Consider the following 125455-nt stretch of genomic DNA (forward strand, 5'->3'; position numbering starts at 1 on the left):
CTCACCGCTCTAAAAATCATGTGCAGAGGTACAGGTATATTGAAATTAAAAGCCCAATTATTCACAATATTCGTCACAAAAAACATAAACACAAGAACGAAGTAGTCATAGAGACGGATCTTCCGTTTCACTCTTCCAAACTTTGAAGTGAAGATGAATCCGTGGCATGCAATGAAGAGGAACTGAAGAAAAGTGATAAGATGTCCGCATCCTGGATCTTCTCTACGATTACAACATGTACACACTAAGACGTAAGTATGAAAATATACTTAATTAGGTATTCCAAAAAAACGTTGTTTAGACCACATCCTACATACACCATCAAAATTGCAAAGATACCCTTTGAATTCATTGCGATATTCAAATCCGACAACTAAATTGGAAGGTCCAGAGTTTTATTTCGTAGGAAATAAAACGTGTATTGTCAATGCCAATTGGTAATAACCCTATAGTTAAATGTTATCTGGCTATCTACGTCATAATCACTATAAATCTACAATGATCATAAAAATTTAAATTAAATTCATGGTTAAGTAAAAATTTGACATTAAATTTTCTGTTTGACATTTCGATTGAGTGTCCAGTGGCGGAACCACCGATTGGATGCGCCTATGTTTTTCCTGTTGTGTGCTCGATTATGCCACGATTGGTTGAACTGTGAGATTTGAGAAATTTAAATAATTTTTGAAGTCTGAAGTTTAACCAAAAATCATACTACATTAGTTATTAGTCATTAATATATGTGTATGTATAGTTATAACAATTCCATGACAGTTCTGAACCACCATCACCTAACATTATGGCGATGACCTAGTTTTGGGTGTACTTGGACGTTTAGTTAAGTGTATACAGTTAAATGGAGGTTGTATAAGTAAATAAGATGAATTATTTGTACTACGTAAGTGGATTGTACCTTTTTACGGTCTGGTCTCTCAGTAGTGGCCTCTCCAAACGGCTGGTTCAGCCCCACTGCGTCCTACGCTCGCGTTTGCAAGTCCTCTTTCCCTCTAAAATGGACCTATCAAAAATGAGAAGCTTATTTCCACCCCCGCTCCAAAACATTTAGATTATTACCCCGCCATAATCCTTTATATCTACAAACTTTGATAAGGGGAATGATTTTCGTGTTTAAGTGTTTTTGTTACGAACATTCATGAAAATCGTTTATTGCTTGTTACGTAATACGTTTGTTTATTAAAAACAAAGGTAATAACCCCATATGTTTTTTTTTCGGTTGTGTTTACAGATTTGAAAATCGGGCAACTTCGTGGTAAATCGGCGCTGTGCGTTTCCCGGCAAAACGTTGTAACGGTTGGGGTGGACATTCAACTACGAGGGTTTGAGGCTTTTTCCCTGTGTTCACTTTTCGACAGGATTTGATCGCGTTCAAAACGTTTTTAGTGTGTTTAGTGTAGTTTAAAATTGTTAATATGTATGTGAAAATACGAAATATATCAGCCAAACCGGGTGACAAGGACGATATGGTCGATTTATCGAAAAAGAACCTCATAAGGGAAGTTAAAAGCCTGATTTGTGACGAAACTGGGATTGCAGTCCATAAGCAAAGGCTTTATTATAAAGGAAAGCAAGTACGTATTGTGCATTTTTTGTGAATTATCTAAAATGTTATGTGACCTTGATAGTATACGTTAAACTTAAAAGTTAAAAACTCCTAATGGCATGTCACGTGATCCCATGATTTATAAACATTTTCATTGTCTTCTCTATTTGTTTTGGCAAAACAATTTGATGGAAATCTGTTACAGCTTCATGATGATTGTTCCGTAATGGATTACAACATTCAACTGAATGACGTTATACAAATAATGGAGCTCAATAGCCCGTTGATACCCAACACTCCCAGTGATGAGAACTCCCACGATGACGATTCCGACAAGGAGAATAGATCTTCCAAACCCGAACAGACAAACAAGAGCCCGGCAAAGTCGGCTAGCGACGTACTCTCTGAGGTAGTGGACAATAGTCCGCCAGAATCCGCAGAAAGCAAATATTACAGAGTTGGCGATGCCATAGATTTTCTTCTCGAAGAGTATGGCGCGTGGTTTGAAGGCGAGATTTGCGAAATACTTAAGGCTGAATCAATGGACCCTTCCGATAAAAATTTAGAGCCAGATATAGTATTTAAAGTTAAGCATGTTAGGTTAGTATCGTAAATTAGATTCAAACAAGAATCCGAATAGAAAGGCAAGGGGGGAAGCGGCGAGTAGCAAAAGTACTAATTGAGAATTACAGGGAATGTTCATAATTCTCTAGTTCAGGTTTATAGTCATTAAAACGTTGACATGTCGATTAAAAAATAATTTTATAGTTGTCCCGATGTGTTGCTGTACAGTCAATTTCAAACCATATGCTTATAAAAACTAGTACAATATGTTTAATGTGTCTGTGAAGTGGGCACATCACTATTGAAAATTGAGAAAGTTCTCATTGACATTTTTAACACTTCTCACATTTTTATTTATTTATTTAAATGATTCTCAAAACAACTGAACGAAATCTAACAACAGTTGTGAGGACATACTTAACATATCTCATTACTCTTTAATCGCATAATGTATTTTTCTTCTGAATAGGCCAAATAATTAGGTAATTTACACAGAGCTGGCATAGAACACGTCTTACCCAACGACACCCATATCATGACATCAATAAATGCTTCAATTCCCGAGTCAATTCCCAACAAACATACGATTTTTTATTTGCGACTATCAATTATTTTGTCTCCTTCCAAAAACCTATAGTCACTTCTTGTTCGTAATACTGTGTGTTAACAAAATGTGTGTAATATATTTAACTAACATGAGCGGCATGAATTACCTCAAAATGTTTAAATGTTACTTATACATATACTTGTGAGGATATGTTGGAACTTGTCACTTAATTGTCGTCACTGAGAACTATATTGTGGGGTAGTTTGTGATTGAGTCATACATGGATACCTCGTTGATCCAATGTCTAGTGGACTGCAATTGTTGAGATTGGCGGGAAATTTTGCGTAAGTTTCGCTATGTGCTGCTCAGTTGTGGAGATACTTAGTTTTTGATGAACCAGGGGGAGTTGAGTGCAATTCTGAGAATTTTATTCTGGAGTACTTGAATTCTATGGAGCTTTGTTTTGGCTGTGTTGCCCTATACCACACAGCCGTAGAGGATTAGCGGAAGTATCAGGGCTTTGTACAGGAGAATAGTGCATTGTGTGTTTTTTGAGAACACAATACTTCCATGTCGGCTTATTGTCGAGGTATTTAACAGGCTCCTCGTGGGCGTTCTAATGAATGATGTGACCGTTAATTATACATTTTTTTAATGTGATGGGGTTTTGATAATTAGTTCAAGGTCCTTGGGTGTGGTCTGTTTAAAGTTTAATTCTGGGGTTGGTTGGTGTCCATTAATAACCAAATACATATTCCTATTATAATTTATACAATGTAAGCCTAAAATCGAAGACAATGGTGTGTTCCATCTTTTCTGGTTTTCAGTTCCAGAGGTAGAAAAATTGAAAAAAAAAAAATTAAAAAAGCAAATATTTGAACATAGAACTATAAAGTCATTAGATTTACATTCGATGCTACTAGGTGCAAGTGCAGCAGCAGACTTAAGTTATGCATATATTCGGATTCTTATTCTGACCTGTAGTGTATCGTTTTAATTTTTTTTTGTTACAGTGATCAAGGAACAACTGAGGAGTATCACGTAATGTGTTTTGATGAAATTAAGCCTCGAGCGTATCACAACTTAAATGTACCTGAGATAGAAACGGGCAAAATAGTTTTAGTGAATTATAATGTAGAGAATCCCACAACGAGAGGATATTGGTATGATAATTTCATCATTGTAGTTCTATGGTAATTAGATTGCTAACATTGCAGGTATTATTTTAAGGTAAAACGTGTGAATCGTAAGGATTTGCAAGGCACCATTTTAGTAGGGAGGGACGCTGCTCCGTTAGATAAGTGTACAGTTAGATTCGTAGATGAAGTTTTACGAATTGAAGAACCAGTATTATTAGAAAATCGTAGCGATGATAGGAAAGAGCTACCGCCTATACGTACGTTGATATTGGTTACCTTTATAACTGTATTGAATGGGATTGAATTTTAGGGAAAACTGTTTATTATTGCGAAAAATGTAAGGACGTCGACGCAAAACCGTGCAGAGACTGTGGTTGCAAGGTTTGTGCAGGAAAAGACGAGGTTGATACTATACTTTTGTGTGATGAGTGTAATTTGGGGTATCATATTCGTTGCCTTACACCACCCCTTTCTGAAGTGCCATCAGATCCTGAATGGTAATATGATCCCAAAATCATACTACACTAGACAGACAATGCATATACTGATAACGTTTTCTACCATAATTGTGATACCTACTATATTTACAGACTGTACTACACCCCGTTAGATTTTCGTAAATGTGTTTAATTGCTTTTATCAGAAGGATAAAATGTCAAAATTATTACTTTTTCATTTCACCTACCCTACATGTTAAAACATATTCAATAAAAACACTGCAGCCTTCTATGAGGTCCCAGTGCTGAGATTTCAACCCTGATGGAACTCCCGCAGATATAAGCTGTATTTATTTATATGTGATGAAGTTCTACATTTTTTCTGGTTCGTTGAGATTTTTGAAATATTTGAAGTATTAAAAAGACCCACGAATGTTTTTATTGTTTTTCTATAAAGCGATCGATTTCGGGTTAATCACCCATCATCAGGCTATGCTAAAAATTACAGAAATTCATGTAATTAGTGGACTAGATTAGCATTGTTTGTTATAACATTTTTTAATTACCCCTTTATTTCTTGTGATTTGTTCTAATCATTTTTACTCATTGATAGATTTTTATAGTTATTAGGTACATGTGCATGAATGAATTCACTTAGGTATGGTAGATCCTAAAAAAACCGGCACTTCGAACACCTAAAATAAATCTTTCTTTACTTATATACAAGGGTGAACAACAACAAAAATTGTATATTTTTCATAAAAATGGTAACATTTAACATTCTGTTACAATGATCAAAAGTATAACATTTATTCTGATCTTTTCAAAAATTAATAACAATTGTACATTTAGCGTATTACTTATTTATATCTATGCACGACCCATGGAGAATTTTTCCGAACATCTTTTGTGCGGTAAGATTACTTCACTTTCTTGTCCCTGAATTCAATGGTAAAAATAAAATTTACTTGATCCTCCTATTTTTTGAGGGACAAATATTCCTACTGATAAAGTTGATATCAGTCCATATTGCAGGGTTCGCAAATGGCCTCTTTTTTAGACATTGGTCTCTTTTTTCAATGCTGATCTCTAAAAGTCTCTATTTTTCATATTTGGTCTCTAAAGTCTCTAAATTTTGCATGTTAAAAAAGTATAATTCATAATTGATAAACCGCAGAAATTTGACTGTACATTTTTAGCGCATTTTTTTAGAATGCGTTTTATCCGTCCGGGCCCACTTTTGCCGTTTCGAACTACTTCTAGGAGAATGGTCTTAGAGTCCTGGAATTCTTAAAGATAAATAGTCGAATTTTTTTAAAAGTGCCAAGAATTTTTTTATATCCACCACTTTCACTAACTTGACTTTACATGAGCAAAACAGTAACACTTTGTTTTAAATAAAATTGTCAGTGTTGGCCTTTAGTTATCGTATCCCGCTTAGGAATTTAAAGGGGAATTGTATTTATATCGGTAGCGTTTCTTTTATATAACATACCACGACGTTTCTTATGTTTATGTTCCGCTAATAAGAGAAAAAATGCCTATGTGTCATATTGCAGATAATTTTGACCTGCAAAAGGTGGTGTAAAAGATTTTATTGTTTTAAATTTTGGCAGCCAAAAAACCTCAAAATTTTTGGCATTTTTTTAGTTTTTCGTTTAAAACTCGAAAACGGTCTATATTTTATGAATAACACTTCTTTAGTAAATTAAAGTAAACAAAATTATGCGTCGATTAAAAAAAAACAAACAAGATCGGTCCAATAGAAAAATTTGTACAAGCGATCAAAAAACGCCCATTTTTTTCAACGAATATCAAAAATTGGTCCAATTTTAAATTGTTGGTACTTTTTGAACTCTCTGATTGATGTTCTACAATCTTTAGGGAGGGGGGGTAGTGGATTTTATCATTCCTTTAGGAGCCACAACGCATTAAAAAAAGGTTAACTCAGTTCTTTAGAACAGTTGGAAAAAATGGGCGTTTTTTGATCGCTTGTAAAAATTTTTCTATTGGCCCGATTTTGGTTTGTTTTTTTTTATCGACGCAGAATTTTGTTTTCTTTAATTTACTAAAGAAGTGTTATACATAAAATATGGACCGTTTTCGAGTTTTGAGCGAAAAACTGAAAAAAGTCCGAAGGTTTTGAGGTTTTTTGCTGGCAAAAGTTGTGCGGGGAAAAAATTGATGTGCACTCTTCAAATACATGTTATTTGGACCCAAATGGACCATTTAAAACATTAGAAAACGTTTACACCACATTTTGCAGGAGTCGGCCCTTCTGACTGCTCCGCATACTGGACTATCTGAGGAAACTGATAATTTTAGATGGGAAATATACACAAACGTGTAATTTAGTCATATTTGATTTGATCTAACTAAACAAAGTGCTACGCTTCTGGTAGTTTGAAAGCATTGTTATAAAACAGAGTTCATATTCAGCACTACTTATGATATAATATGTGAAGTGTCTAGTATTGTACGTACCCCCGGCCCCGTCAAAGGGAAATATTATTACAGCCTCATTATAGGGTTTTTTTTTATTTCTTGAAGCATCCTGATAGGACGCAAAAGGTTTTAGAAATAAAAAATTATTTCCAATGTACCTATAATAGGATATCCATTTTTCGTCTTGGGAATATGTGACATTATGATTTACAAATCAACATCATTCAAATAAATAAATAATAAATAGTAATTTATCTAATCTACATCATTAGGAACGGCGTAACAATGTGTAGGGTAATGCCAGGTAGTTTCTTTTGTTTTCCCTTTCAAGTAATGAGTTGTCGCCTCAGGCGTTATAAGAGCAATTTGAGTTGCCTATCCTTACGTTAGCGTTTCGATTTTTTTCTGAAAATCGCGAAACATATTTTTTAAAATATATGCCTTATCATAATGGAAATAATATCTTTAAGTACCGCCGTAAGAAATACTGTCGGATTTCCAAATTGGTGCTGTACGTTTTTCTACCCTCATTACAACGGCGGTTATTTACGAAAAACGATTTTTCTATTCATCGATCTTCCTAAAAAACTAAGACCGATATTTCAATTTTTTTTAAGTACCGCCGGTCTTTTCATCATTGCAAAGAATATCCACTATCGAGAATTTGTTAGACTTCAATTACAAAAGCAGCATTTCATAAGAAAGTTTAGCTATTTTTCCAATATGGCGGATTGACTACAGAGGAGCCTTAAAAATTGTAGCTTCACACAAACATGCGGTTATCTCACCCACGTGGAGTTAACAACAGCTTTGTATATTTATTTGATTTGTAAAAAACAAAAACCAAATATGGGCCCTTAATCTACCCTACCTGAACTCTTGACAACGATTCTAAACCGTAGGTAATTCACTTCAACCCCATATGTACCAATTTTACCTTTGAGCGGTTTGGTCCATTTTTGTGTCCGAGATCCACTGTCTTTTGACTGTATTGTAAATTCGTGGATTTTTAAATATTCAGAATTTAGGGTAGTTTATCTGTCTTCTGTGTTGAATATGTATGACTATGAGTTCATAATAAAAGTCTTATCTAAATGAGAACTGTACGTATATTGGTCATCTAGTGTAGTATGATCTTTGCATCATCTTTGGTCAAATGATCTTCAAATCAGAGATTTTCAGGTTTTGTCCGGATTGTAGAGTTGATGTGGATGAGATTGTTAAGGCTGGCGAAAAAACTAAATTTAGTAAGAAAAAGACTAGAATGGCGAGTGCTAAGGCCGGTGCTACTAAACGTGATTGGGGTCGTGGTATGGCGTGCGCCGGTCGTACAAAGCAGTGCACTATAGTCCCTATAAATCATTTTGGCGCAATCCCTGGAGTCGAAGTGGGTACTTGTTGGCTGTACAGGATGCAGGCATCGGAAGTTGGTGTGCATCGTTCTTTAGTAGCCGGTATACATGGCCGTGACTCTGAGGGGGCATTTAGTTTGGTTTTGAGCGGAGGTTACGAAGACGATGTTGATTATGGGAACGAGTTCTTGTACACTGGATCGGGTGGACGCGACTTGTCAAACAACAAGCGTGTTAGTGTTCAAAGTTCTGATCAGAAGCTGACATTGAATAATAAGTGAGTCTTTAATAGTAAACATTAGAAAATAACGTGGTCATTTTTAGAGCGTTAGCACGTAACTGTAACACTCCAATAAGCCTGTCGGGTGGAGAAGCTACAGATTGGAAAAATGGAAAGCCGGTCCGTGTACTACGGACCTGGAAGTTTGCCAAGCACTCATCCTATGCACCAACAGTAGGCTGTCGTTATGATGGCCTATACAAAGTAGTTAAATATTATGAAGAAACTGGAAAGTCGGGATTTAAAGTATGGAGATATTTATTAAGACGAGATGATCCAGCCCCTGCCCCTTGGGAACCGGATGCACCACAATACCCAATTGTAGTGAGTATTTATTTTCTTCCTCCAACCTTTCCACACTATCTTTACTATTCTTTAAGCTGTTAACTTTTGTTGTAATAAATAATAAGCGGGCCAGTTTCTGCCTGAATTTATCTTCCCCTGGGTCTCATGCTGTAATCGTTTCTTTGCTTACTACTGCTATCGTGATCATGTCGTGCTACCTAAATGACCCACAAAACATCAGTTCTACTGTCCAAACTTACCTTGTTTCTTTTTTGTGTTGAATGGAAGTTATTATAAAGCATTTGCGACAACTGTCAATCTTTCAAATGTATAATTTTTATTTTTGATGGTTAGCTACCTGAAGGACATCTCGAGAATATGGAACGGAAAAAGCGCGCACTAGAAGAGAAAAAGAAGAAGCAAAACAAAAGGCCTTCCAAATCGAGAAATCGATCTAAATCTCAAAGCACACCGTCCACATCGAAAGGTAGAGGGCGTTCTGGACGTAGTGGTAATCGATCGAGCAGTTCGGCAGAAGACTCCAATGAGTCTGACGGAAGTCCATCAGCAACTGAAAACCGAAAAAGAAAAAATGAATCTTCGGATGATGATTCCACTCCACTTTCTAGAAAGCGCAGTCGCAATAAGCCTGCTAACATTGAGGAAGATCTGACCTCCTCATCTGCTTTACTACAACAGAAGGTTAAAATACAGCCGTTCGTTTTACCCGAAGAACTTGCAGCTTTAGTTGATAATGACACACTCAACCAAAAGGAATGGGAGGAATGTAAGGAGCATTTGGAAGAAGGCAAACCTGCGTTTTTGGAGAAAGTCGCCGAAATGTTTACATGTGTGTGTTGCCAGGAGCTCATTTACCTACCAATAACAACAGAATGTAAACACAATGTTTGCAAGGTAAGGGAGTTAATCACAAATTACAAATTTACATTTACTTGTTTTAGACATGTCTGAAACGATCCTTCAAAGCAGACATTTATTCTTGTCCCTACTGTCGTCATGACTTAGGAGCCGATTTTGAAATGGTAATCAACGATACTCTTTCTATTATTTTGTTGAAGCTTTTCCCCGGTTACAACGCTGGACGCTAATTTGAGTGTATTCCTGTCAATACTGTCGCCATGATATAGGGACGGATGTTGAAATCATAGTCGGCGACATTCTTTCTATTAATTTGTTGTAGCTGTTCACCGGGTACAAGACCTTACGTTTATTTGAGTTTTGTTCGGTTCTACTAAATGTTCTTTCATATATATAAGTGTTATGCTGTGTTGAGATATATTTAACCTTCGACGGTTATACCTAGTTTGTAGTTGTTTTGTTACTTAAATTGTTACAATAATATCTCTTATTCCATTACATGGAATGCGACCTGTATTTATCTTCAGAGTTGGAATACTTTAAGAAAGTTTATTTTTTCACTTCAAATGTATTTATTGTCTCCAAGGAAACCTTTCCCTTACCTAGATGATACAATCCTAAATATTCAACTCCAACTGATGATAAATTTGCATGGTAGCAAATTCACAGAAAAGGTGTCTGATAGGCAGGGGCGACTAGAAGCCCAATCTTGGAACTGTTTGAAATTATGGATTCTACAGGTCACATTCTAGTTCTTCCGGGTCGATCTGCGATAATTTTTTTTTAGGGCCTCAAAAAAAGGCAGAGTTTTACCTTCCTTTTTAACCAAAAATAGACTGCACCAAAATTTTTTGGAAAAACACTTTTTCTTATTAATTTTGGTGCGTAGAATCCAAAACAATTCATACTTTTGCGATTAGACTTCTCAATCAAAAGTTATAGACTAGAAACCAATTTCGAAAAAAAATTGGAAGGGCTGTAACTTTTGAACTAGTAGCCCAATCTTGGAACTGTTTGAAATTATGGATTCTACAGGCCATATTCTATAAGAAAATTTTTTCCGGGTCGATCTGAGAATTTTTATTTCTTATTAATTTGGGCGCGTAGAATCCAAATCAATTCGTACTTTTTCGATCAGACTTCTCAATCAAAAGTTATAAAAAATTAATATGAAATTTTTATGATCTGTGCGGCAAAGGAATAAAATACATGAAAAATGAGCAAAATTGTCTGGTAAAAATAAGTAGTCTCGCCAAATATCCTAAAATAGAAACTTCAAAAGTTGATTAGACTAAGTATAAAACTCCTGATTGGTAACTACATATATTCTAGTAACAGAATCAAGAAAAATTACTTTGATTATGTTAAGGGGTATAGTGGACAAAAAACTACCAAAAATATAGTAAAATCGACTAAAATTCATAGAGAATCAACATGACTTAGTAGGATTGCCATAGATATTCCTCTCTTCAGCCTGACCGCGAGGCTGTGAAGAGCCGTCTCTGTGGACATACATGTTCGAATGAATGTAGGGGCCAGTGCCCCGTTTCTTATGTATGCATCCACTTGCCACCAGCTTTTCCAACATTTTTAGAAGAAACGATGATATGCTGATGGGCCTGTAATCCTTCGCCATGTCATATTTGGCACGACCCGCTTTAGGTAGTTACAAGCAAAGCCTTGCTTCTAAAATTAATAGAAAGTCGATTTGTCTTGGATCCATTGGTAAATGAAGTAGTTTGATTATATTAAATGGTACAGTGGGCAAACTATCAAAATATATAGCAAGGGCTGTTATAGTGTACGAAAATCCACTGAAGACCGTGCTACTAATTAATGGCGTACATTAGTGTTAAATGTGTTGCCTAACGACAGGGCTATTTTTTTCTTTGCCATAACAAAATTTGTGATTCAAAGCAGTTAATTATAATACAATTATTTATAAAAACGTGTGAGTCCGATTGAAAACCCCAAAATTGTCCTTCTGGCAACATTGCGTTTGATTGTTATGCAAGTTTTTGACATTTGAATCGATGCATGTACGTACTAAGGTACATACCTATATGAGATAAGACAAGCATGTAATAAATAGGAACCGTTGAGGTGTGGCTTGATCAGATTAATAAGAAAATAGTTTTTTTTGTTTGCTATGGATTTAAATCTGTCTGTTTTTCAAGAGCCCAGGGGGGTGATGCGATTACTGCAATTTGTGAGTACCATTTTTAATGTGACCCTTTGGCCTGTATAGGTTAGAAAATTTTATTTTCATTTTTAGATATTCACAATTTCGGCATTCGCTGCAATATCTGGTTATAGCGGAAGTGTAAATTTCAACTGTGAATCGCAGGCGCTTAATGCAAGTTTCACCTTTAATTTCGACTACCCGTTCAAACTATTTTTGAATGAACATCCTTTAAACTCCAACTCTTCTTCGCCATGTAAACCTATTGTAACGATCAATGGAGATTTTTCCTCGGATGCGCAGTTTTTCGTAACAACAGGAGTTTTGGCGATGCTGTATACTATTGCTATTATAATTGTTTACATAAAGTTGGACAATTTGTATAAAACTAACAGCCAAGTACCATTAATGGTGAGTACCAATTTGGAGTATGCATTAACTCTCGGTGGTCTTTAAGCCACCCTTATTTTACCACAGCAGGTGGCATATATCGCCAAGTCAAGTACCTATCGAAGAAGATGGAATATATACAAATCCTTTTGATATTAGGAGTAAGTTAAATTGTGATAGTTAGTAGGCTCTGGATCAATCCAATGAACGCCTACTTAATTTTATACTTTAGGTATACTGTTTTTCTAGTTTGGTGCCTTGATTTAATTAACAAATAACTATCAAAAAGTACAGGAAGCATTAGAATTAACAGGTTTCACTGCTGGTAGTACATGTACAAATTTTAGGCAGTACAGACGCAGGACCTGGCAGTACACTGGCAGTACCAGGTAGTACATTTACAGAACCGCCCATGTCCTAAGTACACTACTAGGGTTGTATTCTGTGATAGTGCCAACATTATAAAAAAGAAAGCGCGCATCTCGTCACACGTGTTTTAATTGTTCAGATTCTGTCTTAGTTTGTGCTGTGATAGTGTTTGGTGTTATATGAAAATTTGAAACGAAATTTTGAGACGAATTTGGAGGTAAGTGTTCAGTCCTGTAATGTATTAGAAAGGTCAAACTTAACGTGCAGGGTATCTGCCAAAAAAACGTTATTATATAGTATAGGCAAAATGTTGTTTTTGACAGATAATTTGCCTGTTAAGTTTAACGTTAGTGATACATCCCGGGGCTGATTATTTACTAGGTATAGGAAATTGGTAAAAACCACAATATAAACAGTGACATGAAACATGTGGATGGGAATGAAATGCGTGATTTTTTTTCTTTCCCCTAAAGTCGTGTAAGCTTAGATACACGTTGTCACTTTCCATTTGCATTCTAGAATAACGTATTTTTGCATTGTGTCAGCGATTTTATTATTATTTTTGTAAGCGACACGAAGCGACAGTTCCAGTAGATTCCCTCGAACCCAGCAATCATCTCATTTGGCTGACGCGTCCTATTTTCATCCTTTTTTTTAAATAAAGAGGCGAGCAAAGCGTTTATTAGAATGCCCCCCAAAATACAAGGCAATTGGATGTTCCTTTAATTAGGCGGTCTTAGCTTTTAGCGTTGTAAATAAAGTACTGATCATGGCAAAAATTTTTTAAGGCAATAATTTAAAAAAAATGTCGATAAGATTGTTCTTGGTTTCGTGGGTTACGGCAGTATACAAACAGGACCTGGTAGTACTTGGAAGCGTGACATCATAGAAACAGAAAAAAAAATTACCAAAAGTAGAAGAAAAGAAAAAAAAACACAACAAAGACTTACTGTTCAATTTACTAAGAGGATTAACTAATTCTGTTCTGAAATTAACTTAATTTTGAGTGGTTAGAAGTAAGTGTTTTAACCTGTTTCTTAAACGAGTGATACTGTAAGTCTTTCAAAGAAAGTGGAATGGCATTATAGACCTTTGTGATATTGTAGCTGAAAGATCTTTTAGCTAAAGATATCTAAATCTTTCAAGAATACACATGATGTTGAAAGTCATCTTAAGTATTAGAGACAAATAACAAAAGCTAACCTGAGGTGACTATCGCTGCAACAAAAGTACTGTCGTTGCCTCAGGAATCGATTCCAGGGGTGGCTATTCTCGCAAATGATAATGCAACGGTGTCTATAAGTATTCCTGATTAAACCATGCCAAAACAAGCGTAATCCTTAACTTAGTTGCTTGTCTTGGTTAGAACTAACTGGATTTGTGGTCCGTACTATTGAAATTCATTTTTCCTTAACGTACCATTACTTTAATATTGATTACGCGAAGTTCAGATTCGTACTGCATTCATACCAGCTGCTCTACCACTTTACCCTTTTAAAATAAATTGTTAAATCATTTATGGCAGCTATATATTGGAGAAACAAGCAGAAGATTGCTTCAGTAAAGATTTATAAAGGAGCTAAAAGACAGTGTGTCACAAGATTTTAAAGCCGGACTGTTCTATTCGATTCTATTCATAAGGGGGAGCCCAGCCAGGCAGTACTTAGGCACACCAAAGACCCATTGTGCCTACCCAAAGGTACATTCAGGTGTATAATTTTAGCGAGATAAGCAATGGGTTTATAAGATACTTTGCTATGCAAAGATTATGAGTGCACACACCCACGAAATAGAAAAATATCGGATTACAGAGTATTGTAACTATCTGCTCAGCAATTTCGTGTTCTGACAATTGGCTGACTGATCTTATGTCAATTTTTAATTAAATAATAAAAATAAACCCATTACATGGGACTGTTGAATGACTTGACTCCAAAACAACATCAAAGTCTAATAACATGCACATAACGTGCACACAGACAGATGATTTCAAGGATGGGGGGTCCTTAACTAAATATCTAATTATTTTACTAGTCAGCATTTATTGATTAAATTTTTTTTCTTTTAGGATTTTGTATTGACTGTCGTATTTGCCGTTCTCTGGTTATCGAGCAGTGCGGCATGGGCAAACGGACTGAGCGGTCTTAAGCACGTTACCAGCGACGAAGCAATCGAATGGAAGGGAGATGGGCCTAATTGCCCCAAATGCCCAACGTACACAACCAGCTTCTCTACTTTAAACATATCTGTGGTGAGCTATACATGAATTCTACTTCTCTGTTTGTTAAACCAAAAATTTCAGGTGCTAGGATTTCTGAACTTTTTCTTATGGGGTTCGGATCTATGGTTCGTCTATAAAGAGACCGCTTGGTTCCAGGGTAATCAAGGTTTAAGCACGTCCGGTGTTTAATTGTACAAGTAGAGATTTTTAAAAACATTTTTTTATGTTGATGTTGACACAAGTTGATTTTTTAAGTATTGATACTGTTTTTCTTAGTATTTATAAACCATTACTTAATTCAATCATTTTTGCACTTATTATTTACTAGAGGCTATTTAGAAAATGTGCACATAGGTAATTGAGAGGGTGAAATTGTGATCACATCCCAATTATATTAATGATTGTTCACGGATATTGTGACAATGTTTATTTTTCACTAGAGAGAGGAGGGAAGGTCAGTTTAGATCAAGAAAACTAACTTCGTTCATCGACAGGCGCATAAATGCATTCTTTCCCAAAAAAGGACCCAGTACTATATTTCACATTTTTTTTGGAGGATCTTTACATTTATTTGTTTTTTGTAGTGTGTCCTTTATAGTATATTATTATTTGATATGAACTGTCTGGAGGGATCTAAAATTGTTGTAAATGCTGTGCCAAACCTATTGATTCTTTTATACTGAATACCCTGTTGTGAAATATGTTTAGCCTAAGAGTCTGTGTAAGGGTTGAACTCTTTATCTGCGGTTGTGTACTGCCTTTTTCGCGAAAAAAAGTTGCAGTGACTGAATTTGTCTCAACTTCCTATATTTAATTCTCTGGTTATTGGCCGACATTATGGCAAAATGGCGCTTACACATCATGTTCTTATTGGTTTCTAAGTGCTTAAAATCCCATCTCTCTTCCTTTATCAAGCCCCATGCTAAAAACATGTCTTGAGATTTGTATTTGTCCACACTGGATGAACAAATTTTGGATTATTTGCGAAACAAGACAATAATGGCGACCAATAGGCCATAATTCGTTGAACAACAACTGTAATTTTAAGACTGAAATCGGCTACCTTTTTATTTACCAATGTGCACATTTTCACTTATAACTTAACTAATTTTATGGCCTGATTTAATTACTGTTACACTTGCCACAAGCTTAACTGCTAACAAATGTTGCTTTTGTATGGCAGGAATGACAATAACATTAGTTTCGGGTTTCATTCGATAATTTAAACTAGTCACAGTGACTTTGTAGCCCCTGCAATTGTTTTGCAGTTCTGATGTTGTACCTGACACATAACAATTGCGTTATACTTAGTTTCAATTGTTTATAATTGCACACTGTAGTACCTCCATCTCATGGTAGGACCAAGGTGTTGTGGGTAGTGTTTCAAATATGAGTAGGTGAACTCTCAATAGCTGAGAGTTGAAAGTGTTTGCATTGTTTCTTTAGGCTATCGCCCATATTAGGCCATTGCGAATACAAAAATTTTTAGCTCAACTATTGACTTCGCCTTCACATGTATACAAAAGTTAAATCGGAAGATGGATGCATTCATAAAGAAAAGTTAATATTGACATACTGGAATCTCTGCGTTAGTGCATTTTTGCTTATAAATATGGATTGCTTAGATGTGTTCGGATAAACAGATTGCTCCAAATTTGTCTATTGCAACATCCAAGACATAGAGCAACTTTATACTCTGTTTGATGTAGGTGTATAGTCGAAGGTAGACCGTTTTAGAATTGTCGAAGTTAGGTACTTTTCTTAAATTTTTGTAAAAATATGGAAGTGAGGTATAATGTCTAGTAAAAACATTAATTACTTTTCTTGATTTACTGTATTATTTTGTAATATGTATGCTTACATGTAATTAAGTTTCGCACAAAGGTTTTATTCTGGGAGGTTTATGGCTCTCACCACTTAACCCATAAGTGATCTTTGAATAATATTTTACTTTTGTTTTGTATTATATATTAAAGAATAAAACGTTTTTTTGTTCCTTGTTGGTTTTGTAATGGAGCAGTGGTTTCCAAAGTTGACTGGGCTCTGACCTATCTAAAAACTTCCAATCTTGGAATCCTCCTCTTAGTTGTCTTACAGTAGAGAGGGTATAAATATGGGGAATGCTCAGATTTCTATGCAGAAGATACATGTCGACTAGATATATCCCTTCATAGATGGAAACCACAAAAAAACTGAACTTCCAAATCGCGCAACCGCACTAGGAAAGTTCTGAATCGTATCCCAAATGGAATTATGGAACGAATCATTTTCAGTGCTAGTAAAATTCTCTATATTCACAGACAGCCGAGTTGCCTTTCAAGCACACAGTCACTGCAAAACCACCTCTTAGGCTGGTACTCGAATGTCACCATTTACTAGAACAAGTATCATCCAGCAACTATCTCTTGATGAAATGGGTCTTGATGTCAGACTGTCACTACGCGAGGGAGACCATCATAGGGCCAGCTCGCCATTTGGCTATTTAGTGTAGGGTATCGAGGAAATACCTGCGCTTGCAGCGTAAGTTAAACAAAGCACATGCATCGCATGACATTTACAGATGAGGGCTCATCAGGACACTGCTCGCCACATTCACTGTCCCGCACTCGTTTAAACTGAGAGAGTCAATGTTGGAGTTGGAATCAAACATGACGAAGATAGAGCCGCTTCCCTTGCAGGTTTCCTCAAAAATGGTGTGGCTTTAGTGACGTTGGGGGCGGATAGCCAGAACAAGGAATAAAGGAAAATGGATGGAGATCCGAAGAGGAACACAAAATAGAAAGTTACTGCAGGAATTATCAGAAAAGGGGAGATAGGTAGGTATAACGTGGCAATTGAAGGGGAGACAATAAAATACATGGTGTTGCATATAGTATTTACAGGAGAGAGAAACAGATACAGAATAACGACGATAAAGAGGAGAAGGAGGTGGAGAAAACAGTAAAAAATTTCAAACGAAAACGCAAGGAAAAAAAGATGGAGAAACAGAAAGAATATGAAGAACAAATATAAGGGGAATAAAGCAGAAAAGGGAAGATGATAAATATACGAAAAGGGAAGAACATACGAAATTGGGTAGAAACGAATAGAGTACTGAAAGGAGAAACAGGAGGTGTGATCGTCTTTATTTATTCTCATATGTTTATGCTTTATATATGCACTACACAGACTGGTGGAAAAAGAATTTGAGAAAAGGGCGGAAAAGTGAGCGTCTTTCGTGGATTTAAGAGGCAGCCTTTGACAGAGTAGAGGGGGAAAAAAGTATGGAAAATGATGGACAGTGGAAAAATAGACATAGCGTCGGGAAAGGTTCGAGGAAAGGAGAGACAGAGAAAGTGAATTTTGGTAAAGGAATGTTCGTCAATAAGGATAAAAACAATGGATACGGTTGGACTGATCTCGAAAGGAGAGGAGGTGAATTACAAAAACGAGTACAGCAACAGAGAGAGGAAATTGAGAGTGCATGAGGAAACAGCAGATGTCTTACCTGTGGAGGGGACGGAAAAACATCAAAAGGAAGACCTCGGAAACGAGGAGAGAGGGAAGAAAGACTGAAGAGGAAGATATTGAGCACATGTTGTGGTGGTGGAAAAAATACAAAGAACGAGGGAAAGCAAGAGAGGGAAGAGAAGAAAAATGGATGAAGATGATAGTAGAAAAAAGGGAACAAATACATAAGTTATGCTGAATTTTTTGTAAAAAGTGTTTGCCAAATGGCGTTAATTATTGTTAATACAGAATTGATTGATTGACATTTAGCCCTTATAGTAGAATAGAAATTTTCCATATTAGGTGCATTTTACCCTAGACTGTGCTAGAACCGTAAAGAACAATCTAGATTGTGCTAGAAGGGTAAATAGCATTGGAGATACGAATACCGTTTATATTTCGCGGGTGAATGCTCCGTCATGGGCGTTTCGTTTACAACATTTAAACTGTATAATATAGTTATTATTATATAAAATGTAAATATAACGTGTATACATTTTTGAGTGGTAAACCAGAATTTCGCAACGTATTCAAATTGGCATGTAAGGTATGTTGGACAAATTGACTAGATATTGTTGTAAATTATCTCTACGCCACTGCGTCACGGATCTTCTAGAATATACTTAACTTTTCTAGAATGCCGAAGTTATATAAATATCGATGTCGTGCGAATGCGCATTCAGTGTTGTGTCATCACAAGAGAAGTAAACTTGTGGAACGATTCGCGTGCAACTCCTTTCTCTATTGATTAAAAACTGTGATCGAGTTAATAGTGCATAGTGTTAAATATGGGAAAAGATTATTACAAAATTTTGGGCATCTCCAACAACGCCACAGATGATGATATCAAAAAGGCGTACAGAAAGCTTGCTTTGAAGTATCATCCTGACAAGAATAAAACGCCAGGTGCTGAAGACAAATTTAAAGAGGTCGCGGAGGCTTACGAAGTGTTATCAGATAAGAAGAAGCGTGATATTTATGATAAGTATGGAGAAGAAGGGTTGAAGGGTGGAATTCCTGGAGGAGCAGGAGGTGGCGGCGGTGTCGGTGCAGACGGGTTCCACTACACTTTCCATGGCGATCCGAGAGCTACTTTTGCTCAGTTCTTCGGCAGTGCGAGCCCTTTTCAAGCATTCTTCGATATGGGTACCGGTCCGAACCGCATGGGAATGTTTGGCTTTCAAGATGACGAGATGGATGTGGATCCATTTGCTAGCTTAGGAGGAGTGGGTAACCGTGGCGGCCCAGGTGGTGCTTTTCGCAGTCATTCCTTTAATTTCCACAATAGCCCTAGTCGCAATAAGGATAAATCGCAAGATCCGCCTATTGAACACGACCTTTATGTGTCTTTGGAAGACATTACTAAGGGTTGCACTAAGAAGATGAAAATTTCGCGTAGAGTGTTACAAGCCGATGGATCAACCCGAAAGGAAGATAAGGTGTTGACGATTAATGTAAAACCTGGATGGAAAGCGGGTACAAAAATCACTTTCCAACGCGAAGGGGATCAAGGCCGGAATAAGATTCCCGCTGATATTGTATTTATCATTCGTGACAAACCTCACCCTCATTTCAAAAGAGAAGGCAGTGATATTCGTTATACTGTGAAGCTGACTCTTAAACAGGTAAGCACTTTGAAAACTTAATATCTAGGCATCGAAACTGATTTTTTTATTGATATAGGCTCTCTGTGGGTGCTCGGTTACTATACCTACAATGTCTGGAGAAAGCTTCCCTTTGCATTTTACGGACGAAATTATCAAGCCAAATATGGTGAAACGTATACAGGGACATGGATTACCGTTACCCAAGGAACCATCGCGTCGAGGCGATTTGATCGTGAATTTTGAAATACGTTTTCCAGAACATTTATCTCAATCAGCTAGGGATATTCTCTATGATACTCTTCCTAATTAAGTATTGTATTTTATAGTGCATTTAGAGTATGTGAGGGGCTGTGATTCTTGTTTGTACGTTTTAGTACAGCTGACTGTGTGCATCAAAAGTTTTGTATTTTAGTTTATGGGTGGTTCTTTTTTTAACTTTAACTCTCAGGTACCTAAAAAGTATTGCATATTTTTTATACACCAAATAAACATGTGTAAATAAAGTTGTAAATAAGAAAGTTGTAAATATGCACATGGTAGGTACCACCACCTCACATCTGTTAGGTAGTTGTAAGCTCTGTATTATGCTGGGAATTAAAAAATATACTATTAACTGCTAAAAGTAACTTATTTATAATGAAACCACTGTATATCATAAGCCTTTACTTTAAAAACAGTTTTCATAAAATGGAAATTAAAATATACAAGTTTTTGCAATGGGTCTTTTATTTAAATGTCTCCTTTCTTATTTTTTTAATTTACAGAAACAGCTGTGATCGCTAATGTCTCTTCCCCTATTCAATGTCGGCCTCCAATGCTTCCTAAAATAGAGCGCCAAGACGGTACGCTTACGTCATATACTAAAGTTGGACGCCTTCATGAATCGCGGCCATTTACTTTTAGTTAAAGGATTTTATCGTTTATCCCACATTATTTGGCTCTAGTGAAACATTTTTTGTTTTTTTCAGTGAAATAAAAATACCAAACCTTATACAATTTAATGCCTTTGACAAATTACGTAGGTATTACGAAAATTTGTCAAAATGCCAGTTTATACAAAAATGTTCGCGAGTTTATTGAAATTCACCACAACCTGATTAGGTATTTAGCGCCGCCGACATCTCTTTAATAATCCACTTCGTGGAAATGATTTACGCTAATGTAGGCAGTAGGCTTACCTTGTACCTACCTTTTTTGGAGATTTCCTAAAATTTTCACATAGAAACATTTTCCATTGGCGTACTCTCAAACATTTATTCAAGGATGCCGAGGGCTGCAAAGTTTGGGCAAATATTCACCCCCAGTAAAATCTACCTGTGTGCAATAACCGCCGGTGGCGATAGATTCTGATGCATATACTTCTTATAAAGTTAGCAATAACGACACGGTCAAAAATATGCATATGAACGATACACACATCATCCCTTAAATGTATAGACACAGGCTTAAATTTTATTGTAGTTAAGCCTTAAGTGTGGACCTAAGATTACTGGGTGTCGAATTAATATCAATCCTGACTTGAAAAAATACCCCTGATCTGATATTAATATATTCCTTCTCAGTGCGTTAACTTAAAAAAACGGTCAAGTTGGAAAATTATTTCTAAAAAAATAAAAACCTTATATGTATGTATATAAAATTTATTAGCGTTATTTAAGGGATAATGTGTGTAGATTTAATATCAATTACATTATTTGATATAATTGACGTCTAGTCGTCTACCCCCAATTCATTGCCACTATCTTTACCTAAGAAAATCCACCAAGATCAAAATTATTAATTAATTAATCATTCATCTATATGTGTATGAAATGCGTATAAAATTATTAACAGTCGCAATGTTTGATATACATAGTGTTGGTGTCCAAACTTATCCATTAATGTGCAAAATGTATGACTGTCCGGTAAATTTCGGCCATGGGAAATATTTGCTCACACCAATTTGGTTAGATGTGGTAATAATAGTGACAGCAATCGATACAATGAATTTTGTGCAATTTCAATTTTCCCTTTGGTAACAAATGTGTTAAAATATATGCGGTAAAACATTTACACCATTTTTGAATCTTAATTTTTAAAAAACATGACGGACATGCGGAAATCCAAGATATGGCGGTAGTTTATTGACGTTACTTGATTTGATACGAAGTGGCATGTAATGGGATTACGTAATGGCATTACATTTTTCAAAAAATTGTAATGGATAATGAGTAATTGGTCTTATTTTGTAAAGTAATGGAAAGACCTGTAATCCTATTACAATGTTAAGGTAATCCAATTAATTTATTACTTCAAGCCATTACCCATTACTTTTCAATTCGCAAGGATGCAACTGTAGATAGGAGATGTAAAAAAAAGGATAATAATTGTTATTTATTTTGCTGCGTCCTGACTCCTGCAGTTTTGCGTGGGTATTCATCAGCGACGCGGCGTAAGCAAAATACAAAAAAATGTCTACTTATTCATTCATTTATGATGAAATAATTAGTCTTCGCCGTGAAGTGTCAGTTGTATTTTTATTCATATTTATTATTCACGTTTCGCCGTTTCGATATCTTTCGTAACCCTTATGCCGTATCACATCTTTTTTTTGCATTTGCTATTTGATAGGTATTGGAGAGTGAGCCCCATTAACCCAGGGCTTTGAATATAAAGCCCAGGGAAAAATGTGTATCCAATCCTGCGCTGGTGTCCCACCCTGAGGTGGCGGGTGCTTTTATAAAATACAATACGTACGCCCTTATGTTCTAGTGCGGCTGTTGAGAGAATTTTCTCAACAGCCTCACTTATTCTAACTGCCAGGCGGGGACGCCTTGCAGACAGCTATTTTGAACAATTATGTATTATACTATACTATTATAGTATATTGATAAAATATAACGATTGAATACACTGATTTTTCTTTCATCTAAAATGCTATAAAGTAATGGGTAAGTAATTGTAATGGATAATTGTAATAGAATCGATAAAATTGAGTAATAGGTAATGGGTAATCTGGGATTACAAAATTTCTTAGTGTGTAATTGGTAATGGGTAATTCCATTACTCTATCCTTGTAATTTGCCCATCACTGGCAGTCACGCATAGCAGTGGCGTACGTAGAAATGTATTCTGGGGGGGATTGAACAAGTTCGTGGCACATACAGTCACCCAGTGCGTACTAGAAGGGGGAGGGGGGGGGGGGGAAGAAATAGAAATTGGGTTGCAGGTTGCTGATGCTGGTAGTCATTTATCTATTTATTATTGTACAGGCGAAAAAGATTAGATTAGAACGGTATTTTATTTCTTACTGCTGACAGGCCCCTTTATTGTTTTTGCTTTAATTAGTCAACGAAAGCTTTGAATAATAGGTATATTTATGGGCAAAAAACCAATTTCGACAAAAATTCAAAGGGCTGTAACTTTTGATCTAATAGTTCGATCTTGGAACTGTTTGAAATTATGGATTCTACAGGCCACATTGTATAAGAAAATTTTTTTTCCGGTCGATCTGAGACAATTTTTTTTTCTGGGCAAAAAAAGGCAGTTATTACCTTCCTTTTTTACCAAAAATCGACTGCACCAAAATTTCTCGAGAAAACACTCTTTCTTATTAATTTGGGTGCGTAGAATCCAAATCAATTTGTACTTTTTCGATCAGACTTCTCAATCAAAAGATATAGACTAGAAAAAAATTCAAAGGGCTGTAACTTTTGAACTAGTAGTCCAATCTTGGAACTGTTTGAAATTATGGATTCTACAGGCCACATTCTATAAGAAAATTTTTTTTCCGGTCGATCTGAGACAATTTTTTTTTGGGGCAAAAAAAAAGGCAGTTATTACCTTCCTTTTTTACCAAAAATCGACTGCACCAAAATTTCTCGGGTAAAAACTTTTTCTTATTAATTTTGGTGCGTAGAATCCAAAACGATTCGTACTTTTTCGATTAGACGTCTCAATCAAAAGTTATGGGCAAAAAAAATTCCTGTTTTTAAAATTTAAAATTCTTATTTTCGTCATTTCGTGAAAGGCAGGACGCAGGTACCTCACTTCAGTAGCAGTACTAAGTACCTGATACCTATTTGTTATTTTGGGCATCAATGTAGCGAATTGCCGATCGATGCCGAATAGCCGAATCGTTGCGACTGCCAACACTGATCACTCACTGAATAGTGAATACTGAATACTACAGAATATTTAGATTTTAGTGACTTTAGACTTTAACCAAAACCACTCAATTCTTTCGGGGGTGGGGGGCCGATATATTCCCCTTCACCCCCCCCCCCCCCGTAAATACGCCACTGACGCATAGAATTTATTGACATTTTACTTTTCAAAATAAGTAGTTTTTCATAAAAAATTATTGTCATCCCAACTTTTTGCCAATGATATGGGCGAGGGATGGATTAGTTAATTATTAATGCTGCATTACACTTCATAGGAAAACTGGCGTGGCATCGATGGTAGTGGATGTTTCGCAACTATAAGATGGTGAAGTGAAGAAAAAATCGTCTTCCGCGAGGTGAATATTCTGGAAACGAATTTTCCGGTGGCGGATTTTCCCAAGTTTGAATACGTTAGGCCTGAGCTTTCGTGGGCGAATTTACCGCGCAGGCCTTTAGAACCCACATGGAAATTATATACAAAGTCACACTTTTTGGGGGAGTTATGAAAGAAATCTGCGTATTGGAAAATGTAGGTAAGTTCTGGCAAGAATTTGGCACCTGGTCTTTTGCTATACTTTTGTTCAATATCTGGGAAATGTGACGAAACGCAAATTTGGAATTGTTAGAGGAGTTTGTCAAATAGGTCATTTTTAAAATTGGAAAGATCACTTGGCATTTCAGTGTATGGTTTCTTCATTATCGCCAAAATGTCAATTCGTCAATCGTCAAAAGATAAAGGCAAAAATTTGTCGTTTGGGTTTTAATTTTGAATAAAAAGAATTGGAGATGCAGGAAGAGCTGCCACTTCTATGACTGGAAGATAAATGATTCATTTGAATGTTTCAACTTTAGAGACAATTTCTGACATACTAATTCTAAGCAATGGTTATTTAGACAGGCGACATTATTATTATTATCTTTCAATAAAAATTTACGAAAATGAACTTTGAAATGCGCAACAGGTAACTAAAATTAATAATATTGTAAAAGATTTGCAAAGTAATGAAATTAGACATTTTTGGCGACCTATATGTAACATTCATAGATTCGTGATTCGTGGGTGTACTATTGCCCACATATCTACTTATGGTAATGATAGGGAATAGGATAGGTATGTGTGTTATTTTCTGTTTAAAAAACTATTTATTGCATAAAATAAATAACGCGTTTAAATACTTAATTTTAAAATAATTACCAGCGCCAATCTTACACATTTTAGATTTTGCTTAGGCACTTTTCGTTTGCGAACGAATTATTCCTATTTTTATAATTATTTAGGTACTGAGCTATTATCTGTATGAGGATGACAATATTCCTGAGCAACATTAATTATTTATGTATGAAAATAGCTCTGTACGAGAATTTGTGAGCTATTTATATTTTAAATTGGGTCAGTGAGTAAAATGTATTTTTATTGGAATCATATTCGGTTATTATTTTCAATTACATACTAAATATACTATGTAGGTGAACATAAATTTGGTACACACTGGTAGACAATACCTTATGTAATATTTCAACAAATTCTTTTATTTTACAGATATGGGTTTGCTGTAAATGTGGGTACGTGTGAGGTCAGCATCCTTCCATTTAGTCAGGTCCGGCCTCGGTATTTCTATACACGGTGTGTATTCATTGCCTTCATAAATACGTTGCATAACATATGGTTGCACTTGATCAACATTATCCGAATTATCGCATATTATTCTTGCTAAAGTTGTCAGTCTTATTTGACCAAGTTGTTCTAATGTAAATCCTTGAGGTTTGTAAGGATTTTCGTACCACATTCGGTCCCCTTTTTTCATTCGTATGAATTGATCCGTTATTAGACACGTTAATGTTGGTCCTAAGATGCCACCTTCCAATGGGCGCTCGCTTAAAGCTCCTGTATACAGATCGATGTCATCGACGTCTCTGCAAAAACAATTTTGATTTTTGTTAACTAATCTACTACGACAATTAAAATACATCACGTTTTTGAGTCCCCTTCCATAACGCACAATAAGCTACAATTTAGAGGCGCAAAGAGTTGGAGGTACCTACTACTATTTTAAAAAATGGATTTCTTTATTTTACATTAATGAAGAAGATAACCAGAAAAAATCCGTTAAGCCGCTTGCGAGCAAGAGGGGAAGAGTGCACTTTCAAATTTGTTTTTTCGATTTTAATAGCCCTTATGGACATTTCATGCCTTAACGAGAACACAAACATCAAATAATTTTTAATTTCTGATCGAATGACACCAATACCACGAGTCGGTAAGTGGTGTAGTTCCGAGGCCTTTGTGACTCAGACAGACAGACAGACATAAAAGGAGCGCAAAAGTGCACTTTTTATAACTTTAAAATGGTGAGCTCAACGCACAATATTTTAAATTATTAAAATACGACCTAAATTAGAATTTTGCATTCTGCCAGTAGGTTGTATTAAAAATCTGTCGAAGGTCTTTTTAGAAGTTTTCCTAGAAAGTCGACGGAAGTTCAAGTAATCTCTTTAGTAAATTATTTGGACAGCTATTTTTTGGCATTTCTTCCAAAAAAATTCGAAAAATTCTTAGGGACCGCATAAATCTCAAAAAATAACTCACGAAGTTTTTTAGAACATTATTTGAACCACAGCAATATTTTTAAAACCGTTTTGGGTCTCATTTTTATTATCTTATGTACCTACTGCTGGCGCCAGTAGGTGGATAAGATTAGGTACAGTACTAATTTTGTTGGCAAGTACAGGTACCCACTGTTATATAGTGCTAACTTAGTTTGATGCTCTTTGCTTGAACAAATAACCCTCTACAAAAGTACAAGATGAGCAATATGCATACAATAGTTTTTTTTTAATCGATGATTTAAATGCACAAATTAGGATCAGGGTTGTATTCAAGGTATGTACAATGGACTGTGCAAAAGAAATTTATATAAAGATCTTTGACGTAATTGTATGACATAGAGAATGTCAAGGTTGCATTTATTAACATACATCTTGCAATTTTAATAGTGCTCGCAAGGTATATTTAGAGTTAAATTATTTGACAGTATATACGTATATATACGGTAGGTGTAGCAAAAATTATGTTACACTCGTAATTTGTTCTACTTTTTTTTCATTGTAATTAATAAGTTATGTATGTATTTTTTGTCAGGCGCCTTCTGCAAAAATGGAACAAGGAAATTTATTGCTTATTGCACCAAATGGTTCAATTAAGGGGAGCTCTCAATTACTCAGCTTACAAGGATGGATATAGCCATACATTATGTTGGCAAATTCACATAAAAGTCAACAAATAATTCAATTAATTGATTTGACGAGCATAAATACCTACAATCTACTGTAAATGCAATACAAAAAACCAATTACCTATATATTTGCTGGATGTTTGCCAATGCATCTTGGTCAATATCATCCGCAAGATCACTGAAATGTTTTGGCCGTTCCAAACCACAATGTTGGCGCCAGTTCGTATAACCCGGTAATCCGTGGTCTCGCCCTCTTTGAATATTTAGACTAACCAAATCCAGTCCAAAAGTGTAATGCGGTTTTGATATCGGATTTTGTGAATCTTCGAACAAATGACTCTTCACCTAGAAAGATCATAGTAGCTACTCATTTCACTCGATAAAACATCGCTACTTCGTCGTTGAAATATGTATCACTCGCTTCAATAGATGTGTTTAGGGCACCCCGTAAAGTTCTATCGAGTCCATTCGGTTCATAAAGACTATATGGATTAAACAGCATCTTGTGGAAGCGTATATCTTCTTCATTTAAGGAATCGTTTTTCAAAACTTTTATTAGTGCGGGTATTAAGGTATGTCCAAACCGAAAGGAAGCTGCTGCAAAATTATTTGCAATCGATGAGTCGATATTGTCATCATAACCAGCGAAATATCCCTGCTTGAGAGGATTAAGATCTAATTTTTTTCGTAGGGTTGGCCCTAAAACAGTAAACTAAAATAGTTTCTAAAGTAGTAACGACACAAATCACGATCCAAGTTAAACCAAATTAAAAGACTCGCATACAAAACACTCCCAATTTTCAAAAGCAGGATATTCTTCATTATCAAATGGAACCTAAGATCTCTAATCAGTTATATTCGTCCATAAGATTCAAATAGAAAGGCACTAAGTATACATATAGAACCGATTTTAATTTCTTATTACTATATAGGAAAAGTACATTAGGAGGATAAGTATAAGAACCCTTTTAAGTGACCCTGCAGTTTTCCGGAAAAAAAACAAAAGTCAATCCTAAAAGTTCATTATTTACGTATGGGTATAGGTACTTTCAAAGCCTTTTGATCCCTTCCACTAAGAACGAACTGTGATATTTTGTCAAAGAAATTGTAATACATTATTAATACCCAAATTAAAGATTTGTTACTTTTAATATGGTTTAAACACCCATGAACTTTCCTAACTAACCAAATTGCAAATGCAAATTCAATTCCTGCATTTGGAACAGTAATTTTTTTAGGAGGCTAGAAAGCTCATTTACTTATCACCATGTTATTGATTTCCTTCTTCACTGCATTTATTAGATCGTTATTAGGTTTGAGAGCCTTGGGTGGGCCCATACAGGATGTAAGGCCCCACGCATTTGGGTCGAGAATAGCACACGCCATGTGATCCAGTGTTCCTATAATTGGGCCAAGATCGTTTAACCAACCCCACTCACTTTACACGTACAAAAGACCATTCTTGAACCCGGATTCGAACCATGGGCTCTCTGCGGCTAGTCAGCCAGAAATACAACATTAGCTAGGGTAAGGGATCATTTTATTTTAAATTGGGAAGCAAAATGAGTGTCCCATCTACCTAGGTACCTATGTGTATTCCAAACTAATGGATCACTGGTGGACGTTGAAGTAAAAAGAATCCCAAGCAAACATCAAAAGACAAAAACCCGAACGCGTTTCGACAGAAAAGCTGTCATCAGCGAAAATGTGGTGGGAATTTGCCATTGAATTGATTTTTTCCCTTAGGAAATTGTATATCGTGCAGTAAATCCTTAATTCCTTACCAATTATTACGCTTAAAAATTCGTTGTAAGTGATATGTTGTAGTTGGGCAATAACGATTTTACGCACTTCCTGAAATATTCTTTCGTCACTCCACTCTGAATTTAATTCCTTCAGATTTGACGCCAACAGGTTATGCTGACGAACCCAAATAAGATGCATTGATGCGAGATGTAAATTTTCGTTTGCGCGACCGTCACCTACAATCATCACTTATTAAAATATAACATTTCTTCATGCGGTAACTTACCGGTTAAAAAACAGTATCTGTTTAACTTGTTTTGTTCTTCACGGTTGCAGCCGTCTTCTTCATCATAGGAGGGTGGTAATAGGGTCCTGTTATCGGTGGTAACAAGCACATTTAATTTTCCATCTTGAAATTGCCGTAGTGCTTCAACTGTGTCAGAAGAAGTACTGTAAATTACAGATCCATCAAGATACGATGACACTTGATTAAGTTGTTGCCGTGGTTCAAAATGGTCACTTGAAGCAGCAGCCGAACGGACAAATTCCATACATGTTATCCCATGTTGTACATAATAGGGGTCGTTCGTCGAAATTTGAACTGGAAAACAGTCGGGGTGTTCGTTTTCTAAACAGCAAGCGATTTGTTTGCCCTCACTGGTTTGGGTTAATGCGGTTGCAGTAATGTCATGATCTATGAATTGGCCCCATACCGCTAGCATTACTGTAAATTTGTTATCATGTCTGTAAATCGGACGATGGACCAACACGCTAACGTCTCTAGCAGACGGAAGAGCTCCACCATCTTTAGCAATTCTCGGTTCACTAAATCCTGGAAGCAGAATTAAGACTATTTTGCGCTGCGACAATAAAATTACCATCTCCGTAGTCGGGCGGAAGAGCTCGTCTAAATGGCGTAAAAGCAACTCCATATTTGAAAGGATTTTTCAAATTGTTACACGTGCCATCGTAAGTTCTATATCTTTGACTCTCATTGCATCTTGTCATATTGCTAGGTTGATTTTTTGTACAAAGTGAAAACGTCACATTATTTGTCCTAAAATGACTGTGTAAAAGACAGGAAGTAGTAGAAGTCACTAATCAACCTTCGAAGATATCTACGAGCATTTTCGTTGACAAATCCCTCACGGGCTAGTAACCTACTGGTATTGGAAGAAATGAACACCTTTTGGTGCCTATAGCTGGGGCTATCCACGGGTAGAGTTGGTGCCAATTTTTCGAACGAATCACGACTTCGGAGTGCATTTGACGCGAAATCCAGCGCGTCTTTCCAGTCGCTATCATGATCAAAGCAAATGTTTTTCTGGGCGCTGTCGGTTATGGGCCACGACAATTTTAAGAGCAAATTTGTGTTATTTCTGGGTTTTGCTTTCGTGTCGTCATCATCAGTCAATTCAGGGTCGGTTTTAATGCTAAAAGCTACCGCAAACACTATCAAAACAGCGAGCAAAATTCTAAAATTTGACAATACGTGCATGGAAATCGATTTAAACTTGCTACTTACATTAAAATAGAACACACGCAACACTGAAAAGTTCTTAAACGTCGATATCTTTGCTGCATTAACGATGGCCTATACGTGACATATCGCGGTTGATTATCGACGGATAATAAATGGGTAGTTTCGGTATTTTCAGTAGACATGCTCATGTTTTCAAGACGTTGGCACCTACGATTATTGAACTTAACTAAAGTTCTGGTAATTTGATCAGAAGCCAATCAACTCTCTAGAAACCGTATACCTTATTCATGAAACCAGTCAGGGGTATTATTCGCGTATAGATTGCAAAAAATGTGGTTTTACTATTTCCATTTCATATAATTTATGTGCCAATAGAATTCAAAATACTTCCTGTAAAAATATTGTTAAAGGACATGGGGGACTGGGTCATAAAACGTTTGGGGTCTAGCATGCCCCGCATCTATTAAATTAAGCACAATTTGGCGTACATTTGGTACATGCCACCTAATAAAAAGTCAAGTGTCAATCTAAAAACTTATAAATAACTTATAATAATAATAAATAATATAAATGCGGCATGAACCGTTTATATCCGAGCCCATTTGGGAAGAGTAACGTTTCGTTAGGGGGTGTTATTTCATTCACCTATGAAATGGACTAGTACCATTTTTTCTTCATCTATTTACTGAGAATAAGTACAAATTTTTCCAATAGTTCACCTTTGCCGCAATTTTTACGTAGTGGGGCCCACGTACGCCAGGTCTTCAGACTTGATACTTTGATGACTATGTAAGACTAGAAAAGCTCTCTGAAGGGCAGCATTTTATAATTTACTAGAACTGTGGTAGGTCACGACGCAGTTTGAAGAGTAGATCTTTCAATTCCTTCCTGCAATAACGTCAACCAGTCTGTGAACTTGGTTGATCCCAGAGTACTCTGTGCCCAAGCTAGGTGATTCGGTACTAAGTCTCGGTCTTCAATGATTGGCTCTAAGTGCTATAAAAATAAGAGCCCTCACAATAAATGAAATTATGTAAAAGTAAACAATTTATAATTTTAAAACGGATAGGGGCTATACCTTTATGTGCATTTAAAAGCTGGCTTGTAAAGAAAATCAAACAATAAGGAAAAGGATCATTATGTAACAGTGTAGATCATTTACCGATCTTGTTAATTAAACAATAACCAAACATCTTCAAAAGTACAAAAATAATACAGAACACTAAAAAATTATTTGTTGATCAATAATTTTATAAATAAGTTTCAGTTACAGTAATAATCTGATGATCTTCGTTTTTCTCAAGCTCCATCTTGAAAAATAAATACCCTTGCTACTTCGTGGTTGTACGGACCTGAAGGGTTGACATATGGCATAAAATCTATCGCAATATTTGATATGGGTACTTACTTTCATTTGGATTTATTCATTCTCACTACATTCACTTAAGAAAAACGCCCAAGTTCGAAAACTGTTACTAAAAAAATACGGTGTGCTTTGTAAGGGTTGTTTAGCAACTGAAAATAATAACAAGAATTTTTAATTTTCATGAATTTGTCAAATTTACAATTAAATAAATATTGTTTAGTAAGTTACAATCAAATAACCTATGTAGACATTTTATGGCGTTTTTTAAGGGATGATATGTCCATTCATATGCATATTTTTTGCTCTATCGTTATTGCACTTCACAAGAAATATGCAAAATCTTCTTCACACGGAAGCGGAAAACCTCCAAATAGAAGATATGTATCACACCCCGAATTCCAAGCTTATCCATTTCTCAGTGCAGCTCACAGCTTATTCAATCTTATATTGTACATATTTCCAGACAGTGCCGGTTAGGTACGGTAGGCACGTGCCTAGGGGCGCCGACCATTTAGGGGCGCCAGCCGCCCCCGCCAGTGCCGCCACCAGGTATCGTATGCCATGAGCAGTACGCACACTGAATGGAAATTCCCATAACGATGTGCTTACGACTTTTTAAATTTAATTCTTGCTGTTGTATCATTTTTTACGACAAAGATTAACAGTAATTACACATTCATCTTGAAATGTGTACATTTACCTACTATATATAACAGGATATGAAAACTGAGAAGCTGCAATTTTTGTATCAAATTGATATACGTATAAACGCAGAGCGAGACTACTATGAACTTTTTAAGAAATTCTGTCGGCAGAGTGAGACTTAATGAATTGGCACTTTTACACATGAATAGTGATATATTAGACCGCATAAATGTTGAGGAAATTTTGGATAAATTTGCTTCACAAAAGGCTAGAAAAAAAATGTTTTGGAGAACTATGACTTTTTTATTATTTAAAAATACCTACCTTTTTCGATTCAGTTTTAGAAAATTATTATTTTTTGTTATCTAAAAACGCAAATGATTTATTTTTCGTGAAATTATACTATTCCATTTATTTTCTATTAAAGACTAATTTTTTAATAAAGGATTTTTTTAGGTGCCGGGTGGGCGCTTAAAGCGCTGTGCCGAGGGGAGAAAATGTTCCTAAACCGGCACTGTTTCCAGATAGATCTACAAATGTCCAGAAAGATTGGAAAATTCCTGGGAAGGCTTGTAAATTAATTAAGAACAGTTCGCATGGCATGTCTTGGCGTCTGTAAAATATGCTTGGTATTAATTTTTGGATGTGAGCATTGAATAATATATTATTCAATGATGTGAGTAAGGTTGTTCAGTTGGTTGCCTAAAAAAAGGGTGCCTTGGGTTGTCTGGTTTTTAAATTTGAATTCAGATATTATACCCTTTTGTTATACATTCATGTAACGCTTGTAGCATAAGTTACAGCAATTGAAAGTCTCACAGGGAAGGACAAAGGTATTCACAACTCAATCTTCTTCAGTCTAAGATGAGATATCTTTCTCTCCTTTCAAAGTACATATGTCAGATGTCATTCACTACTCCCATACTTTTTTGTCTCTTTTGATAGCAATTTTTCTTTAGCCTCCGTAATTGAAGCTCTAGGATCATTAATGGCCCCAAAAAATTGCGTAACTCAACAAAAGATCGCATGTATTCATTCCCTAATCGTTTTGCTGCATCATAACGTAAAGTAATTAAAGGTGGGGTGTATTGTGAGTAACTGACTACCTGAACCTGTTCGTTAAATAACCGGTGACCAGCGAAATAATGCGACCGTTTTTACCTGGAAGTTGAGTATTCCACCAAAATGTATTTTTAGACATGGCTTATTTTCGAGTTTTGATGCATTTACTGCAACCGGAAGTAGTCAAATCCTAAAATTACTGTTTCCCGCGCGTTGCCCTGTCCGCGGCGCGGAATCGTTCAATTCAAATTGTTCGTTGCCGATAAATGCAATATTGCTGATAACGTTGTTATCGTGAGATTTTTTTGTGTCGCGGAAACAGTTTAAACGCGATTTGTGGTGGAATTGACTGGCGTGGTTTCCAGTTTACGGTTCGCTTTTCAAACTTTGCTTACATTTTAATTACAACACAATAGAACTGCGCTACTCTTATGTTACTGTAGGTTAGTTTGCTTTTAGTATTACGCTCGTTCGTTTACTTTCACTTTTCTATCGCTCGGTGGGCGCGAACAATTGTTCAGATAATGTGTTTTCAGATAAGTGAAGTAATGATAGCGTTTCGCGCAATTTAAATTGTTACACTTACAATGAGAAGTGCACCAAAGTGCATTTAGAATTGTAACAAGCAAATGCAGGTGTGTTAAACGCGTGGGACCTACATGAATATTGTGCTACAGATGTCTAATTGTTAATGTGAAGTGCAGGTGAATCTTCAATCATGGATGAAGACGATGGTGCGGTTCGAGTGGCTGTCAGGTAAACCATTTTTCATCTAGTTTTTTCGCAAAGTTCTCAAAATTCGTCATTTTTCGCGCCCGAGTGGTTTATCCTTTCAAGGATATGGTGTACCTCTCCGTCGTGTGGGATGAAAGTATACTTTCCAAATTTGTAAACACAAAAAGCGCGCGGTTATTTACTCTGTCGGTCGTGAAGCTTTATTTAATTATAGCCCAAATGACTCCGATTTTTGAATTAACTTAACCGCCGGGATGAACACTCTCGGCTATACTTACCTAAAAATACTCTCCGCACTTTATTTATATCTAGAACTACCATTTCGTCTTAAGAACATTATTTTTTACTGATCATTAGATGGCCAGAAAAGGTGTCGCATCGTTTTCGCTATGGAGATATTAAAATCCAATATTGGATACCTTCAAAATGCATTACTAGCTCTATTCTGGCCTTGGATTGGGAATACAAAAAATCTGAAATACGGGTTTTTTTTAAATCGATTGAGAATCTTTGCACTAACTTTTTTTATTAGAAATTGAAATTATGAGAAAATATACAGATGTTCAACGTTGGTCGATACCGGACCCTTAAAATCAAAGTCCTGTCGAAGGATTACAATAAGTAATATTTAATAAACGTTAAGACCTCGGTTAAGACTGGACACTCATTTTTGCATAATTTAATTATAATTTTAATATTGTACAAATATCACTGGATCCGAGACTGGATCTCAATTCCCTGTTTGTTTTATAGTAATAGATCTGACTTCTGAGCTGACTAAATTAAATTAAATCTCACCATCATTCACATCCAAAGACATGGTTAAATTTCATGCTCTTATCTAAATATTTAACATGGAATTCATGTAGAACAACAAAATTAAAAATGTGGACCTTAGTAAAGATAAACTGACAAAATTATACCACTAATGCACGTAGCTAGAGACCTTATGAAGGGAAGAGAATTGAGGCAGCAGAGCGGGTAGCCCCAAAAGGGTTGACGGTTCTTCAACATGAAAGTTACGGATCTAAAATTGTTTTTTGAATAGAGTTTGCAAAATCGGAAAAATTGCATGTATCTTAAATTGAAAGTATTTATTAAAGAATCGACCAATGGAAAAGAAATAGTGCCGCATTTATTTTTTATAGTACATATTTCTGTACAGATAGCTCAGATGAAAAGTAACCTTCTTTCCAGCTAATTACAAAGAGTACCAATTACCAATCGAGACTATAGCTATTCATTAATACAATAGTTAATAGTAGGACATCAAAATGGTCTGAACTAATCCAGTAGCCCAGGTATGGACAGATTCCTTTTTAAGTCACTATACACACAAGGTAACGTCTAGGTTGGGGATAATTTTATCATTGAGACAAATTTGCAAGACAGAGTGTACCTTTGTTTTTGAATAAGCATGTTTACGTTATAAACTTGTCATAAATATATGCATGAACTTGATGTCATTCTGAGCAGGAATTTGAAATTCTTAACGTCACGAGGACGACCGGTTGTTTGACAAAATAGTTTTGAATTCTTGTAGGTATCCTAAAGGGCAAAACGCATTTTGCATTATTTAGACAAGACTAGGTCTGACCTAGATCTAATTATAAACGTATGGCTTGGGTTCATAGTAATTATTACACTATATAACAGAGTAGAAATTCGTACCTGCAATATAATTAAACATATCGCTAAGCTAATTATAATTAATTTGATAATCGTGCTTCTATAATGGACCGATGAGTAAACACGAAATAATAAGATATAAATATGCATTATGTAATGTGTAAAGATGGGAAGCGACACCGCAATTTTTACCTTGTTTAATTACTACGTCAGTGAGAAATTAATGACGCAATTTATATTTGAACAAAATGTCAGTGTGTACTTTCCTAATCTGTATATTGATTTATTTTTATGACCTACAAAGATTGGCTAATGCTAATTAATTATAATCGCCTATTTGTTTATCCGAGAAGCAAACTTAATCTGTTTCTGGTATAAATAAATTTTAAATAGAAAAACTGTTTCTTGATGGCAAATTGTGTTCCTGAAGTTCAAAAGTGTCTATATGCTTTTTTTTTCGATATTACAAAAAACCAAGACATTCCAAAAGGACACCACCGGATATAAGATATTTTTGGTTCAAATAAATTTTAATTTTCATGGTAGGTAGGTGTACTTATATTTAGTCTCGTATTTAGTTAATTTGTACTTTTTTCATTTATTTCTTTTATATTTCCGGTTGAATTTCCTGTCATTAGTAGCGAAAGCAGTGCCTGTTTGTGTTCACGGCGGGCCTTAAGCCCTTCAATAAACTTGGGCCCCGCTTACTACCCTTCCTCAAAGTTCCTCAAATTTTTTATTCAATGAAAGTCCCTATCAACTATTACAACAGAAAAAGGTAATTGCCCTCGTAATTGCCCTACCAACATTATGGGGATGTCGACATTCATGCAAACTTTGCATTTATGTAATTCCTTAGGGAAAACGCAATGCCTTGATGTATAACTAAATTTGTATGCAAGGTAGACATTAAGCCCCGTTAAGCGCTTTAAAGATTTGGGCTCCTCACTACCTTTCCTCAAAGTCGGCCATTACTGCAGAAATTCCTTAAAATAATTAGTGTGATGCCCACATTTAAGCAAAATTTGCATTAATCTCGGTAAGGAAAACGCATTGCCTTGATTATAATATATAAACAGGAATAAATTAGTCTCGAAAATACTGTTTTTATTCAAAGATATAGTAACTAAATTTCGCGCCTATTTTTGTTCACGGTGATCCCCAAGCCCTTCAAGAAACTTGCTCACTCAGAACCAGTGTTTCGATCACTTGTGTCCACATTATTTATTTCGTATCATCGATCCTTGCTAACTTTATTAGGGGGGTCCGTTATGGTTATACGCATACCGGAAATGGTCGTTACTAACTTGGTGGACCTACTTTTGCTACTACCCTTCCTTAATGTGTGGGAACTAAATTTTTCGATCTTCCTGTCTTGGTCACTTTTCGGGAAGCAAAATGCACTGCACTGTTTACCTGGGGAGCTTGTCTTGGTTGTGTCTGTGGTAATACGTATGGGATAGTGATCACTGGAATCCAATCCAATTTATAGTATACCATTGAAGGATTGTGCTTAGTTGAGGCGAACGTTTTGCTATTTATTTCTTTGAAAATACAGGGAAAACCAAACCCAAGTAGGGTTGCTATAAGGCCCTTCACTTAAATCGAGTGCTTTGTGTAAGAAAGCGGGAAAACAGGCATTTCCATTACGTAAAGTCGGGACAAAATAAAATAAAAAAGTACATACCTATGTATATGTTTGTATATTTTGATTGCTGTTATTTTTTAACAATTTTTTTATTAATTTAATAAAAATTATATAATGTATTTGTATTTAATTTGTACCAATCGTATTTTTTCGATGAGCGAATGTTTTTCGAAAGTGTGCTTTTGGATTTTATATAGACACTTCAGCAAATCGGGACTTTTTTTCTATAATTCTGGCGGCATGTATAATTTTGCTCGAAAAGCGGGACAAATGGCAATCCTACCCCCTAGATATTTGCAGAAAATAATTTACTGACTGCTAGCAATCGATTTTTTAACGCCATCCCAAAAGGTACTCGTTCTCAAAAAGTATTAACGTTACTCGATTTTGCGGCGTAATCTTTTGTAATTTTTTCTTACACTATCTTTAAAACGTGCAATATTAATGAGTGAAAGAGTAGAAACCGTAAACAAATGCTTGGTTGAACTAAACAGCATCGGGCATGGTATTTTAAGAGACAATGCATGAAACGGAAGTGAGTTTTTATGTTCATTACGAAATAACAGGCAAGTGTAACATCCGTTAGCATTTAAAAAAAAAGTTTATAATAACTATCCCAAAATTTAAAATTTACTTGCGCATCAATTAACATTTAAATTACTTTTACTTATTACTGGACAATATGCGAAAACGTTAAAAGAATTAAGTAGATTCGAATTTAGCTTAGCTAGTAAAGTATCATATTTGATTCCTAACATCAAATAAACTATTACTTTTACAAGAAATGTCAATTTTTATATGTTTGAAAATGTAACTACCGCTCGAACTACCGTTTTTGTCGAGGTTTTTGTATTCACTTTCAAAAAATAAAAAGTGCACTGTTGCGCACCTTTTATGTCTGTCTGTCTGTCTCAGTCACAAAGGCTTCGGAACTACATCACTTACAAACTTGGTGTTGGTGTAATTCGATCAGAAATTAAAAATTATTTCATGTTTGTATTCTCTTTAAGGCATGAAATGTCCATAAGGGCTATTAAAATCGAAAAAACAAATTTGCAAGTGCACTCTTCGCTTCTTGCTCACAAGAGGCTTAACGAATTTTTTGAAATATCTTGCACTTGCACAGACACCATTTTTATTTGTCAAAATTCTTTCTATTCTTTCCATCTTACTTGCTAAAGTAATATCTATTAAATAAAAAAATTGCAACGTTCTAAAACGGAGAAGACAAAAGAAAGCAAAGAGGCCGAGAAAATCCGCCCCGAAAGCATATGAAAATGCTACAACAGTCAAAGTAGTCCAGTAAACCGAGGCCTGTTCCAAGGGAACCGAGAAAGCTGGGAAATTAAGCAACCCACCTGGCAAAAATTATCTTCTTCTTAACGTTCTACAAAGACTTTTAATTCAGTTTCAATTAAAAACTCCTATGTAACACACATTTCGAGACCCCTACGGAAGGGGAGGTTCAGCGAGTTTATGAGTTTTTCGAGCTTTCCAATACGCTAATTCTAAATCTGTAAGCTCTTTTGGTATAATTTATGTCTTCTGCAAACTTGACGTTGGTTTGACATATAAAAGCTCAAAAATTGAGCTTTTGAACGCACCAATTCCCAATTGTTGAATTCTGGTGAGCCGATGGAAGATCTCAGGTACATCTACAAATTTAAGACTTTCTTTATATTGACATTGACCGTGAGTTTCAATTATCCCTCAAAGACCTTTACAAATGAAGATAAATTTGTGGTTAATTTTCTTATTTTATAATACCAGATTTAACTCCATTATCCACTTAGGAGTATAAAACATGCAATCATCACCTATTAATAGTTATAATGATGCTGTATTTTAATCGCTTTTGAAGAACGATGAAAATGCACGTCAACAAGAATTACCTTCAACCATTGAATAAAAAATTAAAAGAACTCAAATGTGGCACAATTTTGCTTTCTATTGATGTTAAGTTCGCGAAAATAGCTTTCGGGTTTATATATCAATGAGCGAAATTTTATTTTTGCTCTGGGAGTGGATACTTTCAATGGCAAATTCTCGGGCTATTTTAACGTGTTGAGGTAGTGAATATTTATGGCTCGGTCACTCGTCGTTACTTTTCTATTGACTTGATGAGCTTAATTAATATTTAAACTGTCCACTACTTTGTGTTAATTTGTACTGTAAACCTTTGATTATTGTTATATTCAATGCTGTAAACCTTGAAAGTTTGTACCTAATTAATTAAGCGCGTGCAAATGCTATGCTACGACAGTAGCCGAAGGAACCATTATTGGGAAAAGACGGGAAATAGGACATTTTGTAGGAGTGTTCAGTACTTGGGGAAATATTTTTCGGAAATAACGAGGAAATGCTCAGGTTGTATAAGGAAAGGCGAATTTGGGAAAGAATTAATGAAAATTAGACAGAATATGCTGTGATCAATGGCTATGGGAGGCGCCGAGTTCAATCCTATCTAAACTATGATCTCGCAGTTTCCATTTAAAAGAATTTTTTTTACCACTTTTACTGTTCAGGGGTTCGGATTGTCCCTAGAGCCGACATGGAGAGAGGCGGAGCGGACAGGCTTCACGCGGTCGATATCCACCAACTGGTCCATAGAGGTGCAAGTCAAGTCACCTGAAACTTTAAATGTCTATAAGGGCCTTACACACTGTTGTGGTTTTTTAAAGTGAGTAAGAAATACTTGACGGTCTTTGGGAGATGAGAATGCAATTGCAGTGAAAAGGATTAAGAGGAAAGTCGGTGGAAATCTTGTAGACACTCTTAATATTATACTGACGTTTAATTCTACCCTACTACCTTAAGAAAAAAGATGCAGCTTTTAACGTTTTAAGAGGGAGGCTGTATATTCCACCTCCAATACGCTAGTTACATATGTATGTTATACTGCAATTGTTATCCCTCAACACTCAACAGCCTTTAGGTACCACGCCAACAAGGTCTTATAAGATCGCTCTATCTAGGTCTATTGAGCCTGGCGACTGTGTGACGTTTTGCAGGAAAGAATACATTTCCTTTTGGCCAAGAGATCACTGTCGATGGGAAAAATGTCATTTATGTATAGTTTCCCTACAAAATAGTTTTGTTTTATTAATTAACCATTGAATCATGTTTTTACTCAATGATTTAACTGTATTTGCAGTCACGAAAATACTGTTATGTATGGTTCAATCGCAGTTTAATTTATTTCCACGATTCGGTACATCCCACTGCAGTAGAGAAATCGTGGAATAGTGCTATGACCAGTAATGGGCTAATGGCCACGGTCGCCGGTAAATGAACTCGTACACCTTGTTGCACAGTTTTTATAGTTGTTGACATTTTTTTAATTGCAGTTTCCGTTTCACGCGCCAATAACGTTTTTAACATAGTAGACATGTTTATTTATATCTAGGTACAATGTAATTACTGTTGTGACCCAGTTGCTGAATTGCCACAATATTTTTGTGTTTCATCGTTTTTGATCACCCTCAATGAAATTAAACCAAAAGTTTAGTGTTCAGTTTGCTTTGTTGTTCGCGTGAGTTTCACTTCATTATAATTAAAATTCAGTTAAAGTATGGACGACCACGTTCGGAAACATGGCATATATTACACCTACAGAATTAATAATACGCTCATTTAAGAGATGTGGTTGCTTGTCAACATATAATTCATTTTTTGTAACCCGTTTTACAAATACTTCTAATCAGAATATGAGGCATTATCGAAGATGAAGATGAAATTTTTGTCCAAAATCTCTTCCTCCACCTCAGTTGATTGATAGATTTGTGTATTGCATTATTGTTTCTGCACTATTCATGGAGCATTTGCATGAGAAAAACTAAGCAATTAAATACAACAAGGCTAAGTGTTAATGGTCAAGCAAGGAGTTTTATCTTTTAGCCTATTACGTCCACTTAATTTGCCACGGTGCCTCTTTGAAAGTTAGAAAGCTACGACAATTTTGCAAAATTTTCGCCTTGATGTTAAATTTATTACGTAACATTCAAAACCTTGCTAAATATTTGACTACTTGATTTGAATTCATTAACTCAGAGATTCGTGGTCTAATGTTTTACATTTTTATTCAAGTACCTACGTCGCATCAATTAAGTGGGAACACGTATAACCATCGTATATTACCTACTGATGGTGCTTCTAGCCCAGCCCACTCGCCAGCCCATGACATACTTCGATCTCGATTTCTTAAATATCAACTTCAATAATCGAAATGCAATACCTAGGTTCTTTCAAGAAACAAATTTGATACCTAAATAGCAGTCATAGTAGTCTGCCTGAGAATATCGAAATATAAATTACAAAAAATTTTATTGCAAACATCTTCCCCAAGGGCAAGTGGGACTAGCCCGTAAATTGTGTACCTACTGTTGCTTTTTGTTTGAGCAAAACTTTGTTGGAATAAACAAAACTGTTTATTTTAAATAAGGGATGAAACGTGGTTAAATTTGTAACAACATTTTCAAAAATCTTATGCTAGATTCTCATTCTATGCAACAGTATTAGTATCTAACCACCTTTCTGGGGGCTTATTTTTTAATACGCATTTTTGATCATATCTTGTATGTATTTATGATGTTGTATTTTGTAATATTAATTACTGTCTTTTTTTCAGGATTCGACCTCAAATACCACGTGAAATAATAGATATGTGCCATGTATGTACCGCAGTTACTCCCAATGAACCTCAAGTCACTCTGGGCTCAGATAGATCTTTCACCTATGACTATGTATTTGATACCCCCGATAATCAAGATAATGTTTATGATACCTGCGTGGCCTCATTAGTAGATTCTTCATTGGAAGGGTACGTATCTTTATTTTAGGAAATGCAGAGTGGGAGTGCTCTTTGTGTTTTATTTACGGATAGGAACACAACCAAGGCTCCAACAATATTTGCTCCTTAATGATATTGATTATTTTCGAAATGACGGCGCCGCGCCGAATTTTTAAAGAAAAAATGAATGTCACTCGACCGATTTTTTAAGGTTGTTGTGAGCAACGAACGGTGAATTTTTTACGTGCATGTCTTCGTACAAACTAAAGTTGACGTACCTATTTCACGAATTTTTATAGTGTTAATATCAAATGACCCAGTATTAAGGGTGGCTTATTTTAACTGAAATATTATGCGCTGTAAGTTTGACCATTTGAATTTGTAAGATATGGTCATCATTTTAAAAACAAAATTAGTTCTGTCGACAAGTTAGTAATGCGTGGAATAGTCCATTTTTCTCATTTATTTGCTAATTTTACATAACTATTTAGTAGTGTTTGCCGTGAAATTATTACAAATTACCTAGCTTAAGGGGCCACACCACAGTGCGGTCTAAAAATAAATTATTTTAATCTGTGGGTCTGGGTCATTTACATTAACAAAATGCTAATGGAACTGTTGATTGAATATCTGATTTCTCTCTTTTGAAACTTGAAACTTTGACATATGCCTGGCGTCGCCGCCTCTCCCAGGATTTAGTCAACTATCGTGAGGATGCGTCCCTGGTAGACACTATCAGGGACGTTTCTCCACTACTTTGTTGGCATCGCGCTGGGCCGCGACATATGCCAAACAATGTGGTGGATTTTGTGGATTGAGGGGGTTGTGGGGGGCGGCTAACTGGGTGTTATCCGACTCGAACGGGTACGGCCACAGCTTCGCCACTGGTCTTCTGCCATAGAAGGAACTCTGCTTTCTAGTGATAGCTTCTTATGCGGGCGTTCATTGGCTTCCGATGTTCCTATCCTTTGGTCTCGTTCCCTTCCCGGTTTTCCCTCGTGTTAGGCCCTTTTTATTGTTGTCCTCTCGCTGCGTTACTTTCTGTCTCCTTTTCCTCCACCCCTTGGCTTCTTCCTCCACCTCCAGTATTCTTCTGCTTTCTTTCTTCCTTGATGTGTGTCTTTGCTCTTTTCTTCCATCTTCCCATGGTAATCCCCGAGACCTCTACCGTTTGGTTTATGGTGGTGCTCCATGTGTGGCAGGGTCGGCGTACCTTCCATTCCGAGGCACACACAATCTTGGCAGCCCGTATGATATGGCCTTTGTTCCTCTTGTTGGTATGTCCAGTATCTCATCTGAATCATCTTCAGTCTCCTGGTAATCATCTTTCCTTCTAGTAGTTCTCTTCTCTGCTTTCTTGTGAGGTTGCTGTTTTCTTCAGTATCCTGAGTGCCTTCCACTCCGCCCTCCTCAATGTTCGTCTGTTGCTCCTTGTTAGCGCTGAAGTGTTAATTCCGTATAACATTGTCGGTGCTATGTTCGTGTTGTAAATCATCATTTTCCAGCTGCCCGGTATTTTCTTCTCTCGTAAGAAGTTCCAGATTCCGTGTGTGCTTCTGAATGCGTTGGTTATTCTGTCTTGCACTGCGTTGGGCCTGCTGAGGGTGCTGCTTATGTACGTTCCTAGATATTTGATCTTGTGCTTCATAGTTATCTCCTTCTCGGCTATTATGGTCTTCTCTCCTTCTTTGTACTGGGGGTGTGGCACTCTTATCATCATGTAGCTTTCGTTGTGTATTTGTAGGTCCACCATTTCCAGGTGTACCTGGTACCATGCTGGCCTGGACGAAGTCCTCAGTGTCTTATAAATTATCCGGGATTACAAATAGATCGTTCACGTACGCCAGTAATGTCGGTAGTAGTAATTGGCCGCCTGTGCTAAGGTTCGTCACCACCATCCTTGTTTGTTCTATAGCGTGGTCAAGTGCTATCGCGAAGAGTCTTGGGGAAGCGGACATGCTTGTTTGATCCCCCTGGTTTTCTTTTAGTGTTCGGGTTTCTTCCAAAACCATTGTATACTAGTATACTCCTTTTGCCACGCGTTTATGGTTTTGTTGATTAGGAATTTGGGTAGTCCCAGCATCGCCCACGCTGTCATTGGTATATTATTTTCTGTTTCCCCCTTGTTTCCTCCTTTTGTATTTTTTGATGTGCCTATACCATTACATTTGCATATTCCTCTACATTGGTCTGAGTTTGGCGATGTTCTCCGCGAACACGGGGAATTCCTTGATTTCGTGTTGCTCATAGGCTCCGTTTTCTTCTTCCTTGGCTTCCCTTAGCTCCTTCTTTGTTTCAGGTTAGTGTGGGTTTTGGCCCGCTTTCTGTTCGGTCACATGGGCGTTTCTGTTTCCCTAGTGTATTCTTTGTTGTTTCTTTGAGCGTTTCGCCGATCTTTTCCGATATGGTATCCCTTCCCCCTTTTTGCTTCTAATCTCTTACTGCTCCTTTCGGTGCTCCTTTCTTTTCTTCTCCCCTGACAGAAGTTTCACATCCCACCCTTCGGTTTCCCCGCTGTGCTCCTTGTCCTTTGTTCTCCCCCCTCCCTCTTGACTTTCCCCTTTACCGTTTTGTGGTCCGATCCTACTGTTTTTGCCCATATGTCTGCTGTGTTCCCTTCCTCCTCTTCACTTTCGTCCAGTCTGCCTAGTTGCGTACTGAAGCCGCCTAGTATGATACCTAGGTTCTTTCCGCACTTTTTTCTGTTGTTTCACTTCGATTTCTGAGTTCCGCCTGTCCTCTTTTGCCCGAGGGGATGTGGCATCCTGTGATTGTTAGTCTTCCTATTTTCATCTTGATTTGGGCCATGGATATACTCTTGCTTTTCCTTCAAATTTCTCCACCTCAATGCCTCGGTGCTTCTTGATTACGATTTCCGTAACTCTGCTGGTTCTCTCCACCTATTCGTCTACGTCTCCTACCAATTGTGGGTAGAAATCTTCCAGGTTTTCCCTGATGTATGCGTTGATTTCTTTTTTAATCCTTTGCTTAATTTCCTGAGAGGCTCTGATGTCCCTGGCAATCCCCTCCGTTGGAGCGCAATCGTTCCAAACAGGCAGTCCCCGTCCTTATTTATACTGATGATGCATTCTAGGATGTGTTCTTTGATCGCACTTCTATTTGATCGCTGATACTTGTCATTTAAGGTCTTAATTCTGATTTGGGTGGTGGGTGCTGTTTGTTAATCGCTAAAAGAGATATCTAGGAGAGATAATTTAGTTTAGTTGTTATGTCACTGAGACGCGTCCCTTCAGTCTATCTTTGGCCACCCCGTATATTCTATTCTGTGAGACTCTAAACTAAAGGTACTAGCGAGAGTAAAAAAGTGTAAAAAAACAGGAAAAAAAAACCGCTTAAATTTGGTAAGAAGTAGGTATATTCAATGTAGCCCCAGTGACTTGGGCCGCTCTATTCTATCTTTTCCCCTTTGTTCAATTTTAAATTTAATTTAGCCTTAATTCTAAGTAAGTAAGAATCTTATGTCTGATTTATTTGAATGCACCTTCAAAATACACACACTTAGGTCATTTTCCCTTTGGGCAAAAGTCAGGGTTCATGACCCTTACAACCTGTACAAATTTTATGCCGGTAATCAAATTATTTGTTTCCCATTCGCAATAAAACACAAAGATTGCCATTTTTGCATTTTTACACTGGGTTAAATTTAGTTAGTCGTGGACCTTTTTAAGGTGCGCACTTCCGCAATTTTTGTAGGTTGCTTGTTACATATTTATGAATTAATTTTGTAAATACTTATGCGAACACCTTAAGAATGTACATGATTTTAAAATTGCATAACAGCTCTTGATCGATCTGATTGAAATGGTTGTCATAATTAGGTACAATGCAACGGTTTTGGCATATGGACAAACAGGGTCTGGTAAAACTTATACGATGGGGTCCGGTTTTGATGTTGAATTGCCTCCAGAGCAAGTTGGCATTATCCCAAGAGCAATTGACCATCTTTTTTATGGTATCAGTTCACGTATTGAAGCTGCTCAGGCAACTGGTACCTTTGTACCTGAATTTAAAGTTATGGCACAGTTTATGGAGTTATATAACGAAGAAGTGATCGATCTTTTTAATCCAATTTATAATAAAGTAAGTTTCTTTTTTCTAGTTCAGTTTGGGAATCACTAACTGGAACTGCTCTCTGCATCTGCTTTCACACTCGTGCGTGATACGTTTTGGTTCATAAAGCTTTAACTAACCATAACTAATGAACTTTATGCTGAACAGGTTTCTTTCCACATTAATTTTTATATTAACTCAGAAAATTAACTGGGTTGGTGGATCTTCTATCCTCTAGAAAGCTTTCACTATCATTATCTTTTTCAGGACAAAGTTTACAAAATTCATGAAGATCTCTCTGGTGGAATCAATATAAAGGGTATTAGTTTAAAAACTGTAGGATCTGCGGAAGAAGCACTTCAATGCCTCAGAGTAGGTGCTTTATCACGTACAACTGCTAGTACGCAAATGAATACACAATCTAGTCGCTCTCATGCCATATTTACTCTACATATAAAACAACAACGTCTTGTACAAGATGACGATGGTGCTGGTAACGAAATTGAAACACTATCCGCCAAATTCCACTTTGTAGACTTGGCCGGATCGGAAAGGTTGAAGAGAACGGGTGCGACAGGCGAGCGGGCCAAAGAAGGAATATCGATAAACTGCGGCTTGTTGGCACTTGGAAATGTGATTTCAGCTTTAGGAGATAAAAGTAAAAAAGCGTTGCACGTCCCTTATAGGGATTCTAAGTTAACTAGATTACTACAAGATAGTTTAGGAGGTAATAGTAAAACTGTGATGATAGCATGTGTTAGTCCCAGTGATAGAGACTTCATGGAAACGTTAAATACATTAAAATACGCGAATCGTGCGAGGAATATTAAAAATAAAGTGTCTATTAATCAAGACAAAAGTTCTAGAACTATTGCACAATTACGACAACAAATTACACAGTTACAGTTAGAATTAACAGAGTACAAACAAGGCAAGCGTGTGATTGGCATTGATGGCAATGAAATTGTTAACGATATGTTTTATGAAAACACCATGCTTCAAAATGAATTAAATCATCTACGTACACGAGTTAAAGCAATGCAGGAAACAATAGATTCACTCACATCTAAAAATACGCAACTGTTAGCTGAGAAGGCGACAGGGAATTGGATTAGTTCAGGTGGTGATAACCATGTTGCCGATATGGTACAAACGTACTTGAAGGAAATTGAAGATTTGCAGGCGAAACTAATGGAATCGAATTACACCTGCGAAGGTTTGCGTAAACAACTTTCCAAAGGCCACCAGGAAACTACAGTCCGCGCACCATCAGTTATTATGGATATTTCCTTTGGTGAAATTCCTGCGGTTTTGGAGGAAGCTAAAAGGGATTTGCAAAGGGATAAACTGCTGTTGCAAAAAAATAAAACTAATTCGGAAATTGATCTGGACAGCAGCGATGGCAGCGACGGTGAGCTCGACAGTGACAGCGAAGAGAAAGATTTTGATTCCGCTTTAAACGACCAGCTTTTGACGCTAACGACCGACATTGACATGAAGCAAAAATTAATTGACGAACTAGAACTGTCACAAAGAAGAATGCAAACCATGAAACAACATTACGAAGATAAATTGATGCAACTGCAAACACGCATCCGTAACACCCAAGAAGAAAGGGACAAGGTGTTGCAGTCTTACTCTACCAGTTCTGTAAAGGACGATAAAGTTAAGAGGGTTAAAGATGAATATACACGAAAACTGTCGGACATGCAAAAAGAATTAAAAAGATTACAAACTGCTCAAAAGGAACACGCTCGATTACTTCGATCCCAAAATGATAAAGAAAATCAACTTCAATGTTTTAAGAACGAATTATCAGATATGAAGAAGGCCAAGGTGAAGTTGATTAACAAAATGAAGGAAGAATCTCAACGCCACAAAGAATCTGAGATGCGCAGGGTACGCGAAATCGCCCAGTTGAAGAAAGAGGGTAGGAAAAATGCCAATATGATCAAAACGATGGAGGCGGAACGTCGAATTAAGGATCAAGTCCTGAAGCGTAAGCAGGAGGAAGTTTCCTTGTTAAGAAAAAATCAAATGAATAGACTTAGTGTTAAAGCGTCGGGGAGAATTAAGTCGAATTCGTTTTCTGAGAAGAGTGCCAAGCAAAAGTGGTTGAAAGTTGAGAAGTGTATTAACAATATAGCCATTAGTAAAAGGGGAATTGTTGAGCAAGAAGTTCGTATGGAACATTTCTTGGAAAAACGAGAAGCGTTAGGTAAGCCTCTTTGAATTGTTAGTTAATTGGTAAGTACGAAGATTTGATTGCTATTATAATATGGCTTTTTGAGTTCCCGTCGCATTTTGAGATCTGAAACAGTTGCCGTTTTATCGCGGGAGGTTTATTAAAAAATAAATCAGAATTTCAAACGCTCTTCCCTAACCGTCCTCGTTTAGGAACTACAAATTTCTAAAATCGTCCTTCCCGTTCGTCATTTCTACTACGGACTCCGGGGGGATAGGGGGCGTCTTTCAATTCATCTTTTGTAGTGCATGGTCGCATCCACACCGTCTCGTTTTCACGCTGGACATTTTTCAAGACAGCAGTTTATTGTCGCGAAACGACGCATGTAAAATTTTTGCCTATCTCGCCACAGCCCGTCGTTTTGCTACCGTTCACGAGTCTTTGAGTACCCAAAATTGGGGGACCTTCGCCATGCTATCGAGAACATTGTTTGCAAGCTAAGACGCACTTGTACGAGATTTTGTTTATGTTTGTGTATGTTGTTCATGAAAATTTGAAGACTCAGCAGCCCACCCCATTCTTATTGAACCAAACGAATTCGAATAATATTTTGTTAGAGTTCACAAAGATTTGAAATAAGATATCCACAGACCACAACCCCATCGGTTACTGAAATTTTTAAGAGATTTGCTATTCCTCAGAGGAGAGAATCTTCAGAAAATTGATCTCGGGAGGCACAAATTTAATTTTACACAGTACAGTTAGGGAAAAGAGGCGGTTGCTTATCGTTACATACCAGATCTTTGTCTGCCACTTTCCTTTTCTATCTAGGAAAGGAGACATGATTAGCAGGAGGTCTGCTTCATATTCCAATGTCCAACCATGGTTGAATCAATACATTTTTTTTGACACCTATTCCAGAAAAACTGACATATTGCTAAGGACCTCCACAATCAACGAAAACTCAAAAACTATTTAATGGCAACTCTATGATAATAATAACAATTCAATTACGCATTTAAAGTAGGAATTCTGGTTTGAAAATTTTGACTTTAATGTAGTGTCTTTGTACTTACAACACAGGACTTTTTTTAGGAAAAGAACTAGAGTTATTACAAGCACGTAGAAAACAAGCCGTTGAAAAGCATCAAGACACTTTGCAATTAGATAGTCTGATAGAAGATATTAGAGAAAATATTAATTACGTTCAGGAAACAATTAGCGAAACACAACACAATGTAATGGAAATTGAAGAAACTCAGGATAATAACGAATCTAACGATATTCAGCAAATTGTCGATACCATGATGGAAGTAAATGAAGCAAAATATCTGATCAAAAAACTGTTCGGTATGATTTTCAATCAAAACCACATTGTTGCGCAGAGGGATGCCAAACTGAAGGAATGTGACGCCACCCTGGCCGAGGTATGTAAATAACAGCAATGTTAGTTGTGTATTAACCATGCTTTTTTTAGTTAAGGCAAGAAAATGCTGTAAAAGGCCAGTTGTTAGATCACGTTTTACATACAGAACATCCCGTTTTTGCCCGAGAGTTAATCACTAGCATTTCCAGTAATGCAAATGAGCCAACTAGCTCTAATTCCAGTAGATCAGGCTCACCAATCGAAATGTGGGTTGTAACGATTCCTTAAGTACCTATTTGAAATTATTTGTACTTGCAGGTTTAATATGGAGACCTCGCAAAGTAGCAAATCCAAAGTTCGTCAACGAACTGCCGCTCCATCGGAGTTATTGTTTGGACTAAAAGCTGATACTGATGACATATCCAAATCTCAAGATTCTAATCTGTTACATGAAAATTCCATTTATAGGATTCCAAGTATTTCCGGAACTCTTAAGTTAGTTCTATAGTTTCTAATTTTTCTTATTGGAAAATAAGTAGTCAATTTGCGAATGGGAGATTTTAACTTTTATAAATGAATCAAATTTTCTTCATCCATGGTAGCGAAATTTATCTTGAGTCTTGTACGTCATTTACCAGCTCATAACGTTAAAATCACTTGAAAGAAATAAGCTTGCGAGCAGGCTTCAAACATTTTTATTTTTTAATGTATAGGTAGATAATTATAATTTGAGTGGCAAAATATAAATTAATGAGAACTGTCACTAACATAAATAAGTTTTTGTAATATGTGTTTGTACTTTCATTTATAGTTTATTTTATTTACAGGCTAAATTCATAAAACTGAAAAATAGGAAGATGCATGCAGCTAATAATAATAATAACATGTGGATTGATGCGGACTTCTTCTTTTTGAGGTCTTTTGATCACATTATAAGTATTCACTTTGTTGTTATTTGTACAGAAATATTGTTAATTCTTTTAGTATTTTTGTTGATATTCCTGTTATTAATATTATGACTAACTATTTATTTCTAAATGTAGTAATCAATTTAAAGACTTAATACAATTAATATTGACTGCAGGTTTTTTTATTGACGTAGTGGTTTCAGAACTAACGCAATCAGTCGTTTTTATTCATTAGAATAAAATAAATAAATGTTGTTTGATTTTTCAATAGGTAGATAAATTCTACACTTTTTCCAAAAAAGGAGCAAGGTGTAAAAATATTAAATACTTTTCTTTGAGATTTAGGTCAAGAGGGACATATTTCAATATGGTTTTCTCATACCATGTGTTTGTACAAATTAAATAGTATTTTACTTATGGATTACATTTTATTGAACAGTGATTTAGCTTCGAAATCAAGTTTCTTTACACTATTGCATTCGTCATGAAGATGACAAAAAGACATTTTTTCATTAAATTGATTAAACAGATTGACAAATGGTGTGTCTTTTGACAGAGATATATGACGAAACCGCCACCCACATCCATGGAGCAGCTGAAATGTATACAACTGTCCAGGATCCTGGATTAAACTTGAGACATTGAAGTCCAACAAAATTGACACTGACTGACTCGCAAGAGTAATTTATAAGATGTGTTTTCCCAAAATTTTTTGGGTAGTCGGTTTTCGGTACCTATAAAGCAAGGCAAGGTTTTTTGCCAATAACTTGTGATTGAGATGTTTAAGCGAAAAATATGAATAAAAAACGAAGTGTAGGTAGGTATACACAGCTTTTTTTTGGGCCGGAAGAAAAAATTGTCTAAGATTGACCGGGAAAACACATTTTCTTATAGAATTTGGCCTATAGAATCCGTAATTTCAAACAGTTCCAAGATTGGGCTACTAGTTCAAAAGTTACAGCCCTTTGAATTTTTTTCTAGTCTATAACTTTTGATTGAGAAGTCTGATCGAAAAAGTACAAATTGATTTGGATTCTACGCACCCTAATTAATAAGAAAAAGTGTTTTCCCGAGAAATTTTGGTGCAGTCGATTTTCGGTAAAAAAGGAAGGTTATACACTGCCTTTTTTTGAGCCCCCCAAAAAAAATTGTCTCAGATCGACGCGGAAAAAAAATTTTCTTATAGAATGTGGCCTGTAGAATCCATAATTGCAAACAGTTCCAAGATTGGGCTACTAGTTCAAAAGTTACAGCCCTTTGAATTTTTTTTCGAAATTGGTTTCTAGTCTATAACTTTTGATTGAGAAGTCTGATCGAAAAAGTACGAATTGATTTGGATTCTACGCACCAAAATTAATAAGAAAAAGTGTTTTCCCGAGAAATTTTGGTGCAGTCGATTTTTGGTAAAAAAGGAAGGTTGTACACTGCCTTTTTTGAGGCCCGAAGAAAAAATTGTCTCAGATCGACCCGGAAAAAAATTTTCTTATAGAATGTGGCCTGTAGAATCCATAATTTCAAACAGTTCCAAGATTGGGCTACTAGTTCAAAAGTTACAGCCCTTTGAATTTTCTTTCGAAATTGGTTTCTAGTCTATAACTTTTGATTGAGGAGTCTGATCGAAAAAGTACGAATTGTTTTGGATTCTACGCACCAAAATTAATAAGAAAAAGTGTTTTCCCGAGAAATTTTGGTGTAGTCGATTTTTGGTAAAAAAGGAAGGTTAATCACTGCCTTTTTTTGAGCCCCGAAGAAAAAATTGACTCAGATCGACCCGGAAAAAAAATTTTCTTATAGAATGTGGCCTGTAGAATCCATAATTTCAAACAGTTCCAAGATTGGGCAACTAGTTCAAAAGTTACAGCCCTTTGAATTTTCTTTCGAAATTGGTTTCTAGTCTATAACTTTTGATTGAGAAGTCTGAATAAATGGCAGTTCAAAATGTACGGTGTCTTGCAAGATCTGTAGAGCAATTGTAGTTTAAAGGCCCGATTTTTGAATAAATTAAATACAATAATTACTAGTGCGCCATCTCCATGGCAATCGATACACTTTCTATCAATTATAGTTTTAGAAGTCTAGTTGAGATGTCGCCACGTACGCACCTTCTTTTAAAATTTTAGTTTAATTTATGCGATTAATAGCAACGTTGCACTTATTATTCCTTAAATGCAGTTCCGTTTTTAAGTTTTTCGGGGCCCTGGGCCATTCGTTCGTGGAGGCCCTCCTTACCCTCAATAAAAACGGCAGATTGAGGAGATTCAAGCAAATCCCTAATTTGAATATGGGCACTCGATATTTGTGTAGCCTGGTTTATAGGCAACACATCATGCTCAATGAACAGAAAACATTTATTTTTGCAATTCGCAACTTCTTATGCATAGGAGTTTATTTAAAGCCTTTGGAAGAACAATTTCAATAACAGGTACATTAAACTGAACCGTTTTACAATCACTGCCTTTTTTTGAGCCCCGAAGAAAAAATTGTCTCAGATCGACCCGGAAAAAAAGTTTCTTATAGAATGTGGCCTGTAGAATCCATAATTTCAAACAGTTCCAGTTTATAGTCTATAACTTTTGATTGAGAAGTCTGATCGAAAAAGTACGAATTGTTTTGGATTCTACGCACCAAAATTTATAAGAAAAAGTGTTTTTCCAATCACTTTCGTAGTCTTGCCTATGGGAAAAATTTGTCTGAAAACAACCGGAAATAAGCATATCTTATAGATTCTGGTGTGTAGAAACCAAAACTGCCAACAATTTAAAGATTGGGCCACTAGATCATACGTTACAGCCCATAGAATTTTTTTTACACATAACCAGCAAGCAGGTAGTGGCGTTAAGGTGTACTCACGGTAACGAATTGTACCGAATAAAACCTATCTCAAACAAATCGCTATTTTATTATCAATCAATTCATCACTCGATTTTAGATAGATTATTAATTGTTGGTAAGTGTGGCAAAAAACGATAACAAATAAAAATATGGCAATAGTGCCGTCCCATCCATTTATGTATAATTAAACCAATTGACCCTTTGAATTTCCCATTATTACAACAAATTAACAATAACAATATGACTATTATGAACATGTGTAAAAGTGTATGACTAATAGTGCTATTGGTACACACAAGTTAAATGCAAACATCAATGGCACTTTTTAAAACAGACATAACATTATCTATAGTGGAATCCTCTGTGGCAATATTCACATTCAGTTTCAGATATTCTTCAAAAGGTAGGAAATAAATATTTTTCTCAGTACACTGAAAATAATTATCAGGATAACACTATCGAGTGGACAATACTTACAAATGTGTGAATTTTTTTAATATCTTCACACCGTTTCTCACTTCTTTTGGTAGTAAAAAGTTTGACAGGCGACAATGGATCACTAATGACAATGTACCCTTCCAAATTTCTTAATTTTCTATCGATCATTATACATGTTTCGTGTAACTCTTGGAAGATACTCGGTTGTGTCTCAAACATTGTCAAAGCACACAAGGCCGCTTGCGTTAAAAATGGAGGCAAGGACGCCGAGAAACAATATCCTGAAAAAAACATTTATAAAAATTGAAATGTGCTATACACCTCCTGCAACCTAATCCGGAGAGACGTTGATGCTCGATGACTACAGATGCACCTACACAAAAACCTCCTATTGAACCAACCGCATATTCTAAACTTGCAATTATCATATCAACGTTCGACCTCTATGACCAAATAAATAAATAATTTCTTTATATACCATACCATACTTACATCAATATTAAAATGTTCGGTCACTCCCTTCCCATGTTCACCAAGAACCCCCCAAGACAAACTTTCGTCTATAAAAATTCTCAGCTTGTACTTCTCCCTCAACGACATTAACTCTGGTAATGGACATATTGTTCCGGAACTGGCGTATATACCTTCCACAATTAGGAATTTACGGAACAGTTTTCCCTACAAGCGGATAGTGAAAATCGCATCATCTGTAAGAGATGATATTTACCCTTTGCTTTTCTTTCTTTTCGTACGCTTTTAATTTTGACTCTAAATCGTTCATGTCGTTGTGCTTGAAGTATTCCACAGTGCTTTTGGCGGCCAAAAATCCCTGACGTGCCGCGAAAGAAATTTTCTCATCGCTGAAACAACATTAAGTGAGTAAACGAGTTCTCTGAAGCATCAAATCCAAATCAATAATAATAGTTAACAAATTGCACACTCAGCCCCACTAAAATATTGTTGTAATGTACCTATTGGCTCATTGACTAGTAAGCAGAACACTAGGCAAAACAAAAATAAAATGCAGCGATGTTATTCAATACTGATGCATAGGCAACACATCATACACATACACTTTCGTAATTTTATTTCGTTTACCAAAAAATGATATCCTTCTTTTTGCAATAAGCTCCAATAGCACTCGAAACAGTTGTAAATCCGTACGAATACAAAACGGTTTCCTCCATATCCATAAATTTGGCTATGCGCTCCTCTAAAGTTAAATGAATATCTGCAAAAATTTTGATAAAATAGCAAACAGTTTATTTACAAAATTTACCGATGGTTCCATAGAAACCGCGAGGTCCACAAGAACCGACCCCATACGTTCGAATACACAATTCGGCTTCTTTTCGAAAGTCTTGATTGTTAAGGAAATTGAAAAAGTTCACCTTCGCCAAATTGACGCAGCCGGGAATAGACTAAAATTATGAACATTCTCAAAATGGTAATGAAATCGTCTAAATACCTCATCCGGAGCAGGAATTTCAATTACACCACTGCCGATAGTACTGTGATCGATTAACGGTTCCGGCCTAAATAAATTGATGCGAGCATTAAGGAGCTGCAAGAAAGCCTATAATATGATACGTAAATTGAAGCGCTTACTTCTTCATCCATTTCTTTGGCATTTTTTTTGTATCTTTTAAAAAAGAATATTGTACCCAAAAGAATCACGAAAGCAGAGGCTACCATGTAAACAAGTCCACTCTAGAAGCATACTGGGAAATAGTGTATATAAAACAAGAATATTTTATTACCATATAACTGTACATTTTAAAGTATAATTCAACACTCCTAAATAAACCGATTACCTCGTGATGTAATTGTCAAGGAATTAAGATAATTAATTCCTGATCCTAATGGGACAAGGCTCGAACCTCGTGTCTCCGGTCTCGTAACGTAACCGAGCAACAACCAAAAACCACAAAGCAAGGTGATGGAACTACTGTTCAGTTGAACTAACAAAATTCAGAAATTCTATTGCTAGACTGCCCGCACATAAAAATTTAAATTTCAATTTATCTATTGTAAACCTCAGCCTGGGTACCCTTCGCAAAATCATAATCTGTTTTCATCCGTCTCCCTGAATAACCTGGTGTGCACTCGCTAGACTTATATAAGCCTAGAGCCCTCCAGGAGTAATGAAATACTAACTTAATAGTAGAGAAACAGAACAGAGGAAATATTAAATGACATATATATTTTGCACATAAGAATTAACATGCATTAACATTCAACATATTGTGTAAAAATAAACTTTATATATTATAAATTATTTTCAAGAATGGATGACAAATGCAAAGCTCAGGTGATCCGCTTTTCCAATTAACAATGAACACTAAATTATCGAACTCGCACTATAAATATGTTGTTGAAACTTATTTACAAAGAGAAATATTATGCGTCATTTTTTTGTTAAAGGTATTACAACAACACTATTCTTTGCCGACTTTATGACAGACCATCGTCCAAACCTATGTTCAGTTCCAATTGCAGCTAATAAGTGATCTCCATTTCTGCTAAAAACTAAGTCGTTAACAAAACCAGCTACTTCTAATTGGAACAGCAGAGTAAGCTGGCGCAATTTGTTTTCAAGATGCCACAATCGAATAGAGCCGTCGTGCGACCCTGAAAATATACTTTAGTTTTATTTAAACACAAATCCGTTAGTGAACCAACCTGATGCAATCAAATCTGTATTCACCAATGTAGCAATGGACACTATCCAAAAAGGTTGTAAATTACTAGGATCACATCCATGCGCTTCTTTAACTAGGCATATAGGTTTCTTCTTTCCAATTGACCATATACATAAATTACTACATAAGTTTGTTAATAGCCAAGTAGATAAACATACGAATTACATACCCATCGTCACCACCTGAAGCAAAATGTTCTTCATTTATTAACCGTACAACATCAATACTGCCCGAATGTCCATTATAAATTAGCTGAGATTCCTCCAAAATTTTCCACAAACGTATTGATGTATCTCTCCCGCCTGCCGTAATGGCACGTTCCTTCGTAAGACAATCTATTGAAGTTATTTTATCCTGATGCCCATACAACGTTTCCACATACGACATTTCATCTAACGACCACACTTTCACCGAACGATCATTGCTACAGGAATACAACGTGTGGGTATTTCCCCTAAACGTTACACCGGTCACAGAATCTCGATGTCCTTTTAGTGAACCGATGTGCCTTAAATCTGCAGGATTCCAAATTTGTATCACACTAGTGGCATCACCGACTGCCTAAAAAGACAGCTTCACCAACTGCCCAAACGCACACATTTCTACTACCAAAAATTTGTCATCGAATGAAATTGCTATACATAATATTTGCTTACTGTGACCGACTACTTCTTTCGAATCTACGTTTACTTTCTTGCGAAACGGAATGGAGAGTAGTTTTTTGTTTTCGGTAAGTGACCCTACAAGTGGAGTTACTCAACCAATTAGTGACTGGTGCATCATAGTGTAGAGTGAGATCTCATTATTTACACTATGGCCACATATACCTACATTTAACGATACTGCTATCCTTACTGCCGGAAAATGCATACTTATAATCCGACGATACACAAAGACAGGTGACGGCATGCCTGTGTTCTTTCGCTTTTAAAATGTTCACTTTACTAATTTCTCCTCCCACATATTCGCTTGCCACAGATAACTTTAATCGGCCAGCTTGTTTCAAATAATCGAGCTTGAGTCGTTTAGATATTACATCACTGTTTAACTCGTTATCCTGCTGAAGCCTTGCGGTTTCTAAAAAAACCGAATTAGTACAAACGACGCAAAAACCGAACCGAACCTTCTTTTTCAATTTCTTCCAAGAAAATTTTAGCTAAACGTAATTTTTTTTCTTGAGCAGTCTCGTTCTCATCATCAGACGATAGCGTGTCCGAATTGCCATTTACTTGTTTCTCTTCTTCGTCCTCGCTACTTGTAATAGTGTCATCATTGTTGTTTGCTGGTTTAGATTTTTTAGCCTTTGTGGTGTGCTCCTTTTTACTTGAAAACTAAAAGTAACATGTCAACAGGGCAAGCAGCAGTTTCTGTTTTTACCTTGCTTTTTACTCCTCGTTTTGGTTTACTTTTAATAAAAAAAGACATTCTTCATATAATAAAACACAAGAATAAGTAGACTGTAAGTATATATTTAAATGTAAATTTAAACAGCATGGGTTTTCAGGTTATGTATAACACACAGACAGCGCAAGTATGCAACCCGCATAATAATATCATTGGCGGCGCGTTAAGCGGGTTTAAAAAGGGTTTACTTTTTACCACAGCTTTTATGACCAATCCAATATACACATGTCGGATTACCTGGACATTAGGCCTTAGGTCACCGATTATATATATATGTACCCATGCCCGTTCCCCTTTCTGTTATAGACCTGTTCGTAAACCACACGGGTCCCTCAGGTTTAAGGAACGGGCAATCCGAGTTCAGCCATCTACTCCCTGTCCGGGAGAGTGACCTTATAACTCTTCGGTCTTAGTAAGACAGCCCGGATCACATCTCTTCTTTTGAAGAGGGGATCTGATCTGAAGGTTTCCTCCCAGATCCGCCCATGTCCAAGACTGCTTCGATCCCACAACTAAGTGTAAAGGCTTTAGTCACAGAAGTGCCTCCAAGACCAAAGTTGGAGTGCTTTACATGGCTCCAGTAACTCCTTGACAGGCGAATCTCTGAACTTTTCCTAGCTGCTTCCTGTAGGTTGCCCTGCGCACAGCAGGCCACCATACTTAGTGCATCGTACAGTATTATAGGCCTTATCACTACAGTGTAAAGCCAATACCTATACCAGTCGAGGGTTCAACCCCTATGTAATGTACTAGTACTACCAAAACTCCTTCTACATGCAGTGGCCTTTTTGCTTATTTGCTCAATGTGCCCTTTCCAGATGTGAGTCAGGAGTCTATGATGACTCCCAAGACGGGGTTAGAACTTTGCCCCGAATACAGCTTTGTGTTCTTCTACAAAGAATTTTTTGTGCAATCAAGAGTGTTAATTGCTCTTGGTGTATTTATATGGGGTTACGGGACCATCAAGAAATTCAAATTCCGAAGTTTGAGGGACAAACTTTCCAAGTTATTTGGATTGTTTTTGTCAAGATTTCCAATTTTCATCGCCAATCACTTTCACCAAAAATCCGATACCTATACACTCCTGATGCAGATGAAGATACAGAAGTTAAACCCTACCCAAAGCCAGTACGCGTATGCACTAGTACTTAAACTAAATAAAATGGACCTAAATAAAGCTAACGAAATGCATAAAACATTGAAAAACATCACGGTGGCTGAAAGATCTTCTGATTAAAGAAAATCATTGTTCGTTTCATCATGTGCTTTATTAAATTTTTTCGTTTCGGTTTGTCATACGAAGGGTAGTTGAATGCCCCCTCGATGTCCATGAGGCAGACTGTAAGATCGATTCTTTGTCCAGCATGCTTTTCTCAATCAAGGGTATGAATTAAGGGAGGTCTCCATAGAGCGACTCTTTTGGGTATGAATGTCGGTTGGTGGGAAGGGTTTTTTCTTATGTCGATAGATCAAATAGTTTTATTTTGACTCTTTTTGTACATGTCAAACAAATAGATTAATATCTAAATAAAAAACAAAACAATAGAAATAATGTATTTATAAAAAAAAGATCTATACTCTACGAATCACGGCACCTTAGTCCTGCATCACTATTCTGTAATGTATTGTGCAGTAAGAACACAGGACTCAAGGTTATTGGTTTGGTAGAGCACAACTAAAATATTACAATACTGCATCTAGAAAAATATAAAAGGCATATAAAATGGACGGACTCTTTTGCATTTGTTTTTTTTAAATTCTAAAAAACTTAATCTAATTTATCAACTTCTTAGGCATTGTTTAAAGCACATTACACAACACGTACAGGTACACTAAAAAATATTGTCGATCGTTTATTCGTAAATACCACTACCTTAATTGTGATTTGTCAAAAATATCACATTAAATAGAAAAAAATTATCAATTATACAATACCAACTTGAAAATACTAAATACTTAACGGTCGTTATGAATCAGTCAAATAAACATTGATAACCTTTAATCGTCAGGCTAAATGAGAATGTGATAATATGAGAATAAAACAATGCCCAAGTTCACAAACCTGATAGAAGTCATCTATATACGATCTATGAAGGCACATCAGCAGTATCATACTGCATTACTTTTACATAATACAAAACAATTTAATATAATAATACTTAAAACAAAGAAGACACTCAAATGATGGTTAACAGCGTCACTTCGATACGATGCAGGAGATCCTGAGCAACGAAAGAAATACATAATTAATAAAACACAATATGTAAGCAATGTTTTATAGACAAACGATTACAATAACATAAACAAGCGAGCAAACTAAAAAAATTAAAGCACATCAATTCTTAAACCTACCCATTTGAAACGTTAAAGGTGGCGAACTCATTCGGCCATCGCCGCCGTTTGAAAATGCAAGTACCCGCATATTGTAGGTTTTTCCAGGTGACAGATTATCAATGTACGCCTCCAATTTACCACCAACAGGCATGATTGTGTCATTCGCCTTGCTCATGTCTTGATCTACCTCCCAAACTCGTATCTAAAAAAAAGATATCAACAAAATGACCTCATCGCAGGTAAGTATTACTTTATATCCTTGAACTGGTTCTTCATCTAATGACGGCTGGATATAACGCCACACAACTCTTACGGTTGACGGATTAATCCCGAAGATATGCACAGAAGTAGGAGGCTTTTGTGGAGCCTTCCGATATGTGCGCTCTAGTAAATCAGATTAGATTAAGATCACTGTGTTAAACTGTCATTCGAGAACCAACCTAAGTAACGTTCACTTTCTGGTCCTTCACCTGCCGAATTGAAGGCCATTACCTTTACGAAATAGTAGGTGTCTGGCAGTAAACCGACAATTAGCGCCCATGGTGTTGTTGTTCGAGACAAGTAGTATACGCTTTCTTCCTCTCTGCTGTCCGTCTTCCAATATTTGATCTGGGAAATATATATTCGTCAATTTTTTTCAACTAACTTAGTTTTTAAGAGAAAGTCTTGTAATTTCCACAAACTAGCAATCTCAAAGCGCTCAAACTTACTAGTTAGAGATGGCACAATGACCATATGAGATAACTTTCTTCAACTGCCAGTGGGATTAATGTTTAGTCAACTGGGTTACCATTTTCTGAATCAGTGGGTCAATTGTACCAATGCCAAAGTTTGTATTAGATATTAAAAAAAAGGACAAGTAAGTCTCCTTTTCATGCGAATATTAACTAACAATTTTCTATTCATATTTGTCAAACCCCCACCATAAGTGGGAGGTGTAACAACAAACAGCACTTTAATCCCCTATAAAAATGCCAGTTGGAAATATTGTGCAGAGTTGGAGAAAAATGACTCCTAGCCTGGGGAGGGGGTTCGAAAAAATCACGAAATGTAACCAAGGTAAGGAGTACGTCAGTACAACCACCACAACAACACCAGCAGTTGCTACAGGGGCAACTGCAAGAAGCTCCGGAAGCATCACCCCCAAGGCATCCTGTGGTCAGTGCTTGCTCCAGCGCTACTCACCCGGGCCGATATCAAACTGGGATGAGTGCGCATATTGAAGCGATGCTGGAGTCTGATTCTAGCAACGCCGGATAAACGATAGACAGGTATTGTAAGTATGAAAGAGACTTTTATACAAATAAACCTTGCAACACTGCAGGGCAGCGGGTGTTACTTTCAAAGCAGGACTGCGCCCTTATTCAAAATCCTAGGTTGTTAAATCAAGGGTTTCTGGTCTTGGAGGCACAAAAGGAACCGTTTTCTCTGATGCATGGAAAGAAAAACCTATAACATGTATTTATGTTCGTAGCCACCTTAAAGCTCTTGTGTTGCCACGTTCGTAACTACCCAACGCCTGACTGTGATTGATCTCAGTCAGGGGTGGAATCATTCTCAGCATACAAATCACCAGATTGGACAGCTATATACCAGCCGTCTTGCAATGGGGACTGCAATGCCATACTTTATGTCATCAGAGTAGGTCACTGAATGGGATAAAAGAGTTCATGGTTATGGCCGCCTAGCGTCCATATCCACGATATAAAATGTACTGTTCTCACTTAAGGCCTTCTGCAAGGCACCTCTAAAAAGCATTATGCGGGTCACTCTGTAATTGGACACAAGCCGGTTGAAGGCCCAGAACAAGAGAGGGACAATAAATAAATAGACCGTAAATCTACCTATGTACTTTAAAATTAAAGCTATGTACTAAAAAAATACACGTAATTTTGGATACGGAAGGGAGGTTAGTCTCACCATGTTTAACCAGGGGGATTTAAAAAGTGCCTAAAAAACATCACGTGATTAATGGACCACCCGCAATACACATTAATTGCTTTAATGAATTTATTGCTTCTAGTAACTGAATTTGACTCTCAGTCACAGAGTCAAAGTGCGCAGAAATCAAAAATGAAAAATGTCCCAATGAAAACCACCCTCTGCCTGATGCAGAGAACATGCACTCAAACAACAGGAAAGACATGAGTAAAATGGATTATCAGGGTTTACTACCTAAAACAATACTTACTCTGTACCCAATTAGTTTTCCACCGATTTTCGGTCGAATCTCTTCAATAGGATTCCAGCTAACGTTTAGTGCAGTAGAATTATAGGACAGGGCGGATACCAATTGCGGCGCCACATGTGGCATTTCCTCCGCCGAATATATAACAACCTCTTCACTTTGAGGGCCCGCGCCGACATCATTAAATGCCTGTACCTTAACAATGTACTCAGTATAAAAATAATCTTTTGAAATATAAACGACGGCCTTTCCAGTGTTACCAAATTCCTTCAGTAGCAAAGTCTGAAATTCGGTTTCGAAATCCTTCCTTTTCCAAAATACTTTGTAGTGTATTCCAGGCCCATTTTGCTCTTGAGGCAAAAGGGGCGTCCACGTTATCGTGAGATCACCAGATTTGCCTCCTCCACCGCTAATGTCATCGGGAGCAACGAAAGGTCGATCTGAAGGAGTGGAGTGGCGCGGGCTCGGAGCGGACGCTACACCCATGCCAAGTTCGTTCCAAGCATTCACACGAAACTCATAGATAGACCAGGGCGTCAAAATATTTTCTATCACAGCTTCCTTCCTACCACTATTACGATCGATTTCGGTTGCGCGTACTCCATGTGTAATATTAACCCAAGTGTTATTCCAATTTGTTCGTCCGCTAATCGTGTAAGCGAAAATTGGACGCCCATGAGCATCACCATCGGTCCATTGTAATCTGAAGGATGTGCGTTCAATACTCACAACTTGTAAACCACCTGCAAGAACATTTAGAGATAATTTCCAGTATCTTAAGACTCCTTTGTAGTCAGTTCGTCTTATGTCAAAAAACAACCAAGTGAAAGGCTGCTCTTATTGTCTAACAAATTGTTGATACTGCTTCTTTGCAATGATGAGATACCGGTTATTAATTTCTAAATTGATCACAATAGGCGCTTTCCATTCAAAGTTGATTTACTCCCCAAGTGCTCTGCACCTGCTCTACTCTGTGACTACACCGTTTTTAGCAAATGGAATAATGTCAGTTGACGGGTGAATTAAACAAAAAAGTCCTAACCCCCATAAGTGTATTAAGCTCTACAACTGTGTGTGTCAGGGGTAGGGCTGGGCGATTACGGGTTTGAATAATCGATAATCGATTATGAAAAATAATCGATTACACTGATTAAATCGATTAATCAAATAATCGATTAATCACCTAATCGTTTAATCAAAAGTCGATTGTCACATACAAGGAGTGATAAATATCTGTTTGTATGCATCAATACGTTAATTATTTAATAATAAAAATAAAAAATAATTCCATTACTCTTTTCATCAAATCGTTCATTACTAGGCAGATCGATTAATCAATAATCAACAAAGTGTGCCTGGTTCGAATCCGGGTTCGGGCATGGATATTTGCAAATGCATAGTGGGTTGGTTGGTAGAACAGCCTTGGCTGAAACCCTGCCCATTTGAAAATGAAGGTCAAAAATAAAAATAAATAAATAAAAATAAATGATTAGGCAGCTTACTCTCCGATGAGGTGTGCTTTAGTTTTGATGATACAATCTTAATTCATTTTAGCTGCTTAAAGTGACGTTTTAACATCCGCTATAAAATAAAATAATACTTGTGAGCTGTGAGTGCTCCTTTTTGCGTAAACTGATGATCCAGCTAATAATAATCAATTAAAATTTACTTAATAATTGATTAATCAAACAATCGATTAATTAAATAACCGATTAATCAAATAATCGATTAATTTAATAGAATAATCAAACCCGATTATCGTTTGATTATAATCGATTAATCGATTTTTTGCCCAACGCTAGTCAGGGGAATGCAAAACGAGGTGTTGCAATTTGGTACAGCAGTTGGGTTGTGCTTCGGTAGTACTCTAATTGACCAATGGAAAGCGCCTAAGAATAGAAAAAACGTTTTTTTACAAATAATAGACAGACAGTATCTCTTTCATCTATTATGATTATTAAAAGAAGATTCAGAATTCAAGGTTAGACAGGTCAAATAACATTTTGACAAATGCAATGCTACTATGTATAATATTTCATAAAATACTGTACATATATTGTATTGAATTGGAAATTTACTACACAGGAAGCTTAGCCTTGCATACAAACCTGGCGGCCCAGGAGGTCCTTCGATGACAATTGTCGATTTTGAAGTAATTTCACCCACTGCCGACTTTACAACGCACTCATAGTCTCCCGCATCCGAAAATGTCGAATTTGTAATGTAAAGAGAGCCACCACTCAAATGCTGAAAAAGTTCATTGTGAATGGTACCTGATTAGCAAAATATTTACCACGCGACTCTCGATATTCTTAATGTCAGTGTCTCTTATACGCATTCCATTGTGATTCCAAGTGTAAGCGACATCTAACATTTCTTCGGTCTCTACCTGGCACTGGAGGTAGATGTCTTTATACACCGACGTTAAAATCCTAGGCCGGAGAGGCTCGACCAATCTTGGTGTGCCTACAAACATAATCAAGTTGGAATTCGCCAAAGTGCTCAGGTGGGTTAGCTAGATAATTTAGAAATATCCACTTTTAAATTTTAGTCAGTTCGTGCCTATATTAATTATTAAAATTAATTATCTCCTATCATATCTTTAATTTGCCTTGTTTTTGTGTTAATAAAGAAATGACAATCACTAAAATTTTAACTGAAGATCCTACAAGACAGAAGAACTAGAGTCCTAACAGAAGTTAGGGGGAGGTGAGTATGCCCCAAAGCGCATCACAATACTTACGTAATACTATCAGACGTCCATGTGACTCATCCATACCAAGCTCGTTGGTCGCGGTACAAGTGTATATCCCTTCGTCATCGCGTGACACAGGATTAATAACTAAATTTCCATTTTCCAAAATCCTTCTATGGCCACCAGATCCTAGAATAAACAAAATTATAATTAAAAAAACTATGGCAGAGCGATGCGCAAAGAACCAATTGCTAACTAGATGCCAATATAGTAAATGCGAATAAGTGCCAGCTCAAATTAGTCCAGTAAAATTAGACCTGAAAGGGGAGGGGACATTTAAGTCCTGCTTTTTAGCAGTCCTGGGGAGAAGAAAGCGCTGGATGAGGGACCCTTCGCTGGTTTGCCAGTGCAAAAAGAATGATGAGCAGGTCTGTATCTTCTTCCACAATTGCCACAGTAGGGTAGTCAGATATTGCCTGCCGATGAGTGTCCACGTTTTCAATGCTTGACGAACTGCTTGCCCTTTAACATGGATATTAGCCTTCTCGTTAGATAAAAACCTTTCTTTCGGCATTGTGGAAATCATGGTTTCCGTAAATAGACTTGGGACTTTTGGCTTCAGCTCCTTTAGAGTACCCATAAAAAATGACTGATGTTCTTTGAGGGTTGTAATGACCGTTCATGTATTTATTAAGGATGCTTGAGAACTTTCCCTTTGACTGACATGGTACCTTGTGTAATAGGAAGGCGGCGTCAATCACAAGGCACCCTGGTATTTTCATAGTCAATAATCTCGAATGAGCAACAGCGAAAATGTTGTCAATGTGTAAAATAATTTGTTGCAATTGAAATCAATGGAGCGAAGGAGTGCGAGAGAGAAAACATTACTTTCAAATTTTTTTATAAATAAAAAATAAAAAAAAATAAATAAATTGAGAAATGCAGGTATTATGCTCAATAGATTTGGAAATCCCTAGTAAATTTTATATTAATTTTCAATAAGATTATCTAGTTGTAATGTTTGTTTTAAATCTGGATTTACATGACTTTGCGTCCAGGAGACACTGAAAGTCGTCCGGCAAAGGCAAACTGCATCTTTCCTAAATTGCAAACTTTTTTATCTATAAAAGTACTGAAATTTGATACATAGGCACTTGGCCAGTTTCAAAATTTGGTTTTGCGCATGCGCAGTGCCAACTTTTTTATTTATGGAACCATTTAAATGAAATTTGATACATAGACGCTTGGAACAAAGGAAAATCTAAAGTTAGTTTCAAAATTAGTTCCAACTTTCTCATTTAGAAAAGCATTGAATTGAAATTCTTATAAACTGAAATTGAAGTAGCACGTCAAAAATGGATTGCACATGTGCAACGCTAACTTTCATATTTATGGCCAGATTTTTACGATTTTAACAGAAGTTGCATCTTACAAATGGGAAATAAATGCAAGTGCTTTTTGTAAATCGTTTAGGATTATTTTTTTTGCTCAACTCTTAAAGAGGTGGTTTTCGCTACATCTTTCTAGAATGTTGCGAAATACTTACCAATTATATTTAAATTTTTCTTCCACACAAAACGTGGTTTAGGCGCAGCTTCTGGGTTACACTTAATAGTAACGTTGCCATGCTCGGCGGCATAAACTTCAGACTCTAACGGTCTTTTCTTAAAGGAAGGTTTAAAAGCTAAAATCATCATCAGAATCATGGTATACTTGTACTCAGTCGTTTTACCTAACACTCTTAGCTGCGCGGATGAGTATTTACTTCTCAGAGTATTGGAAGCTCTACACTGATACATTCCCGGATCACGTTCGTCATCGACATGAGTGACCGTTAGCACATTATCCTGAATGCGAATTCTACCCCGATCCTCCGGATCCAGATATCCCATGACTGAAAATTGGCCATTAAAAGAGATGACTAATATAAAATCGTGAGTACCTAATTGTCGACCATTTCTCCACCAAGTGTAGTTAACGTCTGGAATACCAAACGCCTCACAAGTCCACACTAATTGCCCTCGACTGTCGATGTGCTTATCAGTTAGTGGGATTGTAAAATTAGGTTCAGCTGTAACCGGAATTTAATATAAAATAAATAAAAGATAACTGGCATGACTGGCCGTTATAAAAAACTGAAACACCAAAAAAGTGAACAACTACTGAAAGTTTACAGGTTTAATTGGACTAATAGCTCTCCTTCCATCATTAGGAAGCGTTTGTTTTAGGGGTTTTCTAAACTTTCATAATTCACCCTTACTATTTACTTGCTTAATTTCCATGTTGATTTCCAAAGGATTGAATTGATGTGAAAGTGACAAAGTGGTTAATCTCTGGACCACTTTCACACCAAAATTACCGAAAAATACGCTAAACAAATTATAGATATTCTAATCAAGTTTATTTTGGAACGGAAGAAATTCGCTTTAAAGAGCTCACATACAATGTAGTGTTGCCGCACATACAGTTGAATATAGCCGCAGAGTAAAAGGTAAATAGTTTTATTGTACTTTCTTAGCGTTTTGTTAATAGGGACGACTTACACAACTAGCTTACCTTGAATATTTAAAATGACACTATTTTCTATGGCAGATCGGTCATTGTACACTCTACAAACATATTCACCCTGATCCTCCACTTTTACTTGGGGTAGAATTAAAACGCGATTAAAGGCAGAGAGGCGTGCACTACGTGGAAGACTACCGCCCTTTCTAGTCCAATTGTAGGAAGGTATGGGACTAAAAAACGTTATTTTCAATGTGACTACATTCGACGCACCCCAAACTTACTATCCAAATGCCATGCATTCGAGCCTGACATCCTTACCCGCCGTCGGAGCATCCGGAAATGCTTTCGGAAAATTATTTGGAAATTTTAACTGTTGATAATTCGCTGAAAATAATTTCAATTATATCACTAAAATTGATAGGGAGTACTCACAGTGAGGATTTACTCGTAATGGGAAAAACGGGCCATTTCTACCGGTATCGGAAACTTCCGATTGTACACTACAACTGTAATTCCCTCTGTCTATGGTTTCCAAAGCGGAAAAGTACAACGTACCGTCGTACGATACGAATACTCGTTTATCTTCTTCGACGAAATTGGGGAAATAATCGCGAGACCAATAATATTTAACACCCGGAAAATATGTGGGCGGATCACAGTAAATGGCTTTACCCCAATTTTGATCGCCGGATTCTGGCGATCGTTTGAGAACGAATTCCATGATAAATCCGAAGTTTAGTTCTGCACTTTCCGAAATAATTGTACCATACTTATTGGAAGCTTTACAGTGGTACGTTGCCCGGTCTTCTTTCTACAAGAATTAAAATCATAAACGGTTCACATGCGAATTATAAACGGCGTGAAACTATCATCCAAAGTGCAACTCCGCTTCCTTTTTTATGCAGTGTTGCCGCTTATAGTAATCTCTCTTAGTAGATTTACCTGATAGTGTCAAGTGACAAATTTTAAAATGAAAGGTAAAGTATTACTGCTTTCCATTTGAGTGAAAGAGGAGCTCTAAGCTGTACCGTGCACGATGCCCTGTGTTCCTTTTAAGAAAGCTTCGAGCTCTGACGCGCCCGAAATTGGATTTCCCTTGTCCCCTCATGCACCACCTATTTGCTTGGGGCTTGAAACACGTTTGTGGTTATTTACGTACTGTGAATGTCAATTCAAATGTGTTAAAAATGAACAACTTGCAAAATGAGCTGCTCCGAACGAACTGCACCAAAGCTTCACGCACTCAAATGGAAAGCAGTCTATGTCCCTATGAATCAGACAATAAGAAATAACTAGGAAGAAAGGTAAAATTAAGCCCTTACATATTTTTTGAATTAATTACATTACACTGTCAGATAGATGTACTGAAAGGAATCAAATTAATAATTATAAGCGTAACTGGGCTAGGCGTCAACACAAACCTTTTTTTTAAATTTTATCCCTCTCTTGTTTTGGGCCCTCAACAGGCATGCACCCAATTACAGAGTGACCCGCATAATGCTATTTAGAGGTGCCTCTGCAGAAGGTCTTAAGTTGGTCTATACTACTCCGGTATTTACCTTACGAATTAGGAGAACTGCAGGAAAACCTAATTCGGAGTAGCCGGTAGAATACTCGGAACTGGTCTAAGGTAATTTCCATCTCCGCCACAGATGAAAAATTCATCTCAACCCAGGTTCGAACACCCGACCTCCGGATTTATAACCCAATGCTCTACCACTGAGCCATAAATCCGACTTTTTTTTTGACACATTTCTGACATTTACATTAGACCACCAAAATAGAGAAAGATAAAAAATGTAAATATAGCTGCTTCCCAATTGTACCAAGAACGCAAAGTAATTTGTTACTAAATTTACCTGCTCCGGATTATTTATCAGCAACGTCCCTCCACTAATTGTGTATCGAGCATCTTTCAATGGATCAATTTCTCGAGCTACAAGTCTGTCATTTTCGTAATCTTCCCTGAACCATTGATATATCGGAGTGGGATAACCACCAGCGAAACAACTAAAAAAATTTTTATAACTTCCGACATAGGTTATCGAAAAACAACCTTAAGGTGGCGTCATTATAAATTTGCCTTTTCGATAAGTCGAACGTGACGTCAGACGGCTGCCTTATGAAAAAAGGTCCTCGCGGTATTTGTTCTGGATTATCAATGTCTATACCATATTTATACGTTCGATCGTCCCCAATGAGACCTTGTATAAGTTGAACATTAGCCTCGCAGATGTATAGTAGCGATTCGTCGCCTTTAACAGGCTGGAAACCCCATCTCATTGAATATTTCGAATACGAATAGACTAAGAAATCTTTTCCATACGGCTCGTTGTCGGGAAAGAATGCGTTCTCCATATGCAAAAATGGGTTCCCGTCGAGGTTTTGCCAGTTATTAGGGCCCAACTGATGTACACCCACGTACCATTTTCTGTATTGCGGATCTTGCCACGTAAGTTGATAAATAAGAAAGCCGTGTTCGTCATGGGTGTCAATGGATACTAAGTCGGATCCTCCGACATCAGGTACAAAGGACTAAACAACAAGTTAAAATTTGTTCCAATCATTTCTTATACTACAGATGTACATACTACAGATAGCTCATGGCCAGAAAATTTAAATTTCTAACAAAAGATGGTGAGGGGCGAATGCATATTATCATTTATCTGTATCATACATCCAATATTCGTAGGACACAACATATTATGCAGAAGTTTCGGTATTAAAGGGTGTCTGTTTCAAATTCTGTTTAGGACGCCACCTAGAACATAGTCTCTGGAAACTATGGTCACAGATGTAAATAATGCTACAGATGCATCATGGGATAGGCGATTGAATAGGAAATTGAGGTTGTTACAGACAAACAAATTCAAAATATAATTTGGTTTTGTTATTTCTATGTCCTCCAAGATACAAAATTTCATTGAAAATGGGATTTTTTTGCACTTTCCTCTGAGTCGAAAAGAGTACACCCAAAATCCTCTGTAAAGCCAGTTATATTTTTCTGTGCTATGTTTTCAAGAAACGACAAACATTTCAGGAGGCGTAACTCCCAAATTTATGTGAAAACAATGTTTGTTTTAGCCCTCTATCACTCATTTTTTTATATATTTACCTGTTACAGCATATAGAAAAACATTTGAAATCAATAGAAGAAGAAAAAACACAGTACTCATTATCATTCCTTATATACAGTATAGTTAGCACCGACCAGCAATAAATATAAAATACTATTTAGGGATGTTTGGACACCAATTACTTATATCAAATATTTATTACATTGGTGTCAAAACCTCCACTTAAAAAAAACTGCGTTATTTAAGGGTTGATGGGTATAGATTTAATATCAATGACAATATTTGATATAATTAGCGTCTAAACACCCCTAAATAGGAGTTGTACATTTGTATGCATATTTTGGCATATTTATAGCTGTATCATTATTGCTAGCTTCACAAGAAGCACCCAAAATCTACTATTTATCTTGCGAACTTCGCACGAGTGTGATTTCTCCACTCCTCTGCAATAAAACTAAAAAACTCTACAGTAAAATTAATGCTTTTTTATTGTCGCAAAAATAATCAAAGAACCATATTGCATTATTTCATTGTAAATAATTAAAATGACTTGATATCCATTTATCTAAAGTATATGCTTTATTATTGTATACCTACTGGTTCCTAATAAAGTTTCTGTAAGTAGATATAGCATAAGCTTAAAACAATAAATCTGTTCTTGTATTTAACTGACCAGCCGCATAACAATTTATGACCCGGAACAAGTTATCTATAGTATGTTTACATCGATGTTTATACTGACCTGACATATTTTTCTAGCTTCGTTATATGGACGTAAAGGCGATTTAATGAATCTATAGCAAGACTGTTGGAATTGCACCCAATGCTCCGGGCACTTCAGTAAATCAAAGAATATGTCGTTGGCGTTGGCGTTATAGTCATACAGCTGCCCATTTAAGTATACAGGTAATAATAAAAAGATAATTGTCCACATTTTGAGTATTATTGTCCCAGCATTTTGAGTAACCTACAAAAGAAAAATTAGGAAAGTATGAAACTCCAAAGGAAAAGGAGGGAGTGGCAACAAACAATTTCAAACAAATTACCAAAGATAAATCTCCGATAATGAGGGATCCTCACTTAGTTCGAATGTTGATTTTCAGCGTGACTTTGGCTAAACAATATTTACAATTTCTGATAAGAATTTGATACGGATCTTTGACTTCGACCCGACCAACTGACTCATAGTTTGAATCACAGAATAAATTAAAAATATCCGTTAAGCTAGGTACGGATCAAACGCCATAGAACATCGTAACAAAATTGTACAGAGTGACACATTTGCAGAAACGTCCAGATAATTTTTAATTAAAATCTAACAGACAAATTTTAATACCTTGTTTTATTTCGTCTGAAAACTATCTCAAACAACGATTTTTTTACATTGTTTTTTGAGAATCTCAAAATTTGTTACCACCCCGTAGAACCGTTGCTCTGGATACCGGTATTCCGGATTTGACAGTTGACAGCAAACTAGGTGGGTAGACAACCGGTTTAAACGTGGCGTTATTTTCAATGTAGATCAGAAAAATAAATAATAATAAATATACAACGCAATGGGTAGGTACGTCAACTAAGGAATGAACCTGTCTAATAAACGTTCTAGCTGTATCCAGCGGCATCTCTTTACTACTTGCAAGTATAAGTGCCCTATTCCTGTTTTCGGGGGTTCAGATGTATTTACCCTGGTTCGTTGGGACCCATTTACGTACCATATTCGGAGGATACTTAGGATCGTTATTGTTTATATTTATATTAACTGCTGTTGGAAATCTCGAATCGTTTTTGTTTGGCAAATCCTTTCAAATGAAAGTGTTTCCGGAAGGTAATTGTAAGTGTAAAACTGCAGTATGTACTACATGTCTTATATTTTAGTTACGTTTTGTCTGCTAGTAGCAGTGTTTGCTTCCGCTCTGGTGCATAGGGTGTGTGCTACAACGTGGTAAGTTTGTAATGGGTACTTTCGTGTAAGATATCTACACACTTTTTTTCAGTTTTCTGTTTTCAATCATTCAATTGTATTACATAAATAAATATTCTCAAAAGGTGCATGCAGTACCGGTTCCCGTGCAAAATGTTCCTGCGGGGCGAAAGAAGAAGTAGATTATACCACGCAATGCTTTATTGTAGAAATTTTAATACTTTTTTGCTAAATAAAGTTTGTACTATTGTTTTTTTTAAATGTTATTTTTAAGTGGGCATTGTATAGCTAAGTGACAATGAAGTCCCATTGCTGTTTATCTGTGACTCAATTCTGTTTGCAAGTTGCATATGTTCTAAGATGTAAAAGAAGGTATCAGAATTCAGAGTAGCGAGTACAAAACACCAATTTTCTAGGAATTTTACAGACAAGCCTTTGCTGTATTTTATGGTAACTTGTCCACTAGTACCAACTACCTGGTAGCATTTTTCTCACTCCTGCTTCGGCTTAGGGTGTAGTCTTTCAAAAAAATTCATTCTTCATTGACCTGAGCCAAATTGAGTATGGAGTTTAAAGCAAAAAGCCTTATTTTTTAGTAGTTTTGCCAGTCAGTGACGTATTTACGGGGGGGATGAAGGGGATATCCTCCCCCCCCCCAGAAGAATTGAGTTATCATGATAGCTATTAGGTATTTTAGGTAATACTCCGCTATCCGCTCCGCCCACTTTAAAATAAAGGCAATAATATATAGGTATATATAGAGAGCAATTTTGGTTTTGGTTAAAGTCTAAAGTCACTAAAATCTAAATATTCTGTAGTATTCACTATTCAGTGAGTGATCAGTGTTGGCAGTCAACGATTTGGCTATTCGGCATCGATCGGCAATTCGCTACATTGATGCCCAAAATAACAAATAGGTATCAGGTACTTAGTACTGCTACTGAGATGAGGTACCTGCGTCCTGTCTTTCAGGAAATGACGAAAATAAGAATTTTAAATTTTAAAAACAGGAATTTTTTTGGCCATAACTTTTGATTGAGACGTCTAATCGAAAAAGTACGAATCGTTTTGGATTCTACGCACCCAAATTAATAAGAAAAAGTTTTTTCCCGAGAAATTTTGGTGCAGTCGATTTTTGATAAAAAAGGAAGGTAAAACACTGCCTTTTTTTGAGCCCCGAAAAAAAAATTGTCTCAGATCGACCGGAAAAAAACATTTACTTATAGAATGTGGCCTGTAGAATCCATAATTCCAAACAGTTCCAAGATCGGACTACTAGTTCAAAAGTTACAGCCCTTTGAATTTTTTGTCGAAATTGGTTTTTTGCCCATAAATATACCTATTATTCAAAGTTTTCGTTGACTAATTAAAGCAAAAGCAATAAAGGGGCCTGTCAGCAGTAAGAAATAAAATACCGTTCTAATCTAATCTTTTTGAATAAATAGATAAATGACTACCAGCATCAGCAACCCAATTTCTATTTCTTACTCCCCCTTCTAGTACGCACTGGGTGACTGTATGTGCCACGAACTTGTTTAATCCCCCCCCAGAATACATTTCTACGCCACTGTTGCCAGTGTACCAAAACATAATCAAAGTATCGTCATTTTTCTCACTTCAGCTATGCTATAATCTTAACGTATGGTCACTCAGGTTTGCTGAAAATATGTGGGAATTGAATGAAATATTGAAGCATGGAAGAAAAAGGATTGCAGATTTGAAGAACGGAACAGGCTGTGGGGTTGGGGAGCGGCAATGGACCGAGAGTTGTGGAGGAGGGATGTGACCCAAGAAAATTCAATCATGTTCGTGTCCTTGCATATTCAGTTTTTGGCTAAAGAAAATTATCATAAAAAATGCATTGTGAACAGGATTATGTTTCACGAGAGAAAAAACATTGCAGGTTTTAGCATTTATTGTAAATCAACTTAAAATGCCAAATTACAATGTAATGAAACAACAATTTCAATTTTGAGCCATCTTACTTTAAGAACATATTTTAAACACATATTTTAAAAAGAAATATCACTGAATAGAGTACAGTGGCCGAAATAGTAATCAAGGTACACACTATTGGTTCATAGGCGACTAGTATTTCTTTTGAATACAAACATAAAAAAACGAAAAGCAAAAAACAAATGTCCATTCTGGCCCAATATAAATGAAAACATAATACATGAGGAACTAAACCTTCTGATAAGGCGGCAGTCATATCTCAACATAAAGATATTTTACATACACCAAGAGAATATTGTACGTACTTCAATATAATGTAAACGAAAGTCTCTTGGACTAAAAAAATATGATCAATGCCCAAATGCGTCAGTATTGTACAACTTGAACTAAACAACCAATTTATGAAAACGTAAAAAAATACAATGAAATCCAGGCTTGCGTCATACTACAAAATATTAGCTTAGAACTAAAACTAGATAAGAATTAAGACAGGAACGCGTTATTGGACGCACAGGAATGGATATTGGAGTGTAGAAGGATTGAAGACTTCTGCACGCTAAGGAAAACTCATTCATACTATATAATGTTCATTTAGGTTTAAATGTATAAATAATATTCAACAAGAGAAATGATTAAGGAAATATACCAAACTGAGAACGTGGTTACATTCAAATATTTTAAAATCCCATTTTAAAACATTTAAAAGGAAACAACTTCCACGATTGTTTAAATCTACTATCCTTGAGAGAAAAAAAACAATAACAATGAAATATTTCTTAATAAGTCTTACAATATAAAAGTATCACAATTGATTTGAAAATAGCAATCACTCAATATTATCACATTATCTTAATATAAATTCAACATGCAACTACACATACACGCAGACATACACGTTTGGGATCAGTCAAATAACTAGGACTGGAAGGGACTGGGACTAGGAGCCAGAAGTCCTCTTAAGGAGCAGAGGTAAAAAGAGATCAAACACAATTTGTCAGTGTTTGTTCATTCCAAAAAGATATCGTCAATCTGAAAGTTTTAACTATACTTAATTCTGACAAGATCTCCTAATACTAAACGTGGGTAATACTTCGACTTCATTCTTTCAGATCAACAACCGATTTACTTTTTTCTCTATGCATGCATATCTTTTTGGATAATTTTTGCATAATGCTTATTCAAAACAATTTAAAACTTTCTAAATATTAAAAAAAAATGAAATTTAGAAAGTAAAAAGTATGTACATGAAGCTAAATAAACTGAACGTATAAGATTTACTACATGGCTTTCAGTTTGCACCTACCCTGAAACTTGCACACAAAAGTATTATTAATATTTTCACTAACAGAACAGCTACAGAAGATTGATTATATGATACTCAAAGCCATATAGTTTCTCGTTAGCTTCACGCTTTCAGCGTCATCTTTCTTAGAGGTACATCTCGCAGAGGCATTAAACAAAGAAATAGCACCAGCAGTATTAAAAACAATATTAAGTACAAATTTGAAAAGATTGCAGGTGATCTACCCGTACCGTTTACATTCAGATTATAGTAAAAGCCCTCACATGCATCGCCTCTGCAAGAGTACAATCAAGAAAAAAAAGAAATATTTAAAAAAAGGCCCCTTAAAAATATCAATATAAAAAAATTAGGTACCTATATGTGCATCATCTCTACATATACAAAACAGTATGGAACAAATCTTATTGTAAAATAAACTTGGTATTTTTACCCACCCTCCTAGATGTGTACTGGCAAGAATGACCAGTCACTCCCACCCTTAACATGGCGCAATCAGTTATATCTAAACTAGAACAAATTATTAAATTCTCCAACTAGATTAAAACAAGCACATACATTTTGTATGTTATAAGTTTAAACTCCGTACAGCGCCGATAACCTCTCGCTGAGCGGCGGCGGAAATTGGTCACTGAAACGTTTCCAGTTTTCTTCACCTACTTGCGTTTTGAAACTATGCAAAATCTGTGAATGAAAAGCAAATACATTACGAATAATTGACACTAGGGGGAATGATTGAAATATAAATCTATTTTGTAACGAGTTTCTGGTAGAGATTCCAACACTAAGAATTTCTTTTTAGCAATGAGTGTTATAAGGAACGCAATGCAACATACAGGGTGTGCCAAAATGTACAAACATACCTTCATGAAGATTTCTCTAAGATCTGCCTTGGGAGTAATCCACGAAGCTACGGCATCACAAAAGAATATGAAATCCGGAACAACACCCCCTGGATTAACGGTTATCATGTGACACATTCCCCTAAAAGCGCTGTCCTTCTCCTCGTTATCGCGAATATTCCGTAAGGATGTACACCTGTAACGTCGCTTATAAGCATTTTTACATTGAGAAATTTGAGAAAGCTTGTTTACACTTCTTTACAACATTATTTAAAATTTTTCCTAGAATCCTACTGAGTGGTATCGAGCATTTTCACAGAAAATCTCGTAGCTTTTAACAGATTTAGTGTAGTTATAGCTCAAATGGGAATATCTAGGGGAGGTTCGCTTATTTTAATTAGCTAAAAAGCAAAAGAAAATTTTGAAAAACAGTGTGGGTGTCTTACCTGCTTGTAGTTTTCTCTCTGACGGGGTCAATTATTGTTATGTAAATGGCTTAACAATGAATAAGTTAAAAGCTAAGAGAATGTTTTGTGAATGGCAAAAGTTCATTTAAATAATGTTGATATCTTCTTTTCTCCTACAGTATTTCTTTACACCGAATCATTTTAATTTGCCTACCTTTAACATGGTACTATGATTAAAAACATCAATTTCCGTACTCTACTTTTATACAAGTAGCCAACTTATCAATTGACCAATAATGAATAGTTCCCTAACTAGCTACTTATAGTATTTCGTATACAAGATTGGTGAATAAAAGCAATGCTTCGGGAAATGCTAATAAAAATTAAATGAAACTAGCTGGTAACTAAATTAAAACTTAATTCGTAATAAAAAAGTGTAAGATTAAAGAATAAAGAGGGGTACACACCACTGGCGAACAAACTGTTGTAACATGGGCGCGACATCGTGAGGGCAGACATAACCTAGGCGACCAATTGTTATGGCTACAGTGAACCACCGAGAACATAAAAAGAACAAAAAATCCAACTCAATTACAAAGAAATTATGGCAACATTATAAATAATTACAATCATAGAAAATATTAAAACTCTAAATGTAGTTAATAATTAATTAAATAAATGTCTATCAAAACATTTGTTGACAAAAAAGGAACCCAATATATCACCATGCGTCACTATAACATTAAGTAAAAATTAAACAAACCGACAGTAAATAAACGAAAAGTGTTTTTGAAAAAATAAAGCCTCCTAATGAATGGGAAAAAATGTTCCAATTTTATCAACATAAACCAGATGCGTATTACACAAAAAACCATACTTTAAAATGAGTGGATCGAAAAACCAATATATTAAACGTTTAAAACAAAATTATTATAATACGCAGCTGGACAAATAGTGTGTTACTTAGCCTTTAAATTCAGTAACTTTGAAAGAGGAAAATTAATTTCGTAATTAAAAAATAGACAGACGTGATCGTTTACTACAGAAACGGCTAAATAAATAATATGTCAAATTAAATTGAATCGAAATAAACATTTAAAAAAAGTCACAAAGGATTGCAGGTGTTACAAACACATTCTCTAGTAATCCTCAAACAAAGTTATTGACATGAAAAGTTAAAATTTTTTGTTTTTGTTGGCATTGTAAGCTAATTGATATTAGTTGCAAGATGTGTTACATTACCCATTTATCACCAGAAGGTATATTGATACATTGAGCCCTTCTATTCAATTTCTCTTTCTTCACGCATGAACAATTTGAAACAATTATTCTCTTTGTGAAGAGCCCCAAGTATACAGTGGACTAGAAATTGGTTATAGTGAAATATACAAAAAAATTTATCATGCGCAGAAGATTCGTCTAACTTAAATGTGAACAAATCCAAATTCTCCCTTACTTATTTGTGCGTGCTTGATTGCGCCCTGACCTACCTCACCTCGAATCGCATCAGATGTCAAGTTAGAGTCTACTTCAACTTAACTTGCTTCTAACTCCGGAACAAATTGTGGTGTGATCAACACTATACTCTTAAGAGCTGTGCAAAGGAATGGATCTAGGGTTGCCATCTCAAAACTCTGCCAACTAGGACAGGAAGCGTGAAAACCCCGGATTTAGGGATTATAAACCCGGACATATCAACTGAATTTGATAAAAAAAATATTGTCTAAAGAAATAGTCTTTGAAATTGTACTTTATTTTTATCACTGACTAGCTAGATCAGTGTTTCTCAACCTTTTTTTACTGGTGGTCTACTTGTGAATGTTATTTATCTCTGTGGCTCCCCCCTAGGGAGGGGGGGCATACCTCAGGAAATTTTTGAAATTTTAGTAGCTTTCTACGTGTTTTTAGACTCATTTACGTTTTTCTCAGACTGCACAAAAATGTATAGAATATAGGCCATTAAATGTGACATTTCAATATTTTAAACACTTTAGAATTAGATCAAAATTAATTTGAGTTATTTTTTAGTTATCAAGAAACCATTTTCAAGCTCATTTTGTTGTGACGCTGAAATTTTCTTTAAAAAGCTACAGAGAAATATTCCTGGTAGGCGGTAGAGGGGTGTTAGTCGTGTTAGAAAAAAATAATAAACATTTTCCGGTATCGCGTCTAGATCAATGGGATTGTGAGTTTGCCATTTATAAACATTTAAATTTAAAGTGATTCGCAGTTATTATTTTCTAAGAAAGGTACACTGAGATAGGGATGGGCGATAACTGTTTTCACCTATCGATAAGTATCAGGTACTTAGCTATCGATATATTTTACTTATATATATCGATACACCGATAAGTATCGAAAGATCGATAACTGTCGCTATATCGATAAGTATCGGTATATCGATAGTTCTCGTTATGGCGATAGTTTTTAATATATAGGTATCGATATAATATTACCGATAATTTTTTTGAAAGCGTGTCTAAAAACTGCATGAGTTTACTTTTATATTTTGGCGAAAGAGCCCGACAAGACAAGAGGGCTCTTTTAACAAAATATGAAAATAACCGAATGCAGTTCTTGCAACTTTAATGGAGTTACCATATTAACTGTGCAATTATCGCAGGGCTCTTTAGCTTTCTACAGTGCAATTACCGCTGTAATTAAGCGGTCATTGCACGCCTCATTTGAGAGAAATATTCGACATATCGATAGTTATCGACAGGGATAGTTATCTTATCGAGTTTTATTAATAAAATCCATTTTCCGGTTTATTCTCGTGTAAAGTGACTATTAATAGTTACTCGACGTTTCTTTGCTACCTTTATCAAGAGTTTTTTGTTAGATTTCGTAAATGTCAATCAATTGAAACTGTATATCTAAATTTGAAGTGTTCTTAGCTTTTTCTGTTTTTTTGTGACTGGTCCTCTGTAACCATCAATCAGATACCGATACATAGGCCATGATTACACCCTTTGATTGTCTTCTTTATTTTATCTAAAGAGTAGCCATTTTGAAGTGTTTCTTTTTTTGAGCAATCGTCAGTAAGACGAAAAGATCTATTTTCTAAAGATTTTATTACTGCGTTTATTTGGCATGGATGATGATGTGACGTAGCGCTTCTCTTGAGAAAGGGAGCAAAGTTAAGTTTCCGAAACGTCGAGCAACTAAAAATAGTAAATTTACTTACACGAGAGTAAACCCGAAACCCGATTTTATTAATAAAAATAGTAGGGCTCGTTGAAATCTCAACAATAACATAATTTTATCGTACCAATAGTTATCGACATATCGATATATCAATAGTTATCGACATATCGATATACCAATAGTTATCGACATATCGATATATCAATAGTTATCGACATATCGATAGGTATCGATATATCGAAAAAAATTCCCATGCCTACACTGAGATAACAAACAAGGATACAGGGTTATTGCGGTTTAATACTGACCATTTTTGGTAAATTTATTTAATTTTAATATTTCAGTACAATATTGCAGGAGTGAATTTTCGTGGCCCACTGAAAAGTTTCTGTGGCCTACCAATATTCTGTCTTTCGTTCGTGGCCCCCAAGAAATACGTCATGGAGGGGGCCATATGGCCTCCGTTGAGAAACACTGAGCTAGACTGTTTCAATATTCAATAAATTCCTTTCTTTGGTCCACTGTTATGCCACTAGTGAAAATATTCTTTCAACGTTGGCATTATGAGCAGGAATGCAAAAAAAGCACTAGGCAATTTTGTATAAATGAGGATTCAGTGTTTTAAAAAATTGTAACCAAAGCTGATTGGCGATTAAAAGTTTATCTTGTTAGGTTAAATTTTGACAGAATCTGCCTCAGTAGCCCAAAACCCGGACAACCAATGAAACCCCCCCCGGATGCTTCCCGGACGCCCTCTAAACTAGGACAAATCCGGGGAAACCCGGACGGATGGTAACCCTAAATGGATTGGTAAGGTTTTGAGAGTTTTGGAAAATGTGCTTATTATTTTTATTTATTAAATCAATTCCAAGAACAAGTAAACCAAAACCCCTACTACATGGATTGTTGGAGAGGGACAGACTACTTTTAAAGTCGATACAATACACATGTATAATTCCTTAGGCATTGATCAATTGACTTTCGCCAAGAAAATGGATCAATAAATAAGGATTTAGATCGATTTTGGGCAATAAAGTGATGGGCGCCAAATTGATTTTTGATAGTTAGAGCTTAAAACACATTTATAGTAGTGACCACACCACCCTCACCCTGCAACTTTCACTGTTATAGAATAAAGGAACGCTATAGTGCACACTCATTTTTTAGGGGCATTAGTAGACAAATGCTGTAGCGCAGAAGCAGTGTTGAGCATGCACACTTAAAGAAATGTGCACTACATCAATTCGTTTTCAAAAAATCGCTTTTTTGCTGATCACAAATCCACTACATCTTTCTTTCCAGAGCTCAAAATTTATTTGCCAGTACAGTATGATACCTTCTAGTGATAAGTTGATTAGAATCCTCACAGTCAATATAGATCATGCATGCAACACCACATAAGTCTTACCAGTATTTTCTAGTAAAGTTTTGGGAGTATTTGGTCTATTGATAATGTCAACAAGCTGCGATAATACTAGAGGTATGTAAGGTCGCGTTTCAGTTCCTGTAAATGTGAATATGTAGCGACATGGAATGGAAATTCGTTTAAAACTTACCTAATTTTATACTTATTTCTCCTATAGCCCACGTAGCATTATTGCACACTGAAATGTATTCGGGATTTAAATTCTGGCCCAAAATCGGTAGAAAGTCGGAAATGCATGGTCGTACATGTTGAAAACATGCCTTAGTCAGGTCTCCCAGTAAAGCGAACGATGACTGTCGTACCTCCGGCATTGGGTCTTGCATGCAGTGATGTAACAATTCCATTATATTGCTATTAACAACTAATTTTTCTATGTGACCATTTAATCCTTCTGCTAATCCAGACAGTAAATCTAAAGCAACTATCATGAAGTCCTTGTCCGGCGCCTCAAATTGATCCGGATTTTGAGTATTAGCCTATTTAGAACAAATTAGCACAACACAATGTCACGAGAAGTTCACTTACCATGTGTTGATATAAGGTCTGCTGTATTAGTGAGACACATCTACGGTATACTGGTTCACAATATGGTAGGAATCCAGATTGCAAAGCTGTCGCTACACTTGAAAGGCACTGCAAAAAATAAACATATGATCAATCCATTGTTACTGTTAATAATAACTAGAATGTTGAGGGACCACCGAAATGATTTTGAGCATAACATAATCAATAACAGATTAACATTTCCACAAGGAACAAAATTTTAAAAAGACAAAACTCCGCTTTACTGGGCGTTCAACATAGCTCATTATAGTAAACTTTTATTGGGTTCCCACCCTTATTTAGTTGCCAGTATCATAATGTACACCCTTTTTATGATACATACATACAGACGGAAAAATGTTACTTCTTTAAAAGTGGCTTAAGGCTGATCTCACAGTCGGACGAAGTTTCTCAGGGGAACGAGGAGTGCATAATATGGTTTATATGCGGGCTGTTCTTATGCACTCGTAAGCAACACGACACGCCGCGGTTCTGTTCCATCATGCATCTTGAGTTTAAATTTTCATGAGCAGAGACGGCTTCAGGACACGTATAAAGCGCACAATCCAATTCAACAAAATCCAGTATGTTTAACCGTTGAGATTTAATTACTCAATGGTTTAACTGTAGATGGGTGGAACATTGTGGGTTTGTTTATTAACGCACATATTTAAAATTCATTATCGGGGCATGTTGACAACCTAACAATATTTTCACTGAATTTGCAATTGTTATACGTTTGATTTATATCAAAAGTTGCATTTATTGAATTGAATCCGCTGTATATTATTACATATATCAATTCCTTGGTCAATTTTAATATTAGGTATACATTATATCTAAAATTAGTCGTTTGCCCGCAGTATTAGTAATCATGAAAGGTGCTAACGGTCAAATTACACCTTTTTTGTGTTAAAAATCACTTTTCCAAATTTGAATCACAAGCTAACTTGATTTTGTTAAATGGAACTACCAAGTTTTTATTCATTGCATCAAATGTAGGATTTGATTTGTCAGTTTGGTTCATTAGCATTGTTGATTGGTTACGTTTATTAGAAAAATGGAATTTGAAAAAAGTGATTTAAACGGTGCTTTTTACTTGTTTACTATAAATATTTAAGTACTTTTTGATGGTCTTCTAAATGTTTCTGTGCACATAATAGAGAAATGTGGTTTCACCACGATGGTGAATTTTGCCTAAACTTTAAAGAGTGACTAAATCAATAATATTCTGCGAGGTGGATACTTTGAGGGGGTTGAAGTGGTTTCTGAGTCTCTTTTGTTTTGTTTTGTTTGCAGGGAAATGTTTTATAATTTGAATTGGTGTTCATAATTTTTAACGGCCTACTAATTACTGAGAGCTTTTGAAAATAGAAAAACACTATGAATTATATTAGAAATTGTTGAATTACAAAAAATATGTAAAAGGTAGGTAAATACCGACATGCTTATATCGTTGAAAAGGTAATCAAATCCTACAAATGATGCAATAAAAAAATAGTAGTTCTATTAATAAAAATCAAGTTACCTTTGATTGAAATTTTGAACATTGACGCAGTGATTTCATTTAACACAAAAAAATTTAACATTGATCGTTTGGCGAATGGTAGTACATTTCATGCAGTTGCAGTCCCGGCCTTTTAATCGCATTGTTACTTCACTACTTCATCTAGTTTTTCAAAAAATCCCCAATTGCGGCTAAAAGACGTATTTTAGATATCATGCATAATTAATACAAATTGACCAAGGAATCAAAATCTGCAACAACTATTGTTCTTTCGAAGTATGAGCATTATCTTTCTTCTACAGCAAGTGAAGGTTACAATAAAAATGTGGGTCCGTTAACCACCCTCCCCTATTAGCCCAAAAATCAACCAATTTTTTTCTGTCTACTGTGGTCCAATTGTGCTCTATTGGGTATTTATGTCGCCTTTTTTGGGTTTAGAAATAATTCGAAAATTAATGAGGACGAGGTGAACGTCCCCAAAAATACTAAACTTTATTATACTCAAAACTCGTTCGGGTGCCTTTTATAACCCTACCAATATCTAGATGGAGGGAGATTAGATAAGACTAGATAAAGAGCCTTCGGGAGTACTGCATTAGCTTGGTACTATTGAGTTATTCCTGCATCACTTAGTTTGAAAACTAAAGGTCATGCCGAAGTTGATAATTCGTCAATTTTATTTAAACGCCGGCTTTTAGATATCTATCAAAAGTATTTGAATACTTTAAAAAGTGTTTCATTACTTTGACAAGTGCTCAAATATACTAATAAGTATTCAAATACTTCACTCAAATAATGGAAAAATTAAAAAGATTATCCATCATCATCATGATCACACATTTAGTAGCCTATTACGGTGTTTAAACAGTATGTATGCATTAGAATACTTTGCGAAATATGCGAATTGTTTGCAAACTATTTGACCACTAAAAAATATGTGTTAAAGTATTTTAGTTCAGAATACAAATACTGCTTCCATAAAAGTACCTATTTAATTTAATTACAAAGTATTTGAATATGTCCTCGAAAGTAATTGAATACTACACAGTATTTACAACGTAGAATACTGCCCAGCTCTGATTGTACGTTACAATTTCCATTATATATGACAAATGTTTTTTTATGTACCTACCTTTCAATTGGCGTCAGACCATTTTAGTTTTTATTTTTTATTTGCTACCGTATGTAGCTGCATTTATGAAGATGATTTGATAGACAAGAAACTCAACTAAAATTACTTTGAGTACTTTAGGCAATCGCTTGTAGGACTGGTTTATTACTTATGTTTATAATGACAGCTAAAAAATATTTTTGTTGCATAGCGTGGAATTTGAGAATTGCAGCCATTAAGAAAACTGCTTCATTGGAAGTTATAAAATGGGTAAAATAAACTAACTGCTAATTATTTTTATTTTTAATTCAATTTTATGGGCACTATCCAGACTATCCTGCCTGGAGTGAAGTGTTCCAATTTGCACTTAAATCATTAAATGAAGACATTTTGAATTAAAATTGTTAATCCTATTGCAAGTAGTCTCTGATTTAGAATTAACAAACGAAATAGTCCTTCCCAGAAAATGATCTTAATACGTCCAGTTTAGTTTTAAAACTCGAATTGGGTGGCGCTACACAACAGCAAGTAAAAATTCATACACTCCATACACGGTAGACGTTTCGTGGAAAGATTGTCACGGCCGTATTTCTTTACAGATCTTTTCCAATTTTTTTTTTGTTGAAAAGATGAAGGATAATTCCATGTTTCTATAGTAACACTTTTTCGATTATATATTTCCATAAAGCAAAATTCTACGTATGAAAAGTGACAAATTTTGGCTATATTTAACACGATATTTCACTTGATATTGCGATAAATTTGAAAAATGTGTTACTATAGAAACATCGCAAATTTTCTTGCGAAGAGATTGGTGTATCATTTAGCACTAAGTGATTGAAACTAAAGTCTGGGGAACTTTCCTATGAAACCTCTGCAAACGCTCATAAATGAACTGTGTGAGATCCCCCTTAAGATGAATTAAAACGGGAACTGAGACGTGAACATTTGATGGAGTTATAACATCTAAAAAATGGCGATACCTCTAGCTAGGAAGCTAAAAAGAGAGGTCATTAACAAGGAAAAACAACCTACTAGTATACTCGTACCTAACTTAACGCCTACCACATGGAATTATTAGAACTCCACTCCACAATTTGAAAAGCAGGTAAATTTGGTTCCCCTTGGAGCAATTTTTTGTTGATTTTCCGGAAACTGTTATAGGAGGTGCAAATTTTTGATTTAAACCGCGTTTTAAATCATCTTAGGGCGGGTTTATGCAACTTCTTTATGTTTAAAGCTTAATTCTTTATTTCTAATCCGTTATGCATAGACCTTATTACAGAGCTGTGCAAAGGAATTGGTACAAAAGGCTTGGAAAGCCTCAAGCCCTAAAAGAGCTTGCAATTCCAAGGCTTCAAGCCTTTTCTAAAAACAGGGCTTTGGAATTTACGTCTAAAGCCTTTTCGCGTGAGCTTGGGGTTTTGGATTTCAGACAAAGAGCTTAAATTCCTTTTAAAAGAATTGAAATCACTTTTTCATTGAAAACTCCATTTTAAGGATGCAATTCCCTTTAAACAGCTTCAATTCCTTTTTAATAGGCTTGAAATCCTCTTTAAAAAGGCTTCAATTCCTTATATGCCTCCCACTCCCACATCATTTTTTATTTCCAATTTTTGTGAGCTGGCCCTTTGCAGTACGTAGAACTGTTAGTGCGTGCGGTGTTGTTGTTCTCTAATGGGATAAAGTGTAAGTACCTACCTCTATCTAGAGCCTTAACTAAATTATAATACAATTATATGCAATTATTTACTAGCAAGCAAGCAAACCAAACCAGCACTTGTGGAAACTATTTATATTTATTACGTTACGGCTACTGGGTCCTGTATTCTCATTATATTTTATCCCTTCACTCAAAGATTTTATAAAAACGAAAAACACTTGTTAAATAATCATTCATATTTTATTAGACATTTCAATTCCTTTTGCAAAGGAATTCCATTCAATTCAATTTCAAAGGGCTTTGAGCTTAAGGCTTCGCAACTTTAAGCCTTTTTTAAAGGGCTTTGGAATTTTAAGCCCTTTTCGTGCTAAGAGGAATTTGAGCTTTCCATTCACCATTCCTCTTACAAGGGCTTTGGAATGAAGCCCATTGCAAAAGGGCTTTGCACAGCTCTGGATCTTAACTCTTAAGTAATTTCCCAACACAAGTTTATACAATTCCGTTTTTAACACCAATCAAATTGAGGGAATTGAAAGGCCAGCTGATATATTACGAACATCGCGCATGCGCCATGTACAGATTTCTCAATTGTTAATTCTTAATGCTTAAAAGTTGAACGTGTACTAAAAATTATGATACTAATTAGGAACTAAGAAATTGAGGAAACGCGATCATTAGACATTCTATATTTATCTTTTTATTTTATAAAAATTAGTAATTAAGATTTAACTATTAAGCATAAAGACGTTGCATAAACCCGCCCTTAAACCTGAAGTTTATTGCGCACCATAAGGGCGCTGTCATGGTGGATAAAGCCAGAAATAAAAAATATTCTGTTGTGCAAAGGAATTTCTAGGGCTAGTGCGACTTTTGTGACACTGTTACCTACCTCTAATAATGGAAATAAGTCTTTGTCCTCATCCTTTAAAACGTTCCACTTATGAATCAGTGGAGGCATAAGTAGGTTAATATACTCGGATTTATTCAAATGGTGACCAACCGAATCTGCCAGTGTTCCAATAGCGTCATACAATATAAGTAGATTTTTATGTTGGTATTTCGAAAAAGCGAACACAAGTGTTTCCAATATAAAACCTAAGTAAGGAACCAATTCCGTACAGGCCTCCTCCTCGAGCGTCGCGAACGCCGAACATGCTGCTTCTTGAACACGTTTATTGCCGTCTAAAATTCTTTTTAACAGTTCGGTCATCAATGGCTTTAAGTAAGCGTCGTGCGGTTGTGACACGACCCAATGAGAATACCGACTTAGTGTCCAACATGTAATGGCCCTTACAAGAGCTTTTCTGTCATTAAGACAGTTAATTAAGTATGGTATTAACTCGGGAAGATGATTTAACATTCCAGACATACAGCCTTCGGCAATCGCCCCTAAAAGACTTTTTATAGCTACGATTAGAAGTAGAACGTTGTTACCTAAAGCCAGTATTCCAGATTCTTTAATATCCCAATCAAGATGGAATAACGTCTCTTTAAGGATGGGAACTAAAATTGGTAACAACTCGTCGCTAAAAACAATCGCTAGCACATCCAACGCCGCCGCGCTACATTTCCGTAAATTCCAATCTGAGAGACTGCTATCATCATCCCCGTCGTCATAATCATCCTCTTCGTCCTCCCCCTGGTCACCACTTCCTTTTTCTGTCGCATTGCTGGTATTTCCGTTAGTAGATGTCGCCTTCATGGTGTGTGTTTTTGATTTGTGGAACCGTGGTTTTATGTCTTCTTCTTTGTCAGGCACCGTATCATCTTCCTCGACATCCCCCTACAAGCCTAATTAATACAGCAGCACTATGCAATAAATTTGCTAACCTTTAACAATATAATGTCAATTTCGGAGTATTTCATTCCACGAACCAACACGGGTATCAGTCTATTCAAGTGAGGACCGAGCACCTCCCGGCAGATATGCTGTTCGGCCAAGGAAAGCCAGAACTCACAAGCTTCGAGGGCAACATTTTCGTCACAATCTTGTGTGCGGAGCAGCATATATTCGATAATATTATGCATCTGTGGCATAAGTAGGTCTATACGAACTTCCAATAATAACACTAAAGCTCTGCACACATTTTTCCTGACTTCGGCGTCATCGTCGGCAGACACGACAAAAAGGTTCTAAAAAAAACATTAAAACTAACGTGTAACAATTGTGGGCATACGTACTGTCAAAAAGGAATCTATGTGATACATTAGGACTTGCGATCTTTGTATAATAAACTGATTAATGCAACCGATTGCGTACGAACGAATTTTTGAGCTGGAATGGCTGAAAAACTCTAAGAATTTCGGTATGAGCAAGTCTAACGGTCTATTAACGCTGTCCGCATCCAACGCGTCTGCAGAATCCTCGCATATTTTTTGTAGCGCACCGAACGCGCCCTCGCAGACATTGTAATTTTGTGAATCTAACATTCCGCATAGAGCCGGAAGTAATTCCGGCCACGTCGTTAATTCGCCTTTACTGGCTATTGTCGTTATTAATATTCCTACTGTCGCCCTGATTAATGGCGACGGATCGCCGACGGCTTGCAAGCATTCCTGTTTGATGAAATTTGTTACACTTGGCATTAACATACTATAATGTGTTTTGATGTTGTTTTTCAATATTAATCCGCTGAGTGAACGTGTCGGTTCATCTTCTGTCACCAGTTTGGTCAATACAAACATCAAATAATTGTTAAAGTCTGGATATTTGTTTAATTGTTCCAATTTCTAGTCATATTTAAGGAAAAGATCTTATTAAGTTTTGTTTATGGTCAAGTGCATAGGTATAGGCTCTGCTCATAGAACTCCTCGTGCTTATTTTAATTCATAACTGGCATCTCTACAAGGAATTCAGATAAGACTACAAATATGGTGCATTTAATTTTTAAATCTGGGGTTATAGTTGATCTTAACGAAACTAAAAAGCATTTCAGACTTACCTCAATGCAATTTCGTGTAACTTTGTCACTGTTGAAAAAATTATGGACCATCGCCACCAAACTATTTCTCGCAAATGACTAGAAAATCTTTTAGAATCCGTAATAAAAGTTTATTGTTTACTATTTTATTTTTAAAAGAGGAAATACAACAGGACAAAATGAACAATCTCCCATACTTTCATTTGAGTTCGTTTATAGTATTAGATAACAGGGTTCGCAACTGATTTTAGCAAAAAAATAGAGGTCTCTAATTACATATTTAAAAATAGAGACCATTAGAGACCTTTGAGAACCAATTTCCATACAAAATTAAGCAAAAAATAGTTATTTTGTAATAGATGAGATACATAAACGGCAATATATCTAAACATAAATTGTGCACAACTCTTGTGCGGATAAAACGCATTTTTTTTCACCCAAATATTTTTTTTTACATCACAAATGGATATATTTCTTGCAGACGTCCCAATCGCCCTTTGTGAGTACCCTCTTCCGACAATCCGTTCTCGAGGTATAAGGGAATATACCCGATCGCGATAAGAGGTCGAGGAGGAGGGCTATGGTTGGTAGAAATTAATTCCTTTCGTTGAGACCTTTCATTATAGTACCATGAAGGACAAAACTAATTCCACCCCTCCTGCCCCTCCACCCCGTAAGAGGACAGAAGAGGGGCAGTATAGTTGGTAGAACACGGTTCCTTTCGTTGAGACCAATTGGTTGTCGTATGTAAAAGTTATGCACATTTTACTTTCAAAAACAGTATCTCAGGAAATAATTCGTGGGGGGGGGGCCCCCTTTTAGACAGAGAATTTGGTGGCCGTCTGGCACACCTTCAAGGTATAGGCTACCTACTGCAAAGAATTCCAGGACGCTAGGACCATTCTCCTAGAAGTAGTTCGAGACGGCAGAAGTGGGTCCGGACGGGCAAAACGCATTTTTTTTAATTCTTAAAAAATGCGCTAAAAATGTACAGTAAAATTTCTGCGGTTTATCAGTTATGAATTATACTTTTTTAACATGCAAAATTTAGAGACTTTAGAGACCAAATATGAAAAATAGAGACTTTGAGAGACCAGCATTGAAAAAAGAGACCAATGTCTAAAAAAGAGACCATTTGTGAACCCTGAGATAACAATTCAAAACAGTTCAAAACTTGTATTCTTATTTTTGCCCATAGTAAAATGTAAAAGTGAACCACCACAACACAACCACAATATTGAGGCGCCTTTTTTTTCATATTGTTGAATTGTTTAATTCCGATCGAAAAAGTACTATTACCCACTTTCACCCGAAAAAACCCACTTGGGTCCAGTGGGTTGGGGTTTTTAAAAAAAAAAAAAACGGGTTTTTTCAAACCCTGGGTGCAGGAATTTATATACGTAAAACAAAAGAATTTTCACATCCAACAATACTAGCATATGCATTCAGCGATCATAAGCCACAAACAATTGGGCTACAGACTGAAAGCAATGGAACGTAAAACATTCTCTGAAGACAGCATCAACCAATTTTTCTTCTGCCAACATTTGCTAAACCTTTGAACAATAATTCAATCAACAATGTTTTCAATTTCATTGGCTACTACACAAAAGAACAATTCGGTTTTAGAGAGCGCCACCAATGCCATGCGATCACTAATGGAATATGTACCTACGTCTGTACAGCACATAACAAGCGACACAAGACAGACCTCAGGGAGAAATATATGAAATGAATGCAAGAAATGCATCTCGCAAATGTGCGACTTATCAAAGTCTGTCTCATTCTTAGAAAAAGCGGAAATGTATGGAATTGGAGGAGTACCTAAACGGAAACCTAATCGCAAGGATCTATTTTGGGGCCTATGACCAACCTCCCAAAACACTTACTTGCTTAAGTAGTCCTATATTTATGCTGATTGTAAGACACTGACAGTAAAGACCCAGACCACCGCGCATATGCACTCGGCTTTTCACAGAATTTTCCAGCACAATCGAATGCTTTTGCACCACACCGTTCTAGCCTCTTTTGTCTTCCAGAGCTTTCTAGCGCGTAAATCTTTTTTGTAAACTTTCAAAACCCAAAAATCAAAAAATTTCACCGTCTGCCTTTGCCGGAGTTATTAAATCTTTCGCACTCCCTCATACTAGGTGATCTACCCAAAAACTATTATCAGAAGTCGAGTTTTTAAGGACAGTGTATCACTAAACATTCATCAAATTCCTGCCTTGGACATGGAGATTATAGCACTTCTATACAACACAAACATTTTATGGTATAACGTAATTAGAGAAGCTAATCATCATTGCACATATCATTAACCATCCTTGAGATCATTTATAATTTTGTATTGCCATCTGTTAAACTTGGAATAGGGTACCATAAGGAAAATTCGCACCCCGTACGATAAGTTCACTTGCCCCAATCAATTACTCGACTCATAAGAATTCGCCTAGAGAAAACTCGGTCTTGCGAGTAGAGCTTACTTTTATTTTTGTGCTCAAGTAAATTCGTCCCCGTGGAAAAACTTCCTAACTTGTTTTTCGGAAGTCACATCCCTAAAGTTTACATTCGAAAAAACTCGTTTAAGTTTTTTTGTTAAAAATTCGGGGATTTTGGGATTGAAGGACCGATTTGAAAATGCAAAGGGGAGATTTTAGCTTTATGCAACTATGTCACAAGTGATTTCATGACTTCATTTTGCAATACCTATACAATTTGTATAATGCATGAAATTGTATCTACCTACTTCCTGTAGAATTGATAAATAAATAAGCATCCCAAGATTAAGATAAAAATTTCACTGAATCAGCAAAATGACAGGATATTTTAATGAGAGCTGGAGCCACACAGTCAGCAGTAATTCGAGACAAGATAGGTTGCTTATGGCAAACAATCAAAATTTGCTATGGGTTCAAGGTTAGGGAAACACTTTCCCTGCAACCAGAAACAACTTTTCCTGCGGTGTACTTCAGGGAAACGAAGTAATAATCTTAAACGACCTCTGAAACCATCGTGACAAAATAAAAGTTCGGTAGCGAGAAACGCACTTACTTACGATTTGAACCCTTCAGAAAATGTTAGGAGTACAACGGACAAAACCGAAGTAACCCCCTGTAAAGTCAACATGTGTTACTAACCTACAAGTCGTAAAACAAAAGCAACAATCGTTTGTTTAGGTAAAATACAGTTTTGTTATGCCATGTGATTTAAATAATCACCAAACATGCACCTTCTATACCAACTTACTGTTATTTTTATTATGTAAAAAGGATACTTGCTGAACAGCCCTTTGCGTTGCGGTATCTGGCGATTGGGACTCCTTTAGTAAAGTTAATATTTCACGTAAACCGTTTTCCTGGGGTGTCCACTCCATTTTCATGGTTAACTAAATAACACAAACATACATTAGGTAAATGGAAACTGGGCCGATTGATTAATAAATGAAAACATTAACCGCCAATTTTGACAACCCACCCCATAAAAACACTAGCGACCGAAAAATATTAAAGCAGCGTTGCGTTGTTAACGAAGGCGTTAGAGAAATGGACGAAGTTTAAAGGTAAATACAATTTTTATGGAAGCTCACGTTGAGCTGATTCGGCAATTATTTAAACACGTAGCGTCGGTCAGCTTGAACTGTTTATTGCTTCCCGCTTTTTTGTTATTACCAAATAATTAATGCAAAATTCACTTACATTTAAATTAGGAGAACTGAATGATTTTTTAAGAATTTCCGATTTTCGTACACTAACGGAATACCAAAAGTCACTAAATAATTACAGAATTCTTGACGCATAGGTGGCAGCAGCGTCGCTAACAATGGCTACATAAAGTAGCCTTTACACCAGCAGCCTCAAGTATGGTGTAAAATCATCAGACGGAATAGTCCAGACTCAACTCAAATACGGACAAATACTACATTATGAATTTTTTTTAGTATTCAGTTATATGCTCTATCTATTGTCTTTCTTTTCATATCCACGTATTCTTCCTCTTTTCCTTGTAGGTACCTTCCACGGACCACGGCCCCTTCGATCATTTCTTTCAGCACATGATCAAGCCACATTCTGTTCCTTCTATTCTTTCTAGTAGCTCTTCGTTCCTAATCCTTCCTTACGCCTTCTCTACTTCTTGCTCCCCTCACGTTTTCTATGCACAACGAAAAGCATAGACATATTCTTTGACTATCCTGCACTGAAAATGAAAGAGCCCATGTTGGGAAATCCTAAACAAGATTAGACCAGCCTTCCTTGCAGGCGTCCTCAACTGTTCTCCAAAGGGATGTTAGGGAGAGGCCTCTAATCACTGAAGTTCACCAAAATCAGACTCCTCGCTTGGTTTTAGATACGATAAAATTGCCAAACTCTGTTTAAGACAGAAATGCAATTTATACATTCGAAGCATAAGAAATGATACATTTGAAAAATTGTTTATGAAAATGTGGATATTGCAAATAAATAAACAGTCAAACTATTATTTTTCTATATTTTCTATTTCACATATTCGTACAAAAATCATCTTCAATTTTACTCGCACAAGCAGTCAGGGTTTAAACTGCCAAGATGATCGAACTGAGGGAGTGAATTGTTGCCAGGATCATGCTGAAAAACTAGCCACAGAAACACCTGTAAAAATCATTTAGAGGTGTTTTTTTTACTGTATTTTATTTGTACCTCAAACACCAGTTTAAAGATTTTAGTCGTGCAGTCGAGCGGCTGCACATACTGGTAGGTAGAGTGAACTCTCCCGTTCTTCAATTCGATGTAGGGAGAAGTACCGTATCCTTCTCGATGTAAAAGTTCCATTCCATCCTGATAACAGTGGATACAAAGGCACAGGAACGGGCATCTGCTCAAAAGAATTGAACTTCCAAATCACCCAAAGGAACTAGCAGGAATATGTTCAGTGCCTAGTAAAAAAGTTCTTAATGAAAATGTTGAGAACAAAGCAATAAGAATATCTAGTGCTAGCAAAGCTGATGCCTTTCAGGCACTCGGCCACTACAAAATCACCGGCCTTTAGGCTGGTGCTTGAATGTCACCATTTACTAGAGTAACCTAAGTGGGCCAGAGCCGGCTCTCCCACTTGCAGTATCCACAGTAACTTATAACTCAAGATACCCACGAGAGGTACCATCACAGGACCATCTCGCTGTTTAGTAAAAAAAACCTGCACTTGTTCGTAGGACTTTCTGGACACTCTAAATCGAACAAGTACACATATTTATTTATGTATTGCCCTTCTCTTGTTCTGGGCCCTTAACAGACTTTCACCCAATTACAGATAGTGACACGCATAATGCTTTTTAGAGGTGCCCCTCAGAAGGTCTTAAGTTGTTTTATACTACTGCGGTATTTACCTTACGCATTAGGAAAAATGCAGGAAAACCTAATTCGGAGTAGCCGGCAGAATGCTCGAAAGTGATGTAAGGAAATTCCCGTCTCTGCCACAGATGAAAAATTCTTATCTCAGCCCAGGATCGACACCCGACCATGTACCCAACACTCTACCACCGAGCTACACCAAAAGACGACTCAAGCACCCTTAGCTAGACAATACAGGCGAGTGGACGTAAATTCACCCTCCCCTGAAAATCCAGCCCCCCCCCCCCCCCGTGAACTTTGTGACCCATTGAAATTAAAGAGAAAATGGGTACGTGTAACTGTAACAACTACTCCAAGGCGAGTGTCTTCGAAACGCAAAAATTCAAAGCTAAAGCATCGTTTATTAGCTAGCAGCAAAGAGTAAGCCTAGTATGATTTTTGCTACTAGCATTATATGAATAAAGCAAGCTACTAGTACCTTCAATTAGTACCAATTTTCACCACTATAAGCGCAGCCTTAACCACAGTCAAAGCACAGAGTTGTATATAGTTAATAGAGATAGTGTTGTCGCGGATAATTGACCCCAATTGGATCTTGCGCAGGCCGTACGCAAGTTTGCGCACTCACCGGATGGAGATATAGTCGCGAATCGCCTTTCACGCACCACGCATGTGTTACAACGGCCCGGCCGCTGTATTTGGGGTTATTTTTCCACGCGCAGGTCCTATGTACTGTTTCTCTATTTACTATATGTAACTCTGTGAGTCAAAGACACAAGTGTGCCTTAGCCCTTAACCTACCAATTTTGGATTTTTTTTATCAAACATTTTTATGGGAATTTTTTTAATTTTTCTGCCGTATAAACAAGAGTAATATTTTATTGTAAAACGTGTTACAAAGTGCCTATATATATATCTGCCGATAATTATATAATGAGAAACAAGCAAAGTAAAGCGCAAATTCAAATGCAATTAAATATGTGCCATGATATATACAAGCAATACAGTTGGTTGTTAAACGCTTACGTTTCTGTAAGTCACCGTACACATTTCTGACTCTACACAGAAAATTTGCAGGATTACTATGTTAGCGAGTATTGGCAGCAACTACCTCAGTCGTGGAGGGAGTCGTTAAAAAACTTGAAACCCGAAGTTTTATCGAATATAATAGACTCCGAGAGTACACTCACCAAGTAAGTGTGTGTACTTACTTGTATTTGGCGTAAAATCATACAGCTTTCAGTTGTTACCTTTATCCTTGTTGGCACTGCGGCAAACTATTAGATACCTAAGTATACCACGTGCTCAGGAAAATCGCCTAGATCAATTAAAGCCAATACATGGTCTACTATTTAATGACAATGTGATGCGGAATGAACACTTTAAGAACTGCTTCTGGAAACGTATTAAACTAAAGAAGAGGCACGAAATTGAACTAATTGCAAAGGTTTGTATCTATTTGCTCTACTACTTAACCTGCTATACTTCATTTGTCTCAGAATATAAATTTCATTTGCTATTGACTCCGTACTCGGACCTTTTCTGTAGGTGGGAAATATTTTCAATTTTTTTAACATACTTAGCAGACTGGGCTCGCCGCAGTGAATGTGAAGAAAATATGACTTGCTTTCTGTATATATGAAAAACATTTAGGTTACATACATATGGCTCTCTTATTTGCCTGCATTTTTGGGGTCGACCATGGATGATCTACAAACCTAACCGACTTGCAAAAATGCCCAAACTTGGATTTGAACCAGTCCCATAGTTGCACACCAGTTTTAGGTTACCTCAAATGATGCTATTCTCAAGAGTTACATCGACTAAGGAGCACATTACGTTTAAGGATGTTTTTGATCCACCAGTCTTTGGGGGAAGTTAATTCAAATTTGATAAACTAAGTCAAACAGGCGGGTGACCCATATAACCATACCCAGTGGAGGACATTCAGTTATTCATATCCCACTGCGCTAGGCACATAATGATTATATCAGGAGTGTTACATGAGTAATGTTTTAGATGTGTTACAAGCTGGCAAATGAAACACAGTGCCATTACATTGTAGATGTTGGATCTGGTCTAGGCCATCTCAGTAGAATACTTTGTTACATGTATGGCCTTCGAGTGTGTGCATTGGAAGCGCAAAAATGTTTATGCACAGAAGCCAGGTATAATACAATTATAACTTTTGGGTAAACTGCAATACAACAAAATACTTTTCAACAATTATCCATCAGAATAAGAATGGCGTTTTTCTGTATTTCTACACAATTATAAAATCGTTTAGTATGCAATTCCAGTGGTGCGCTGTTCGATTATATTTCCATGTTGATTTTCCTGAAGTTTTAATAGAAGCAACTAAAACCCATTTGTCTTTAATGGTACTTTTGTTGTAATGCAGCGTTGGACATCACAAATTCTAATGGGGGCTTAATTTTCGTTATAGAAAACTTGACGATTTTATGGAAAACACTATGAAAAATTACTTTAACATCTCCATAAATCAAAATTTACGAGTGGCTCATCTAAATGTTAAAATTAAAACAGACCACAACGGTAGTGATATTTTAGAGGTAAGCATTAATTTTGTAATAAAGCTATTAGAACCAGCATTTTTAGGCTGTTAAAAAAGCGTTTGGTATTGACAATGATAATATTCAATTTGGAATTGTTGGCTTACATCCATGTGGCAATCTGGGTCCAACATTATTGCGCTTATTTAAGCAGTCCACCCAAGTGAAATTTTTAAATATTGTCGGTTGCTGCTATATGAAGTTAACAACATTGTAAGTATGGCTAAACCTGCAGACATAGAGGTGGGACGGTTGGTAGCTTAGCGTGATATAGATCAATGGGAGTGGTCTTCAGCCAATTTGTACAGTATAGCTATAAGAATATACGACTTAAGACGTGTACAAAGTTCCGATTAAGATGCTTTCTAATTGAATTAATGACATCGGTCTTGAGTCAGTTTGTATTAGTCAACACAAGGTTTCGTGATGCCAATTCAGAACTACTCAATACTCTTAATCTAGTTTTTGGGCACAGGTACTCATGGGTGGTCGACACGAAAAAGTCACATGGCACATTTTCGCAGCTCAAAGCATAGTATGATTTTTGTGGTGAAATTGGGCTCCAGAAATACGAAGTCAGGTTTGGAATTGACAGTTCATACCAGGGGCGGACTGGGTACTTACGGGCCAGGTGGAATTGCATAGGGTACGGGTAGCTCTGAGGTGCACCACAAAAACATTTTAAAGTACTCCTTTCTCGAAAATCAATTACCATACAGTTTTTTTTTAAATTGCAGCTGATAATTAAAAGTAACAAAATATACAATCCACACGAGGTGCGTCGCCTATCATTGTATTTCAGCACTTTCAAAATACTACGACAAAAAATGATAAATTCATTGTAAAACACTTCAATTAAAACAGAATTTTTTAACAACCTAACATCAACCCCAATTAGAGAAACGTGTTAATAATTTATTAATAGTGCAAGAAACTAAATACAGCACATACTTATAAATTTCCAACGAGCCATTATGATCTACAGGCCAGGTGGCAATCGCCCCCCCGGGTCAGTCCGCCCCTGGTTCATACAACACATGAAGGGGGGGGGGGAGTCTACACATGTGTTAGTTTTTAATGTTACAACGCTTCCACATCGTGTAATCAGATGCTCAATTCCGGTCTTCGATACCTTAGTATTAACTACTATTATACTTACTGAAATCACCAAGAAGGCCTACCAAGACTACGGTGAATAAGACTTTCAGGAGGCAGTTTTCTCTATTAATTTCACCTGCTGTACCTGAAGAAGATACCGACTCATTATGTAGTTACACCATACAGATCACTTTAAACTAGACTTTCACAAGCGTAGGCATTTTTGAGAAACGCAGCCTTGATTTGGAAGACGTTTTTAGAAGAGTCGCAAAAATTCCTCTTCCTTTGGATTCGCGACTGTACTGCTAGTTCATAACAAAATAGTTTCACTTCCAAAAGCAAGTAGGTACCCCTGTGGTGGGGTCAATTTTTCCCAGTACCACGATTTTATTTTTCTGGCTAAAGATAGGAGCCACTAGATTCTCATAGCCTTGCCAGTTTTTGTAATAAATCCTTTTATTCCTGGTTGCCTGCAAGGTAGAGCGTAGATCTAACGCCAACTGGCGCAGTAATTTTTAGGACTAGCGCCACTGCCCAATAATCTAAAGGATAATTTTATCGAGCAGTACCATTGCGCCCTATCTCCTTTAAAAGCAAGACTAAGTTTTGTACCCTGTTGACCTCAATACATTTTGGTATGGAGTCATTGGTGATGCACATTAATATAAGCCAAAGGTCAATGGGGTTTACCCAAAATCTATGTATATTTGTATTGTTGATCTCTTGTACCGGTATCTAAAAGTTCAGCCTATTCTAATGCTAATGTTATACCAGTGGATATCCGCTCAGCGCCTACAGTCAGAAAAATAATTACGAACTAGACTACTCAGCTCGAGAACTGGCCTGCCATGCTTTAGAGGCATATGTTGCAAAATTGAAGAACGGCGAATTTGATCAACTAAAAGTTCACGCCTACCGAGCTGCTTTGGAAAAACTGATAACAGACAGGCAGCCCAATATGTATCATTCACAAGTCAACAGTGTAAAATGCACCAACGGATTGGTATTTGCGGAGTAAGTGTCATCTTGGTTTCATATACTAAGACCTTGTGAAGATATTGCAGGAAGGCGACGTCAAACTTGGATATCAAACTGAGTATAAACGAAATAGAGTCACTGCAAATAAAAAATTATTTGGACAACTGGAAAGATGTCGTGGTTTTTTACTCTCTACGTTTGATGATAGCTCCACTTGTTGAAAATATCATCCTGCTTGATCGCCTTCTGTACATATTGGAATCTGGTAATAAAGCCGTTAAGATATTTTATTATATTAACTTACCTTTTCTAGATTATAATTGCGAAATCACTTCTTTATTCAATCCACAATTGTCGCCCAGAAACCAAGTCCTTATCGCTAAGAAGTAGATGACTTCGGTCCAGATTTGGTTTCAGTCCTGCCAGAAAAGCTGGGATACACGAGGCACCATCCATAGCAGAGCAGAGATAAATAATGGTCAAAGGATCTTTCAACAGACTGATGTATATAAGCTTCATTTATTTTCGTTTTTTATATAAAAGGAAATTATTTTATATACTCTATTGATAAATATTTTAATAAATATAAAGCTTTTATACCAATTTCTAATAAAAACAGTCTTCTGCTACTTCCTTTTATTTCACTATGTAGTCATGCTCCTCCAGTTGCCCTCCGATTTCGACATTCGTGTAAATGAGCAAAATCTTGTCACTGTCTTCTAAAAATTCAAAATGTCAACTGTTAATTGTTTTCGACAGAATTTCAGAAACAAAACTGGACGTAATTCGAAGCGCCCATTTTGGAATATTGTGGACCAGTTGTTTACTGAAATCTGGCTATATCTATGTGGATTTCATTAGTAGTACATTAGATATTGAGCCAAATGCCAGCAGTTTGGTTTACATTTATGTGCGCAGATTTAGGTTGAGTAATTTTTCGACTTCTTTCGACATATTGTCATATACAAAAAAACCAGTTCAAGAAGTATATTAGTCTGCATTATTTCAAATTTCACAACCTGTCAAAAGATGTCTCTCTAAACTAAACATTCCAGATAATTTTTCATCGATGCCCATAATATTTACGTTGTTTATTAACTATATTAACTAATTAACCCAAAATTTCCCTTTACTGCTATCTGTTTTTGGTCACTCCACCAATTTATGACACAATAACTCCATTAAACACACACACGCACACAGGACATTTCCACAGTGGTAACCTTGCAGAAACCCACATTTATCTTCTTGAACACGTTCAAACACTGCCAGGCCCTAGCGGAAACTTCCAAATGCACCACTCAGAATACCAGCGCTCTGAAGCACACCCTTACATCCTGCACCCAATTCGAAAATACCTGGTCTTGACAAAAACATCTTAACACCATATCAATATTAATCAGAGGTAATATATGTGAAGCTACAATATTTTGGGTCTTAGTTATGTAAAGCTCGCGCGTTGCTAAAATAAGTTAATGATTGACTTTCAGTGAATTTAACACACATTTTGATTATGTATTTTTTTAGTGCACGATGGTAACTTATGACTAATATATATATGAATAAATCGACACACTTGGCGCTGTGACTGAACAACTGCAATTTCAATGTACAAAGATTTTTTTTCAATTGTTACAGATGAATTTCTTTTAATTCGTGCCAGTCCGCAAAGCATTTTTGAAACTACCACAAAAACATTTTTCCAACTAAAAAATATGTTTAGGTCTGATTTTTCATTATTTCGCTCATCCAACTCTTTTATTATGGGATTACATCTTAGGAATCCCATTACATCAGAAATTGGAATAGGTGTATCTTGATGTTATTATCCCACTGCGTGTCTAGCATTTTCATTGCCATACGTGTTGTATAGCAAGACTAGAAGCAATTTCTACTCTTATTCATTGGAAAATGTGCCAAGTGGTTGCATGCTTTTAAAAGTCAGTTCTTCCTGTGCCTCTTGGATTTATCTGTGAAGGTAGATATGTTAGGTTGCCTTCTTCAGAATAGCAAATGTCTCATATTATGACCACTTCTTCATACCTTCATCAATTAAAAAAATTGTGCAATTACGGACAAAATTAGCTCATCCAAAAATGTCCAACATGTTGGATGCGCATTTAAGTGGGCCCAAAAGTTTAGGGGGTACCATTATTGTACACATACTTTTATTTAAAATAGTACAATACGTTCACAGGCGCTTTCTTATTTTGTTTGTGTCTCGTATTGTGTAAACTGTTTTCCATATTCTAATCTTAAGATGACACTCCTAAACAGACATGCAAACAAATGCTGTTCACTGCGAAATTTAGTACTTAGAGACATATGATCGTCAAAAAGGATCTTTGGCAATTGTAATCAAGCGTTCCACAAAAATTTCATATGATTCTGATGAACTATACACAGCCCCTTCTAAGAAGATTACAGTAATATTTCAAGTTATCTCCTACAACTATTTAATAAATTATAACATATGTGATAGGCCTACACCCAAACCATGCACGCACAATCAGTCTTAAAGAAGACTTACATAAATGCCAAGACAATTACAGAAAGTTTTGGGTCTCTTTTGAATATTTTTTGATTTGGTCTGCCCAATTTTTGCATACCAGGATGTAGCTAGAGACTTTTATTGTTTCCAGTAATAGTTTGGTACAGTGGATTAGATGATAACTTACGACCAAAAAGGTCTCTTGTTCGAATTCGGGTTCATGCTTGGAAATTTTGTTAAATGTATAGTGTCTGTATAGAACTATGAATAATGTGAACTAATGCTACAAATTGTGCTGATGTAACCGCAATCTTATGCAAATTCGAACAGTATTGACCACCTCATGAGCAAGTTACTGGTTGAAAAGAAAATCCACAAACTGCTTGCTATGGGCGTTTCGAGAATTTCGATTCCTACACTGGACCATTATTATTAAAATAATTGATTCGTGAAATAACTCTCCCAAAGTTGTAGCTGATGTGTTTTGTTTTAATATAGAGAATTTTAACAAGACACAATTTTGTCTTCCCTCATGAAGCCAGTTATGCCACGTTTAATTGAAATCGTTTATTGAATAGCAGTAGTCTTATTAAAGCGTGTTGTGCAATTATTGAATCGAACAGTTTACAACATATTTTACTGTTTCAAGATTTAGTATACTTCAATATACGATCGCTACCAGTCTTTTAAAATATCTTAAGCTTAATTTAAAAAATAAGATAATGTGGAAATAGGGGATAATTAAAAATACACAAACACAACGTACGTATATCACGAAAAAACATAATTAAAAAACTACTGCTGAATCGATAAAAAAATTAAAAGTATCCAACATCTTTGTTGATTTTTCTCGATAGAAGTGTTTATGATGCAATTGTAGATAGTGCCGCTTACAAAATATAATCAGCTACTTTGGAACTTATACGACTAATTAGTGAAATGAGGAACAATTGCAACATAAACATTTTGAAAGACATCAGCATTTAAATAAGTCTAAAATATCTCAGTTGTAAAAAACTACAAAACCTTCCTTCTCAGTATTTCACAACACAACTTACATATTTTACATGCAAAAAACCACAATTTCATTCATATTTATCATACAATTAATCGTTACAAGAACAGTCGTATCGACATAAAATAAAATCAAAAAAGAACGGTTTTGTCGTCTACCCTACCGAGCAGGATAAAAATAAATTATACTATACATGATGAAACAAGTCCAATCTCTCCCGAGTTTAGCAGTTGATTTAAATGTGATGTCACATAATTACACAACTTAACTATCATAAATTAAAAATAAGCGTTTGCATTTGAGAGCTAACTACTAACTTAATACCATAACGAAATCATACGTGGTTTCATAAGTCACTCTCTGCCGAACTCACGGGATGGAAAACGGTAACAGTCACGAAATCAAATTATTCTAATATTAGTGTGAAAGGAGAAGTATTGTCTTCACGAATGGTTACATTAAAAAATCAGTTGACCGTTTCCCATCCGTAATGAATGTTCACAGAGCATAAACTTGAGCATTTGCAGGTTTTATTATTTTATACTACTGTCGATACGTAGACATAGTTACGTTATTACCTGGGGTTACATAATCTCCTATCATTAAATTAGCGGTGACTGGATAGTTTGCCATTACCAACGGTTGCTGTAACAAAAATTAAGTTATTATTTATACGGTACAAGTAAACCTTACAGTTGTTGTATTTTGAGATGCATTCGCCCATGAAAACAAAGCACTCTATCATTCATCCCTCATTCTTGTTACCAAAGTCATGAGACCCGATGGATTTTTAAATGTATGGTTTAAGTGATTTCGTATTATTCAAATTCTGAAGTCGGAACAGGAACCAATTTTTGAATTGTTTCAGAAACGAAAACGAACATCTTGAAAATGTCCAAAATGAGTTAAGTGATACCAATCAAAAAAAGAGTGATCACAATGTGATTAAAAATGATATAGGGCCTAAACTAATTATGGTACCAGGATAATCTATTTTCAGCCTAGGGTGATACTGGGCCTGTTTGAGTGACTGGCAGCACTTGAGGAGGAGAGCTTGAGCGACCATCATTATGTGTATTGGCAGCTCACTAACGAAGGTGAAGGGAGGAAAACATTTACAGACAAAGAACCTGGGTTGGAATACCAACAAACTAAACAGGGGAAGGAAAGGGATATAGAAAACTTTCAGGTCAACTACATAACGTATGCTAAACAGCTAAAGTAAAGGAGAATAGGTAATGCAACCATGCCCGTAAGGAAGTTGAGAGTGGTAATGGTGTACTGGTAGAATAGTGAAATACAGGAGTGCAGAATCTGTGCTGTGACGAGGCGAATTGTTACCAAAGCGAGAACGGCCAGAAGGCCCCTTGAGGATGCAATTGATGCCCTCATGAAATCTAGACAACGTACCAAAGAAAGTAATCAACGACAGAAAAAAAGTGGGGGCAATGAAATTGAAAAGGATATTTGGAATAATTCCAAGAAAGAGGACCCATTAGGGTGCAATGATGAAGCTCTGCAAAGTACTATGTATGGGAGAGGGCTGAGCTGTTCGATGCAGATAGAGATCATGTGCAGGACAGGGGTTGGAAAATACTGCTAAGAAATCATAGGCACACGCGAGCGAGAAGAGCAAATGAATGGGCGAAAGTCGACTAGAGCAACACAACCAGAAGACTTGATGATGCCTGGTTTGTGTCAACGACAGAGAGAGGGAATTGTGAGAAGGGTTTTAGTGGGGGCAGTTCCCACACTCCCCCTGCATAGATCTCCAACAACTACAGGGGGGTGCATTTGGCATTTCCCAATTCCCATTGTGCGAAAAAAAAGGCAACTTTTAATGCGCATACGAAATACCCACTTATAAACCACCTCGCCCAATTATTTCCTATCAGGGCACATAATTCATTGCAACAGTGCGCAATTATGGGTAGTTTTATATTTACAAATGACTTAATACTATAAAAGATTTAAACTCCACCTGAGCAGCATTAGGTGATGAAAATAACGACGGCGATATGGCACCTCCGATTAGTTGTGCTGTATGAGTTGATGTCGGACTGGCTATAACACGTCCCCGTCCAGTGCTGGATATACACCCGGGATGGATATTTGGCTGACTTCCCTCTGCAAGATGGGCCGGTTCAACTTAAACATAAAAGATTAGACCATGATGCTACAACAATACTGCAATTTTACCTAACGCTATCAAATTATTCGCTATGAGGTTATTATTAATCACTGCCTGCGTTGTATCCATAGAAACTTCGCCTAATCCGTTAACCGACATTCCGTTTACCATATTCACGGCTATAAAAAAATTAAGTAATAATTACAGATTAATGACTATAGTTACCGTTCCTCGCACCCTGTGCATCTAACTGATTCCAATAGTTTTCGCTCGGAGATATATTGGACACTCCTGGTGGGGGTTGTACGGGCGCACCGGTGTATCGAAAGTACGGATTCTTAAGATCTAACGTATTTGACGAACATTGTGTCGTTCCTTCTATACATAATTCCATTGTTACGTCATAGCTTTGTCTGAAGGAATGACAAGTACACCTTTACAATGTGCATATGTTTAAATGATAGGAAAACACATAAAACAGAGTTTTGTATGGAAATTATGCAACCCAGTGCAGTGAAACACACATGTAATGATTTAATTTGTAATTTCACTGATAACACGCCTTTATGACTGCTTAAGAAAAAAATACCTGGTGATTTTTGGAAATGAAAGTACTTGATTTTGATACAGATAGGTGTACACAACCCCTATGATTTAATTATCTCACCCAAGGAAATAGTTCCTATACTTACGCAAGAAAAGACGTTTTAATCTGAAATGTGATAAATGATGTTATGATCTGACCATGTCACAAAATAATCAAGCAAGGTCTAAAAATGCTTTGGAAAACAAGTACATAAACACTTAAAAATATTTTTACTAAATCAGTGATTGCTTGCTTTTTAGCGATCGATTTCAGACATAAGTATATAGATGGCGCTTTTGTGTAAGATTTTTATGGAATTATGGTAGATATCTTATATTCCTTGTGTATTTATTTCAAATTTTATCTACTAGAAATTTAACCTGAGATGAAACTCACACTAAATACACCTATTTAAGACCGGATTTTTATGTTCGTCCATTGATTGCCATATGAGCAGTGGAAAAGTGCAAATTTGGGATGTTCTGGGTTCATAGTCCCTTCAATAGGGTATCTTGATGCACTAGCTAGATTATTGATATTTTAGTTCCAATATGTTTGTGAAATTAATTTTTTTAGATAGAAAAATTCATCCGGCTTGTTGATAAATAACGAGAGTGCTGTAAATAGCTAATTTATCAAAAGCATCAACGATGGGCTCGCAGTTCGCATGATAACTCAAAAACGCTTTAACATGCAATAAAGCTCAAATTTGGTACACAGATAGGCAATTACTTAAGGAAAAAGTGATTATATTTTGGGCTTAGGAAGTAAACCCCTCTTAAACACCTAAAGAAAGACTTCAATTGGGCACAACTGAAATACTAATTGTGTCTGCAAAAAATAAGACACATTTTTTGTGAGGAAAAGCGTTCATTTAGCCCTTATCCACAATTCAAAATAGCACAAATAACATAGGATGAAGCACAATTAAGTAATAGTGTAAATCGAGGTGTAAATAATACAATAGTGAGACAACCTCCATGTACATTTTGGAACATCACATTGAAGAGTTTTAGATGTCGCGCGCGTGTTGATATTACCATCCATTAAAGATTGTTAGTAAAAAAGTACAGATTCTTTTTTTCGAATTGATTGCGGTACTAAGCGCTAGTATGAATTCTGCAAAATGAATAATAAAATTAAACTACTGAACCAACCAACAAGGTATACCTACAGTACAATGAAGGTATTGTTCACGAGCGCCGGTATGCAGATGATGTCATCCTGTATAAGTGTTGTGTGCATATATTGAATGTGGCAACACAGCATTTCATCCAAGTGGTTGGCAGCAAGATAATGGCGGTCACGAGCTGCTGTACTTTAAGGGTAGAACGTTACCGATTAGGTTGTTGAATGCATACCGAGATTGTATTACAAGACACCTCTGGAATTAAAAACTAAAATACTAAGAACCGGACTTTTATTGTTTAAGGACACAACAATAAGATTACAATTCTGTACACACATTTGATTTACTTATTTTGACAGTTGTAGCATTGAATTTATAACTATCAGAAGCGCGGGTTAAATGGCAGGATATGTGACTGTTTTCAATAGTTTAAATTACAAGACGTAGATGTCTCTACCATCGAGAAAGATAAATAATAATGTCAGTTTTTTTCCTTTGTTAATTATTATACAGGAATCTGTAATGAACCCACTACACACTGCATACAGAATTCTATTATAGATACTCAAGAAACGTATTTATAAGGCATTTATGTGGCACACAGGATGTTGAATGACGCAAGATAAACATTCTTCCTTTCATGAATCCTGACCTACTTAACATTCCTTAAGGAAGATTGAATTACATTTGAACAGGAAAGCAAAAAATACGCAGGCATCCTTGATCACTGTAACTGAAATTAAATGTACCTACCTATCTATTCTTAATTTTTGTGTGTTGGTTAAACTACCTAGGACAGGGGTCGGCAAGCTATTGAAACGGAAGAGCCAAAAATTACAATTTACAAAATTTCCCAGTTCTTAGAGCCACAAACAATTTTTGATTCAATATTATACTTTTTGGCTATATACAGGGTCCTGCAACAGTGCGTCGGTTTTTCCTACATAGCTGATAGATACCTGGTAAAAATATTGGTGGTTGCGGATCTACAGAAATTATTCTTGCATGTACAGGGTGTTGCATTTTTACAATGTCAATTAATAACTGATCTTTTTAACACGTTGACTGCGTTGTGGGTTTCTTTCCGTGGTGACGAAGTGAACTTTTGCTAAACATTCGTTGTGTGCAAAAGCCATATCTTCCTTCATTTTTAACGTATATAAGTTTTACGTATAGCTTTTTTATGGTCGTGCTTTGCATAGTCAAGTCCACTGAATTTTTTGGTACATATCTTCGGGGACATGTAACGCACAGGACTAATACAAATTTAATTGTGTGCGGCACATGCCCCCGGAGGTATGTACAGTTTTGCAGCTACTTCTACGATTATTGCATCATACTGCATGACAGAATTGCACAAGTTGCATCATCTTTGTATTCTGTAAACATTTCGTTAGTTTTAACGAGTCTAGTTATTGTAATGATTGTCCAGGCCAACCTGGGTACTATCTTCCATGTTTCAATACTAATCACAAATAATAATATTAATATTAACATGGAATAAATAAATATCCCTCAATTTTGAGAAAATAGTGTTCGTTGTAATTTTTTTATTCGAGTTGATTGCATAATTTTAGGGTTATACAGTCTTCTTCACTTTCTTGCGGTACCAGTCGCCGGAGATATGTACGGTTCCAGAATTAAATAAATAATAGTGTTAGCTTACAGGTCCACACGCTGCGGAACTCAAAAAATTACGCACAAGTAAACTAGATGGGGCTTACTTTACCAGTTGTCTACATATCCCCGGCGGTATGTATAGCACTATGGTAAAGTTGCATTACAATACCCCGGCGATATGTAACGCATCAACAGCAAGTTCTTGTTTTAAGCTACCGCAGTCAACGTGTTAAATAGAACATCCTGAATATTTGGTTGTTTCAATGCCGTTTGTTCAAAGTGCTACAACTATTCTTTTTCAAATGGAACTACCACTATTATATTTTGCTATTCGATTGTCTTTTGTGTTCTCTTAAATGTTTATAAGAGGTGCCCTGTGCTTAAACTCCGCAGTGTTTAGGTTATTCAATATTTTTCACAAAAGTACCTACTCATTAATTAATTACGTGTTTATACATCGGAGTAGGCTGGCTATAATAAAAAAACAAAATAATACCAGAAAGTAAACAAGTGTCAAAAATTAGATAATTATTTGCTGCAAGTATACTTTTGATACAAAATAAGATTAATTAAAAAGGCGAATTTCGAACAAATGAACTAATTTCTTTAGGTAAATACGGAGAGCCGCAACTTTATAGGTATTAAAAGAGCCGCAGGTTGCCGATCCCTGATCTAGGATCACACGTCACATCTGGCAATTTTGATACAAAATAAAAAGGTCGTTAACTCGGTACCTCTTTTCTTTTAAATTCTGACGTTTGAAATTTGTTCTCAATGGTTAATCGATAACTTATCGATAATTATCGATTAATAGTCAGTCGACAAATTTTAAACAAATGGTCGACTAATGGATAACACCGATCAACAAAAAAAGAATTTTTTGCGCATGGGATTTACATAATATATTCTGACTATAATAAGCAAAAATAAATAAAAAGTGCGATTAAGACATCGAAAATATTTGCTTTTACAAAAGTTACAGCGATTTGATTGAAAGCTTTCGGGGGCGAAAATTAAAGCTGGAACCTTTGTTTTCCCTCAAAAAAAAAGAAAAATGGAGGATGATATTTTTCCGCGGTTACTTAGCAAAGAGGAAAAAAAATCCTGGAACAGCTTTAAGGCAATAGTCCATGGTTTCCCGTTCAGTGTTTCCTGGGAAACCATAGAGCTGAAAATTATGACGAGCTGACAGGATTTGGTTTTGTATCATGGGGTATAGAATGTCTCTAAAGAATAAAGATTACATTCTCATTTAGATCAATTTAAGGATAATATGGGAGCTTATTCGGAATAACAAGGACAACACTTTGTCAAGACAATGGAACTTAGGCACCTTCCCAAGGCCAGGAAGCTGGAAGCATGATGGAAGATCATATTTGGGGGGTTGATAAGAAAAACTTCAGTTGAACATGACAAAAACAGCAAAACTGTTCCATTTTTAAACATTTAGACTCTAAGATAAACAAATTATAAATGTAGAAACGTTACCATTTAATAAATCATGCCTTATGTAAGTAAGATTTTATAGGTATTTTTATTTTTTGGTTTTTTGCATTTTTTTCACACAAAAACAAATACATAACTATTTTTTGTTCTAATTCTTATTTGTGGCTATAGAAGCAATAAAAATAAGATATATATGTCCCATGCGCAAAAATGCTGTAGACCGGTGTAATTTATCGAAAATTTTAAAGGATTGGTCGATAAATCTATAATTACCGATAATCTATCGATTAATCTCACAACTAAACTATTAAGATAGATAATTATCGAGAGAATATTTAACGACATAAACTTTTCAATGTTTAGGTATACCAGTTTACTTCCAACAAAAGCGATGTAAGAGCATTGTGGAGTTGCCATATGATCACAATTCACAACCTACTGCTGTACTCATTTTTGAGGATTATCGTCCACTTGATCACCTTTGATTTCAGAAAACTTCAGCATCAAAAGATCCTGTTTTATTTAAATTATCTCTCGCAATACCAATACCAAAAAAACAAAAATGTTAGCGATGTACGCATGGATGATGTAATATATCGATTGAGTATATATATCGATGAGATTTATGAAAAAGTATCGATAGTTTTCTCTTGATAATTTCCGCTACTTATCTATTAATCGATAAATATCAGAGATAGACAATTTTCGACAAGTGGCAATAATAATCGATTATTATCAGCAGGTAACAATCATTATTCATTATTTTCAAAAGTTGTCGATAATTATAAAAAGTTATCGCTAATATCAAACATTATCGATCATTATCGAAAATGATTGTTACGATTTATCGATAATTGTCGATTATTATCGAAAGTTATCGATAATTGTTTAAAGTTATAGATAATTATCGATTAACGATTAATAGATAATTATCAGACTGAACAGACTTATCGATAAATCGATAACAATTTCATTTATCGCTCAGCTCTAGTAGGTAAACGAATTCACGTAAACTGGGACCGATTTATTTGTGCACAATGCTGCAAGGTTATAAAAAAAGCTGATTCGCGAAATTTAGTTATCAAATGTGAATGTGGAAATGATGAAGGTGCCAAATGCCAACAATTCCACTACTGGACTGTTCTGAGGTTCATTCGTTCATTTAAATTTGCATTACCGAAAACTCCATTTCCACATTAACTTTTCTTATACCCTGGCAGCATTGTGCACACAGCAAATAAAATTAACACATCGGTTCCAGTTCACGTGAATTCGTATTATATAGTCTGCCAACGCGGCGGCAAATGTGTTGGTACGTTTTTTTCTCTTCTCGCTGACCGTTGGTTTTCAAAATTCAAATGCTTACAACGGACAATATTTTGCCCTCAAATTTTTTTTATCGTTTTTGAATAACAAAATCTCCCGCTTTCAGTAAAAATAAAAAAATGTTGAACCTGCCTATTGTACTGCCTGTGAATAGAATGTATGAAATTGCATTCCTTCAAGGGCAAGGACTGCAAGCTTCGTTCGTCTAAATGTATTATTATTTACATTACACATTTATGCAACACTTCTTAAGGGATCTATTTTTAGAACATTCCAATCCTCCATTCCAATGATAGCACAAAAAACATCCCGAGTTCCTGACATCTAACGATTAAAAAGGAAAATATTCGAATGGTCAAAATGAATGGTTTGTAATGCTGCCATCTAATGTCAATGTAACGCTCCACTTTCGATCGGCCACGGACTTTCAAACTATCGAACTGCCCCTAGCGGCGGAAAGTTCGCATATGGTCACAAACTGTTATATGGGATCAGCGCTTCTGATAGTTATAAATTCAATGGTTGTAGTAGTGAATGAGCGATCATATCTATAGATTTATTAATGATGTTAATATAATACCTTTGTTTATTCATTTATATAAGTGCTGCCACATCGTGTTGAATTGTAGTACTATCTGATTATTCAATCGGTGAAACTGAAAAACAAGACCCTGTAAGTCTACTAGCCTACGATGAGGCAGGTTTTCTGGTATAGCGAGGAAAATGCATCAAACGGATGTCTGGTGAGAAAGTAACCCACACCGCTCTACGACCTGCCGATAAGCATAGACTTGGACATTTTAAAGCAATAGACAGAATGTGTAGCAAGCTATCGCAATCGATTTAGTGAAATTATTTATCTATTTGGATTATTGGCACCGCAGATTGAAACAATTAAAAGATATTGTAGCGAATATTCTAGAAATCTAGTGATAGTGTTTCCTGAATATTTCTCGTAGGAAAAGTAACAAAATTCGCACTCTGAACTCCAGAGTGTTGCCAATTTGGAATATTTCCCCAGCAACTGTCCTGAGCGTTCTGAATCCTAAACAGTTTGTAATAGAAGGTGTTACCAGAGAATCTGGGAATTATTTAAAGCAACACTTTATCCAACGTGAATAAACAATGATATTAGTTTGTCATACAAATATCAGTATAAGCGAAGTTGACCATAGCTCAGTTGCAAGCTCGATATCGCGAGTTCGAACCCCAGCGCAAACGTATATTTTTTCTATAATACATTGCAGCAAAAAGAATAAAGGAGTGTGAGGGAGTGCCACTTTCAAATTTTTTTCCAGAACAACTTTGAACTCTAATTTTATGGTATAGAATATTAAGTCCTTTGAAAATTTCATACTGTGTTGCTTAATTGACATCATCTGAATATGGCACGTTATATCTTAAATTTGCAGTTTTCCAAAAGTGTATGGAGATGTTTTCTATCTCACTATTTTATTATTTACGTACATTGCGGTATTATTTTTGGAGTACCTGGAGTTGGTGATTCCTGAATCATTCATCACCTTGCAAAATGATTGAAATGTGAAGAATCGAGAAGTTTTGCGATTTTAGGAAAAACAAAACCTTGAGAAAGTTCTTGAAGAGATTAATTTTTAAATTATGCTTCAATAAATGGTGTAAGAACGCACTTTCAGTTTCTTACACAGAATAAAGAAAAAGGGTGTAAAATTCTGGTAACAATAAAACAAAAACAAAAAAAATAGTTACATACCTTTTATTGGCAACTAGAACTACTCTGCCGGTAAGCAGTTGTCCTTGTTTCACTATTAGAGGCCTTTCAAGTAAGCAACGCACTTGGTACCAATGTGTCAATGGTTCAGTGGGACCCGTACTTAACCAAACTGTTTGTTGTGAGCCTGCAAATGCGACATCAAACCAAAATGCTAGGCCGTGGCAAGTGCCAGTTTCTAAAAGATGAAATTCTAATGGAATATCTAAAAAACGCGCTGTGTTGAATTTGGATCGACCTTTAGCAAACTTGTACAATACCAATTGTGTGTAAATCTGTTTCTGAAGCTTCTAAAAAGTCTACCACGTGCCTTATCGATTTGCTCATACAAATTCGAATATCAAACGTGTCTACTATTGGTTGCCTAAAATATTCTTTCAGAGCGCAACTTTGTAACGCTGACAGATTTACACCATGGAAGCAAGTTTGAAACCTACAATGTTGAAATTACATCGAGCACCAGCTTTCAATAAAATCCTTGCCAAAAGTTCGCTTTACTAAATTGTTCCATATATAAAGCATCATCTGTAAAAGGAGCTATGTGAAGATCGCCACGAGCTGGATACATTTTTCCACCAGGAAACAGCCATTTTTTTGCATGAAGGTAAGTTTCTAACATTCTTTCGTTGTATAACATATACCCCATTGGTTCCGATATTATGACATCCACTTTCTCTGGTAATTCTATTTCCTCTATTTTCCCTGGTATAACTTTTATATGATCTTGTAAATTGTTAGCTGTGACTAATTTCTACAATTATAGAATCAGCAAGAACAAGACATGTAGAAGTACATACTTGTGCATAATGAGCCATACTTGAAGCTTCAACTGCGTATATTCGTTTAGCCCCCGCTTGAGCAGCAAAGAATGACAATATTCCGGAACCAGCCCCTACATCCAATACGACTTTGTCCTAAAATGTACCTACCTATTAACAAAATTCGCCCGCAAATCTATACGTACCTTGAAGTCATTTAAATTGCTTAGTATTGCTCTTTGGTATGTGTAGGTCCTTACAAAATCCTGTAGCATATTTTGCTGTTGTGACAAATATCCGTAAAACTGAAAATACTGTGTGGCTGAGGAATCTTCTGTTCGCACCGAGAAGACGGACGCTCCTTTACCCGATTTAGCCTTTTTCACTGCCATTGTAAAATTGCAGGCATCTAAACCAAAGTTGTAATTTTAGACATTTGTCTCAATTTAAATGGACTTAATGATGACTTAACAAAAGTTAATTTTTTTCCCACATATACGAAGGGCTTAAATTTTTTGTTTAGGAATGACGCCCCCAGATAGGCCAAAATGAAGGTGATAGCTAGGAAGCGTCGGCTCGGGATCAAGCTGAACCTGTACCAAAGCCTAAGGCTGTATCTGGGCTGTTGGCTCAGGGAGGCAAGGAACCAACTGACTCAGATAGGAGGGCAGCCTGAGTAGAAGCCCAGAGGTTCTGGAGCACCTAAAGTTGCGGTTGAACCATTGAAATTGTGGGAATTTGGGTGTAATTTTTTCTCTCCTTCCCGCCATTGTATCTCTTGGTGCAAATTGTTTATGAATGTAAACTTGAATTGTTATTAGATGCATGAATGGCATTTTTGCATATTTGATTTCAACAGCATCATCTGACATAAGACACTTACCTTGATATTCTCGAAATTTTATAAATAATGTTTCATTTTCCGTATTATATACAAATGATTTGGAGGACACGTGACTGCAGTCTGTAGTGGGATGTACAGGTAATTCCATGCAAGCATTACCGTCACCTGAAACAATTTCGTGCAATTAGTTCAAGGTTTTCCAATTCGTAATTATAACAATTTTTTTTATTGCAGTTATTGCGTATTGGTCATATAATGAAAAATTGCGTTTCGATCCACGTTTTAAAATTCAAAATGGTATTAGGACGCCATGTGTAATTGTTATATAAATTGGTGCCTAGGTTGGGGCTAAAAATCCAGGGCTGCTAGGTCCTAATAATCCAAACTCAAACAAAAGTACTAATTTCGAAAACATACTCGTAAGTCATGTGGGGATGGGGGCAGATGACACATGAATGTGTGAAAGGTGCGTATTCATTTGCAACAAAATATATATTGCAAGGATTATCTCGCGTAGGTTTGTTGTTTTTTTAATGTCCAAATGAGAATTAAATAAAATTGGATAATTTTGATATCGATTTTTTTACTGTGCACGTCCAACGAGATGATATGATAAGAAATACAAATTAATCGAGTGTAGGTATTTTTTAATGAGTTGTAACAGGTGTTTATTAGGCATTGTTACATACTTATCAACAAGCATAAAAGCGAATTTAAACAGTATTTATTGCCCGTAAAATAACTTACATTTTATGGGAATGGATTTAAAGGTTCTGTAGCACGCTCGAAGGACAACAGGCGAACCTACGAATTTAAGACGAGTAAATTGGTTTAAAGTGACATGTAAATTTAGCAGATATTTTAAACAATTTGTAGGACGCATTAGACTTAGATGAAAGTACTTCCTTTTTTCCCAAATAAATCAAGGACACAAAAATATTTCGTTCGAAAGCATCTCATCTCACATAAAAATAACGAATTCAGTCAGTTTTTTAAAAATATGAATAAAAATTGCAACCTCAAATTCTTGATCCGAGAACAGAAAAAATGTAAAATTACAGATCATTATTTCGACTTCACTCTTAATTTGGGTAACTTCACTCCAAATTCAAGTAGGTTCTTACGTGGACGAAAAGAACCTATATATCAAGTTTCAAGGCCGTAAACATTCCGAAGATTTTTAGAACGGCCCGTTGGGTCATTCATAAACGGAAATATATAAATCAAATGATATATCAACGGATATAAGAAAGGTCGCTACTATTTTTCGTATAGTGTGGAATTTGGAAACATTTTTTTCAAAATTGGGGGTTTAGTTGCTATTTAAATTTAACTGCCGTAAACTTTTTACAACTACCTCAAACAGACACAAATTTCTCTGAAATTTAATATAATTTACGCTCGAATTTACGTTAGCTGCTCGCATATTTGGGCAGACTTAATGCCAATTACAAATAATTAACGTTAGATAGACGCATAATTTCGCACGGGTTAATTTTAATTTACCTATAATTAACGTTGGTCGGAAACATAATTTCGCAAAGGTGTGCGTAATTTAATTGGCGTTATTTAAGGGATTACCCCCAATTTCAAAAGAAAAATTCTTCCAATGGACACCACACTACTATACCCATAAATCGCGCTTCATTATGCGCTGTTACATATAAATCGAGATATAAATATATCAAAATGTAATGTTGGGACTGCTAAGTTAATGAACATTTTTATTGCAGTCATGTAACTTCCTAAAAGGGACAAGTTGCGTACGCATTTTGAAAGAAAATAATTTTAAAATTTTTATTTGTCGGTGCCGCTCCGCATTATCTCCGGATTTCACTATTCCGATCTATCTTGACAACTTGTTTGACATCGTAATCGTGCGAAAATGGTCAAAAAATGCTTTCCAGCTCCGTATGTCGTTAGCAAAAGAAAAATTATCAGATCGCATTCTCTACATTTTCGAACCAGGTTCAGATCAAATATCAGCAGCCCGATAAGCTGCAATCAATAACTTAAAAGTGCCAGTCAATGATGTAATTACATAAACATACAGAAGTGACATGCCATAAGTTATCTGCAAAATGATATTATTGTTCGCATTATCTTTTATCCCATTATGTAATTACAATCAACTACAATAATGCGGATATGCTTGCACTAATTATCCATCAATTATCTCGGTAAACAAATTCTGTAATGCTGAGATGAAAGCTATGATATAGTGAAGTCCCAGTCTTAACACGGAAGGAAAAGTGGCAAACATTTGGCATACTTTCGTCTTCAAACTTTGGAAAATGCTTTACATCCGCTTTTAAATATCAAAAAATCACTGTCAGTGTAGAATCCAAATCAATTCGTACTTTTTCGATCAGACTTCTCAATCAAAAGTTATAGACTAGAAACCAATTTCGAAAAAAAATTCAAAGGGCTGTAACTTTTGAACTAGTAGCCCAATCTTGGAACTGTTTGAAATTATGGATTCTACAGGCCCATTCTATAGAAAATTTTTTCCCGGGTCGATCTCAGACAATTTTTTCTTCGGGCCTCAACAAAAGGCAGTGTATAACCTTCCTTTTTTACCAAAAATCGACTGCACCAAAATTTCTCGCGAAAACACTTTTTCTTATTAATTTTGGTGCGTAGAATCCAAAACAATTCGTACTTTTTCGATCAGACTTCTCAATCAAAAGTTATAGACTAGAAACCAATTTCGAAAAAAAATTCAAAAGGGCTGTAACTTTTGAACTAGTAGCCCAATCTTGGAATTGTTTGAAATTATGGATTCTACAGGCCACATTCTATAAGAAAATTTTTTTTCCGGGTCGATCTGAAACAATTTTTTTTTCGGGGCTCAAAAAAAGGCAGTGTATAACCTTCCTTTTTTACCAAAAATCGACTACACCAAAATTTCTCGGGAAAACACTTTTTCTAATTAATTTGGGTGCGTAGAATCCAAATCAATTCGTACTTTTTCGATCAGACTTCTCAATCAAAAGTTATAGACTAGAAACCAATTTCGAAAAAAAAATTCAAAGGGCTGTAACTTTTGAACTAGTAGCCCAATCTTGGAACTGTTTGAAATTATGGATTCTACAGGCCATGGCCTAATAAGAGTCTTATTAGGCCATGCTACAGGCCACATTCTATAAGACACTAATACTTTAATGGCCCGTAACCTATGCAATTTCACCTGGCCCGCAGTTACCCAGTCCGCCCCTGCTAAGACTAGTCGTTATTTGATTTTGATCCACACTTGGCCTGAGTATCGACAGAATTCGAAGAAATGAGAATAATAATAGAAAATATCTAATGTAATATTTGAACCACTTGAATATTATTGTTATATAAATGTATTATAACTTTATAATTTTATATAAGTTATTGTATGTATGTATAAATTGTTTAAACAATTAAAATCTAACTTAGGTACAAATTAGTCTTCATTCTTAGTTTTTGATGCGTTGTATAGGTAGAAGAAGGATATTTAAAATCATAAGTGTATAGTACAAACCGAGGTATAAATCCATCTCAGATTCTGGACGAATAGTACAAGCACAGATTAGTATATTTAAATCTGTGGACAAGGAATACAAAAAGACGCTGCAGCAATTTCTCCCAAAATATTCATAACTGAAAACCATTTTATTGCTAATTTCGTTTTAAGGTTTAATAAGAAACGTATATGTTCATTTGTTGTATTGTTATTGTATAATTACTTGATTAAATAAAGAGTTTTTAATTTGTTTGAAAAATTTTCTTGTATGAGGGTACTAACGTCATCGAAAAGAGAAAACAAATCTCTGGTGATATCATGATATAAATAAAAATAAACGAATACAAGATACAAGGGACTATCGAAGGACCCAAAGTTCACGCTTGTATCCATTTGACCCTCAAGTTCAGCAGGACTAATGAAATACCAAGTCTCAAGACTCCAAGAGCAAGACCTTCCGTTCGAAAGTTATCGTGGGCACAGACGGACGGACACACACACAACAACACGATTTCGTAAAGGACCTGCTGTGTTCTTACCTCGGTTCTTACTAAAGCAACAAATTTACCTTTCAAAGTGTACAAAGCAAATACCGAGGCAAATACGCAGTATGCAAAATAGCAGACGTTTTTTTCATCGCACTATTTCTGTTCAATTAATCGATACTAGGAATGGTCAACAAATTCGAGTCGAAATACCCCCTGCCGTTAATTATAATACAAGTCATTTTCAAAACATCATACGCAGTTAATGTTCGATTTTCGATTTTCACTGTCAGTGATTATACTTAATTGCATCTGCACACGTCGCTCCAAAGTGGGGTTGTTTGTGTTTCTTGATTGAATATTCTTGGAAGAACATTATCTATCATTACCGAGATCATTACGCAAAAAAATGTAATTGAATGCTATGTTTTTAACAATAATAACAATTCCCAGACTAAACTAACACAAATGTACATACAATTCTAGAACAACATTACAAAATAAAAATGTACTTACTTAAGTAAACATAAAACCCTACCATGTAGATAAAGATATGAGAAAAAATAAGATTGCCAAATAAGAGACTGAATTTTGGTTATATGAACATTGAACACTCGAAAAAAGGTTGTAGATACAAACTTCCTGGTGGGCGTAAATTCATTTGCCTCCTTCTTTGATTGTTAATAACGAGCTTAATAATATGCAAAAAATTCTTAATCAATAGAGATTTGGGCACTAAATATATCATGTCTACAATTGACATCAGATCTATACAAATCAACCCCCAAATAGCGTCAATAAGATTCGAGATCAGATAAGTGTGCCTGTCAGTATTGGTCGAGTAACACATGCTCTATTAAGTAGTGTTTATTTATTGGCGTAGATCACATATAGGTACATGAAAATGGATTTGCGCCATTATTCTTTGGGAGGAAACTGGTACACTTTTCATTCTTATAAAATATAATAATACACCTACTATTCCTAGGTACAAATGTCTAGAATCTATTCATGTCAGTATATATTTCTAGACACACTTAAATCATAATAAAATACACGTTTTGAGGACATTAACTTTTTATTTATGATATCGAAACGTTTACAAACAAAAATGAAATGACTTTCGAGAGGTTGTTTGACATCCCTGACTTCTGTCGATCTGCCTGTGCCATGTTCGTCCATATCGCTGCGGCGTTTACGTATTAATTAATTCTACATTGTTCAGACCATATCAATTGAAAGTCTCAACTCTTAACAGGCATGAAGGGGTTGCGTCTTTATACGTAGTAAACCCTATTAAAGGTGGCAGAATACGAAAAGCTACCCCTTGAGCAATTCTAAAAAACAACAAACCGTTGATACTCATCACTTCTTTTTAATTGCATATTAAGGCGATTTTGGTACCGGCGTCGCCGACTAAAAGGCACGCGAAATGTTTTATTTTCGTATTTGTTGAAGAGGTAGACGTGCCGAACCCTTATAATTAAAAAAATTTCCCAATTAAGCGCAGGTGGTGAGTATAACAATAGGCAGGGACACGCAAATGTTTTGGTTTCTGGTGAAACATAACCAAATTTTTTTCATGTGATCCATCACATGGCAAATACATATCATACCCAGTTTCGGTTTTTCAATTAGCAGATTGTTTTATTCATCGCAAACATACTGGTAGTTTATCCCCAATGTTTGCAAAAACAAAGAAATTGATTAACGGATGAATAATAAAAAACACCGGTAAGTTGAATATTGCACAGTTGAACCCTCGACCACCAAAACAAACCCTTCTAATAGAATAAAACACTGTACTTACCATTGATTATTTTAATATTAAGTCCCTCAGGGTCGTAATCCAATCTTAATTGAACACATTTTGGAAGTTTTGGCGATAAGCAACCGTCACTATTTATAACAAAAACATCTACCTCATAGCAGTTCTGCGCCATTGTAGAAACGTTGAGCACTGTCTACAATGCAATAAATACATGCAAAGGGACTAACATCCCAAAATCGCGAACGCGACGTTAGCTACGAAAACCAGAACACAATAGCTTTGTCTCCGTTCGTTACCTTATGCGAACCATCACCGTTCCTTTATTACCAATCGAGATGGCGTAGATGAATCGAAGCTACAATCCCGCCTTAATGCACGCGAAACTATAACAAGGCATTTTTTGAACGCAGCTTGCATTCACGCAAGCACCATGCGATTACGGTGCCATAACCGATGCAAACGATTTAAATGTAACGAAAGAACGGGGTAAATACAAAGCGAAAACGGTTTTTTTAAACGCCGTTGAGTTTCCGCCATTTTTTAAATAGAGCGCCATCCTGTAATCGCCAACATTATTACACCGGTCTGCAGTCTGTAATTTTAAACTTCCGATAATAATATCTGCGGAATATGTTAGGCAACCAAGCATGCTTATACGGTCCTCTTCTTTCCACTGTTTTTTCGAATCTTTCATACCAGCAATACCACTTTCTTTCCCCTTTCTTTTTACTAGGAGGTCATTTATTACTTATCATTCTCATTAAATGCCCCAATCATCGCAGGTTTGTCCCATGTAATTCGATTCAAAATTGTTTCTGGTCATTCGACAATTATAAATCGGTCCATAGGTATAAAAATCATTCTTACTGATTTTTCAGCAGGTCTTCATGGCCCTTTGGCTAGCGTCTGACCAGAGATATTCTTTCAGTATATATCATGCCATTGTTTTAAAATGGTTTTCATTTCTTTTTCCACCGTTACATGTAGGATTCCACAAGTCGGTTGAGCTTTGTTCAACTGCCGACCTTCCTTTAGTTAGTCAGTCCGCAATTTCGTGCCCGGGTACTTATATCAGCTTGATGTTATTTGTCTACAGTTGGCTGAGGTTTCGAATGCATTCCACAACAAGAATTCAACTCTTGAGCCCCCAGCACCTTTTATTGCTGCCTGACTGTCAGTGCAAACACCCCTGCCTGGAAGATTGTTGCATCCTGTCAGGGTTTTTGCATCCCCTTATCAGATTTTATCTTTTATCTGTAAGCCCCTCCGCCCTCTTCACAAGGTGTAGCGACGGTATAGGTTTAGAAGAGTCTCCAGACCTGTAGGCGCATTTTATACCTAAACAGTTTAGTTTAGTCTGACCCACTGACACGAGTCTCAGTCCGTCTCACCACACTAAGGTCGCATTATCATGCGTATATCCAGTAGATAATTTTTTAGCGTAGACTCCCCTTCTTTCCATTGCTCTATAAATCCATAAAGCCCTGATCATCTTGTTACTTTGTCCCATTTTTAATAACGAGCGTTGACCTCCCTCAGGAGGCTCACAAAACGTTCCTCGAGGGGCGCCTTGCCTCATAACTACTGTAGTAGTCAGTTAGTATGTCAGAGCTGATTTCGCCGTTGCTATTGGTCCATTTTTAATCCACTCTCACACTCAAAAAAAAAATTGCACTCTTGATGTCTGTCTGTCTGTCCGGCTGCGGAACTACACCACTTACAGACTGGGTATTAGTGTCATTCGATCATAAATTAAAAATTATTTCACGTTTTTATTCTTGTTAAGGCATGAAATGTCCTATTAAAATCAAATTTGAAAGTGCACTCTTCGTCTCTTGCTATCTCTCACCATTTCCCGAGAAAAGGATTGTTTTCCATTACATTCATCTTGCCGCATCTCTATGATTTCGGACGGGCGGTCTCCTCTCGGATCTGTACAAGGAATCTTATCGGCGGGGTACTGGCTACCACGAAGATGTCTGATTGAAGATTGTTGCGAACCACTTCGGTTGTTCATGTGCCACAGTCACTGTCACGATGAATTCGGGTGGGAGCTCGTCCTGTTCTTTTGGCCGCATTAAAAAGTCTCCGAGTCCCTGCCCGCATCGAAGTTAAGCCCATGGTGGCACTTACTGACACTTACTGTTCCTTTGCTGCTTCGAACGCATCTATTTTCGGCCATTCGGAGATTATTCTTCAAACTCTACAGTACTGTTGTTTTTGAAGGGTAATCCCCAAGTTTTTCTTTTAGGAGTTTCTTATACAGGGTGTTTTTTTGGGAGCTTTAGTTAAAAGTTTCTGGGAAAGTAAAATAGGTAGGTTTTTGAAAATTTGTACTTAGGGGTTACTCTGAAGGCCGAATCGATGTAAAATATTTTCAAAATGGCCGCATTTCCGGAAACACCGGAAGTAGATAGTAACTTCGTTATTTTAAATGGCAACCCCTATTTTTTATTGCTTTTTTGGATTCTACGTGAAATTTCACTTCTTTTGATACCCATATGTCGATATCTACCATTTATGGTTTTTTAAGTTATTTTGACTTTAAGAAAAAAAATGGCGGATGCAGATGGTACCTTGATAATTGATTACTTGCAAACGGTTGTAGTCATGGCAACCTATTTTTATAAGTGCATAGAGAATGAATAGGGCTTTCTTTTAGTGTACTTACAAAAAAGTTAAGTTGCGTACAACCGCACCTATGGAGATCCAAATTTAAGAAACTTTAAAGTCTAAAAACTCAGTTTTTAAATGGAATGACCATGTTCTTACTATTGCATGAGATAGAGAATCGAAATTGGCATATTTTGATATTACATGTTCCTATAGCTATCTTTAACAGTTTCTGATTTATTCCCATTTTATTGAATTNAAGCAATTAATGCGGCCATTATTCATAACTGTTAAATGTGAATAATTGAAGGAAAATTTGTAATATTTATGAAAATTCGCTCATAATTACGTAGCAGTAATCGATTGAAGGGGTTGTAAATTTTGTGGTAAGTCTAATAGATATATTTCCTTAATGAATTAAATTAAAAAGAACTACAAGCAACCCCTCATTTGCCAAGTATAAGTAAAATCTCGTCCCGTATTAGAAGTTCGTAATTTTTATGAAAATTCGCTCCTACCTAAGTTGCAGTATTCGATTAAAGGGGTTGTTAATATTATGGTATGTCAAATAGTTATATTTCCTTAATGAATTAAATTAAAAAGATTTACACGCAACCCTTCAGTTGCCAAGTATAAGTAAAATCTCGTCCCGTATTAGAAATTTGTAAGTTTTAAGAAAATTCGGTCCTACCTAAGTTGCAGTATTCGATTGAAGGGGTTGTAAATTTTGTGGTCGGTCAAATATTTATATTTCCTTAATGAATTAAATTAAAAAGATCTACAAGTAACCCTTCAGTTGCCAAGTATAAGTAAAATCACGTCCCCTATTAGAAATTCGTAAGTTTTATGAAATTTCGTTCCTACCTAAGTTGCAGTATTCGATTGAAGGGGTTGTAAATTATGTGGTGAGTCAAATAGTTATATTTCCTTAATGAATTAAATTAAAAAGAACTACAAGCAACCCCTCAGTTGCCAAGTATAAGTAAAATCTCGTCCCGTATTAGAAATTCGTAAGTTTTAAGAAAATTCGGTCCTACCTAAGTTGCAGTATTCGATTGAAGGGGTTGTTAATATTTTGGTATTTCAAATAGTTATATTTCCTTAATGAATTAAATTAAAAAGAACTACAAGCAACCCCTCAGTTGCCAAGTATAAGTAAAATCTCGTCCCGTATTAGAACTTCGTAAGTTTTAAGAAAATTCGGTCCTACCTAAGTTGCAGTATTCGATTGAAGGGGTTGTTAATATTTTGGTATTTCAAATAGTTATATTTCCTTAATGAATTAAATTAAAATGAACTACAAGCAACCCCTCATTTGCCAAGTATAAGTAAAATCTCGTCCCCTAGAAATTCGTAAGTATTTGTGAAAAAACGCTCCTACCTAAGTAGCAGTATTCGATTGAAGGGGTTGTAAATTTTGTGGTCGGTCAAATATTTATATTTCCTTAATGAATTAAATTATAAAGAACTACAAGCAACCCCTCATTTGCCAAGTATAAGTAAAATCTCGTCCCGTATTAGAAATTCGTAAGTTTAATGAAAATTCGCTCCTACATAAGTTGCAGTATTCGATTGAAGGGGTTGTAAATTTTGTGGTAAGTCAAATACTTATATTTCCTTAACGAATTAAATTAAAATGAACTACAAGCAACCCCTCAGTTGCCAAGTATAAGTAAAATCTCGTCCCGTATTAGAAATTCGTAAGTTTTATGAAAATTCGCTCCTACCTAAGTTGCAGTATTCGATTGAAGGGGTTGTAAATTATGTGGTGATTCAAATATTTATATTTCCTTAATGAATTAAATTAAAAAGACCTACAAGCAACCCCTCATTTGCCAAGTATAAGTAAAATCTCGTCCCCTATTAGAAATTCGTAAGTTTTATAAAAATTCGCTCCTACCTAAGTTGCAGTATTCGATTGAAGGGGTTGTAAATTTTGTGGTAAGTCAAATAGTTACATTTCCTTAATGAATTAAATTAAAAAGAACTACAAGCAACCCCTCATTTGCCAAGTATAAGTAAAATCTCGTCCCCTATTAGAAATTCGTAAGTTTTATGAAAAAACGCTCCTACCTAAGTAGCAGTATTCGATTGAAGGGGTTGTAAATTTTGTGGTCGGTCAAATATTTATATTTCCTTAATGAATTAAATTAAAAAGATCTACAAGCAACCCTTCAGTTGCCAAGTATAAGTAAAATCTCGTCCCGTATTAGAAATTCGTAAGTTTTATGAAAATTCGCTCCTACCTAAGTTGCAGTATTCGATTGAAGGGGTTGTAAATTATGTGGTGATTCAAATATTTATATTTCCTTAATGAATTAAATTAAAAAGACCTACAAGC

At 36.1% G+C, this 125455-nt stretch overlaps 13 protein-coding genes across 18 annotated transcripts in view; 6 read left to right on the forward strand and 7 right to left on the reverse strand.

The window, feature by feature from the left end:
* Nucleotides 1-496, reverse strand: part of LOC116165550 (UDP-xylose and UDP-N-acetylglucosamine transporter) — a 1580-nt gene extending 1084 nt beyond the window's left edge. Inside the window, exons 1-2 of the mRNA XM_031480093.1 lie at nt 270-496; nt 6-222 (exon numbers count right to left, since the gene is read on the reverse strand). Of these exons, the coding sequence (XP_031335953.1) occupies nt 6-222; nt 270-352 (300 nt within the window). The 5' untranslated portion in view covers nt 353-496. The remainder of the gene's footprint in view (nt 1-5; nt 223-269) is intronic.
* Nucleotides 497-629: 133 nt separating this feature from the next.
* On the forward strand, nt 630-9855 carry LOC116165549 (E3 ubiquitin-protein ligase UHRF1-like). The gene is made up of 9 exons (XM_031480091.1): nt 630-1589; nt 1767-2161; nt 3686-3835; nt 3890-4068; nt 4122-4308; nt 7876-8322; nt 8370-8649; nt 8965-9525; nt 9573-9855. Exons 1-9 carry the CDS (start codon nt 1431-1433, stop codon nt 9717-9719), a joined length of 2505 nt encoding a protein of 834 aa, XP_031335951.1. The 5' UTR covers nt 630-1430; the 3' UTR covers nt 9720-9855.
* Nucleotides 9856-11374: 1519 nt separating this feature from the next.
* LOC116165571 (synaptophysin-like protein 2) lies at nt 11375-16471 on the forward strand. Its single transcript, XM_031480126.1, has 4 exons — nt 11375-11698; nt 11765-12082; nt 14499-14681; nt 14733-16471. The coding sequence occupies exons 1-4, from the start codon at nt 11639-11641 to the stop codon at nt 14838-14840; spliced, it is 669 nt and encodes a 222-aa protein (XP_031335986.1). The 5' UTR covers nt 11375-11638; the 3' UTR covers nt 14841-16471.
* A 2338-nt stretch (nt 16472-18809) lies between these two features.
* On the forward strand, nt 18810-20369 carry LOC116165905 (dnaJ protein homolog 1). Its single transcript, XM_031480658.1, has 2 exons — nt 18810-19765; nt 19824-20369. The coding sequence occupies exons 1-2, from the start codon at nt 18929-18931 to the stop codon at nt 20055-20057; spliced, it is 1071 nt and encodes a 356-aa protein (XP_031336518.1). The 5' UTR covers nt 18810-18928; the 3' UTR covers nt 20058-20369.
* Nucleotides 20370-25096: 4727 nt separating this feature from the next.
* LOC116165374 (peroxidase mlt-7) lies at nt 25097-31199 on the reverse strand. Its single transcript, XM_031479758.1, has 9 exons — nt 31074-31199; nt 30397-30619; nt 29978-30346; nt 29750-29928; nt 29158-29703; nt 28910-29107; nt 27520-27824; nt 27247-27470; nt 25097-25806 (listed from the first exon to the last, which is right to left on the reverse strand). Exons 2-9 carry the CDS (start codon nt 30540-30542, stop codon nt 25422-25424), a joined length of 2352 nt encoding a protein of 783 aa, XP_031335618.1. The 5' UTR covers nt 30543-30619; nt 31074-31199; the 3' UTR covers nt 25097-25421.
* A 2316-nt stretch (nt 31200-33515) lies between these two features.
* Nucleotides 33516-50931, forward strand: LOC116165373 (kinesin-like protein KIF21A). The gene is made up of 8 exons (XM_031479757.1): nt 33516-34183; nt 42067-42258; nt 46068-46329; nt 46567-48517; nt 49580-49911; nt 49962-50116; nt 50169-50346; nt 50678-50931. The coding sequence occupies exons 1-8, from the start codon at nt 34146-34148 to the stop codon at nt 50867-50869; spliced, it is 3300 nt and encodes a 1099-aa protein (XP_031335617.1). The 5' UTR covers nt 33516-34145; the 3' UTR covers nt 50870-50931.
* Nucleotides 50932-53638: 2707 nt separating this feature from the next.
* Nucleotides 53639-55936, reverse strand: LOC116166032 (serine palmitoyltransferase 1). Its single transcript, XM_031480855.1, has 10 exons — nt 55789-55936; nt 55637-55738; nt 55497-55592; nt 55308-55449; nt 55127-55259; nt 54756-54888; nt 54521-54706; nt 54360-54471; nt 54068-54309; nt 53639-54021 (listed from the first exon to the last, which is right to left on the reverse strand). The coding sequence occupies exons 1-10, from the start codon at nt 55801-55803 to the stop codon at nt 53890-53892; spliced, it is 1293 nt and encodes a 430-aa protein (XP_031336715.1). The 5' UTR covers nt 55804-55936; the 3' UTR covers nt 53639-53889.
* Nucleotides 55937-56214: 278 nt separating this feature from the next.
* On the reverse strand, nt 56215-58251 carry LOC116166133 (U3 small nucleolar RNA-interacting protein 2). Its single transcript, XM_031480974.1, has 7 exons — nt 58108-58251; nt 57854-58061; nt 57562-57807; nt 57340-57470; nt 56900-57291; nt 56711-56850; nt 56215-56659 (listed from the first exon to the last, which is right to left on the reverse strand). Exons 1-7 carry the CDS (start codon nt 58153-58155, stop codon nt 56436-56438), a joined length of 1389 nt encoding a protein of 462 aa, XP_031336834.1. The 5' UTR covers nt 58156-58251; the 3' UTR covers nt 56215-56435.
* Nucleotides 58252-59674: 1423 nt separating this feature from the next.
* Nucleotides 59675-72143, reverse strand: LOC116165363 (contactin). 2 transcript variants are annotated; one of them, XM_031479739.1, is made up of 18 exons: nt 71983-72143; nt 71679-71903; nt 69916-70394; nt 69719-69869; nt 68292-68670; nt 68141-68243; nt 67908-68089; nt 67294-67422; nt 67084-67245; nt 66898-67035; nt 65400-65540; nt 64950-65122; nt 64765-64903; nt 62660-63399; nt 60909-61077; nt 60719-60852; nt 60487-60670; nt 59675-60356 (listed from the first exon to the last, which is right to left on the reverse strand). In XM_031479739.1, exons 2-18 carry the CDS (start codon nt 71868-71870, stop codon nt 60244-60246), a joined length of 3708 nt encoding a protein of 1235 aa, XP_031335599.1. In that variant the 5' UTR covers nt 71871-71903; nt 71983-72143; the 3' UTR covers nt 59675-60243. The 2 variants fall into 2 exon arrangements, with proteins under 2 accessions (XP_031335599.1, XP_031335597.1); XM_031479737.1 differs by having other exon boundaries at nt 67084-67422.
* A 209-nt stretch (nt 72144-72352) lies between these two features.
* On the forward strand, nt 72353-73118 carry LOC116165364 (protein KRTCAP2 homolog). Its single transcript, XM_031479740.1, has 4 exons — nt 72353-72496; nt 72543-72761; nt 72812-72878; nt 72931-73118. Exons 1-4 carry the CDS (start codon nt 72493-72495, stop codon nt 73037-73039), a joined length of 399 nt encoding a protein of 132 aa, XP_031335600.1. The 5' UTR covers nt 72353-72492; the 3' UTR covers nt 73040-73118.
* Nucleotides 73119-74754: 1636 nt separating this feature from the next.
* LOC116165427 (transportin-1) lies at nt 74755-93452 on the reverse strand. 2 transcript variants are annotated; one of them, XM_031479872.1, is made up of 12 exons: nt 93379-93452; nt 92958-93068; nt 88941-89489; nt 88590-88892; nt 88194-88542; nt 87649-88148; nt 82461-82568; nt 82066-82411; nt 81918-82013; nt 77830-77905; nt 76977-77151; nt 74755-76797 (listed from the first exon to the last, which is right to left on the reverse strand). In XM_031479872.1, exons 2-12 carry the CDS (start codon nt 93060-93062, stop codon nt 76690-76692), a joined length of 2715 nt encoding a protein of 904 aa, XP_031335732.1. In that variant the 5' UTR covers nt 93063-93068; nt 93379-93452; the 3' UTR covers nt 74755-76689. The 2 variants fall into 2 exon arrangements, with proteins under 2 accessions (XP_031335732.1, XP_031335733.1); XM_031479873.1 differs by lacking the exon at nt 93379-93452 and adding an exon at nt 93158-93313.
* Nucleotides 93453-95733: 2281 nt separating this feature from the next.
* Nucleotides 95734-100108, forward strand: LOC116165291 (protein RRNAD1). 2 transcript variants are annotated; one of them, XM_031479590.1, is made up of 9 exons: nt 95734-96039; nt 96085-96200; nt 96244-96454; nt 97027-97175; nt 97454-97580; nt 97627-97793; nt 99453-99692; nt 99743-99921; nt 99970-100108. In XM_031479590.1, the coding sequence occupies exons 1-9, from the start codon at nt 95941-95943 to the stop codon at nt 100044-100046; spliced, it is 1365 nt and encodes a 454-aa protein (XP_031335450.1). In that variant the 5' UTR covers nt 95734-95940; the 3' UTR covers nt 100047-100108. The 2 variants fall into 2 exon arrangements, with proteins under 2 accessions (XP_031335450.1, XP_031335449.1); XM_031479589.1 differs by having other exon boundaries at nt 95738-96039; nt 99734-99921.
* A 59-nt stretch (nt 100109-100167) lies between these two features.
* Nucleotides 100168-120890, reverse strand: LOC116165290 (histone-arginine methyltransferase CARMER-like). Of its 3 annotated transcripts, none has more exons than XM_031479587.1 (12): nt 120541-120890; nt 114792-114917; nt 114115-114317; nt 113948-114064; nt 113633-113901; nt 113411-113583; nt 113133-113355; nt 105519-105706; nt 105362-105472; nt 105144-105310; nt 103741-103807; nt 100168-100375 (listed from the first exon to the last, which is right to left on the reverse strand). In XM_031479587.1, the coding sequence occupies exons 1-12, from the start codon at nt 120671-120673 to the stop codon at nt 100293-100295; spliced, it is 1860 nt and encodes a 619-aa protein (XP_031335447.1). In that variant the 5' UTR covers nt 120674-120890; the 3' UTR covers nt 100168-100292. The 3 variants fall into 3 exon arrangements, with proteins under 3 accessions (XP_031335447.1, XP_031335446.1, XP_031335448.1); XM_031479586.1 differs by lacking the exon at nt 120541-120890 and adding an exon at nt 115500-115650; XM_031479588.1 differs by lacking the exon at nt 120541-120890 and adding an exon at nt 115170-115243.
* Between the last annotated feature and the right edge of the window lie 4565 nt (nt 120891-125455).

This window comes from Photinus pyralis, unplaced genomic scaffold, assembly GCF_008802855.1.
Source record: "Photinus pyralis isolate 1611_PpyrPB1 unplaced genomic scaffold, Ppyr1.3 Ppyr1.4_LG3a, whole genome shotgun sequence".
Lineage (NCBI taxonomy): Eukaryota > Metazoa > Arthropoda > Insecta > Coleoptera > Lampyridae > Photinus > Photinus pyralis.

Coding starts and splice junctions, on each gene's coding strand:
- LOC116165290 (XM_031479586.1), bottom strand. CDS start 115,635: ATGCGTCCTACAAATTGTTTAAAATATCTGCTAAATTTACATGTCACT. Junction 114,918..115,499: donor TAAATCCATTCCCATAAAAT/GTAAGTTATTTT, acceptor AAATTGTTTCAG/GTGACGGTAATGCTTGCATG. Junction 105,473..105,518: donor TGCACAGGGTGCGAGGAACG/GTAACTATAGTC, acceptor ATTTTTTTATAG/CCGTGAATATGGTAAACGGA.
- LOC116166133 (XM_031480974.1), bottom strand. CDS start 58,155: ATGTCTTTTTTTATTAAAAGTAAACCAAAACGAGGAGTAAAAAGCAAG. Junction 57,808..57,853: donor GGAAGAAATTGAAAAAGAAG/GTTCGGTTCGGT, acceptor CGGTTTTTTTAG/AAACCGCAAGGCTTCAGCAG. Junction 57,471..57,561: donor GGATAGCAGTATCGTTAAAT/GTAGGTATATGT, acceptor CTCCACTTGTAG/GGTCACTTACCGAAAACAAA.
- LOC116165905 (XM_031480658.1), top strand. CDS start 18,929: ATGGGAAAAGATTATTACAAAATTTTGGGCATCTCCAACAACGCCACA. Junction 19,766..19,823: donor TGAAGCTGACTCTTAAACAG/GTAAGCACTTTG, acceptor TTATTGATATAG/GCTCTCTGTGGGTGCTCGGT.
- LOC116165549 (XM_031480091.1), top strand. CDS start 1,431: ATGTATGTGAAAATACGAAATATATCAGCCAAACCGGGTGACAAGGAC. Junction 3,836..3,889: donor CCCACAACGAGAGGATATTG/GTATGATAATTT, acceptor CTAACATTGCAG/GTATTATTTTAAGGTAAAAC. Junction 8,323..8,369: donor AAGCTGACATTGAATAATAA/GTGAGTCTTTAA, acceptor GGTCATTTTTAG/AGCGTTAGCACGTAACTGTA.
- LOC116166032 (XM_031480855.1), bottom strand. Junction 55,260..55,307: donor CGGTTTCTATGGAACCATCG/GTAAATTTTGTA, acceptor AAATTTTTGCAG/ATATTCATTTAACTTTAGAG. Junction 54,310..54,359: donor TCAACGTCTCTCCGGATTAG/GTTGCAGGAGGT, acceptor TGTTTTTTTCAG/GATATTGTTTCTCGGCGTCC.
- LOC116165571 (XM_031480126.1), top strand. CDS start 11,639: ATGGATTTAAATCTGTCTGTTTTTCAAGAGCCCAGGGGGGTGATGCGA. Junction 11,699..11,764: donor TGATGCGATTACTGCAATTT/GTGAGTACCATT, acceptor TTTCATTTTTAG/ATATTCACAATTTCGGCATT. Junction 12,083..14,498: donor ACAGCCAAGTACCATTAATG/GTGAGTACCAAT, acceptor TTTTTCTTTTAG/GATTTTGTATTGACTGTCGT.
- LOC116165291 (XM_031479589.1), top strand. CDS start 95,941: ATGAGAAACAAGCAAAGTAAAGCGCAAATTCAAATGCAATTAAATATG. Junction 96,040..96,084: donor TGTTAAACGCTTACGTTTCT/GTAAGTCACCGT, acceptor GAAAATTTGCAG/GATTACTATGTTAGCGAGTA. Junction 96,201..96,243: donor TCCGAGAGTACACTCACCAA/GTAAGTGTGTGT, acceptor AAAATCATACAG/CTTTCAGTTGTTACCTTTAT.
- LOC116165364 (XM_031479740.1), top strand. Junction 72,762..72,811: donor AATGAAAGTGTTTCCGGAAG/GTAATTGTAAGT, acceptor CTTATATTTTAG/TTACGTTTTGTCTGCTAGTA. Junction 72,879..72,930: donor AGGGTGTGTGCTACAACGTG/GTAAGTTTGTAA, acceptor ACTTTTTTTCAG/TTTTCTGTTTTCAATCATTC.
- LOC116165374 (XM_031479758.1), bottom strand. CDS start 30,542: ATGAGCATGTCTACTGAAAATACCGAAACTACCCATTTATTATCCGTC. Junction 30,347..30,396: donor TGCGTGTGTTCTATTTTAAT/GTAAGTAGCAAG, acceptor GTCAAATTTTAG/AATTTTGCTCGCTGTTTTGA. Junction 29,108..29,157: donor CAGATACTGTTTTTTAACCG/GTAAGTTACCGC, acceptor TGATGATTGTAG/GTGACGGTCGCGCAAACGAA.
- LOC116165363 (XM_031479737.1), bottom strand. CDS start 71,870: ATGTGGACAATTATCTTTTTATTATTACCTGTATACTTAAATGGGCAG. Junction 68,671..69,718: donor TGATAAATAATCCGGAGCAG/GTAAATTTAGTA, acceptor TAATTCTTGTAG/AAAGAAGACCGGGCAACGTA. Junction 61,078..62,659: donor GAAAACTAATTGGGTACAGA/GTAAGTATTGTT, acceptor TATATTTCCCAG/ATCAAATATTGGAAGACGGA.
- LOC116165373 (XM_031479757.1), top strand. CDS start 34,146: ATGGATGAAGACGATGGTGCGGTTCGAGTGGCTGTCAG. Junction 48,518..49,579: donor GGAAAAACGAGAAGCGTTAG/GTAAGCCTCTTT, acceptor GACTTTTTTTAG/GAAAAGAACTAGAGTTATTA. Junction 50,347..50,677: donor GTATTTCCGGAACTCTTAAG/TTAGTTCTATAG, acceptor TTTTATTTACAG/GCTAAATTCATAAAACTGAA.
- LOC116165427 (XM_031479872.1), bottom strand. CDS start 93,062: ATGAAAATGGAGTGGACACCCCAGGAAAACGGTTTACGTGAAATATTA. Junction 82,412..82,460: donor AGACCTTATATCAACACATG/GTAAGTGAACTT, acceptor TGTTCTAAATAG/GCTAATACTCAAAATCCGGA. Junction 76,798..76,976: donor TTAGAGAAATCTTCATGAAG/GTATGTTTGTAC, acceptor TTTCATTCACAG/ATTTTGCATAGTTTCAAAAC.